This window comes from Bactrocera oleae, chromosome 5 (genome assembly GCF_042242935.1).
Source record: "Bactrocera oleae isolate idBacOlea1 chromosome 5, idBacOlea1, whole genome shotgun sequence".
NCBI classification, from domain to species: Eukaryota; Metazoa; Arthropoda; class Insecta; order Diptera; family Tephritidae; genus Bactrocera; species Bactrocera oleae.
The window spans coordinates 58,451,949-58,559,468 of NC_091539.1; the positions used below are offsets into that span (position 1 = coordinate 58,451,949).

The 107,520-nt window shown below is 34.6% G+C and overlaps 7 protein-coding genes across 20 annotated transcripts; 3 read left to right on the forward strand and 4 right to left on the reverse strand.

Moving 5' to 3' along the window:
* Positions 1–728: 728 nt before the first annotated feature.
* MAGE lies at positions 729–2,441 on the reverse strand. Its single transcript, XM_036376111.2, has 5 exons — positions 2,150–2,441; positions 1,920–2,088; positions 1,696–1,852; positions 1,563–1,635; positions 729–1,490 (listed from the first exon to the last, which is right to left on the reverse strand). The coding sequence occupies exons 1-5, from the start codon at positions 2,318–2,320 to the stop codon at positions 1,401–1,403; spliced, it is 660 nt and encodes a 219-aa protein (XP_036232004.1). The 5' UTR covers positions 2,321–2,441; the 3' UTR covers positions 729–1,400.
* Positions 2,442–2,963: 522 nt separating this feature from the next.
* Positions 2,964–63,051, forward strand: C3G (C3G guanyl-nucleotide exchange factor). Of its 8 annotated transcripts, XM_070110247.1 has the most exons (21): positions 8,116–8,345; positions 8,684–9,888; positions 48,168–48,480; positions 48,545–48,998; positions 49,513–49,700; positions 50,627–50,737; positions 50,811–50,933; positions 51,006–51,175; positions 51,309–51,602; positions 52,022–52,577; positions 52,988–53,214; positions 54,246–54,269; positions 56,738–56,843; positions 56,912–57,356; positions 57,430–57,598; positions 57,800–57,968; positions 58,035–58,149; positions 58,210–58,607; positions 58,688–58,813; positions 59,717–59,848; positions 59,913–63,051. In XM_070110247.1, the coding sequence occupies exons 2-21, from the start codon at positions 9,729–9,731 to the stop codon at positions 60,043–60,045; spliced, it is 4,413 nt and encodes a 1,470-aa protein (XP_069966348.1). In that variant the 5' UTR covers positions 8,116–8,345; positions 8,684–9,728; the 3' UTR covers positions 60,046–63,051. The 8 variants fall into 8 exon arrangements, with proteins under 8 accessions (XP_036231982.2, XP_069966348.1, XP_036231980.2 ...); XM_036376089.2 differs by lacking the exons at positions 8,116–8,345; positions 8,684–9,888 and adding an exon at positions 2,964–3,366; XM_036376087.2 differs by having other exon boundaries at positions 8,116–9,888.
* Positions 63,052–63,939: 888 nt separating this feature from the next.
* Positions 63,940–81,139, forward strand: pod1 (coronin pod1). Of its 6 annotated transcripts, none has more exons than XM_036376100.2 (14): positions 63,940–64,582; positions 72,325–72,876; positions 72,952–73,508; positions 73,579–73,731; positions 73,947–74,582; positions 75,653–75,881; positions 75,945–76,012; positions 76,228–76,260; positions 76,345–76,520; positions 78,046–78,972; positions 79,073–79,418; positions 79,487–79,622; positions 79,697–79,806; positions 79,870–81,139. In XM_036376100.2, the coding sequence occupies exons 2-14, from the start codon at positions 72,381–72,383 to the stop codon at positions 79,963–79,965; spliced, it is 3,963 nt and encodes a 1,320-aa protein (XP_036231993.2). In that variant the 5' UTR covers positions 63,940–64,582; positions 72,325–72,380; the 3' UTR covers positions 79,966–81,139. The 6 variants fall into 6 exon arrangements, with proteins under 6 accessions (XP_036231993.2, XP_069966352.1, XP_069966353.1 ...); XM_070110251.1 differs by having other exon boundaries at positions 63,940–64,553; XM_070110252.1 differs by having other exon boundaries at positions 63,940–64,300.
* Positions 81,140–83,545: 2,406 nt separating this feature from the next.
* On the reverse strand, positions 83,546–85,950 carry Nf-YC (nuclear factor Y-box C). The gene is made up of 3 exons (XM_014246389.3): positions 84,806–85,950; positions 84,538–84,732; positions 83,546–84,475 (listed from the first exon to the last, which is right to left on the reverse strand). Exons 1-3 carry the CDS (start codon positions 85,787–85,789, stop codon positions 84,116–84,118), a joined length of 1,539 nt encoding a protein of 512 aa, XP_014101864.2. The 5' UTR covers positions 85,790–85,950; the 3' UTR covers positions 83,546–84,115.
* A 279-nt stretch (positions 85,951–86,229) lies between these two features.
* Positions 86,230–88,201, forward strand: xit (ALG6/ALG8 family glucosyltransferase xit). 2 transcript variants are annotated; one of them, XM_014246380.3, is made up of 5 exons: positions 86,230–86,402; positions 86,469–87,123; positions 87,180–87,445; positions 87,517–87,627; positions 87,683–88,201. In XM_014246380.3, exons 1-5 carry the CDS (start codon positions 86,335–86,337, stop codon positions 88,179–88,181), a joined length of 1,599 nt encoding a protein of 532 aa, XP_014101855.2. In that variant the 5' UTR covers positions 86,230–86,334; the 3' UTR covers positions 88,182–88,201. The 2 variants fall into 2 exon arrangements, with proteins under 2 accessions (XP_014101855.2, XP_036231978.2); XM_036376085.2 differs by having other exon boundaries at positions 86,237–86,402; positions 86,480–87,123.
* On the reverse strand, positions 87,972–93,115 carry LOC106626557 (stromelysin-3). The gene is made up of 10 exons (XM_014246373.3): positions 92,843–93,115; positions 92,611–92,763; positions 92,259–92,455; positions 90,734–90,895; positions 90,370–90,659; positions 90,146–90,315; positions 88,927–89,156; positions 88,761–88,864; positions 88,557–88,679; positions 87,972–88,487 (listed from the first exon to the last, which is right to left on the reverse strand). The coding sequence occupies exons 1-10, from the start codon at positions 93,020–93,022 to the stop codon at positions 88,156–88,158; spliced, it is 1,941 nt and encodes a 646-aa protein (XP_014101848.2). The 5' UTR covers positions 93,023–93,115; the 3' UTR covers positions 87,972–88,155.
* Positions 93,116–94,967: 1,852 nt separating this feature from the next.
* Ilp7 (Insulin-like peptide 7) lies at positions 94,968–98,064 on the reverse strand. The gene is made up of 3 exons (XM_014245755.3): positions 97,789–98,064; positions 95,615–95,778; positions 94,968–95,512 (listed from the first exon to the last, which is right to left on the reverse strand). Exons 1-3 carry the CDS (start codon positions 97,905–97,907, stop codon positions 95,349–95,351), a joined length of 447 nt encoding a protein of 148 aa, XP_014101230.2. The 5' UTR covers positions 97,908–98,064; the 3' UTR covers positions 94,968–95,348.
* Between the last annotated feature and the right edge of the window lie 9,456 nt (positions 98,065–107,520).

The window sequence follows — 107,520 nt, forward strand, 5'->3', positions numbered from 1 at the left end:
CGATTTGCCTTCAATGTATGTATGAGAATCGAATTACTGATCGATAATGTTCTTTCATTAATCAAGCGTCATACATGGATGTTGAATTAGCAAGTAAGGTGAAACTTGCTGTGTTTATTCAAGAAATATAAAAAGCAAACAAAACAGTGAAGTAAAGCCTCGGAGGCTTTCCATAGATTGATCTTTTTTTTTACAAGGTAGAATTTGATTTCCACAATGGATTATCTGAAGACATATAAATAAGCCCTATAATGGTACTGTGCAAGTTACGGTGGCACAAGTTACTAAACCAATGTGGAAAAGAAAGATCACAATGTGACTTCTCTCAACTCCCATGTTTATCACAATTCGGAGTGAGACAACTTACAGCTTGAAAGACTTTTAACTTCCATCATACGGTCATTAGACTTCTCCGGTATATATACTCGAATCTCGACCAAAAAATCATAAAAAGAGAACGCTCTAAAATTTTGCACGCGTCCTTTTCTCCTAAAGAAGCTGCTCATTGGTCGATATCGGATATCGGACGGGACAATATTCAAATAAATTTTTAGATTGCATCTCTATATCATATAGCTGTCATCAGGGCCGCCGAAAGAAAAACCGGGCCCAAGGGTAAAAAGGAGAGGGCCTCCTTCTACAGGAATGCTTCTAATAATTTATATATTTTATTATCAATCTTCCCACTTACTACTTTAATGTTTTTGAAAAATAAGTCAAATACGACGTAGTGTTTTATGCTCTCATCAGATCTGTATTAAATTTACTTTGTTGTTAATTTTGGGTGAAACAAATTTGTTTTGTACGATTTTGAAAATCAATAATGTATAAATCCCTTCATTCATAGGCTTTCAGTCAAACATATTTTTTTAGATTATTCGGGAATACATGAATATAGGGATAGCAAGACTTGACAGTTAATAAGACAGAAACAGCTCACTCAAACATTCATTTAGTGATCTAATTAATGAAAAACAGTTATTTTGAAATCTCTTGACTATAATGATTAAGTTTTTTAAGTTTAAAATCCTCCAACATTCCACGAATAACGTAACCATGTTTCATTCGAAACTCTTAGGTTTTCCGACGGGGGACTCAATAAAGTAGTTAAACGAGTTTACATATACAAAAACATACAAATATGCATATTTTTAAAACAGCCAGACTGGTACACTTGAATACTTGTGACGAATCATTAGTATTTATAATAATCTAGTTTTTTATATTATTACAACACTATACAATATATACAAGCATAAACTTATAAAATAATGTAGAATAAGTTAAATTGTAATTTTAGAAATATAAAAAAGCAAGAACTACGTTAGAAATGTTCACATACCTACACGATTAGTAAAAAAAAAGGTTAATGGGTACTGAAATTATTTTGAATAATAAATTTAGTCCACAGCCATTGGTTCTTCGTTATTATCATTTGAACAATATTTGTTATATATAGCGACGAAATCCCTGGCTTCCTTGCCAAGAATCTGAAATTAAGCATAAAAAGGAGAAATATTTATTACAAATATCTCACACCAAAAGCTAATAAAACAATGTACCTCTGCAGTTTGTCTTAAAACTTCTTTCGGTGGAAATTCCATAGTAGCGCGATAACCCCACGAGAACAAATACCTAAAAATATTAAAAATTAATTATAATAATTAGGCATTTCAAAATTATGTATGTACATACCTTGTTTCCATGTCGGTTTCAGAATCGGACTTTTCTCGCTTCAAATATAATTGTTTTACAAATGTTTCACAAATAAGCTTTTTCAGATTTCCCTGAAAGTATGTATCCTCCTCGTCGATATCTATCCGTAGACCTTTAAGGAAATTAAACAATTGCTCTGTAAATAGGAAGCGTAATTTAATTTTATTTGGGAGATTGTATATATGTAAGTATAAACGAAATACCTTCATCCACGCGGCAATCTTTCATTAACAAATAAGACAGTATGATAAATAACAATGTTAAATTACGAATCTGTTCCAAATCATATTCTGCTGTGGAGGATGCACTTAACTCTGAATAGCAAATATATTTCCTAGTGTCAGGTACCCGCTGCAAAATTATTCCATAAACCTGCCAATTAAATATAAAAGCTTTACATTTAGAAATTTACAAAGTTAAAACATTTAATTACCTTTTTCAAAGTTTGAATTACACTAGGTAAACATCCCTTGAACAGTGCTTTATCTTTGTCAAGTATTTCCCGCATTTCTTCTTCCTTTATAGGTAATTTATTTTCTATATTATTGATTACAAATACCAAGATGGCATTTCGACATTGAGCAAGCTTCTCCTCGTCATCCATTTTTTAATAAGATTAATATTTGGAAGATTAAAAAGCGCCAATTGAATTTACTATTACAAATTCTTGCCGATGACACTTGTATGTGTATCGATATACAAATGTCTAAGAAGCACATAAAATTAATCGAATATACTACACACTGAAAGTTTATTGAAATAAACGAAAGTTACTTAAGTAATTTATTTTAAGCAATAAAGATATCCTTATAAATTAGCTTTGGAGAAACGAAATATCAAAATTTTAAGAAATTACGAATTGATAGTGAATATCATCATATGTCATTCACATCACTAACTTACCAATTAGAGAAATCCATACATTTTTAGTGGCTAACTCTATACTATATTATTATAATCAATGTTTTTTTATCTTAAAACTTATCTAATTCTTTACATTAAATCATGTAACTTGATTTTAAGTATTTTTCAGTTAGCTCACAAAGTGTGTATTTTATCAACCCACTATTTTGTTTACGAATTGTGTAAAGAAAAATGTCAGACAACACCGACGGACATCTAGTGGCGAAAATGTATAATCAAAAATGAAATATAAAGAGAGTAACCGGTGCTCTCACAACAGAAGGGAGCAAAAAATTCAACACACATACATTCGTTTTGTACCATTCATCCTCGCGTACATAGTAGCAGCGACAGCGACAGAAGCAGAAGTGTAGACAGCGCGAAGTATATGTCGTTCTGAAAAGTGCTCTAAAATGAAGAAATGCTAAAAAGTCAAATTGAATTTATAGTGAAAAAATACGCTTAAGTGAATTGGAAAAAATAAAATATAAGCATGTGCGAATCGAAATGTGCTCTTGATACAAAAAAGTGAAAAGTAATAGAAAATATGTAAATGCAATTTTATACATACATATGTACGATATATCAAAGTGAATATGTAAATTGTAATCAGAAGGAATTTAGTGATACAAAAACACGAGTAAAATAGCCCAGCAGGCGTGTAGCAGTTTCCGCAAAAGTCAGCAAAGCTCCTGCAGCAAAGTGGATTGGAAAGGAAAATGAACATGAATGCCCTGCAAAAAGTCGGTAAGTAAACCTACATTTCCATACGAGAAATATTTAGTGGCTGATTTTGAGTAAGGATTCGTGGAGAGCTGTACCGAACCATAGTTTGTTTAATCATGTGCTTGAATCCAAGAATTTTTGGAAAAGTGTCTGCTGCAGTGAAGTTCTAACTATCAAGACAATTGACAGTTGCTCATATACAAAATAATATTCGACATGCATCATGGCTATTACCAGCTTTTCCAAAAATGCGTGCCACAGTTATGGGCAACCACAAACCCGCTACTATAAAACAGCGCCCTACAGAGAGCATGAATCATCATAAAATATTTTAACTAGCATTACAAATGTGGCTAACATACCTTAAAAAATCTGTAGCATCGAAATCTGCACGTTTTACGCATATGGAATTTGTTCCCATTGGATCTCCTTTCTCGTATGTATTTTTATCAACAAGTTTATTTTTAACATTCGGGAGGTGTAAAATGATTGTGTGTATACACTCTAACGAAATGCTGTGATTGTTGCTCCATTCGCGTGCAGTACAAGTTAGCTGCAGACAGTATAGCATTTTGCTTCGAGCATCCGCCCGCATACGCAAAGAGAAGCACACATTATTTATTCATACATACAGGCATACACGTTCGTCTTGGCTGCAACTTTGTACGCCATCATCGGCAAACAGGCGCCTCACTCTACCCCAATTCCTCTGTGGTATTGCATTCCTTGTCAACAACAACACAATCTACATATTGTTGTATGTATTCATTTTGGTGTGCAAAGTTGTCTTAACGATGCCATTGCAGTTTTGTTTAACCATAGATCACGGAGTAAGTAAGCAGAGGAGTCAGTAGACGCTGTTGCAGCGCACTTCCTCTGAACGCATCGTTGCTCATGCCCCGTGTGACCGTTATGCAGTGTGCTGGAGCATAGCACTAAGTGGAAGTAAAAGTTGCAGTGCTCCGGTTTTACGACGAGCACAGTGTTTCATTTCCACATGTAATTGTCTGAAATAAAGTTTGCTCGTGGTTTTTCGCGCTCTGAATAGTTGGATTTGCTCTTAATAGGTTTTAGAATAACCAAACCGATTATTTGTTAGTAGGTACTTAGGCATCGATATAAGAGTTAAAATCCTTCAAAACACTGGCTTTATATGCTGTATACCATCATTTTGTAGATGTCTAGTTACTAATTTTTGGAATTCACTCACGTGTGTATTTCGCACATTATTAAATCTTCTTAAATTCGTAACATGTTTTGTAATATTAAGTGCCTTGTTTATATATAATTGAAGGACAATAGAGTGTACATAGCCAAAAAACGACGGACTGTCATCTTAATAGTATTCCCTACAAATAACAAAAAAAAAAACATTTTTGAAACAAGTTAAGGTTTTGATCATCAGCTCTATTAAGTGTTCATGGAAAACATTTTTATTTGACGACATATCGTTACAAAATTTGGCATAATTAGGATACAAGGCAGCGCTACAATCTCAAAATCAAGTCCTTGAATGGAAAAAATTTTATTTCACAAGATATCTTCACAAATAAACATCTTTTTGTACACTTTTATGTTATAAAAAGGATGTTGAAGCTTCGCAAGAATCAGAATCTCCACTAAAATCATTACTAACCTAAGAAAAAGATTTGAACTTCGTTTAGCAGGAAACAGAACAAGACAAACGCTCAAATAAATAATAATGTAATATGCAAAATTTTTTAGTATAAAATACAAATGATAGTAATTAATGTTAAGTAAACAGAGTAAAATATTGTAAGATCATTTAACAAAATAAAATATTCAAAACCGCTTGTAAACAATTATAAAGCATTTACCTGCCGGCTATGTTTACCTACAATGACGAAAATGAGAAACGTTATTGAATGAGTGAATGTGAGCGTTGTTTTGTGGCTCTCGGCTGTGATTTAATGGTTAAAAGCTCAAATTTTCATGTTTACGTTCGCGCTCACTCTCACCACATACATATACACATATGTACAGTGGTGTTCCAAACAGTAGCAGCGCTCTCTTGAAATTGGATAAACTTTAAATAACTCTAATAGTACTGCTCATACCTATACAAATGTGTATACTTTTTAATACAAATGTGATCAAATATAACCCGGACTAATCGCCTTCGAAATCGGCTCCTTTTTAGTCGATACAATCATGTCAACGCTTAATCCAAACTTTCATACATCTATTATAAGTTTCGGCGGGAACGGCCTTCAGTGAATGACTCCAACGGACTCTTGGTCCGTTCCCCGTAGCGGATATTTCAGTTTCGAAAACAGAAAAAACTCATAGGGAACCAAATCTGGCGAATACGGTAGCTGAGCGATGACTATCGTTTCGTGTCTGATCAAAAACCTCAGTCAGAATCATGGTAGAATTTGACGGCGCACTATCATGGGGAAAAATTCATGAATTCTGCTCACAAAACCGATAGTTTACAATAAATTGCGTAGATGTCTCAAACCGGCAAAGCATGTAGTATCCCTTATTGACCGTTTGACGCTGTAAAACGAATGCATAGTGAATCACACCACATTAATCAAAGAAAACGACGAGAATCACTTTGATTTTTGACTCAGCTACGTTGTCAAGCATCTCTTTTACGATCTCTACTCGACGTCTTTTTTGCATAAGATTCCGGTCTTTTGCTACTAGCATAGCATTAACATTATACATACCCAAACCATTAACGAAAATGTGTTGAGTCTAACCATAAGAGATGTTAAGATGCTCTGCTATCTCTTTGATGCAAACACGGCTATTTTCAAGCACTGTTTCTTTAACTTTTTGGATATAATAGTTATTAACAAAGGTGGATGGACGACACGACTGAGACAAATTTTTGATGACTTCACGACATTCACTGAATGCTTTGTGCCACTCAAACACATGAGCTCGTGATAAATTTGAGTTCAACAACATTTTCAACGATTCAGTAGCCGTGACTCCATTGAAAATTAAAACTTTCAAGCAAACTCGTTGTTCTATGGTCATAATCGTCAGACAAACCTTTCGTGTCATGAACAAACAACAACAAACACTCACAAATTGATATATGGAGATCAAACTCCACAACAAAATATAAAAACATATATTTTATCGATTGGGTTTGCATTCGCAGTTTAAATATACCAGTCCGAGTCAAATTTGATCAGCTGGTAGATAAAAACAAAAAAGATAGTCACATTCTTCACAAAAAAATATCGCATGTAAAAATTAATTAAAAACAGAACCTAAGTTAACATTTAAGTCGTTTATGTTATTATTCATTCAACTTACTTTCGACACCATTTAGGTACCACGTCAGATAATTCATTTCATTTATTGTCTTATTTTTAACTCCAATTTGTATAACTTTCACACTGCTATTTTTTTGAAAATCACTGTACATGCATTTACGTATGTGTGTGTGCTGCAGTATTATTCGTTCCTAGATTGAGGTTTGGGTGGGTGGTTTGGCGGGAATTCGGTAAAATACGCACATGACTCTCAAATAGCATGATTTTGTTGGCATAGATACAAACATATAAATGTTCTAATGTGACCAGTTGTAAGAATTCTAACAATATATATATTACATATATGTATTTATTAAATTTTTAATATTAATTATATAGTCGTTTAAATAAATAAAAAGTAGTTTTAATTACTTTAAATTCGATTTACAATTTCCAGTTCAGAATTGCCTATTTTTTGTGGCTTACGATCTTATTTTTCCTTCAAAGTTATTTTGAATTCTGTGTAAATATCAAACCCATTTTGAAGTAATAATATATCATAAAAATCTTAAAAAAATTTTATTTCCAATCTACCTTTGCCCTTCGACAATAGTAGATGCACAGATTTATGGGAGTCCTCTGAAAATAGTTCCGCTAAAATGGCTAAAAAGTCTCTTAATGTCATTTGGGATCGAAGACATGAAAGATAGTATTAAAAACAATATTTTTCAATCAATTTTCTTAATTTTCAATTAAAGTACATTAATGATTCAGCTTTGCTTACGCATAGAGCTCGCGAGCGAAACCTGTAACTACAGTCCATTAGAATATTTTTTAAAACACTGTCAGACCAATCTCCTATTTATTTTTTATTTGCTTGAGTTGGTTCTGAAAACCTCGAAAGTTTTAATATGAAAATTATTGAAAATTTTAGTTTGGTTGTTATTCGTAAACGTATTATGTATTTTTTTTTAATTATTAGAAGACCTCAACCTAATAAAAGTTGGATTACTTGCTTATAGTCTCTTAATAAATTTAGTTTATCTAGCCCTGTGCCAGAATTGTGATTTCCTTTCTCTAACTGAACCCTCGAACTTTAGCTTTAACAACTAGCTAAAGTGAACGTTTTCATTCATTTCCAGTTCCTTCTTTCTACTTGAGTATTAAGTTACTTAATACCATCTGTTTGTTGACAAGATATATCCAACATTTGCTATGGCCACCTTATATCTTTTTATTCAATTGACATTATCTCCGCACGCCTTTCAAAGTCGTCGACAGTGCTATAGTCAAGTCACTGCAACAAATACGCCTATTGTCTTCTGCCTTAGCTAACAAATGTACATTTGTACCACCCCACCCCAATGTGTGCGCCTGATCAATATACAAATACACATATACATATCACATGTGAATAAAACTTCTAACTATGTATGTGTGCATTTAAATTTATTATTTCGCATTTGATAAGACACGATTTGCTAGCTTTTAGCACGACCAACATTGGCGATAGCAAAAGCAAAGAGCATTTAGTAGTCGATTGTGTTGTGAGCAGCTAACTGACTCTAGTACGAGCACAAGTAACTAAAAACGCTGCGGGAAAAACTTATTGTACACATAACCGCAAAACGCGATCACTGAAAGATTTCCACGTAAAAAACAAAAAAAAAAAAAACGAAAAATTTTCAATAAATAATACAATAACAAAGAAAAGTGAAATAATAAAATACAAATCGAAAATAGATCGATGAAATTGAAATTGCGGTGAGACAATGCGTTGAACCGTGCGGAAAGAAATACACGCTAAGAAAATGTCTATATACAAAATGTGGTAGTTGAGGTGGTGGTGTTGAGCTCATGTGGTGCTGTGACTTACAGCGAAAATAGCTATAAAATTGCAAACTAAATATTGAAGTTATAGAAAAGCAACGAGTTCGCTATACTTTTCTATATATTACTTAGTATTTATGTATTTACAAGTATGTACATATATATATACACATAACAAGTATATACCTAGCATTTACATACAAGTACATACATACAAGCAAAAGCTTTTACATAGTCTCTGCCTGTGTAATAATATGCTTTTTTCGTAATAGCGCAATACTTGCCATAGACCAGTGACAGCAACAACAACAAAAGCAAGCGCAATAAGTTCAATAAATGCTAGTAGAAACTAATAGAAAAGCAAAACACTATTGAATATTTGTAAATGAACTCAAATCAGCAACACACAACTCGCCAAAGCCTCAATTCGACGCGCCACAACTCACTTTCTGTTCATTCGACCAACAAATTTAGTGTTTTTTCTTGAATTTTCGTTTTGTTGCGTTCGAATGTAGTTTTTTATTCAATGATATGAATGGACAAATGGTGAAGTAAATGACTGCCGAACTGAGTTGAACAATTAACAATAATATACACACGATATTTTACAATAAATTGTATATGTACATGCTTTCATCGAGCTCAGTTACTAAAGCCACAGCAGCAAAAACAAAATAGCAGCAGCAGCAGCATTAGTGGCAGCGGCAGTAGTGGCTGTAACAGCGACAGCGTTAGCGGCGATTGACTGCTGATGCCAATTGTTACAGCAGTTGGCATTCAACTTTAATAGCAACGGTTGCTGTGAGCACAACTACTGTCTGTCCGTCAGTGCTCACTGTCAGTTTCGGTATTTTTGGCATATGAACATTCCAATAGCGCTGTCGTCATTTACAAGCAACCAACCAACCAACCCTTCAGGCAGCTGCGCATCAGTTGCCGCTTGTGCCGACCAGCCTTAACCAGAACGTAATTAAGATTTGGTTGGTGGTGGTTCTAGTGTTGAAAGTGTAGTGTGCTGGCAGTGTAGGCCGATTTTATGTCTAAATTTGACTGCACTTTCATTTTTGTTGCAAGCTGCATGTTGACATGTGCAAGTTGAAAAATAAAAAAATAAATTTTAAGTGTGAAATAATTGAAATAGAAATTGTGTGAGTATTTTGAAAAGAAAATTAATTTAAATGTGCTGTGTATATAACCGAAAAATTCATTAAGTGCGCTAACAAAGCAAATGTAGCTATTCTCATTGTGAGCTCCATTTAATTGTTTAACGTTTGTGTGTGTGTGTGGGTGCAAGTTTTACATTATATTTACGCAGCGATGCGTATTTTAAGCACCGAGTTACGCTTACGCGTCAAAAATCGCAAACCGCGTCCATTTTCACGTGCCGCAAGTGCTGACGCCGCTGTCGGAGATAACCATTGCTGTGCAAATCCTGCCTTTGATGATACCGATGGCGCGGGTGTGTCGTACAATAGAGGTGCGTATATACTAGAATGTGTCATATCATAGTAACTTGTCTTTTCTGATACTAATTGAAAAGTAGTCCAGAATTGGTTCTTTGTTAGCTCTTTAGGAATTGCATCAAGTTTCTGCCGTATTAGAATTGTTTTGGCGTTGCATCTTTAGATCTCTAGTGGGCTCAGGAAGCGCTAGTCAACAATCAGAACTTGTGCGACTGCGAGATCCTTCTGGCCCAGAGTGGACCGTAAGAGCTCTTCCGAACTACTGGTACTTAGCAAAGTCAATATCGCCGTTATGGTGTGGGTTCTGACTGGACACTGCCCAATAGGTTCCCACTCGGTGTGGCAAAAAATTTTGTCGGACGCTTTTTGCCAAAGCTGTATTGAGAGTAACGAATGGAAATCATCTTGTCATATTCTCCTCTATTGCCCGGCTTTTGCAAGACTGAGATTGAAATGTCTTGGTAGACACGCCTTCGGCAAACCTAACGAAGTGGCTGGAAGTGATATTAATCGCTTTATCAAATTTGTGGTTAGCGTAAAACGCTTTGCCCTTCTATGAGGATCTGGTGACTTATTTTTAGGAGTTAATGGGTAACACAAAGCACCAACGTACGCAGCTGTCCAAGTGAGATACATCGCTTAGGATCAACCCTACGACCTAACCGCAACTGGGTTTACGCGCAAACATATATTTGTATATATAAAATATATATGAGAATATTTAAATTTATTTGGAGTATATTTGCTTTTGCTATCGTCATTGCTGATAAGCGGCAACTCGACAAACTTGATGTTGTAAAGATATCTGAAATGATCCAACTTGTTGAGCAGTGTTATTAATAAAACAATTCATTGCCGCTTATAAATACGAGTATAATGGAATAAAAATGTCATTCCATTTATCTCGAACTCATATGTTCTTCGGAACGTACACTCGAGCGGTCAAGTTTTCACCAACATTTGCTAATGCGCAATACCTTGCACACTCTTCAAAAAAAAAAATAAAAAAAGACGTACCCATAAATTGAAAGTCATTAAGATTAAGATGATTTTAAAACTGCCTCTAAAACCATCTCTTAGAAAATTACATCGCGCACGTATTTAGCTTTTATCTCAACCTACATATCAATCTACCTACCACAATTTCTCCATATTATCTCAGACCGAAATCGTTTCGATTTCTTCTCGAACTATCTCGAAAAAGTTTCCAGCTCCAAAAAACTTCCTACCATTCCGCTTTAGTAGTATCTAATCAAGAGCAAAGTTGTACTTCGCTCCTAGTTTAACTAAAATAAATTATCTTTTGAAATATATTTTCAAAAAACTTTACTTTTTATACAAACTGGTAGGCTTACACATTTTCCTATAAAATATTCGCATTACGATTAAAAACCTTTCGCAAATAGGGCCAGATTTTTGCGAAAATATAGAACACCTCATTTTTAAAGAATTGTGATGTTAGAAATAAGCACATTGGTTTTGATATAATTTTTAGGTTTCAAAGAAGACAAATTTTGAATCAGCGACCTACTCACTTTTCGCTTTAATGAGTCTATACTTACTCAAATTTAGTTTAGAGCATAAGTAAAAATATATATTGTACATATATAAGATCTGTATTTTCAACAAGTCTAGATATTCTTCAAATACTACCTATAATAATATATATAATTTACCTCGATAGATTTTGGAGAGTGGCGAGTCGATCAAACAACTCACATAACCAAATCAAATATAAAAGAAAGAGGTTATATCTTTTTAATGAAGTATTCATATATTTTCATGCCTAAAAATAACTTTACCAGACCTTTCACATGCAAATTTTTTGCCAAGAGATCAAAATTCAAAAACTATTAGTGAATAGAAAGATGCGAATCGAAGTCCAAAAAATTTGACCTATATATTTAATATTCCATTGTGGCATTTCAATAAAGTTTTATAACAGATTAAGAAAATTTATGTTAGTTTAAATTCCTAAAATTGTTGCACCTAAACAACAATATCGACCTTAATTGATCAGCTTCGACTCACTAACTGTGTACATTCTAATTCTCTTACAAAACAAAACAAACTCTGTGTCTGAGGCATCAATTGGCTCTTCTAATTAATACGTGAAAAGAAAAGGTGAATGGCTATTTATATTTGGCACAAAGAAAGTAAAAAAAAAAACAAGTAAGGAATGGCTAAGTTCGGATGTAACCTCATATCTTATACTCTCGCAATTTGTGAGGTTCAAACGCGGGTAAATACTTTCAGGTGTGAGCAAAACATTGTAGTAAGTTCAAAGGAAAGTCGAAAAACGCTGTATTTGAACCAGGCGCAGGTTTAGACCGATTGCAATTACTCTATATATTAATCTGAAATATGCTCGAGCACATTTTTCAACGCGACTTTATCAACATAAAGACGTAAAATTCACTAGAATAATGAAAGCCATTATATGTAGTGTGACCCGATTTAATGCATTCGCACATGGTCACAGTATTATCAGGAAAATATGCTCTCGGTATTTCATTAATATATCTGCCAGATTGACCGTATCCATATCATAATGAGAAAAGAATGCACTTTTAATTAAATAAGTAATCTTACAATCTGACTGATCTTTTCACTGTTAAGTCATCCATAGGCATTTGCACCCTCATATTTGGTGTCTAAGGTCATGAAATGTGCAATCCATTTTGTCAATTTTAGATGTTTTGTTTATTATGAGGTCAATAAAATTTAGTGGGGTATACAAGTCTCCCCGCGGTCAATGATCTTTCAAGCCTACCTCAGCTCATTGATCTGAAGCGATGTCTACAACCGTTCATGAGATCAATTACTCTTTTGTTTATTTTAAGCAAGGTCCACAACCCTTTCCCAGGTCAATGACTCCCTAGTTTAGATCCGTGATGAGGTCAATGACCTTTTAGTTTACCATTAGCGCAGTCCACAGCCTTTAGAAAGGTCAATCAAAATTAGTTTAAATTAAATTTTAAAAATCTCTATATTTTTAAACCACGGATGAAATCATCCTGATTATTTGGATATACATAACTATATCTATCTCGATTAATTTTAGGTGTTACAAGTAACCGTTAGGTGAACAAAACTATTTTACTCTATGCACCATGTTGTGAGAGTATAATGAATAATCATAATAATTTGAAACGATTCGAAAAGTAGCAAAACAAAAAGTGATCTTGCCTCCCATTTGCAAAACAAAGGATTCAACTAATGGCGAATATACCAAAACGAATACTTCTGTCATTAGTCATCAATGTTTCTAGGCATGTCTTAATGATTATAGGGATATATCTGTATGTACGTACGTGTATTTCTATGTAGTATATAAATAACTTTGCGGTTCTAAGTGCGCAAACTACAAAATGTTAATTTTAGCTCGTTATTCGTTTTCACAGCAACCAGTTCATACATTTCGTTTTATATGATAACTCGTTCGCATTGAAATGAAATTCACGTTTGTTCAAAAGGGATCCACCCAGTGAGAATACGTAGGAGAGAATTAAATCTGTATATAATTCAAATTCAAAGCTCACTGCATGTGTAACATAGCTTTAAAAAGCGAAATGAATCGGATTTTTTAACTCGTAAACACTAAATTTTTCTCTCGAGAATGATCATAACTAAGTTGACAGCTTTTCTTGCAGGGCTCGCATAGATTTGGCGTACTCGCGCGAACACAATTTAGCAGCGAACATAATCTTGATTACGCGGGCGCCACAAAAAATCATCTTACGAACACAAGATTGTCAAAATATTAATGAAAGTATTGTAAAGAAGTAACAGTAGTGTCAGTTGTGTATTCAACACATTCTGTTGTTCCTGTTGTCAACTTATTGCGAACATGTAGTCAGTTGAGCATGACATAATTAGGCTCATTGTTGAGAGATGTCGACGTTGTTATACATACAAATGGATATGACACTATTATGGTGATCCTAAATTAAGAATTTTAATATATACGAGTATTTAGGTGATGTTCGTATTTTTGTTTAGAAACTTTTATTTCTCCAGTTTAAAAATAAGATAATGACGGAAATTAATATGGCTTCCTCTGCATTTTCTAAGAATGAACTGTTGTGCCAATCCGGATTTTTTTTTAAATATAAAATTATCTCAGCTTTTTTAGTTATCATCTGATCAAATTTTACGCGGACTGAATAAAAAATAAATATATTTTACTCAACTATCTTTCTGATACCAACACGATTTTCAAGCACTGTTTCTTCTCTTTTTTCATGCCATCTAACTGTCATTAACACAGGTGAATGGACTACTTCTACTAGACTTTAAAACCTTTGTGTCACTCAAATACTTGTGTTCATGATAAAGTAGACTCCTCAACAACACTTTTGCAATATTTTCAACGATTCTGTAGCCGTAATTCCATTGGAAACACAAAATTTCAAACAAAAAGTTGTACCAATCTAGGAAAAGAAATTTATCGATGCGGTTTGCGCGCGCAGTGTATATGGAGCAGTCCGGGTCACTTTCAAAACCGATTGCAACGATGAAGAATTGTTTACTATTCTTTATTTTCGTCGTCGCAAGGATCACCTTAATGAATTCTACAAAAATTTATGGCAGTGTTTATTAGCACTTATAAATAAATGTCATGGAACGTGTGCGCAATTAATTTCGCTAAAAAAACTTGTCTAAAGCGCAGAAAAATGCAATGAAATAACTTGCGTGTACTCGAGATATTTTCGCGAGATCGAGAGAGAAGACAGACAGTGTATGCTATTTATGGGTGGCTGTGAGGGCAGATGCAGTGAGCACTTAACCTTTGGACCGCGACAATTTCCGTCGCTCGAATTTTTCGAATTCTTGCAATATTCAATTGGGAGCGTCTCTTCAAAGCTGTGAAATAATACTATAAAGTGATATACTATATTTACTTTAGATAGAACTCATTGTTTTTTACCCTAGAAATATAATTATAGCTTTTTTCCAAGTTCTAAGTTGATCAATTTATTTCCAACGAGCAATTGAGCGAGTCTGAGAACAAAACAATGTTTTTCGTGTCAGATTTAGAAAATATCTAAAAAGGAAATTATTCTTGAAATATAGTCGTAGTCCGCGATTTCATCCTTCAAAAGTATTAAAAGTTCTAGTTGATGTTTTCTTGCTTTTCAAAATAGTCTACGAAAATCGTTTTTTGCGCATTTTAAAATATAGTCACCGTTAATCTTTTTGCATAACTAACAATTAGACTCGGAAATATTAACGACGCATATTCTGTCAATTGTCACGTTGGTTTTTACGAAGTGTATTTACGAGCGAATCAGTCCAAATTTTGTTCAGCATAAGCAATTTGTTGATTACGAACAGTTTTATGGATCTATGTTTTGAAGGTTTGGAATTCCATCTAATGTCTTTTCATATAAATTTCAGCCTGTTTACTACTATACACTTAACTTAAGAGACAACATTTATTAGATATGAACCTACGCTCATAAATATTATTGAAGAATAAAATTACACTACGTTCAGCTCTGCTGATTAGCGAAAATAATGAAATATATGTATATATATCCGACCGCTCAGTTTGTTCTCTCTAAAATTATAGTTACGCTTTTTGGTTTTCGAGTTCTAAAGAACAAAGAGGGCGAAACTCGAAACTTCTTACTCTGTATTAATGTGAAATAAGTGACAATATGAAATTCTATTCCAATACATACATATATATATATGTATGTAAATATATTCTTACAAAGCTACCACCCAGCCCAACAGCCAACTACACATACTCTAATATGTATGTATACGATTACAAGCTTCACTGCCCACAACGTCAACAGCTATAAACATACTTTAAAGTTAACTCATTTTAAGCCGAGCTTAATGCTCAAAAATTAAAAAAAGAACTTCAGAACGTGTGCGAAACATACAGTCGTCATATCGTACCCAAGTGTGAATTTACATATAGACTTACATATAAACGTATGATTTATATGGACACGTACATACATACACACATGTGGTTGATGACGACGTTGTCGCTGGCGATTTTGACTTTTGTAGGCGTTTTATTTGGTATATGCTTACTTTTGTATTGTTCTGGCTTTTTTAATGCTTTTCACTTCAGTTTCACATCGGTCTTGACTTGCGACGCGTTGCAAGTGTCGAACCCACTCGTACCGCATTCAAAGTGCATATAAAGTGCCTAGAAAAATCGTATCATAAAGTAAACAATTATTGGAAATATCAGTGACACAGTGTTGTACCTGTCGGTGAATCCGCGCCAGTGATTTTGGCACCAAAAGTATGCATCTGTGAATTATGAATTACATTCATAGTACATCTATATTACGCAATTATTGATTGGTGTGAATGTCAGTGAAAAGCCAATTGCTGAAATTCAGTATATTCTAAGTAATTAGACAAATCATATGCTAATTTTTTGCCGAGAAATTACTAAATGATTCAGCAAGGAGTGTATTTGTGGTAAACGGAAAGAGAAGTGTAATTACTATGATTCATACTAAAATTATTCATAAGTGAATTTATCCGAAGATATATATTTATATACAAATCTGATTCTATATATAATTTCTGAAAGAATTTTATGTAATCTAGATCTATCGTGGTTTCAATTAGATTAAACAGTGAAAATATTTTTCGATTCCACACTTTTCACGGTTAAATTTTTATACCAAATCAATATCAAAAATAACAAAAAACGTTAACTTTGGTTGCACCGAATTTATAATACCCTACACAAATACAAAAGATTTTTTTTACAAGACTTTGATTCCGATCGTTCAGTTTGAATGGCAGCTATATGATATAGTGATCTGGTCTGAATAATTTTTTCGGAGCTTACATTGTGGCCTTAGAAAATAACTCGTGTCAAATTTCGTGAAGATATTTCGTCAAATGGAAAAGTTTTCCTTGTAAGCGCTCGATTCCGATCGTTCAGTTTGTATAGCAACTATATGCTATAGTAGTCCGATATCGGCGGCTACGACAAATGTGCAGCTTCTTGCAAAGAAAAGAACGTATGCAAAATTTCAGATCGATACTCGTATCTTAAAACGGGAGGATTAGTTCGCGTATACACCGACAGATGGACATGGCCAAATCGACTCAGCTTGCCACGCTGATCATTTAGATATATATTTTGTAGGGTCTCGGAAGTTATAAGGTTTAATAATGGTTACAGCAAAAAAGACCTAACTATAAATACTTGTATTTTTGTATTGTAAGTAAAAGTTGGTAAATCGAGCATAATTCAGATTTTTGTGCAATGATTCCATTTATATATTAATTTTCAACATATGCGGTATTAATTGAATCTCCGTGTTGAAAGCTTCAAAAATCTTTATATATAGTGCCGAGTTTAAAGTGAGACATAGAGTAGTGATTTTGGTTAAGGTGTTTTTGAAGATTCATAATGAATGACACTTATTAAAATTGACATGTGATCGCCAGGGCGATTTAAACAATAGTTAGTGTTATCGATTGTATCATCGAATCTCTTCAATGTTCCATATGAGCTGCGACATATTCAGCTTTCCAAGTAGACTGCAGTTCAGCTCTTCAAGTCTTTCAACTGTTTTCAGTGATGAGTAAAATCGCCATTCTGGTTTTGTTAAACTATCGATAGTGTTGCTAAATTAACGCAATTTTTTATATAGAAGAAAAAAGTTTTAATGCTTAATAAGAATGATGCCTAATAAACCTAATGATACATTACACATTTTTCGCATTATGTTCAAAAACCTTGTTGACTTTCGTATTCGTGTTATTGCTTATACAGAAAAATTATAGTGTAAAAGATTGTAATACTCTACGTACGTCATATACGAAGCGAACTGTCAATCTTCCAAGATAAGATTGTAAGATTGTAAACTTGTTTGGTAGCAAAAACACTCAAAAAAGTAATTGAACAAAACTGTCGTTTTCTTAATTTTCATCATTCTGGCTTGACAGCGAATTATGACAGCTGTCACAATACAACCTTGCACTTTTGAAACTACGAAATGCATGACTTTTATCGTACGTATTGTATTTGAAAGCTCATGTAGGTAGCAATTTGGAAATTCTTTAAAACTTATAACTTCGAAAGTCATTAGTGTATTCAATGCACTTTTATCGGCATTTTTTATAAAGAATGGGGTGAAAAACAATAATTGACTCATTTTGTTTATTTGTTTTAGGCTTGCTTATATCGCACATACATATGTATGTATATATAACATATATGAGTAAGCATGTCAAAGACCTTTCAATATTTTCTACAAAACAAAAATACTGGTAGTATCTAATTTACAATAAGTGTCGGTTTCAGTTCTTAAACAACAATATTTATTTATAATTTAAAAAACGACAGATAACAGAAAGGCCTCACCGTACAAACTTTTATTTATTATAAAATATCAATATAACTATAAAAAACAATAACAAAAGTATAAATGTTTTAACTAATAGCCGCGTCTGTTTAAACAAATATTTGCCAATTATCCAAGTAATCAGACATACATATGTCTATATGTATATACAAATATTATGATTACAGCCCAATTGAAACTGTAAAAAAGGTGATTAATTAAAAAGGTCGTTAACAAGTGTTTTGGATAATAACAGAGTGTAGTACTTATATATGTATAAGTAGTGAAATAAACAATAAACAACAAGTTTGTTTCTGTTTTGTTCTTGTTCTGGAAATGCAGTGCTCATCGCTAATAAATGGAAAATTATAGCGAATTTCCAACTAGCTGTGTTTGTAACATGCAGAAAGAGACTGATCACAGCATTTGCACCATATTTTCTAAAAATTTGTCGTAAATAAATATTTTGTGTTGCGAATTTTTTATACAAATATACATACATACATATGAGAGTTGCATGTTCGTTTGTCACCGGATTAAATCGAATGTTTTTCGAGACGAATATTTTTAGATTTTGGAACAGGAAAAAGCAGAAAGCCTAAATTGACGATAGTGATGGCTGATCGATGGTTTTGTTGGTGACTTTCTTAAAAACATCTCAATGAAAACTCAAGTAGTAACTCTATTAAAAACACAAAATTTTATTGTTGAGGGCGTATACTGTTATAGACGAATGCATTTAAGGTGTTCTTTCGGGCTGTATAATTAAAAAAAAAACCAAAAATATTATAAAGTTTTTAACAAGATAATAACATAATTTATCTAGATAAACGCAACTCTTGAATTAACTGAATTTTTTTTTTGCTAAATTTTTCTTTTCGAAAAAATAATATATTACTATTTTTTTGCATTTCTGTTTTAAAAATAGTAAACATTTTTGATTTTTCATAAATTACAGCTAGTTCGATGGATAGGTTTATTGAGAACACTTAAAATTAAATTCTCACTCAAAATTAAATTTGTTTAGCTATCAAAAAAAAAATTTTTAAAAGCAGTCTCGAGAAAAATGGGTTTAAAATCTCGGTTTCCGGCCCAGGCGGATTGTATCTTCGGAAATGACTAAAATTTTAACAAATTTCCCTTAAGGAAATATTCTAGAAAGGTTAGATAAGCTATAAAAATTTATAAAAAAATTGGCTCAGTCGGAAAGAATTTGAAGTGACTGCCATTAGAAAACTATTTTATGTATCTGTAATTACATACTTCGGAATTAGAAATCTTTACGAAAACCCCAAATACCCAAATGAGCTGAGTTGAAGTAGCCATCATGCAAACTAGTCACTCAGTTTTGAAGCTATCGATCTGAACATTTGCACCTGTCCTTCTCTCACTAAGAAGTCACCAGCATATATCTACCATACAAACTGAACAATCGGAATCAAGTACTTGTATGGGAAACTTTTTTATTTGACTTAATATCTTCACGAAATTAGACACGAGTTATTGTTTAAGGCAACAATGTATTCTCCGCAGAAATTGTTCAGATCTATATATAGTTGCCATAAAATTGAACGATCGGAATCAAGTTTTTTTCTTGTTTTTTTTTTTTTAACTCCCTTTTGATAACTCGAAATGTGAATTTGTATGTATTTAAAATTATAAAAAAAAAAAATCGATTTCCGTTAAATTAATTATTCCAAATAAAAAAGCACTCAGCAGCATAAATTCACTCTCGTTTATTGGAATTCCGTCTTTTCATATCATCAGCTACATTTGTCGTCACCATGCGGTTATCGTTTATGTTACTGCGTTTTTTTGTATTTTTTTTTGTTTTTTTGTAAGCAGCAACTGATTTCGCTTTCATTGAAGTAAGTAAGTAATTACTACATTTTGACGTTTCTAATTGCGGCAAATTATGTGATCCACGCTCTGTATATATGTACATGCATGTATGCACATACACGCAGACCTACATACATATATGCTTCATGGCTTACAGCTACCACTTGTAGTTTCGGTTGTATGTAATTATGATTTATGGACGCTAAAAGTGAGTTTAAAAGCAAAATTAACGCGTTTTCCAGCAATCAACCAAAAAGCGTCTGCGGTTTTGTAAACACTCAAGGCACATGTCTATGTCTATATGTCTGCTTATACGAGTCTACATACGAAGGTACACACATACGTATTACCATATCTAACATTTGAATTTGCTTAACGCTCCAAAAAAGGAGCGAAAATGGTGTCACTGTACAATAGTTGGTGCAAAAATGCGGCGCATTCCCCAATTTGGCATTGCTTATTTCATTGCGAGCAATAATTTGCATGCTTACATTGCATTTTATGGTTCGCCTTGTGTTTGCTGATTTGAAATTATTTGTATTTCTTAGTTAGTTCTTCTATTCCGCAACTCGATTTTAACTGAATTATAGCTTTCGGTTTTTTGCTGTTAAAGCTTTTATTTTGTGTTTCTTATTATTATGATTATTTCATTTTTTATTTTTTTGGCTTCACTCTATCATCATTTGTTGTATTGCAATATAATTATATGCATGCTCTAACTGTTTGTTATTGTTCTCGCTCATTGGCCTTGGACAGCTAATTAACATTAAAAAAAATGCACATACTCATATATTCTATACATATCTACACATTTGTGATTGTATAAAAATGTTTTGAGCGCACATAACAAAACCGCTGCAAATTTGTAGAGAAGTAATGAAAAATTATCACTTCATTCAAAAGTACTCACAATCTACGAATTGTTTACTAATTGGGTCTTAGGTTGGGTGGTTCGGAGGTACGGAGGTACGGAGTAGTTGGAGTGCACTATATACACATGTTTATGCAGTGGTATGTTATTATGTCATTAATGCAAAGTCGAAATGTAGTTGGAATTGCTTATGTACAATAGGATTGAAAATTTTAATTGAATTGAATGATCAAATATGACCCGGACTGACAAAAAATTTTATTTCCACGTATTTTAATAAAATTGTATTAAACTCTGAGAAACCAATTTTTTAAACAATCCGGGTCAATTTAATCAGATGCATTGAACAACCTTTTTGCCTTCCAAATAAGCTTCTTAGTCAATAAAAGCATGTCTACGCTTAACCTTCAGCGAATTTTGTTTTTTTTTGTTCCGCCTTCGCCTCCTAATAAAATTTTATTATAATACCGGAAAATTTAGTTTTTTTAGTCAATCCGGGTCAAATTTGATCAGATGCATTGCCCTCAAGATAAGCTCCATAGGCAATACAAGCATGTCTACGCTTAATGCAATTTTCCATGCACTTGTTATAAGCCTCGGCTAGGATGGCATTCAGTGCCTTAAACGAATTTTAGTTTGGACTTTTTCACGTCCACCTCTTGTCACCAGTAATGATGCATTTGAATGCGCCTTTCGCGCCGTAAACAAACAGTTGCCAAACTCACGCTAATTACCATATGGGGACCAAACTTTACACGAACATGATAAGAGTTGCACGAAAAAATGCAAAATGTTTTTATCGATCCAGTTTACATGAACTAGTCTATGTCAAATTTGATCAAATTGTAGGTTATGTTAAAAGTAGAATTCATATACATATTTTGTTCCCTTGAAATTTTATCAAATTAGGATTTTCCTATAATCATCAAAAAAAAAAATTATACATAAAAAATTGTTCCACCATTTTCGTGGGAGATAGGCATGGGGTGCGCTATTCTTTATGCTGATAAGTAAACATTGAATGACCTTAACTTTTACTAATCATTTGAGTTCGTTCGACAAGAATACTCACAATGAAATTGACGTGTGCGACGAAGCTGTAATTGAGGCATATTTTTTTTAAAGAAATCAATAAAGAGAATCAAACTACTCAGCATCTACAACAAACATTATCTCTAAGTTGGTTTTCATAAAGAGGTGTGGCCCACCCAGATTTCCTTATTTGACTTCTCCTTTGATTTTTTTTGTGGGGTGATTTGAAAAGTCAAGGCATTATTGCTATACCGCTCAAGATATCTAAATAAGTAATGAAGAGCGATGCAACAAGAGTTTATTTAAATTTAGTTAATAAAGGCGGCCACGTTATTGATGTTTTTTTTTTTCAAAATAGTAATTATAGTTTAAATAAATTTTATTAATTAAATTGAATAATATAAAGGCGGCTCACCCGTAATAGTGGTTATAAATATCTCAGCAATAAAAAACGTTGCCTACTTTTAGGCACATTGGCTGATTCTTGAATTCAAATAATAACTTCAACAATTTAAGAGGAACACCTAGTGTAAAAATTTTATAAAAATAATTTTTTTTTTGTGTCTTTGCATATTTATTTTTTTGTATTTGCATATTTTGATAAAAAAAAATACCATACTAAATTATTATTATTTTAAATATTTTTTTAGTTACATCCTTCTTCTCTAAGTGTAGCCGCTCAGTTCAATCAGCTCTATCAGTTTGTTTTCTCAAAGTTATATTTCTCAAATTGGCTGCAGTTGCAACTCTAAAAACATCTTTCTATTTTTTTTGCTAAAACACTCAATAGTGCATCCAAATATTCTAATAGTGCGATCGAATTTTTAATGTTTTGCTCAAATAATATTACCGTTGAATTGTGGCTCCAAAATCATATTAAAGACTTAATAGTAAGCAGAAAACTTTAATTTTTGGTCTAACGTTAAATCAGAAGATTATTCGTTCGTTTATATCCACCCATGCAAATATTTTTGAAGAGTTCTAGTTCTTCATAAATCCTCATCACCCTATCATTGGTGTAAAAAGCGATGTTTCTCATACATTTTTTTTGTAGCCAACCGGGCATGTGTGTATGTTATATAAAAATAACTATTACGCATAATGTAAATAATTTTTATTGCTCGTCTTTATTTACAACCGCATATTTGTCGTCGACCGGGCGGATATTTGGAAATTTTATTCGAAAGAGTTTGCTGGCACAAGCGCTGTCAGAAGTGACGCACATGCGATGAACAGAAGGCAAAGTTCCTTTAGCTAGCAACAACAAACACATGAGTTTCTGATATAAAATAAATAATTTTATCAGCGCAGAGCACACGAAGCGGCATATCGAGGGAAAAGCCCACTACGTACGCCAACATGTACCATATACATGTACATAAACATAAGTACATATATTTATATTTGTATTTATGTATGTATGTAAATGCCTGAGAACTTGGATGGCTGTTGAACAGTCATTGCGTCAATGGTAACAGCGCGTGCTGGCTGGCTGCCCAGCTATGAGGTATTGCAGTAATATAGTTGTTGTTGTTACTATTGCCTATCTGTTGCATTAGTATGCGTCAATATTACTGATTATAGCCAAATACAAATTTAGTTGACTTTATAAGGCAAGCGAAAAAGTTTTTAATTGCTACTTACACACTCACACTCACATAGAAGTAATAATAGTTTATGCATAACAGAAAAAGTATTGCATGCGCTTTGAAATGCATATATAGACACTATGCATATCCATAAAAATAAAAAGTGATAGCACTAAAAAATGTGCGTCCACGCGTGCGCGCAGTGCGATTATGTCAACAGTGTTGCAGCGCGACCGCTGGGGCGGATGAGTGCTCAGACGAATTAGTGACGTGGGCGATGCGCAAATGCATACATATGTATATATGTAAGTGCAAGTGAATATGTCAGCCTGCGCGTATTTGCAACACAACTTGCCATAGTTGTTCGCACTCTATTTATTGAACGCACTTTTTTTGGCGTCACTGAATCGTGTTGGATGCCTATATTTTTATACCCTGAAAATTATATATTAAGCTTGGCACAAAGTTTATAACATCCAAAAGGAAACGTTCTGGACTCTATAAAGTATATACATATATATGTATATATATAAATATGTATATATATAAATGATCAGCATGAGCAGCTGAGTCGAAGACTGTCTGTTCTTCTGTATAAAGGCGAACTAGTCCCTCAGTTTTTGAGATATTCGATTTGATTTTTTGTACACATATATTTCTCTTCAGAAAGCTACTCATATACCAGAACCGTCGATAACGTATAACCACCATATACAAGTACTTGTAGTACGAGTTTTTAGCTGCTATACAAACTGATCGATCAAAATCAAGTCTTTGTATTGACAAATTGTTTAAATTGGCAAGAAATCGACACGAAATTTGGCATAGTTTATTTTCTAAGACAACACTAAAATCTCGGAACATATTGTTTAGATCGGACTACTATAACATATAGCTGTCATATAAACTGACCGATCAAAATCAAGCTAAAGTTCTTTTTATACCATTTTATGTTATAAAATATGCACCTGTGCAGGGTATGATAGCTTCGGTGCAGCGGTATCTAACGTTTTTCACTGTTGTTATATTTATAATAATATCGAGATCTTTACTCATTTATTTTAATTTATTACCAGTAATTTATCAGCAGCGCTTTTGTGATTAGTCTGCTTCCTTTCTATTTCCGGTTTAGACCTTAAAATTGCGGTTATTTATATTCTAAGTTATTGGAAAAAATATTATGAATAATTAATATTAAAATACTAAAAAAATTTAGTTAGAAAAACGAAAAAAAAAAAATTAATATTACACACTTTAAAATAAAATCAATGACGACGTACGCTTGGAAAGTTCAATGAGCAATGTTAAATGAAAATAGAAATAGCCTGTGAAAGTGTGATGAGGTGTCACGGCTGGCGGCCTACGTAAATACGCCCATAATCATCACAAACATACTTACAAACATATACACTGCTTTGCGCTCCACACGCTTTTAGTTTGATTCTATTTCAATTGCTCGTAAATTGTATTCATTTTCAATAAGATACACATACTTTCAATTTATTTTAAAAGTAAAAATAAAACGAAGTTTTCACACTTTTTCTCCAAGCATCTGCAAGAGGCCCAAGCATAACAACCCACTGCTCACGTTAACGTGTAGTTATGTCATGCCTTGTTGAACAAATGTATGTGTATGTGTGTGTGATGGATGCAGATGCAAGTGGGCTGCTGGCTGCTTGTCTCTATATAAATTTGTAAAGTTCAATAGGTCTTCACCAATTATGCGTGCGATAAATTTAACTCGATTAAAAATATAGTTCACGCATAGCTGTCTGTATGTGTGTATGTGGGTATGTCCGTGCAGTTGCGTGGTGTAGCACCCGTTATGGTGTGCTATGTTATGCAACTGCTATGTACCGCAGTATACATTTTATATATTGACCTAAATAAAGTAGACTCTTTCAACACCAAATATATAATAAAATGTACTGAGGGGAACTTACACTGCTTAGGAGGAAAATACCTGAGCTTTTCTTTTTCATTTATAGCAAAACTATTTAAAGAAAAAAAGAGATATCTTGTATACATTTATTTTAAATATTCCGAGGCATAAGAACAAGCTTTCAACAAAAAAGATGTGACGGAAATTACGATATTCTTTATATGGAGAGAATCGTAAGTATACCGTTACATATTAACATTTAGTACTGATTTACACTTAGTCTAGTACGACCGTTTCATTATCTGAGAGTTGAGCGTTTTTACGAACCGATTTTTAACCATTTTTATCAGCAGCATAAACATTTCTGGAAGGTAGTTGTAGAAATGCCGAACATTTCATAGTCTTGCAACTTGTTGACCTGCTTTTACCCATTTTAGACATAAGTTCTAATTTGATTTCGACAAAGTTTGGACGTAAGATGAAATACCTTGCTGATAACTTTATCGATGTTTGATTTGTACACTGTAAATTTGTTGTATGGGAAGTAGGCGTGATTTTGATCTGGTTTCGCCCATTTTCACGGTGTCTAATAGTAATATTTGGGTAACCTCACCAACCTTGGGTTGAAATCGGCCAAGCAGTTCCTGAGATATAGGACCTAAAAATGGGCGGTGCCACGTCCATTGTCTAATTTTCACAATTGCCCCTATAAAGTCCTATCTTACAATCATGGCTGCGAAATTTAATGTTTGTGGCACTTTTAGTTAAACGGAGGGTGGGCGTGATCATCTGATTTTACCCATTTTCACATAGTTTCAAACGATGTTAAAATGACTTCTTCTCCGCAAGTTTGGTTGATATAGCTTTAGCGGTTTGAAAGATATGTACCGGTGTACGGGTATAAAAAAAAATATACCGTGCTAATAGAAATGTTCGTCTTTTGAAGCAATCGAATCAGACACCCAATTTTCGACTTCTGTGTAAAAATCGAAGTGCTGCTCAGCCAATACGTATCCCATCGATATCAAGATTAGTGAATACGACGGGTTGAGTAGCAGCTCCCAGCCTAGAACTTTGATTGTCACCTGTATCAATTTTGCTTTTGGAACTTTCTCATAGCTTTCAAACGATCTGAAATTGTTTGTTTGTGCTATTAATGGTTTCCGCAAATCATCACTTTCCGGTACAAAATTTGACATTTTCAACACAATGATAAGATATGATGGTGTTTGTTCAATGACTATAAGGTTATTGAATATGTTTAACAGATGTCATGCCAACCAAAAAAAAAAAAAAAATTAAAGCTCGTCCACAACAAATGTTCCCTACCAACACATTTGTATCTTAACGCTCACTTCATACCGGTAAACTATTTAGAAGGCGGGGCCATCCCCACTTTAAAAAATTTTTAGCCCACAGTTGTCCTTGGCTACAGCGATCTCCTGAACTAAATTACCGTTTTGTATCTTAATTTGGCGCTTAGCTATGGCACTTTATAGGTTAGGTGAACAAAACTATTTTAGTCTGTTTTATTGATTAAAATATCATGCTAAAATTCTAAATCGACATCTTGAATAGTTTTTGAGTTACAAGCTTCTTATCTTTCGACGCGTTTTTCTCAAAACTGCTTTTTTCAAATTGGCTGCAGTGATTACTCGGAGACAAATGACCAGAACAATATCAAATTTTTACTGCATGTTCTGTATATAGTTCTCCACATAACGACCAAAAATTTTTTGAACTGATCAAAAATCGAATTTTGGCAAAAAAACGATTACAAAAGTTTGAACGGCTACGAGTTTTTTTATACACTACTCCATATTTATTAAACGAAACTTAATTACAATTAAATAAAATCGGGCTCCTTCCCGATGACCTTCATTATTCGAAAAATATTACTAAATTTGTGCATAATTAACCAACAGCAAAACGGCTGTTGTATAGTCAGTTCCGGTTGTTCCAACCGCTCCATTGCAAAAACTTTCTAGGTCACCCTCGTAACTGGTATTTGGGTATCTTCTTATTTACGAAATAATGTTGTCATACCATTTGTTAAGCTTAATTTCTAAAGAAGGTGGCTTCCTGACTTTGAGTTATCTTATCTTAGAAGGGCTTAATTGTTTTGTTCACGATTTTTCTATAAAAAATTTAATAGACATTAGAATTATATAGAAATACTGAAGTGTTTGTGTACAGCATATGACTTGATTGTAAGTTACTTAAATACAAGAAATTTTATTATGCGTACATACATACTATATGTTATTATATTACAAGTTATTGTCGCTTGATATAGAATGATAGACAATCATAATCTACTTTGAAAGCTCTTAATAAGCTTTGATTGTTCTTTATTCAAATCGCCTGCTTGCCATTGTATTAATTCAGTGTTGGCGACTATTTACAATATCGGACGTCAAACGAATGCGTAAAATAGGAATACAAAAATATATATATAGGAATATAAAAATAGCAATAGCAAGCTCAAATAAAATAACAAATCGCACCCACGATGGAATTATTATTATCAGACATATTTTTATAGTTATATACATCTATATAAGATTTTTTTCTTTTATTTATTTATTTTTGTTGCTTCCCTTAATGTGATTTTACTCTTGTAGTGGACTACGCCGAATTCCGATGGTGTGCTGCTGTGCTGTTGCACCTACATACGCATATATGTACATATGTATGTATTTACTTATGTATATGACAATAGTTTGGTGCGTTTTATTATTTCATATGACTTTTTATTATTATTGTTTTTTTCTTAAGTTGATTGGACATGGCGCTGGCGCCGTGGCTACAAACTCTATATCATATATAGGTAATACCATTCATGCGTAATTCTACAATACCTATATACATTTCCATGTACATATGTACATATTCGCATGAGTGTATTCCATTCAGTGAGATTTGTGCTTTAGGATGGCTCATATGTGTTTTCCTGTTCTAGCGTTTTTTCAAAAAATACATTTTTTCTCCTTCACTTCGAATTGCCTTAACATGTTTTATAAAGAGGGGATTCCAAAATTCACTCTGGTATGGGATCTAAATTTTTTTTATTTTTATTTGAAATTTCGCTTTTAAATGTATATCAATGTAATTTTCAACACGACTTTACGCTTACTAAATAACTTTATTTAAAAGGACAATTCCCTTATAAATACAATAATCATCTTTTAGCTTATAGTTGGCTCTAAAATTAGACGGCCCAAAAGCTGTTAAAAGATCTGTTCCCCATACTCTCAAGGATTATTTTTCCAGCATGAGATGTTTATACCCTGAATACCCTGTTCTACCACCCAGTAAGAAATATCGGACGTACCTGCCCGTCTCATGCTTATTTTTCGGAGTCTTCAATATCGGACAACTATAAGATTTAGCTGCTAATCAAAATGAAGTTTTTGTCTTTTTTTATTTGACAAATTATTTTTACGAAGTCTCCAAATAAATTGTTCAGATTGAACCACCGTAGAATATAACTGTCATACATTATTACGACTTGATTATTTTTTATATCAAATAACGTGGCTAGGAAGAACTAGCAAAACGGTTAACGTTGGATGCAATCCGTTGACCGGTTACGTTATACGATTTTGGTCTACATATACAATAGTTGATATAAAAAATGCACATGTGAAGTGTATTAAAGGTTCGGTGCAGAAGAAGTTCTTTTTTTAATTCATTTACTGAAGAGCTTTTTTCACATATACTCTTGAGGTCTCTTAGTTTTAACTAACCAGCCACTCTGAATTCTAGCATAACAATCGAGCTATGTATCTATACAAGTATATTATTATAGCGAGTGTTCGTTTGGCGTCATTTATAAGAACATAGGTCTCTTACCTGAAGTACTTCACTTCGCGTCTAGTGGACGTTTGTGAGTCGCTTCAAAAGTTCTGTTGCTCAATTAAGCTAGAAATTAAAAAATTGGAAAAATTTTGTACCACCCTAATGCACATCAACACATACTTATTCTGCACATATTTAAATTTTTTATAATTTTTTGTGAATTTTACTGCGGGAATTTGAACTCGAGCGTTTTTATTATGAACACATGGTATCTACAAAACGATAGCGGAATTCGGCATGCCGTCAGCTAATGGACAGCGACAGCGCCTTTGTGGAAATGTTTGCAATAATATAATTACTTCAATTATGAATTATCTTCGTTTTTCAATTAAATGCATATTTTTTACGTTATCTTTTGATACACTGTCAACTTGATATGGTCTACCGACCGAACTAATTAAGTACCGCTATTGTTATTGTCTTCTTTTAAACACGTTCATAGTAAATTTAATGCCTGGCATTTCACCTTTTAGTCACTTACTGTGTCAGCTAGTTATCCATGCAAATTGCTGCATCCCACTGTACGAGTTATACCTTCTTATATGGAAGCACATAAATATTCAGCTTATCCACATATCCGCTATCGCCTTCTCCGTCGCCGAACTTTTTTTATGTTTATGTCATCAGTAGGCTTCTCATGTCCTATTCACCTTCTCTTTACGCTCATTCATATGAGGTTTCACGCTTTGTTTTTGGGTTACAAAAGCCCATTGCTCTTTGCTCCGTTCTCTAGGAATGACTGGCGTTTAGATATTTGGTCGATTGCTATCTGCTTGCTTCAGTTGTTATGTTTTAATGCAACGAGGTTGACATTCCGTCGTTCACGACGTCGCGCTTTTGTCCCATAAATTCCTAGCTGTAGTTTAGACATGACGTACGTAACTCTTTCTTGTCCGCACGCTGACATTTATATACCGTATCTACATATCTACATACATACATGTGTAGGTATGTCTAGTAGGTAGGTTTTCGGATTTCTTTTCGCGCTTTGTCGCTTCTTTGCTCTATTTTTGCGTATTGCAAAAATCACGTTTTCCTCATTTCAAGATTCAGCGTTGACGTACTATAGTTTGTACGTGTATGTATGTATATTTCAAGTGCATGCACAATTAGTATGTGCTGAAATGTGTCTCCTCAATAAGGTTGCTTTCGAATGTTCAAGTCTGTGGAGAAAGTTGAGGTTTCGAAATCAGTAGAGGAATGCTGATAAACCTAAAGGATTGTTCATGCATACAAGTACATTTAAGTGGGTGTCAGTAGAAGCGTTAGCCGATCTCAAATTCCTATAATACTAATGAACATCAACTAAACGTGCGGTATGGATAATTATAGCGATCTTTTAAGTGTTCCATATCATTTTTGTAGTACCATTTATCTTTTGCTTAAGAATAAACTTCACTGTCGGTTATTACATCTCCATTGCCGCAAAATTTTTGTCTTCGTCAGAAGCTGTTCTTTTGTACGATAACTGGGTTCAACGTCTTCGGTCCTCATATGGTCTTTACGCAATTTAGCAAACCACTTACGAATGACTGCTTCGCCTGCCACAGATATTTACTAATACTCATAATGGTACACAGCAGTAGTGATTGTATTGTTATCTATGACACCCCAGCATACATAATGGTCCGATCTCTACGACTAAAACATTTAGGGAGCGAATTTTTGGCATATCTGGAGACTTCTACACTCTCCGTTCCTTCGATCTCGATGTTCAATTCGACTCTCACGCCTTCAGTTGTTAGACAATATTATACCATTTGCTCTTCCGGTGCTCCTAAACGCCTTTAAGCCGTGGAGAGGCGGCCTAAGGCTTGTGTTTGGAGAACAAAACCATATTTCTTATTGGTTTTGTTTTATTTTGACTATATTAAATATACGTATGAACATATTACTTCCTGTTCAATAAAAATATAGGAAAATAGCTAAATTTCACCACAAACTCCAAAACAGCCTGAACACTAAAGCCTTTTAATTTCAAACTGTCAAACTAACGTCGAACCAAAATAAAATGCAACTCTTTTTATTTTGACAGCAAGTCATTGTCCTTCCTGTTTACCACAGTCAGCATTTGTTTTTGGCGCGATTACTCAAGCAGTCCACCATGGCGTGTTCCTCTGGCTTTGGTCAGTGCCTCTATGCGGAACATATATACATGTTGTTGTATTTGGTTATTTTCAAGTATTCCAACGAATTGCTAAAAAGTGAAATTCACTTTTTTCTTACACCTATGATAGACGCGTATGCCATTTGTTGCTCTTGCCCATTATTTTACCTATTTTCCTATTAAGATTTTATGTCCATTTCGTGGTTCGACAGCAGCACGTTTGTTGGTTTGCGTGCGTTTTTGTTATTCACAATTCTCGTTGTTCCTGTATTTTATATTGAAATTTCATTCAAGTTTTGTGTTTGCTGCCGCCGCTGCTTAGCTTCGCCGACTGCTACGCTCCGTTGAGCTAGAGTAAAGAGGAGGTGTACTCATTGTCTAGTTACGAATATTGTTAATCACATATTGATGTAATGGCAAGTGCCAGTCCACAGCTGTAGTGGCGATTCGTGCTCAATGATAGCTGCACGAAGCGTAATTTTTATACCCAACGCTATATGATGCTCAAGGGTTTGTATATAATCGTTTGCCAAAAGTTATGTGTGGCAGCCTTATTGAGCTGGAACGGAGGCACCTACTATTAGTAAGCTAAGCAGACAAAGTAGAACTGTAATAGTGGCAGAGGAGGTTGGTAAAGCAACTTACTGTGGCATCTAGCATCTGATCTCTGTTATAACAGTATTCCAAAGGCGAGGTTATATTCTCTTTCTACTACAAAATGCATTTCTTTACCTCATGTTTGGGCTGAAAACAATATCAAAACCGAAAAGTACGAAACAACTGACTGAAAGCAGAAATTTTATATATACCAAAAACACATATAAGAGGTTATGTTTACTTTTATCTTTTTTTCAAATTCGGAACAAAAATGCGAAAACGGAACCAGCCTACCTTTTCGCTTCCCCAAATCCTTAGAAATTTTCTATATGTAAACTTACAGTTAGACCCCACCGCTCATATCTCTCATTCGCATAAATAATCTCCCGAAATCGATCAAGCATCTTCCAAACTAAAGTACTGAGATTCGAACTACAAGTATGACTTTAGAGTAGAGAGGAAACAAACAAACGACTTAGTTCTTGTTTGATATTTTCGACGAATATCTACTTCAGTTTACCGGCTCAATCATTAGTAAAAGTTAAAAAACCATGTTAAATATACCGCTTATCTACCTCCAGAGATTACCTACCACCAACAAATTAACTTAACACCTGTATTATGTAAGGCAACTGGTGAATAATTGTCCATCTAATGCCCCGGCTAATATATCAGTCTTTTTTATTGCTTATAGACACTGAACTCAGTATGCTTAAAAACGCGCTAGTAGCCATACATAATACCATAAATGTGTAAAAGTCACTTTCTACTTGAGCAATTGATTTCTTCAATATGTCCAAATTTTGAGAGTGGGGAATCGAACAAACAACTAGCATACTTGAAATAGCGATATAATATATCATAAAAAAAAAAATAAATCATAACAATAAATCAGAGAAAGTAAAATAATCAATAAACACTATTGCTGATATCAAAGTTATTTTATGAACTTAAATTAAATATTATTGTATAATCTTATCTTTTAATATCTGACATGCAAGACTTTAGACTTCGGTTTCGCTTTAATTAAGTATTCCCTATATTTCGCTACTATTTGTGTTGTTATTTCTGTAGTTGATGCTATTTTATTTATGTTTTGTTTATATGGGCGCGCACAATACTTTTGTTGATATTTATTTCTATTCGGCATAGAGAGCTGCTGCGCCGCTCTTGTCGATGACCACTGGCTGCTGAGCAGAACCAGCAGAAAGCTAGCGCAGCTGTTGACAAAAGCAAAGTGGCGCACCAGCGCTGATTGACCGCCTGACTGCTCACGTAAGGCATGTTGGCTGCCTAGCAGGTTCACTGTTGACTGACTGCCGAGCTGTTGGCCTTTTGTTGGCTCTCGTGTGTTTGTTGTGTTTGGCTCTCGCCACGTTATTTGTAGTCAACATATAGTATTTGGCATATCCGTCTTCGTCTCTTGATTGTGGGATGGTTCACAGCCGCCAGCCGTGGTTTTCATAGCTCAGTGCGCTTCCTAACTTGAAGGTAACACACCGTCAAGCACGCGCAACGCGGCACCGCACTACAATATCAACTCACGGTACGGAACGTACGACGCCGACGAGTGCTCGTATTTATTTGCAAAGTTACACGTATGCATATATTTGCAGTATCTGATTGCCTTGTTATCTCATTGTCTCGTTGTCGCGCATTGTCTATTTGGTGTCGTGAACAAAAGCAGTGCATTGCAGCGCTTAAACAAAAGACCAACCAAAAATGGCAAGAACCTAAGTGAGCTGTGCGAAGTGTCTAGCAGAAAAATATTCTTGAAATATAATATAATATATGCAAAGACGAGTTGCAAAAGTTTTGTGATTTTTGTGAAGCTGTGCAAAGTGTTTGTCGTTCGAAAAAAGTGTGACCCCATATCAAAGCAGCGCCTAACTAAGCGCTAGTAAACGCATCAAAGCAACACAGTTGCTGTCTGCTCGCCTTAGCCTCAATGATAACGTGTAGCTAATTACCTCAAATCTCATCAGCAGCGAACCACGACAACGACAGCAGCAGCGGTGTTGAAACAAAAGCAACGCCAGCAGGCAAAAAAAAAAACCAAAGCCCAGCCAAGCCAAGTCAGTCAGTCAGCCAACAAGTCCGTCACCCATCCAGCTGGCAGCATCAACCAGCGAGCGTGTTAACTTAATTATTTAACATTAGCTCAAAGCAATTTAGCGCAGCATCAGCGTTGCAGTGTTGGCCGCGACTACAACAGCGACAGCAGTCAGCCAGTCACAGGCATTTCACATCACCGTCGTGCCAATGCAACTTAACCATTTTCACAAATGGGCTACTCAACCTAAATTTTAACCAGACTTTCTTTACATACATACGCACATACTTACACACATACATACATACATACGTGTACATATCGCCTAATAAGTTTTGGGTTGTATTTGGTGCTGCTGGTACGACTTTGCCTAAGGCCTTCCAAAATTTTCGGTGCTTGTCAGCTTCCTGATATTTGTTATTTGTGTTTGTGCTTATAAACATATTTCATACACACACACACACATATCTAAACAAGCACTAATTACATCTTAGTGGCGGTAATCATTTATGGTTTATTACATCGTTGCTGCCGCCAACTATTTGTTATGCAATGCCGCACTTCGATGAGTCGTTCGTCAGCGATTGTTCATATGCCGAGAGCCAACATGTTATCTCATACTCATTGGATCGTGGCATGAAACTATACCAGCGGCGCAAATTGAAATCGCCGAAATTTTTTTATCCAAATATCCAAATATTCTAATAGTGCGATCGAATTTTTAATGTTTTGCTCAAATAATATTACCGTTGAATTGTGGCTCCAAAATCATATTAAAGACTTAATAGTAAGCAGAAAACTTTAATTTTTGGTCTAACGTTAAATCAGAAGATTATTCGTTCGTTTATATCCACCCATGCAAATATTTTTGAAGAGTTCTAGTTCTTCATAAATCCTCATCACCCTATCATTGGTGTAAAAAGCGATGTTTCTCATACATTTTTTTTGTAGCCAACCGGGCATGTGTGTATGTTATATAAAAATAACTATTACGCATAATGTAAATAATTTTTATTGCTCGTCTTTATTTACAACCGCATATTTGTCGTCGACCGGGCGGATATTTGGAAATTTTATTCGAAAGAGTTTGCTGGCACAAGCGCTGTCAGAAGTGACGCACATGCGATGAACAGAAGGCAAAGTTCCTTTAGCTAGCAACAACAAACACATGAGTTTCTGATATAAAATAAATAATTTTATCAGCGCAGAGCACACGAAGCGGCATATCGAGGGAAAAGCCCACTACGTACGCCAACATGTACCATATACATGTACATAAACATAAGTACATATATTTATATTTGTATTTATGTATGTATGTAAATGCCTGAGAACTTGGATGGCTGTTGAACAGTCATTGCGTCAATGGTAACAGCGCGTGCTGGCTGGCTGCCCAGCTATGAGGTATTGCAGTAATATAGTTGTTGTTGTTACTATTGCCTATCTGTTGCATTAGTATGCGTCAATATTACTGATTATAGCCAAATACAAATTTAGTTGACTTTATAAGGCAAGCGAAAAAGTTTTTAATTGCTACTTACACACTCACACTCACATAGAAGTAATAATAGTTTATGCATAACAGAAAAAGTATTGCATGCGCTTTGAAATGCATATATAGACACTATGCATATCCATAAAAATAAAAAGTGATAGCACTAAAAAATGTGCGTCCACGCGTGCGCGCAGTGCGATTATGTCAACAGTGTTGCAGCGCGACCGCTGGGGCGGATGAGTGCTCAGACGAATTAGTGACGTGGGCGATGCGCAAATGCATACATATGTATATATGTAAGTGCAAGTGAATATGTCAGCCTGCGCGTATTTGCAACACAACTTGCCATAGTTGTTCGCACTCTATTTATTGAACGCACTTTTTTTGGCGTCACTGAATCGTGTTGGATGCCTATATTTTTATACCCTGAAAATTATATATTAAGCTTGGCACAAAGTTTATAACATCCAAAAGGAAACGTTCTGGACTCTATAAAGTATATACATATATATGTATATATATAAATATGTATATATATAAATGATCAGCATGAGCAGCTGAGTCGAAGACTGTCTGTTCTTCTGTATAAAGGCGAACTAGTCCCTCAGTTTTTGAGATATTCGATTTGATTTTTTGTACACATATATTTCTCTTCAGAAAGCTACTCATATACCAGAACCGTCGATAACGTATAACCACCATATACAAGTACTTGTAGTACGAGTTTTTAGCTGCTATACAAACTGATCGATCAAAATCAAGTCTTTGTATTGACAAATTGTTTAAATTGGCAAGAAATCGACACGAAATTTGGCATAGTTTATTTTCTAAGACAACACTAAAATCTCGGAACATATTGTTTAGATCGGACTACTATAACATATAGCTGTCATATAAACTGACCGATCAAAATCAAGCTAAAGTTCTTTTTATACCATTTTATGTTATAAAATATGCACCTGTGCAGGGTATGATAGCTTCGGTGCAGCGGTATCTAACGTTTTTCACTGTTGTTATATTTATAATAATATCGAGATCTTTACTCATTTATTTTAATTTATTACCAGTAATTTATCAGCAGCGCTTTTGTGATTAGTCTGCTTCCTTTCTATTTCCGGTTTAGACCTTAAAATTGCGGTTATTTATATTCTAAGTTATTGGAAAAAATATTATGAATAATTAATATTAAAATACTAAAAAAATTTAGTTAGAAAAACGAAAAAAAAAAAATTAATATTACACACTTTAAAATAAAATCAATGACGACGTACGCTTGGAAAGTTCAATGAGCAATGTTAAATGAAAATAGAAATAGCCTGTGAAAGTGTGATGAGGTGTCACGGCTGGCGGCCTACGTAAATACGCCCATAATCATCACAAACATACTTACAAACATATACACTGCTTTGCGCTCCACACGCTTTTAGTTTGATTCTATTTCAATTGCTCGTAAATTGTATTCATTTTCAATAAGATACACATACTTTCAATTTATTTTAAAAGTAAAAATAAAACGAAGTTTTCACACTTTTTCTCCAAGCATCTGCAAGAGGCCCAAGCATAACAACCCACTGCTCACGTTAACGTGTAGTTATGTCATGCCTTGTTGAACAAATGTATGTGTATGTGTGTGTGATGGATGCAGATGCAAGTGGGCTGCTGGCTGCTTGTCTCTATATAAATTTGTAAAGTTCAATAGGTCTTCACCAATTATGCGTGCGATAAATTTAACTCGATTAAAAATATAGTTCACGCATAGCTGTCTGTATGTGTGTATGTGGGTATGTCCGTGCAGTTGCGTGGTGTAGCACCCGTTATGGTGTGCTATGTTATGCAACTGCTATGTACCGCAGTATACATTTTATATATTGACCTAAATAAAGTAGACTCTTTCAACACCAAATATATAATAAAATGTACTGAGGGGAACTTACACTGCTTAGGAGGAAAATACCTGAGCTTTTCTTTTTCATTTATAGCAAAACTATTTAAAGAAAAAAAGAGATATCTTGTATACATTTATTTTAAATATTCCGAGGCATAAGAACAAGCTTTCAACAAAAAAGATGTGACGGAAATTACGATATTCTTTATATGGAGAGAATCGTAAGTATACCGTTACATATTAACATTTAGTACTGATTTACACTTAGTCTAGTACGACCGTTTCATTATCTGAGAGTTGAGCGTTTTTACGAACCGATTTTTAACCATTTTTATCAGCAGCATAAACATTTCTGGAAGGTAGTTGTAGAAATGCCGAACATTTCATAGTCTTGCAACTTGTTGACCTGCTTTTACCCATTTTAGACATAAGTTCTAATTTGATTTCGACAAAGTTTGGACGTAAGATGAAATACCTTGCTGATAACTTTATCGATGTTTGATTTGTACACTGTAAATTTGTTGTATGGGAAGTAGGCGTGATTTTGATCTGGTTTCGCCCATTTTCACGGTGTCTAATAGTAATATTTGGGTAACCTCACCAACCTTGGGTTGAAATCGGCCAAGCAGTTCCTGAGATATAGGACCTAAAAATGGGCGGTGCCACGTCCATTGTCTAATTTTCACAATTGCCCCTATAAAGTCCTATCTTACAATCATGGCTGCGAAATTTAATGTTTGTGGCACTTTTAGTTAAACGGAGGGTGGGCGTGATCATCTGATTTTACCCATTTTCACATAGTTTCAAACGATGTTAAAATGACTTCTTCTCCGCAAGTTTGGTTGATATAGCTTTAGCGGTTTGAAAGATATGTACCGGTGTACGGGTATAAAAAAAAATATACCGTGCTAATAGAAATGTTCGTCTTTTGAAGCAATCGAATCAGACACCCAATTTTCGACTTCTGTGTAAAAATCGAAGTGCTGCTCAGCCAATACGTATCCCATCGATATCAAGATTAGTGAATACGACGGGTTGAGTAGCAGCTCCCAGCCTAGAACTTTGATTGTCACCTGTATCAATTTTGCTTTTGGAACTTTCTCATAGCTTTCAAACGATCTGAAATTGTTTGTTTGTGCTATTAATGGTTTCCGCAAATCATCACTTTCCGGTACAAAATTTGACATTTTCAACACAATGATAAGATATGATGGTGTTTGTTCAATGACTATAAGGTTATTGAATATGTTTAACAGATGTCATGCCAACCAAAAAAAAAAAAAAAATTAAAGCTCGTCCACAACAAATGTTCCCTACCAACACATTTGTATCTTAACGCTCACTTCATACCGGTAAACTATTTAGAAGGCGGGGCCATCCCCACTTTAAAAAATTTTTAGCCCACAGTTGTCCTTGGCTACAGCGATCTCCTGAACTAAATTACCGTTTTGTATCTTAATTTGGCGCTTAGCTATGGCACTTTATAGGTTAGGTGAACAAAACTATTTTAGTCTGTTTTATTGATTAAAATATCATGCTAAAATTCTAAATCGACATCTTGAATAGTTTTTGAGTTACAAGCTTCTTATCTTTCGACGCGTTTTTCTCAAAACTGCTTTTTTCAAATTGGCTGCAGTGATTACTCGGAGACAAATGACCAGAACAATATCAAATTTTTACTGCATGTTCTGTATATAGTTCTCCACATAACGACCAAAAATTTTTTGAACTGATCAAAAATCGAATTTTGGCAAAAAAACGATTACAAAAGTTTGAACGGCTACGAGTTTTTTTATACACTACTCCATATTTATTAAACGAAACTTAATTACAATTAAATAAAATCGGGCTCCTTCCCGATGACCTTCATTATTCGAAAAATATTACTAAATTTGTGCATAATTAACCAACAGCAAAACGGCTGTTGTATAGTCAGTTCCGGTTGTTCCAACCGCTCCATTGCAAAAACTTTCTAGGTCACCCTCGTAACTGGTATTTGGGTATCTTCTTATTTACGAAATAATGTTGTCATACCATTTGTTAAGCTTAATTTCTAAAGAAGGTGGCTTCCTGACTTTGAGTTATCTTATCTTAGAAGGGCTTAATTGTTTTGTTCACGATTTTTCTATAAAAAATTTAATAGACATTAGAATTATATAGAAATACTGAAGTGTTTGTGTACAGCATATGACTTGATTGTAAGTTACTTAAATACAAGAAATTTTATTATGCGTACATACATACTATATGTTATTATATTACAAGTTATTGTCGCTTGATATAGAATGATAGACAATCATAATCTACTTTGAAAGCTCTTAATAAGCTTTGATTGTTCTTTATTCAAATCGCCTGCTTGCCATTGTATTAATTCAGTGTTGGCGACTATTTACAATATCGGACGTCAAACGAATGCGTAAAATAGGAATACAAAAATATATATATAGGAATATAAAAATAGCAATAGCAAGCTCAAATAAAATAACAAATCGCACCCACGATGGAATTATTATTATCAGACATATTTTTATAGTTATATACATCTATATAAGATTTTTTTCTTTTATTTATTTATTTTTGTTGCTTCCCTTAATGTGATTTTACTCTTGTAGTGGACTACGCCGAATTCCGATGGTGTGCTGCTGTGCTGTTGCACCTACATACGCATATATGTACATATGTATGTATTTACTTATGTATATGACAATAGTTTGGTGCGTTTTATTATTTCATATGACTTTTTATTATTATTGTTTTTTTCTTAAGTTGATTGGACATGGCGCTGGCGCCGTGGCTACAAACTCTATATCATATATAGGTAATACCATTCATGCGTAATTCTACAATACCTATATACATTTCCATGTACATATGTACATATTCGCATGAGTGTATTCCATTCAGTGAGATTTGTGCTTTAGGATGGCTCATATGTGTTTTCCTGTTCTAGCGTTTTTTCAAAAAATACATTTTTTCTCCTTCACTTCGAATTGCCTTAACATGTTTTATAAAGAGGGGATTCCAAAATTCACTCTGGTATGGGATCTAAATTTTTTTTATTTTTATTTGAAATTTCGCTTTTAAATGTATATCAATGTAATTTTCAACACGACTTTACGCTTACTAAATAACTTTATTTAAAAGGACAATTCCCTTATAAATACAATAATCATCTTTTAGCTTATAGTTGGCTCTAAAATTAGACGGCCCAAAAGCTGTTAAAAGATCTGTTCCCCATACTCTCAAGGATTATTTTTCCAGCATGAGATGTTTATACCCTGAATACCCTGTTCTACCACCCAGTAAGAAATATCGGACGTACCTGCCCGTCTCATGCTTATTTTTCGGAGTCTTCAATATCGGACAACTATAAGATTTAGCTGCTAATCAAAATGAAGTTTTTGTCTTTTTTTATTTGACAAATTATTTTTACGAAGTCTCCAAATAAATTGTTCAGATTGAACCACCGTAGAATATAACTGTCATACATTATTACGACTTGATTATTTTTTATATCAAATAACGTGGCTAGGAAGAACTAGCAAAACGGTTAACGTTGGATGCAATCCGTTGACCGGTTACGTTATACGATTTTGGTCTACATATACAATAGTTGATATAAAAAATGCACATGTGAAGTGTATTAAAGGTTCGGTGCAGAAGAAGTTCTTTTTTTAATTCATTTACTGAAGAGCTTTTTTCACATATACTCTTGAGGTCTCTTAGTTTTAACTAACCAGCCACTCTGAATTCTAGCATAACAATCGAGCTATGTATCTATACAAGTATATTATTATAGCGAGTGTTCGTTTGGCGTCATTTATAAGAACATAGGTCTCTTACCTGAAGTACTTCACTTCGCGTCTAGTGGACGTTTGTGAGTCGCTTCAAAAGTTCTGTTGCTCAATTAAGCTAGAAATTAAAAAATTGGAAAAATTTTGTACCACCCTAATGCACATCAACACATACTTATTCTGCACATATTTAAATTTTTTATAATTTTTTGTGAATTTTACTGCGGGAATTTGAACTCGAGCGTTTTTATTATGAACACATGGTATCTACAAAACGATAGCGGAATTCGGCATGCCGTCAGCTAATGGACAGCGACAGCGCCTTTGTGGAAATGTTTGCAATAATATAATTACTTCAATTATGAATTATCTTCGTTTTTCAATTAAATGCATATTTTTTACGTTATCTTTTGATACACTGTCAACTTGATATGGTCTACCGACCGAACTAATTAAGTACCGCTATTGTTATTGTCTTCTTTTAAACACGTTCATAGTAAATTTAATGCCTGGCATTTCACCTTTTAGTCACTTACTGTGTCAGCTAGTTATCCATGCAAATTGCTGCATCCCACTGTACGAGTTATACCTTCTTATATGGAAGCACATAAATATTCAGCTTATCCACATATCCGCTATCGCCTTCTCCGTCGCCGAACTTTTTTTATGTTTATGTCATCAGTAGGCTTCTCATGTCCTATTCACCTTCTCTTTACGCTCATTCATATGAGGTTTCACGCTTTGTTTTTGGGTTACAAAAGCCCATTGCTCTTTGCTCCGTTCTCTAGGAATGACTGGCGTTTAGATATTTGGTCGATTGCTATCTGCTTGCTTCAGTTGTTATGTTTTAATGCAACGAGGTTGACATTCCGTCGTTCACGACGTCGCGCTTTTGTCCCATAAATTCCTAGCTGTAGTTTAGACATGACGTACGTAACTCTTTCTTGTCCGCACGCTGACATTTATATACCGTATCTACATATCTACATACATACATGTGTAGGTATGTCTAGTAGGTAGGTTTTCGGATTTCTTTTCGCGCTTTGTCGCTTCTTTGCTCTATTTTTGCGTATTGCAAAAATCACGTTTTCCTCATTTCAAGATTCAGCGTTGACGTACTATAGTTTGTACGTGTATGTATGTATATTTCAAGTGCATGCACAATTAGTATGTGCTGAAATGTGTCTCCTCAATAAGGTTGCTTTCGAATGTTCAAGTCTGTGGAGAAAGTTGAGGTTTCGAAATCAGTAGAGGAATGCTGATAAACCTAAAGGATTGTTCATGCATACAAGTACATTTAAGTGGGTGTCAGTAGAAGCGTTAGCCGATCTCAAATTCCTATAATACTAATGAACATCAACTAAACGTGCGGTATGGATAATTATAGCGATCTTTTAAGTGTTCCATATCATTTTTGTAGTACCATTTATCTTTTGCTTAAGAATAAACTTCACTGTCGGTTATTACATCTCCATTGCCGCAAAATTTTTGTCTTCGTCAGAAGCTGTTCTTTTGTACGATAACTGGGTTCAACGTCTTCGGTCCTCATATGGTCTTTACGCAATTTAGCAAACCACTTACGAATGACTGCTTCGCCTGCCACAGATATTTACTAATACTCATAATGGTACACAGCAGTAGTGATTGTATTGTTATCTATGACACCCCAGCATACATAATGGTCCGATCTCTACGACTAAAACATTTAGGGAGCGAATTTTTGGCATATCTGGAGACTTCTACACTCTCCGTTCCTTCGATCTCGATGTTCAATTCGACTCTCACGCCTTCAGTTGTTAGACAATATTATACCATTTGCTCTTCCGGTGCTCCTAAACGCCTTTAAGCCGTGGAGAGGCGGCCTAAGGCTTGTGTTTGGAGAACAAAACCATATTTCTTATTGGTTTTGTTTTATTTTGACTATATTAAATATACGTATGAACATATTACTTCCTGTTCAATAAAAATATAGGAAAATAGCTAAATTTCACCACAAACTCCAAAACAGCCTGAACACTAAAGCCTTTTAATTTCAAACTGTCAAACTAACGTCGAACCAAAATAAAATGCAACTCTTTTTATTTTGACAGCAAGTCATTGTCCTTCCTGTTTACCACAGTCAGCATTTGTTTTTGGCGCGATTACTCAAGCAGTCCACCATGGCGTGTTCCTCTGGCTTTGGTCAGTGCCTCTATGCGGAACATATATACATGTTGTTGTATTTGGTTATTTTCAAGTATTCCAACGAATTGCTAAAAAGTGAAATTCACTTTTTTCTTACACCTATGATAGACGCGTATGCCATTTGTTGCTCTTGCCCATTATTTTACCTATTTTCCTATTAAGATTTTATGTCCATTTCGTGGTTCGACAGCAGCACGTTTGTTGGTTTGCGTGCGTTTTTGTTATTCACAATTCTCGTTGTTCCTGTATTTTATATTGAAATTTCATTCAAGTTTTGTGTTTGCTGCCGCCGCTGCTTAGCTTCGCCGACTGCTACGCTCCGTTGAGCTAGAGTAAAGAGGAGGTGTACTCATTGTCTAGTTACGAATATTGTTAATCACATATTGATGTAATGGCAAGTGCCAGTCCACAGCTGTAGTGGCGATTCGTGCTCAATGATAGCTGCACGAAGCGTAATTTTTATACCCAACGCTATATGATGCTCAAGGGTTTGTATATAATCGTTTGCCAAAAGTTATGTGTGGCAGCCTTATTGAGCTGGAACGGAGGCACCTACTATTAGTAAGCTAAGCAGACAAAGTAGAACTGTAATAGTGGCAGAGGAGGTTGGTAAAGCAACTTACTGTGGCATCTAGCATCTGATCTCTGTTATAACAGTATTCCAAAGGCGAGGTTATATTCTCTTTCTACTACAAAATGCATTTCTTTACCTCATGTTTGGGCTGAAAACAATATCAAAACCGAAAAGTACGAAACAACTGACTGAAAGCAGAAATTTTATATATACCAAAAACACATATAAGAGGTTATGTTTACTTTTATCTTTTTTTCAAATTCGGAACAAAAATGCGAAAACGGAACCAGCCTACCTTTTCGCTTCCCCAAATCCTTAGAAATTTTCTATATGTAAACTTACAGTTAGACCCCACCGCTCATATCTCTCATTCGCATAAATAATCTCCCGAAATCGATCAAGCATCTTCCAAACTAAAGTACTGAGATTCGAACTACAAGTATGACTTTAGAGTAGAGAGGAAACAAACAAACGACTTAGTTCTTGTTTGATATTTTCGACGAATATCTACTTCAGTTTACCGGCTCAATCATTAGTAAAAGTTAAAAAACCATGTTAAATATACCGCTTATCTACCTCCAGAGATTACCTACCACCAACAAATTAACTTAACACCTGTATTATGTAAGGCAACTGGTGAATAATTGTCCATCTAATGCCCCGGCTAATATATCAGTCTTTTTTATTGCTTATAGACACTGAACTCAGTATGCTTAAAAACGCGCTAGTAGCCATACATAATACCATAAATGTGTAAAAGTCACTTTCTACTTGAGCAATTGATTTCTTCAATATGTCCAAATTTTGAGAGTGGGGAATCGAACAAACAACTAGCATACTTGAAATAGCGATATAATATATCATAAAAAAAAAATAAATCATAACAATAAATCAGAGAAAGTAAAATAATCAATAAACACTATTGCTGATATCAAAGTTATTTTATGAACTTAAATTAAATATTATTGTATAATCTTATCTTTTAATATCTGACATGCAAGACTTTAGACTTCGGTTTCGCTTTAATTAAGTATTCCCTATATTTCGCTACTATTTGTGTTGTTATTTCTGTAGTTGATGCTATTTTATTTATGTTTTGTTTATATGGGCGCGCACAATACTTTTGTTGATATTTATTTCTATTCGGCATAGAGAGCTGCTGCGCCGCTCTTGTCGATGACCACTGGCTGCTGAGCAGAACCAGCAGAAAGCTAGCGCAGCTGTTGACAAAAGCAAAGTGGCGCACCAGCGCTGATTGACCGCCTGACTGCTCACGTAAGGCATGTTGGCTGCCTAGCAGGTTCACTGTTGACTGACTGCCGAGCTGTTGGCCTTTTGTTGGCTCTCGTGTGTTTGTTGTGTTTGGCTCTCGCCACGTTATTTGTAGTCAACATATAGTATTTGGCATATCCGTCTTCGTCTCTTGATTGTGGGATGGTTCACAGCCGCCAGCCGTGGTTTTCATAGCTCAGTGCGCTTCCTAACTTGAAGGTAACACACCGTCAAGCACGCGCAACGCGGCACCGCACTACAATATCAACTCACGGTACGGAACGTACGACGCCGACGAGTGCTCGTATTTATTTGCAAAGTTACACGTATGCATATATTTGCAGTATCTGATTGCCTTGTTATCTCATTGTCTCGTTGTCGCGCATTGTCTATTTGGTGTCGTGAACAAAAGCAGTGCATTGCAGCGCTTAAACAAAAGACCAACCAAAAATGGCAAGAACCTAAGTGAGCTGTGCGAAGTGTCTAGCAGAAAAATATTCTTGAAATATAATATAATATATGCAAAGACGAGTTGCAAAAGTTTTGTGATTTTTGTGAAGCTGTGCAAAGTGTTTGTCGTTCGAAAAAAGTGTGACCCCATATCAAAGCAGCGCCTAACTAAGCGCTAGTAAACGCATCAAAGCAACACAGTTGCTGTCTGCTCGCCTTAGCCTCAATGATAACGTGTAGCTAATTACCTCAAATCTCATCAGCAGCGAACCACGACAACGACAGCAGCAGCGGTGTTGAAACAAAAGCAACGCCAGCAGGCAAAAAAAAAAACCAAAGCCCAGCCAAGCCAAGTCAGTCAGTCAGCCAACAAGTCCGTCACCCATCCAGCTGGCAGCATCAACCAGCGAGCGTGTTAACTTAATTATTTAACATTAGCTCAAAGCAATTTAGCGCAGCATCAGCGTTGCAGTGTTGGCCGCGACTACAACAGCGACAGCAGTCAGCCAGTCACAGGCATTTCACATCACCGTCGTGCCAATGCAACTTAACCATTTTCACAAATGGGCTACTCAACCTAAATTTTAACCAGACTTTCTTTACATACATACGCACATACTTACACACATACATACATACATACGTGTACATATCGCCTAATAAGTTTTGGGTTGTATTTGGTGCTGCTGGTACGACTTTGCCTAAGGCCTTCCAAAATTTTCGGTGCTTGTCAGCTTCCTGATATTTGTTATTTGTGTTTGTGCTTATAAACATATTTCATACACACACACACACATATCTAAACAAGCACTAATTACATCTTAGTGGCGGTAATCATTTATGGTTTATTACATCGTTGCTGCCGCCAACTATTTGTTATGCAATGCCGCACTTCGATGAGTCGTTCGTCAGCGATTGTTCATATGCCGAGAGCCAACATGTTATCTCATACTCATTGGATCGTGGCATGAAACTATACCAGCGGCGCAAATTGAAATCGCCGAAATTTTTTTATACACCCTATCGACCGCGTGTGGTCGTGAAAAATGTCATTCAATGTAAGTTCATGTGGAAGTGTTAACGATTCTCATTATGATTTGCTGCTCTTAACTAATGTCAATGCGTTTTAAATTGCAAAAAAGTGTATTAGAATGTATCAAGTATTTATTTTGACTTTTCGGGTATACTTAAGTAGAAGTAGTTGTGCTTGTTTAGCCGGTTTCACTTTTAAATTTGATGTCCAGAGACTTTTTTAAGTTTCACGACGAAGTGTATTTTTTGAAGATATAGATACATTGCACAGAGTACATATGTATATTAAGTTTGGCACGAAGTAAAGGAAACGTCGGTTACCCTATAAATGACCTGCGTGACATGCTGAGTCGATTTATCCATGTCCATCTGTCTGCCTGTATATACGCGAATTAGTCGTCAGTTTTTGAGATATAGAACTGAAATTTTGCACACGTCCGTTTTTTCTCCCCAAAAAAATTGCTGATTTGTCGAAACCGCTGATATCGGACTACTATTGGATTTAGCTGTCATACAAACTGATGGATCAAAATCAAGTCCATGTATGAAAAGCTCTTTTCTTTGACAGTATAGGAAATTTGGCATGGATTATTGTCTAAAGCAACGCTACAATTAAAACTGACTGATAAAAACCAAGATGAAGATCTTTTTATATCCTTTTATGCTATAAAAAATGCACCTGTTAAGGGTATTATAGCTAGTTTTTTCAATTATTAAAAAAACAAAAAAATTCACAGAGTTTAACACACTCAAATTATTCCTTAAACAACTTTTTCCCACAATGAGCGCGAGTCTCTAAAACTAAGGCTTTTAAGCTTTAATAACCTTGTCAAGCAATAAATACCATAATGTGGACACCTTATACCCTTTTATGAGACTTATTATAACTTATGAACTTTCATTATTTACACTACATAAGAGGGACTTTTAAAAATATTGGAATCGAAGACAAAAACTTGCTCTTTCAGCGGGTATCGTGAATTACCATATGTACAAGTTCTCTGAATCTATAACAACACACAGCGACATATCTAACTCACGCCACTGTTTTACTAATGTTTTTCGGTCTGAGATAAAGTTAGGTTAAGTGAACTTGTCAAATAAGACTGCAGGTAGTACATAAATGTATCCTTTATTTCCTATATGTTTACTAATAGAAGATTCTACGTTTTAAACGATTTCGAAGATTTTTTTCGTTTAATGAAGATTTTTTAGTCTAGTCTCTGAGTCTTTGTTGTTGCAGCCGCATAAAGCATGTTCCAAATAGTTTTGAGGAATGTTTCTGCAGTGACAGTTCTTGATTCGTTATTATTTAAATCTATTATTTTGGGTTACCTTCGCCACTTGGCTTACAAATCTTCTAATAAATATAATCCCCTCATTCGTTAATTCTCTATATAACTAAACTTTATCTTTATAATTTTCTCTTTATAGATAGTGCCATCAGTTCTCCATCCACACCCAACTCCTCGCTTTCCTCACAATCGAATCTTGTTTGTGCAGGTGGTGGTACGCCATCGCCGAACACACCATCCCCCGCCACACCAACTTCACAACAATCCGCCAACACACCGCTGAGCGGCAACAGTGCGATATATCAAGCCCCAGGCGCCGGTTACGGTATCTCAACATCCGGTCATAAGAACAGTCTAAAGGGTACGAAATTGGCGCGTAGAGCGCGCTCTTTCAAGGACGATCTAATAGAGAAAATCTCCATGATTCGCACACCAAACAATACGCTGGGAAGGTAAGTGTTACTGACACTCCGTTTTATATGAGTACCGTTAGCATTTGTATTTTTTATCTCACAGATCGCATTCCCCGCACAGTCCACGTAGTAAGTCCATGAAACCGCCAACGACCGCCGAAGAGTTAGCCGCGGCTGAGAGTCCACTGCAGACGCATGTCAAGGATATTTCGAATGCGCTAAAATATTTTCGCGATGTGATATTCCGTTCGAAGCTAGAAGTTCTGCCGGGCAATGCTACTGTTATACTCGAGACAATCGCCAACATGTACACCGTTATACAGTCATATGCGTTGGATAAGCACAGCAATGTGCTTTTGTCGGCGACACAACAAGTATATCAGTCGCTGGGTAAATTAGTGAAGCTTTGCGACGAGGTAATGCTTATCTATGCAGCGCGCCGGATCGACGACGAAGGTGTCGAAGATAATCTGCAAGACGAGCATCAGCAATTGAAAGCGCTGCTCAGCGAAGATAATGTAAAGGAGATTGTTGATTTACTTGCTGATGCGGTGCGGGTAAGTGTGCCTTAAGAACCTGCTATTAATTTGCATATACATTTGAGTATTTGTGTGTGGGCATGTGCAAAAGCTTGATCATCTCACTCAGCTGTGCGGTGCGCAAAAATGTCGTTGCAAACTAAAGAAAGCAAAAAAAAAAGAAAAAACAACAATATAAAGAATATAAACTCGTAATGAATCAGCGCCCTGTGGCTGACAATACTTTTCTGCCACCGACTGCAGTTTCTTACGCTGCTGTCTGATTCAGCGTTAAAAATAGCGCGCAAGAGAGCGAATTAGCGTGAAAGCAAGCAAGGCGTGATGTATTTAAAAAGTACAAACTTAAGAAAAAAATATATTATTTATAAAAATATTAATGTAAAGGTTCAGGGTCATAAAGAGATGAGTTCAAGTTAGCGTGTGAATGTGTTCGTTGCTTATCTGTTTAGCTCAATTGGCACTAATTAATTTGTAAAGTCGTTGTGTTTATACATTTTACATCATACGCTTTTTCCTTCCACTTGTTCTACAGAATTTGGCGACGCTTGCACATCAGAAACTGAAGGAACGCGAGGAGAATGCTTTGAAGTATGCACCAGACAATGCCGTCGCAACTACGTTGGCTAATAATGGCGCAACCGTATCGCACAATCATCTAATGCATCTGCCGGATGTTGCTGGCCAACGTACGTCGCTGCCGGACATAACGTTAACACCGAAGTAGGTCTAACAAATGTTTACCGCTTTTGTATAACCCATATTTATATTGTTTACCTTACTTACTGCCTTTTTAATGATTTGGTCTGCTTTTGGCGCTTAAGCTTGCGAGTTAAGAATTGTTGGTACATTCTAATGCGGAATTTGTAAAGCTGAATTTAGTGTTATTATAAAATGCTTATTATTTTTCGTTTATTTTCAAAGCACATCAAACCGACTTATATATTTTAAAATTTGAATGCAATAAACTTAAAATGGTGTAATATAAGTTTTGAAATTTTGAACACAATTAATGTTGCGTTAAAAATGTCTCCGAAGTTCTTTTTATATACTAAACTGGGAATATGAAGTACGCCACACAGTTGTAAACACAAAAGGAAATATCAGAGACCCTAAAAGTATACATATATATTATATCAATGATCAACGTGACGAGCTGAGTCAACTTAGCCATGTCCGGTATTTACGGGAACTAGTCCCTCAGTTTTCGCACTGAAAATTTCTACAGGCTGATTTCTCCCCAAGAAGTTGCTCATTGCCGGGAGCATAGAGTTGTCATACTAACTGACCGATCAAAATCAAGATAAATAATCTTTTTAGGCAAGGACTCAGTGACATTCTTGAGATTGACAAGGACATGATACTTTTATCAGCTGGAATAAGCTGGAATATCATACAATTTTCACTGAACTGTAGTGATAGATTATAGCAGATATAGGCTTTTTCGTTCCAATTACAATCGGATTTAAATCCGGCCAAGAACTGAACTCAAAATTGTTTGTATACATAGATAGCTAAACACTATTCATATATACTATTCAACCCTAACTTTTCACCTTTCCTTACACCTCAGTTCCCCTCTCTTTTATATATCATTGTATACAATTCAGCTTCTCAAAATCAATTATTAAAAAAACTTAAAATTACAGGGAACGTGATATTTTAGAGAAAACCAACTCGAATCCCATACGCGCCTCACACAGTACGGAGAGCATTTTGCGCGACACCAGTCCCCCACCTAAACCACCGCTACCGAACAGGTGAGAACATAAACCTAAAACATTCTTAAATGACTAAATTTTAAATAATTGTCATTTCCATACATTTCACTAGACCACCACCGCTGCCACCGAAACGCCGCAATCAACAGCAACAACAGAGTTTAAACAATAAGAGCATTAACTCGGATTTCGACTGGAGTTCGGACATTTCACTGGGCAACTACGGCGCTGATTAGTAAGTTGGCATTTTTTGTAAAAACCACTAAGAGCAGCTCGTTAATTATGCGATTTCCAAATTTCTCTTAAGTATCAGCAATCTTTCGGTGCACTCACACTCGCCGGATGAAAATTCTAGTCAATGTTCACTCGATTCAGAGCTGAATCATTCACGCGAGGAGGAGGAACTAAAGTCACTGGGTTTGGGTAATCGCTACAATGACAGCCTGCTCGATAATGATGTTGATAAATTAAATAGTAGTAAGTTTAATCAATATGTAGTTTTTGTGCAAAATACGAAACAAAAACAAAACAAAAAACCAATTACTAACCAAATAATTAAAATTAATTTAAAACCATAAATATATAAACGAAACACAAATCTTATATACAGAACCACTTGTAAGCGGTGGCAAGCGTGTTACGTTGAACAATACAGTGGCATGCAACAAAGCAATTGGCAGCGGTAATGAATCCACCAACACTGCCGTTGTCGCACAAATACAAAACGTGGCGGCGGAGAATACCAAACGGCGTGCTATTGTCACTAGTTCAGTGGCTAGCGATGGCGTGGATGAGTGTGATTTTATTTTGCAAAGTGGCAACGGTAATAATGGCGCTGGTGGCAGCGCTTTGGAGAAACTGGAAATGCGCAAAAATACTAACAATCGTCATTCCAATGAATCGGGTACTTAAAGAATATCAATTATAGATATGTATGCATTCATTGCATAACAGCGTATCATTCTAATAATTTGCGACTTTTTCTGTTGTCACTAAATTTGCGACGTTGTTTTGTTTTTCTAATGTACACACATATTCGTAAACAGCATGCCTTGTAACATTGAAACTCGTTTTGTGTTTGTTATTGTATTTTTTGTTGTTATAGTTCAAATTTGTTTTTGTTTTTTATTTTTTTAAATAATTTTAAGTATTACATTTTATAGTTTTTCATGATCATGTATATTTTATTTGTTATTTCAAATTAGTATTCTAACTATTTGTATGAATATTATATATGGTAAACACCACAAAAATTAAACAATATATAATATACAAGCTCTAACCCATCAATTAATTCTTTCGCTGCATTTTTCGACCTTGCAGGCTTCGTTTCTATGACATCAGTGCGCACTTCGGCACAAAGTGTATCGAAACGTTCATCCGATTGTGGTTTTCAATCGTCCACCAAGTCCAGCTCGAACTCAGAAATTGCATTCGATGCCATTGAATCGTCGAGTAGTGGTGAATTCCATACACAAGCGCAAGAGTTTCACCAGCACACAACAAATTCGACAATGACGAGCACAATGTCATCGACAATGATGGCCACATCGACTAGCATACTAAACAATATGTCTATATTGTCGCATGAGGCACGCTCGATTAGCAATAACAGCAGCATCAGTCCTGATCATTATGAGAGTAGCGGTCTCTTGACCGAACGCTCAATGCATACAAGCAGCACTAGTCACGTCACACAATCGTCATTTTCATCGCTAGTAAAGGCTAGTAGTCTGGATACAGCTTCATCATCGGATGGTGGCATGGGTTCCCACAATGATTTAGTGCCACCAGCATTGCCGCCAAAAACTAGTCGAAACAAAGATGCGCGTATATTTTCGCAATATGATAATTTCGATGAAATCGACGATCATAATGGGTGAGTGGGGTGTATGCAATGTAGAAAGTGAAATTTATGGTTAGGCACATAAAAATAATAGAAATTGAGTTTAAGACAATTTCGTCCTGTTACCTTACTGGAGTGCATTTGACAGAAAAATGCCACAGTTCGTGACGTCATAAACGAAATGAGGCCAAACTTTGCATGTCAAGCTGAGTAGATTTTGCCATATCCGTCTGTATCTACTCAAACTAGTTTTCAGATTTTGAGTTATTGATATGAAAATTTGCTCATGTTTTCTCCACAAGAAGCTGCTCATCGGAAGATATCTTTACGAAATTCCGCATTGCAACAGAATTTAACATTTTTCTTATTATATTTACTTCTTGATTGCGACATATTTTTCAATATTTTTGTGTATTTAAATTTTCCAAACATATTTATTTTAGCGAAATTCCTGAACTCCGCCCTCATCATCACACCCACTACAGCAGTTACAGCCAACATAATCACCAATTCCATCATAATCACTATCAGCATCACGTGTCGCCATGGCAGCAAACGAAACATCAAAGTCTACTCGACTCAAGGCATTTGGTTAGCGGCTTTGTAAGCAGTTGCACGAGTATTGGCGATCCGGAGCAACCGCCACCGCTACCGGTCAAGAAAAAGCACAGTAAGTTCAATCACACGGCACACACAGTTAATTTATATTTTCGTATTTTTTCTCTTCTGTTTTCTGTTTTCTTTTTTCTATTTTTTCACTGATTTATATTTACGTCACATATTGCGTTCGGTCTTACATACATACATATATATGTATTTATTATTGTTTTTGTGTAATTTGTTTGTGTATTATTTGTAAACAACACCCATACGCACCTATAAAATCGCAAACATTCTTACATTACACATATATGCATTTATTTATATACATACATATATGTTTATAATTATATTTTCTGCGTACGCCCACACACGCCAACAAAACCACACAAACCACATTGTTTGTTGTCATGTTAATCACCGTTTTCCTGGTTCCATTTGACGGCGGTGGTCCATTCACTTTCACCTTCGCACAATATGCATACATGCATACATACCTACATACATGCACCGTTAATTTTTGTTTCTATCACATTAAAAAAAAAACACATTTAATTGCGTTAAAAATACTTTAATTAAATTTATTTGATAAAATTTTTATTTTTTAAATTAAAATTTTCATTTCAATAAAACGTTTCTAAAATAGTATTTATCATAAGTCGTTTGCATTCAAAATCAGACGCCACAAACACCAAACAACAACAACTCAAGCGACAACTTGTACAAACCAAAATAGTACAACACTTACAGTATCAACAAAACCGCCAACTATTTCCGCATTTTCCACTACACTTCCGTTACATAGTAGTAGTAGCAATTCTCAAACACAAATGTGTCACAATAACAATAACTGTACTCCCATACACAGTAGTAATCCAAATGACTTGCTTGGTAGAAGCAAACAAATACATGCACAAACGAATACCGAAGCCGACCAAACAGTAACTGAAACAGAAAAGGCAACAGCTACAGCTACAGCAACAACACCAACAACAGTTACCAATAAACATTATTATGAGCATAATAATTATAATGTTAATAATAAATGTAATATTGTCTTGCGAAAAACACTAACCCAAATGAATTGTTCTAACGATTTAGTGTTTCAAAGTGTGGCCTTCTCGGGTAAGTTGGACTGCCTGCCTGCCTGCCTGTGTTCTTCTCCACTCCACTTTTATATAAGCGAACAATTTGTTGTTTTGCCTTTAGTGCAATTGGCAATTTATTTACATTGTATTTGATTGCAAAATTGACTTTTTATTGTTATTGCTTTATATGTTACATACATACATACATACATATGTGCATAATGTACATATGTACTTGCATATATGTTTTAAATGAATGTTGAAGAGTTGCAATTTCAAGCCAAAGCTATTTATTTGATTGAATATATATTCTCTCGTTGTTCATTCATTGATTGATTTCTACTATAGAACAGTTATGGTTTTTATGCGCTTTTGATTTGCTTCTCACACTTCATCTCTGCTTTACAACAAAAAATAAGCGCAAAAAGCTGGGTGTTTTATTAGGAGATATAGCACTATTTACAATCTATTTCATTTTAATATTCCAAATTTCAATATAAAATATTCTCTAAAATGTAAAATTCAATTTTTTAAATAAAATTTATCGTTTCACTTTCGCAAAGTGTTCTAAAGTATTTTTAGGTATATGTTTCTATTTATATAACCTTTTGAGCAAATTAATTGAATTTTTGAAGTTTTGATTTTGTTAATAATACTAATAAAACTATTTAGAAGACTGCTATAAGGGACTATATCCATTTGTCAGACAAAACATCGTTTTTTGTAATTTTTTTTTTGAAGAGGTACTTTATTTATTAAATAAATAAAAGTTGATTAACTCAAATCTCAAAATCAATAAAATTTGTTATAACTATAGACGAATACAGGTATTGATCATAGGATTACTTAGTCAAAATTTTGATTTTTGAGAAAATGGAGGCTCAAACATGTCGTTTTGACTTTCGAGTGGCTTAAAAATCGAAATTAATAATAAAAATCTTATTCGTTCAAACATTACCAATATATCTAAGAAGGTCGTTTCAGAGAATTTTCTCCACCGACTCTGAAAACAGCGTTTCACTAAGTTAAAAAGTTCTTACAAATACGCTGATATCTCCGAAACTTTTTGCCGTATCAACTCAAAAGCAAAACACAAAATCGATTTTTGAAATTCACAAGTGGATATAACACCTTAAATAAGACATATTACAATCTTAAACTGCGATTAGGAAAGCCTTTTAAAAAAATCAAACAAAAAACAGTCTTTGAGTTTCTTCAGAAACCTGGGGTCCTACTGCCTTTATCTATCTATCAGTCTATGCAGAGTTTCTTGTTTTTTTTTTTTTAATTCTAACGGTGGATTTTTATATATTTAATAGAATTACATAGAACTACAATAATTTTTATTAATATTGTAAAATATTGTAAAGTTATAACTTAAAACAAAAATTTCAGGTTAAGAAATCCAAAACATAAGATTTTTAAAGTTATTTTACTTAGTTCATTATTTCTAAAATATATATATTATATTATTGACCTAGCGACATATCAAGATAGGCTTCTGACTGTTTATTTCAAAATACTTCGCGGTTTTAAAAATATTGTAGGAAAATAATGCATAAGAAATAAAAATTAAGACCGAGTAATTATTTATTTATTATCTGCTTCCATATTATTGTATGTTAGATCTAATTTTGCGTAACACTTTTTGCAAAAAAAAAAACTTAAAAATATAAATTTTTCAAAATTTAAATTTTTGAATACATTTTGTTTTCGAAAATTTGCTGATCGTTGCTACCGGGTTCACAAAATTTGACGTTTTTTTAATTGACTAGCAGATACTCACCTCAGTCAAAACAATAATTATTATAAATCTTAAAAATTAAAATAAATAATTAAATTTAAAATTTTATTTCTTCAGCTACTTTTGAATACTTTTATAGGTTAAGCTTTTTTTTTATAAAATTGGGACGTTAACCTACAAAAAAAATACTAGAAAAATAATTTGATTCAATTACAAAAATAAATGTGCTTTTCATTCTCCTCACCTTATTTGCAAATAATGCGGTTTTACGTTTATATCCTCAAACTAGTTCCAACTTAAAAATGCCTTTTTTGAAATAAGATATTGTTACTTCACAGTTAGGTTGTTTGTTACATTGCGCGAAGTGCTTCTAATAAACATATGTATGCCGTTGACATGCAATTGAGTTTTTGCACAATTGTTAAATTTTTATTTGAAATCTACAGTAGTCAGCGCTGATGGCTTAGCGAAGCGTATTTTCTACTCATATGTAAGCTTTGAAGTTAATTTTATTCTATTCTTTTATATTGTCACGCCTTAAAGCTCATTTGTGGCTATGAAAATCATTTTGCCTTCTTCATTTGTAGCTGTGTACCATCTGCAAAATATATCCATAAAATTCATTTGTTACAAACAAAGCTTGAATTCTACAAAATGTGTTTACTGTTTAACTGCCATTCACTGCTTCCGATTCCTTATAAATTATTTACCTTTTTATATAAATTAGTTGCTAAAGTTACTCCATATTTAATTTTCCACAGTTTTCGCATATATGGAGCTGTGTCAGGGCCCCCATCGACCCTTCGATCGTCATACGATGCACGGGCAGAATTTAACGGGGAACATTACGCACAGCCAAACAATGAAGTAAGTACAACCAATACACATTTTCAATAATTTTTTGCATAAATAAAAAAAAATTGTATTTTTTGCAGCATTGTGCCACTACCAAAGGACTTATCGCCACCGTCGGAGCAAGAAACGCCACCAGCACTCCCACCAAAGAACTACAAACAGCAGCGCAAGTCCAGCGCAACACCACCCACCATAATTACAACGCCACCACCTAGTCCAAAGCCTACACATTTAAGTGCTAGTAGCGATGCGGAGAATGTGCGTCCAGCGCGCGTTTTATCCGCCACACAGGGCAGTGAAATGATGTCCACCGTATGTGAGGAGCTCGGCGATCTGACAGAAGAAGAACAAGCGTCGCTTCGTCACTCTCACCAGCTGCCCAATGAGAATTGTCACGACAATCATGTGACAAGTCGTCATTCACCACTGCGTCGCGCCGACACACATGAGGGCACGACCAGCAGCAGATCTGATAGCGCTGGTGAAGATCAATTATTGCAGAACAATAGCTTTAGTGATGATAAGGTAGGCCAGATTTGTACTCAAAGAAAAATAAAAATAAATATATATATATAATTATTGTATATCTATTGTATAGTGTGGTGAGTTGCAGACGGTGCCACAAGATGAATTGCCAAAAATGCTGGAAGAAATTGATGTCACCAAATATTTGGTGCTCAAGCGAAAGGATGAAGACGGACCGGACGTGAAGGGCGGCTACGTTGATGCATTAATCGTGCATGCGAGCCGCGTGCAGAATGATAATGGTGAGTTAGTGTCAAAAATTGACAAGTGGTGTCTAGTGGGTTTACAATTCAGTGGAACACTACAAGTTGCCATAAAAACAGTGTGTAAAATGCTGGAAAATTGATGCACTTGTTTCAAAGTCAAGAAAAAGCATGCTTACATGCATATTTTACACATTTTAATTGATGTTTACATAATCGAACCATTTTTTATATTTTCAGCATTCATTGATGCCTTCATCACGACGTTTCGCACCTTTATACAGCCGATCGATGTGATTGAAAAACTAACACATCGCTATACAATATTTTTCTGTTGCCAAAATGATCAAAAGCAACGTGTTGCACGTGAGACATTCTCACTACTAATGCGAGTAGTGGATGGCTTAACGTAAGTAAATTTATATATATTAAAAAAAAAAAAAACTATTTTTACTACTTCACATTCGCATTTTAGGTCAATGGACCTGACAGATCAGTTATTAGCGCTCCTAGTCGAATTTAATTATCAGCTGGTATGTGCCGGCCAATTGTATTTAGCGAAAACATTGCGCAGCATATTTGTAGAGAAGGTAAAATCAACTCACATCACAAATCATATATTGTACATTGATAATTCACTTAATTTGTAGGTGACGTTATACCGGGAACAACGTTTGCCACCACCCAAAGCCGATATGCATATCACCGTCACCAATCAGCCCAGCCTGCTCGATCTCAAATCGGTGGAAATTGCCGAACAAATGACACTACTCGATGCCGATCTATTTCAGAAGATCGAAATACCCGAAGTATTGCTCTTTGCCAAAGAACAGAGTGAAGAGCGTTCGCCCAATTTGAATAAGTTTACCGAACACTTTAATAATATGTCATTTTGGGCACGTTCAAAAATTCTCACTTTAGGCGATGCCAAAGAACGTGAAAAACATGTTATTAAATTCATAAAAATTATGAAATATTTGAGAAAAATGAATAACTACAATTCATATTTGGCTTTATTATCAGCGCTCGACTCGGCGCCCATTCGGCGGTGAGTTATCGTTACTAGCTGCTTAATTACTATTAAATTTTCGTCTATTTTAATCGCTGTTTCTTTTTCTTGTTATTTAGACTGGAGTGGCCCAAGACTATAACGCAAGACATCAAGGAATATTGCCTGTTAATTGACTCTAGCTCTAGTTTTCGTGCATATCGCACTACTTTGGCTGCTACAAGTCCACCTTGTATTCCGTATATGTAAGTATTAACTCAGTGATGTTGATATAAGCACTTTTTGCGACAAAGAAAAAAAATTATATGCAAAATGCACTGGCAAGTCAATAGTAGTGGTATAGAAAATACTGGTATAAAAGTTTTTAATAGAAGCAGGGTTGCAAATAAGGTATTAAATAAATAATTGAATAAACAGTTGAATACAATTTTTTTTTTTTGTAATTCCGAAAATCTTAATTAAAAATAGTTCTTAATCCTAAATACGAACTCGAAAAATAAAAACAATTTAATCCCAAATAACGGAATGAAAAAGTCTTTTTTTAATCTCAAAAATATAATTAAAAATTTGTATTTAATTGTTAATGCCAAACACCATATAAAAAAAAAAAAAAATTATAAACCCAAGCTTATAATTAAAAATTAACAAATGAAATTGTTTTAAAATTTTTATTTTTCCGCGTTTGTGTATTTCGTGTTTTACAATTTAAGTTTTCTTTTGAAAAGCAAAACTTATTAATAAAGTATCAACATAGTTTAGCTCAATTTTTTTTTTATATATCATTGTTTTTAATTATAATGTTTTATATAGGTATACGTAAATATTTCGTTTTTTATTCCATTCATTTGAAGAAAAATTTTTTTTGTTACACCAATTTTTAAATTAAAACATATTTTTGTTATTAACTTGAAAACAAAAAAAAAATTTTTGGAAAATTTAATTTTTGATCCTAAAATTGGAAAATTGAAGTCAAAAAATTAAAATCTAATTTTTAATCACAAAATCGGAATTAAAAGTTTAAAATATAAATTTTAATCCAAACATTTTAAATTCATATATAAATAAACCGGGATAGTAGTTTTAATATAATAATTTTTTTTTGTTTTTTGAACGAAAATTTTATGTAACTTTTTAATTTTACTAAACAGTGGTCTAGTCCTGCAAGACTTAACATTCGTACATGTTGGCAATCCAGATTATTTGAAGGAAGGCGTGGTCAACTTCTCCAAACGTTGGCAGCAATATCACCTAATAGAGAATATGAAGCGCTTCAAAAAATGGTTTGTGCACTTAACAGACTTTAATAGCTTAAACTTTCTATAATTTTATTTCTCATTAACACAGTGATTACAACTTCCGTCGCAATGAGCGCATTATACGTTTCTTCGATAACTTTGAGTATGAACTGGGCGAGGAAGAAATGTGGCAAATATCGGAGAGTATAAAACCGCGAGGCCGACGACCTGTACAAGCATAAAATGTTTGCGCAGCGAAAACCATACATTCACATATCCTGAAGGAATACTCAATTATCAGCAAAGAAATAAAATAACAAAAATGAAATGTGCACGCAATATAATAGAATTACTTATATGCAAACTACATTATTCAGTGCTGGCAGAGGGATAGCATTTAATGAGAGTAACAGCAGTCGAGCAGAAAAATAAACACAAAACACAGCTATTAAATAGTAATAAAAAAATATATATACCAATGCACAGTTATATAGGATGCACACTTGCTATCATCATATATATATATAAACGCATAGTGATAATCACCGCAACATGCACTCATTGAAAGCACATCTTATTTCGACATAAGCAAAAATTATAATAATATGCCAACCAAATAAAAAATTGCACATAAGTACGATTTGAAAAGTAGTAAATTGCTTTAAATTAACAAAAGCTTATGAAAAATGTAGAACAAAGAAAAAACAAATCAGCTCAAATGATGGTGAGCAACCAAATACCAAACCAAACTCAACTTGCACCGACACAAACACAACGAAATTATATTATTATATATTATATTGTATGTATTGCATGTTTTTGTACACCTTATCAGTTTTCATATATGAAAGAATTTAACTGTCTCTTTAACAGTAATGAGCAGTCGATAAGAACGCCGTGTTTCATATAACAAGCAATCAAGTAATTTGTTTTTATATTCATGTAAAGTAACAATAAATCAACGATAAATTCATAAACCGTCAATATGTATGTGAAAAGATGTCGAAACGAGCGCTTAGCGTAACAAAAACGAATGAACTTTAAAAGTAAACAAAAAGTGTTTTTAATTTTTATGCAACTTGTATTTCTTGAAAAAATAGTTTTTACCGTTAGACTGCAGTGTTAGTATGCTAGCGATGTCTTAGTTGCTGGCAGCCTGTTTTCACTCTATTCTGTCAAAAAAATGGTTTTGCTTATGCCCCTAAATGCTATTATGCTAAGTTGTTTACATTTCTAAAAAATGAAGAGAAAAAAAATGTGCAGAAATTGTGGTGAATTTGTTTTGAGAAAAATATAATGTGAAAGCAGTGTATTGCAAAGGCCATTAAAATTTTTATAAAAAATATTATCTATAAAAAAAAATTATAAATTTCATTAAAATGTCTTAAAAATTATTATTAATACAAAAAATTTATAAATGCCTTAAAGTATCTTTAAAAGTTATTATATAACAAATAAAAAGCTCATTTTACTGCTTGCTATTTTTTTTTTAATGATTTGTTATATAAAACTTTCAAAATTGTAATTTTCCACAATATTTAAAAATGTGCCACCAACCATTTTATGCACTGAATGTATGGAAAAATAATTTTTTGATTTTATTATAAACAAGATTTGGATACTTTATAAATAATGACCTAAATTGCATATATAATTTATGCATACTAGCATTATGTATTAATAAGATTGAGTTAGTGCAGGCAGTGTTGTTAATATAGATTGTTACTACTTTCTTGAACTACAGAATTGACAAATATATGCAAGTTTAAACATATTTCAATTCTTATTTAGAATTTTTGGCGCATGAACATACACACATTTATTTTTATAACCTAAAAGTTAAAAGCGAATATACTCCAAATAACTGTTAGACCTCAAATATACTATACTACATATGCATTTTTTAAATGACAGTATTTTGTATAATTCAGATTTTTTTTTCTGTTTTTAATTCAAAATTTTATATCACAAAACACTAATATAAAGTTTTACGATGTTTGCGCGCTAACAAATTTAAAATAGTCCAAAAATTATCTTCAGAAGCACTGCTAAATTTATACCACACACTAAACTAAATGAATATAAAGAAGACTGTCTTAGGATATAAATTAAATAATTGCACTGCATCGTACTGGCGAGGATCTGGATCCGTTATGCTTTGCTGTGGTCAAAAGGAAATATGATGCAGCAAATGATGTAATCACTGCTAGCAATACAATAATTACAAGGATGGTATTGGTAATCTACACTTGTTTATGAAATGAGTAGTAGAAAATGTGAATATGTGAGTTTGCTTTTCATATAAAGCAAAAAGTACATTTATGTACAAAACAACAAAAATGTATTCAAAAACATTGATAAAATGCATTTGTATAATTTTTAGGTTATATCTATACGATACAATAGAAGTGCTGCTATCGTTTGTAAAAATACAACATTTTAAATTATGTAAAATTGTAACAAAATTTAGTTGCATGATATATTTTGTATAATATTTTCACACAAAACTATATATAAATAAGGTATATCTAAATAAGGCTAAACATCTACTCTATAAATATGGGTATGAATGTATGTAACAAATGAATAATATGGTACTGCAAATCAGAACTGTTTCGTTTCAAACATGCTATGGTAGCCAAAATCCTTATCTATGCATTTATTTCTTTCTTCATTTTCATATAATTTTTTTTTATACTATCTATCTGAACTAATTCTTGTAAAATTGCTTATGTGCCTAATATAGTATATAAAAATCTTAAATATGTACTTTTAATTCTACACAACTAATTATAAATGTAGTGGATTAACTAAATTTTTCTTCTTTACTTTTATTGTTAATTTAAAACAAAAATAACTATTTACTTTGTATTTTCTATTTTATCTATATTTTCAAATCAGCTTATAAGTAAAGATATTGTGAAATATCTCTTTCATTCGGTATAATTAATTGTAGTGGAATTTCTTATAACATTTAAGCTAAAAAATCATATAATAAAATGTATATGTATATGTAAATGTCAAAGAATAGCATACATATGTATTAGCAACTACTTATGAAACATGCAAATAATGTATCATGTATAACATTGCAGTGATCCACATTAATGTTTATAAATATACATTAAGTATGAATTAATTTTATCTTAATAATATTAAAAAAAAAGTAAAACTGAAAATAACTATAAAAAACTATTTATGAAATTACTTTACAAAATAAATGTATGTACACATATTTTCCTTCGAAAGCGTTGTTTTTTCTACACTTTTTCTTACAAAAGAAAACAAAATGTTAACTTCGGCTGCATCGAAACTATAATACCATTTGCAGGAGCATTTATTATAGCATTAAAGGTTATAAAAAGTCTTTATCTGGATATTGATCGATCACTTTGTATAGCAGCTATGTGCGGTAGTGGTCCGATCTGAATATGTTTGGAAATTGTAGCGTTGCTTTGGACAATAATCCATGTTAAATTTTGTGAACATACCTCGGCAAGTAAAAAAGTTTTCCATACAAGGGCTTCATTTTGATCGTACAGTTTGTATGACAGCTATATGTAATAGTATTCCGATATCGGCGACAAATGAACAGCTACTTGGGGAGGAAAGAACGTATGCAAAATTTCAGATCGATATTTCAAAAATTGAAGGACTTGTTAGCGTATTAACGGACGAACGGACCTATGAATATGGCTAAATCGATTACGTTGGTCATTTATACACTACATACAAATATAGTTTAAAGGGTATTCGACGTTTCCTTCTGGGTATTACGTTTTTGTAGGCAAACTTTATATACCCTCAGGGTATAAAAATAGTATTTTCAAAACTTACGACTCGATTTAATACATATAGTTAAATACATACATTCACATTATTAATAAATTTATATTATTTGTTCTCTGCGGTAAATACATTTACAGTAGTTTCCACCGTATTTTTAAATGTTTAATTCTATGGTGCTATTTTACCACTTGTTTTTTATTTTTCACCATTGATCTGCCTTTTTCAACACTATTTTTATGCAACTCTGTTACTGGACGACAGCACTAAATATTTTTCTTACTATTCAATAATTTTATTTCAGCATATTATGGAATAACTTATGTTCTCAATAAAATCTTTTATAAAATTGAACGAGAGCCAGAAATTATTTAGAAATTTAAGAAAAACAAAGATGTACCCCTTTGCCATTTTTTGATTTATTGCAAACGATTTATTACGATACGACAACTCTACTCTTATTTCACGAAAAGTGCTTGAGCGAAAACGAAATCGACGAAACTGCTGAGAAACGATTCGATTAGTCGCTCGAAGAAAGTCGGAAGAAGAAAAAGTGTTTTTAAATAAAGCTGTAGTAAAATTTAAAAATTTTTAGGTGCATTTCCTCTCAGATTGCACTACTTCAATCGACCTAAACAAAGGATTTGCCGCAGAAACGCAAGCAGGCAAAAAAACGCTGAAAATATTTCAAGTGCATCGCGATAAGTGACGGTAATTTTCTTTGGAAATAATAGCCCATATACATATTACTTACCGGCGAAGTGAGTGTGTGCTGAATATTTGAAAAAGGAAAAAAATCTGTAGAGTGAATGAAAATATTATTTCCGACATTCCAGTCTGAATTTACGAAAGTCGAAAAACAATTGCATTAAAGTGTTTTTATTGTGTGCAACAGAGGCAAAAATATATATATATATATTAAACAATAATAAGCTGGAAGTGGAAGAAGTGAAGAACAAAAGCGGTGAATATCCTTAAAAATTTCTTTGTGTAGTAAGTGTATTTGTTTTTGTATGTAGTTAGGTAGGATATATACCTATTTATTTAAGAAATTAGATTATGGGCGGCAGCTTCCTCGCAGAATTTTATGCCGCCTAATACCGGCTTTGGATTTAGCGTTGCTTTGTTTGCGTCTGCACAGAAAAGGGTGTGTGCTCTTACCAATGGAAAGTTTGGCGAAGGCGACGTCAGCGGCAGTTATATATATGGTTATATTGACAAGAACTAAAGCAGACGACGTTTGCGCGAACTCCAAATCAGCAACAACAAAGGTTTATTTCGTTTGCGAAAAGCCAGAAAAAACATAAGAGCCAGAAGAGAGCATAAAATTATCGAAGTTGATCGGGTTACTGAGAGCATAATACTCTTGGTGCATTGCAGATTCGATTACTCCCCATAATTTGTTTTGCTGATTATTATGATTTTTAAATATAAATTATTGCAGATTGAATATCAAAATATTAAAAAAATAAATTAAATGCAACAAAAGCGGCCTCATAATGCCATATTTAACTTTTAGCATTCAATTGCGATAAGCGAGGAATGTTTATTTGTCACGTCGCCGCCGCAAAGTTGTAACAACAACAATACGCGGTATTCAATGTTTTTAAATGACGCTTTTGTGGGTGGTGTTGCTGGGGTGGTAGAGTGCAACTATTGGGAACATGAATAGCATATTAATTAAATGTTCTCCATATTTTTATTCCGGTATATCACATAAGACAAATTTCAACCTTTTCTATATCGTAAATATATTTAAAACCCCTTGTTTGTACGATTTACGACAACACTCAAAAAGCGCGTCTATTAGTCATTGTTGTGAATCATCAGCTGTGTTAGTTTTCAATAATTACTTGATAACATAATTATCGCTTTATTGTAGTGAAAATATCAGCAAACTAATATGCAAACACTGCAGGATTAAATATGATGAAAAAGATGATAAAATAATGTATGCACCTAAATATATAGTGTTGGGTTTGCATTTATTGCTACTAGTCAACCATTATTAAATTTAAATTTTGCAGTCCATGTAAGGCACATTCACTTAGATGAACAATAAAACTATACATATTCTCGGTTCGTACTCTTGGTATTATTTATTTATTTATTTCGCCTACTTTACTGGTATAGTGTAGTCGAGACATTCGATTGATTGACCAAGCTTATCCATTTGCCCTTGGGTAGCAGCTTTTTTCAGCGATGAGCCCATTCAACGTTCAATCAACCCTCTGTCAGTATATAGGCAGATATCTACAATGGTAAGCTTAATGACGTTGTTCCCTAGCTATTGCCATTCCTTTCGTCCAACAGAAAAAATTAAATAAAAAATCAAAGAAACACGGTCTAGGTCGGAATTACGACTCTGCCTTTTACTATATATGTTTGCAGTTCGCAACGTTGCCAGCTGCATACACTGCAGCGACTCATAGTTTTCTTTGCCGGACACAATGTCGAGCACTTTCTATTGTTACGAATTCGTATGCGTCTTTATCGTTAACACAGTGTCAACTGAAAGAAAACGCATATAAAATTCCAAACAAAAAAGTCTCAAAACCTTTAAATTAAAACTAAAATGAAACATAATATAATGGTTAAATGGGTATGTGTACATATGTACGTATGTATATGAGGATGTAATCAGTGGAAAAAAATGTATATAGATGTTATTGACAATTTAAACACTTTTCAAACATTCATACAAAAACATGCAGTACATGTGTGTATGTAAATATTTCTATATTCAACGTTAATGATTAGCGATATATGAACAGCTCAGCGTGTTGCGACAAGTGTGGAGGTGTATATCTGCGCTTTAGTCAACTGGTTGCTAGAAATCAAATGACCTCATTTATACATGGGATCTCCATCAGTCACGCACGCTTGCCCACTTTCCATTTTGCTAAATGAGAATAGGTTTTTATCTAGCTTTTTATGTTTTTATTTGCAGAAATTTATTTAATTTTGCTTTAGGGCTTGGTATTGAGCAAAAAGCGCAGATAGGGGGAGTATACAAAATCCAATTTTTACTCAATAAAATACCACTTCGTTATACAATTTTTTTTCTGTATGCAAGAACTAAATTTATTAACTGCGACCAGGGTTGCGATTTTTTTATTAAACGTTTTTATAGTCAAAATTAAATTTGTAATTCCGGTTTTCGGGATTCTGATTTTGGGAATATTGATTTAAAAATTGAAGATTTAATTTTTTAATTTAATAATAACTGACTTGAAAATTGAAACTCTTGGGTTAAAAATTTGAAAATATTTTTTTATTTGAAAATTTGAGTAATAAATATTATTTTTCATGTTAAAAGCAAATAAAAATAGTTTTCAATTAAACAATTGATGTAAAAAATAAAAAAAATATTTTTCAAGAAATTAAATGCTAAATATTATTTTTCATGTTAAAAGCAAATAAAAATAGTTTTCAATTAAACAATTGATGTAAAAAATAAAAAAAATATTTTTCAAAAAATTAAAGCTTAAAAGAGGAAAGATTTACATATTTATAACTGAAACATTATTATATTAAATTATAAGCGATTAATCATAAATAAAACAAAAAGAGCAATACTGTGTTGATATTTTCTTAAAAATAAGCTTTCTTTTTAAAAGCAGAATACGAAGTACGCAAATGCAAAAAAATGTAAATTCTATATCAATTTCTTTCTTCAATTTTTAATTATGAACTTGTAATTAAATTTATTTCTTTCCGGTGTTTGGGCAAAAAAGTTAAAAATATTGATTTTAACACGGTTATTTGGGAAAACATTTTTTTTTGTTTATTTTTCAATGCTATGTTGAAGTTTAATTTTTTTTATATTCTTCAATCCGGCATTTGGGATTAAAAATTTAAAAATTATTTTTAATTCAGATTTTCGGTAAAAATTTCGATACAAATGTCAATTAAATTATTTTTTAATGCATTACTTGCAACCCTAAATGCGGTAAACAAAATGAAATACTTTAAAATTAAAATACAATTTGAAATCAGAATTTAGCTATAATGCAGATAATGAAAAATTTGTGATTCGAATAATTTTTCTAGCGCCAACGAAAGTGTTGTAACAATTTTAATAATTTATTTTAGTTTTTCTCAAACCCTTCGCTGTATTTTTAACAAAACATAGCGCTTGCCATACAACAAATAGAAGTGTGTGAATAGAAAATGAGAAGTGCACTTATAACGCACAAGTGCACGTTGTCGAAATTAAATAGTCTATTTTGTGAAAATTAGAAAAATATTCCACATAGTTTACAAGTAGCATTTAAAATGGGGGAATAGAATATGGGCTGTCATTGCCCATTTCGCCGTTACACAGGTGCCAAACACAGGTGCTGTGCAAGTGAATGACATATCAATCGCTTTGTAGGAAATCATATACTTGTTGGTGAAAAAACAGCGCTCAAACTAAATGGAATATGCACACACACACACACACACACACAAACATACATGCAACCTGAGCATTAATCTGCAATCAGTGTCCTACTGTTTTCATTAGAACTCAAAGTGGGAGTATTGTATTGCCTGCAGCTTTCTTCCATACCAAGCATATGTCTCATGAAAATATCCGTTTATATTGCGCCTCTTTCTGCATGAATTCGTAACTTATTTTATTTTTATTTCAGCTTTTCCTCCGCTAAATTGTGTAAATTGTGTTCGTCGTGTTGGAAAAGGCCTGAATGCCTCATGTAGGTTGGCTGTTTGACTGGACCGTATGGTGGTACTGGTTGGTTTTTCTGTTTTCTGTTCAGCACAAGTGCGACATGAATAGCGAAATCAAGTCAGCCGACACAAGCGAGGCATCCAACAACTTGGACAGGAAAACGAACAAACACTACTTCAAGCCGCCAAGCAACTTTTATCTGTTTCCTTTTTACTGATTTTATTGTTATTACCGTACACTTGTCTGATATGTGTGCTTTGAGCGTATTGTTGTTGTTCCCTGTTGTGGTATGCATTATGGCCGATTGTGGTATTTGCTCGATTGTTTAGCGGTGCTCCAGGCTGTTTGGTTATCTTCAAGCAGGCTTATTTGCCTTGTTTTTGTTGCCTTGTGGCCTGCAGCGGCAAACAACACGACGATGACGACGACGACAACGACAACTTGTCCAGACTATACTGGTGTCTCCAGTGTCATTGCAGCATGAATGCCAAATACCATGCAACGGCCTTAATAGTGTAATCGCCAAGGAAATACTTGCAACGGGGCAAACCGTTTGCCTTACAACAACAACATATATGTATATAAATGAACCTGGCAAAATTTAGCTTACGTACTATGGCTCAAATTAGACATTTTTTTGACCAAAAAATTTAGCGCAACTTGTACTTGGTATTTTTTTTTCAACAAAAATTATCAGCTTTTTGTGCAAATGAACTGTGAAATTTTTCTCTCATAGTCTTCTACTTTCCTGTTATTATTGTTGTTGTAGCGTATACTTAGACCCCGTGGCGGGGAAACAGGAAACCCCACCATATCAATTTCGATTTTTCTGCTTATACAGATCGGACTTATATAGTATATCTAACCAATTACTGTCACTATTTAGAAAATGTTTTATGCAGATACAAAAACAAATACATGTTAACTTTTGACAGCGTAAACATCGCGAGCAGAAAAGTGGCGAATCGAAGTGGTCTATTGTAAAGCAGACCTGACATCAAGAAAGTCTCTTTTTTGGAAGATAGAAAAACTATTTTTTTTGTTTGAATATATATTTTATTTAATAAACAAATAAAAATACTGTACATTTACAGATTTTAAAGTACTTTTATAAACGGTGATACGTTTTGTAACTTTTTCGGTTGCCTTTATCCCGTAACCGATCTCCGGCAGGACTTCCAAAAAAAGGTTTCTGATTCGGTGAGGTAGATTTTTCTGCTTAAAAATATTTTTTTATCTATAGACCAAAAAAATATATACATATATATCATTACAACAGATTAATACAGGTAATAACCGAGAGACTGGTCAACAATTTTTTGACCTTGGCGGGTTTCCGAAAAAACCGTTTATCTTAATCTTTCGCTCCCAAACTGACAAATACATATATTAAATATAAGAAGGTCGTGTGAAAATTTCTAGTCATTCGATGCAGCCGTTTCGAAGAAATTTTCTTCACCGACTTTCAAAACGGCGTTTAAAGTTTTGGGGGCCGATTACATTCATGTTAAAATTTTCTTAAAAATACGCTCTTTATCTCCGAAACTATTTGCTGAATCCTTCACCTTTAAACAATATTTCTTGTAGTGGCGTTATATTCAAACTACGACCTTTTAATTCAATTTAATAACTTTTATACTGATTAAGTTAATGATTTTTACTTATTTTACAAATACATACACACACTTCTATATTCTGAATACTAGCGTAACACTTTGTTTAAAAGTGTTGCTCGTACTACCAGTATGAACTCTGCTTGCTGGCCTGACGGCTGCATAAATGTCATCAATGGAGCAGAAGACAGTTGACAAGTTTTTCTCAATATTTTTGTTTTTGTTTTGCTGTTGCTTTTCTGTTGATTGCATTGCTGCCATTGCCGCTGTTGCAGATGTCTTTATCCATATATACATGTAGGAAAGATTGCCTTTTTTATACATACATACATACATATATTTCGGTCTCTGTTAAATGTTTTTTCGCTCTTTTATTTTACATACATACAACGTATGTACTGACGTTTTTATGTATTTTCTTCATTTTTTAACTTCCGCTGCAGTATGCAGCAAAGCGTAACCGATATTGCACCGAACTTGCTAGCCTACAGTCAACAGTAGCCGCAAAACCAAAAAAAAAAAACAAAAAAAAATGTGCATATAGGGACCCCCTGGATTTTGACATTTTGTAGTTGATTGCCAGCCGTTGCGCTTGTGTGGTGAAATATTTTTATATGCATATATTTTATAAAAAATGATGTGACACATTCGTTCAAGTAAACCGCAGAGGGTACCGACAAAGCCCATCATCAATAAGTACACCGAAATAATTGGTGAGCAGTGATTTCTTAGAGTTAGTTGGACTCAGACGGGTAAAAGAAACTTGTGTACTGTGCGAAAATCACGTAATTACGGTACTGTGTTCGACTCCGATGTGTCGTGGGACTAGTTGTATATCCTTTGCAGTTTAACAATATAAAGCTTCATTGCTTTGAGTTAAAAAAGGAATTAAAATTCAATATCCTCAAAACTAATTTTTTTTTGTCATAAACCTGAAAGCAAACATAGTTGACCAAACACCGTCAGTTTCCACGACTCTGTCGACTAAACAACATTCCTGAAAACTATTTGAGCCGGAGCGAACCCGAAATTTTTCTCGGGGAGTGTTTTTTGCCTATATTATAACAACAACCAAACACTACTGGTATGGTACTAGAGTATAGACCATAAGTTTTCTCGTATGTTTTAGACCTCCAAACTCGTTTAGGCTTCACACAACCAGTCAGCGATTCTTGTACCGAATAAAAAGTTGTAAGAATAGAGAAAAATCCTAAATAATAAATGCAGCTTTAGTCGTGATGGTGGTAACTTGGGTGCTCGCCAATTTTACCAGCTATACGACATAAGTTTTGGCTATTTAATTGGTGGTGGCAGCAAAGAGTTTCTGATCGCTTTTTGTTGCAACACAGCAGCTCAACAAATATCTACTTTGTGTATCTAATTTTATCAGCAACTCCGCATTTGCTACTTGGCTCGCTTGGGCGGAAACGTGGTGTTTTCAACAGCTTCTGTTGTTGATCGTGGTGGTGGTGGTGGTGGTGGTAGTCCGTCCACATAGTGCTGATAGTGTATTGGGGTTCACAATGTCGACTCTCCTCATTTGTATTGCTCAGCGTTAGCGGTGGTGGCATAATTCACACTTGTCCGCCACTTACCAACAAATACCAAAATAAATGAGAAAGGCAGAGCAAGTTGCTAGCAACCCTCTGCTGAAACCGGTGGGCTCTAGTGGTGGCATTGTATCCATATTTGGTTATTACAACTACCATATACAGCTGTATACGTCGAAGCGTTTTGCCCTGCATTGCTGTTTGGCCGTGTTTATTTGTTTTTGTGTGTCTTCTTTTGCTTTCTCATTTTCTTTACACCGGCTACTAGAGCTGCTGCATTTGCTTTGCCTTTAGAAGAGAGCGCCGGCAAGTAAAAGAAAAATACGCTCAATATTTGTTGCAAGTGTCGTGCACTCGTGCTGCGTGTGGCGCCTTACTTCCACCTACACAGTAAGCGAAATTTTTATTTTAGTTTCAGTAGCTCGGCTCAGTTGACTTTTTATTCCACTTGCTGGCGACATTAATTGAGTTTTAACGCATACATTATTTTTATAATTTAATACATTGCGTTTGTTGTTGTTTGGCGAGTGCAATGCATTTTGGTGTGAGGAATGTGCGTTAGTTGACTTGAACTATGCGAGTAGCGTTAATATTTTAATTGGTAAATTATTTTAGTTGTGTCATCTAAGTGCTTGCTATGTCTTGTGGAATTGATCAAAAACATCAAAAACATGTGCATAATTAAAATGGCAGAGAAAGAAGTGCCAACTTGAACTTGCCGGTTTGCGTCCAACACATGTTATTTTTGTGAAAATTTTCGTACATGGATGTTAATATGCAAAAAAACAGATGACAAATCTGGAATAAATTTTTTTAACACAACGACAATGAAAACTAATTTCTAATATTTGATTCATATTTTTTTTATAAAAACCTCTATATTCTTACAATTCACAGTTATAATACAATCAAGTCGCCAAAGTCATTTATTGACTGTTTAAGCTACCATCAAGATGGCGTGGCGCTTTAAAGCATCAAAATACAAGAATGCCGCACCGATCGTTCCCAAGCCGGAGGCCTGCATACGTGACATCTGTGTCGGATCGTATCAGACCTTCGGCAATAATATAGCAGCTTCAGCCGCTTTTATGGCCTTCAATTGGGAACACACGGGTTCGAGCGTTGCTGTCTTACCGTTAGACGATTGTGGGCGCAAAAGTAAAACAATGCCATTGTTACATGGTCATACAGATACTGTGACTGATTTGGAATTCTCACCCTTTCACGATGGACTTTTGGCAACGGCCTCACAAGATTGTCTCGTTAAAATCTGGCATATACCAGAAAAGGGCTTGGAAGCATCACTTTCTGATCCGGAATGTGTGTTTTCACACAAGCAACGTCGTGTTGAGACTGTTGGTTTTCATCCGACTGCTGATGGTTTGCTACACTCCACCGCTGTCGGTTGTGTGACACTCTTCGATATAACAACACAAAAGGAACTTTTCTGTAAGTGTTGAATGCCGCAGTTATTTTTGTGTTTAGTATTTTATTTATATCTTTTTGTATTTTTTTTTTTTGTAGCTAATAATGAACATCCCGAGGTCATACAGTCGGTAAGCTGGAAACAGGATGGCACAACACTTGCTACTAGCTGCAAGGATAAGAATGTGCGCATATTGGATCCACGCATCGCTGACGCGCCCATACAAATGGTCGCAGAGTCGCATCAGAGTATTAAGGATTCACGTGTCGTTTGGTTGGGCAACCAGACACGTATATTGACCACCGGTTTTGATTCGGCACGTCTGCGTCAGGTTATCATACGAGATTTGCGTAACTTTTCAGTGCCAGAGAAGACATTGGAGCTCGATTGTTCCACCGGTATACTTATGCCACTGTTCGATGCCGATACAAATATGTTATTCCTTGCTGGAAAGGGTGACACAACTATTAATTATTTGGAAGTTAGCGACAAAGATCCCTACCTGACAGAAGGTCTACGTCACACCGGCGAACAGACTAAAGGTGCTTGTTTGGTGCCAAAGCGCGCGCTTAAAGTAATGGAGGGCGAAGTGAATCGTGTGCTGCAGTTAACTTCCAACATGGTTATACCGATTATGTACCAGGTGCCACGCAAGGTAGCTTTTATGCTTAGCATGCCGTAAAGTGTTAAACATTTCTTAATAAATGTTTCTTATATCGCCGCAGACTTATCGCGATTTCCACAGCGATCTCTACCCGGAAACCACGGGCTATAAGACAGAACTTATGGCCAGCGAATGGTTCGGTGGCGCCAATATGCCTGTGCCAAAGATGAGTTTGGATCCCGCAAAGCGTGAATTGGGCGACTTACCAATAATTGTAAGTAAATATAGTGCTCTAACGGTTATATATGTAATTTTACAACAATTACATACATACACAATTCGATTTTCCACTATGCATTTAACTCTTCTCTGTGTCCACCATTCGTACTCATTTTTTATGTCTTGTTTCCAATCTCTATTTCTATCTACAAACATTTAAATTAATTGAATATAATCAAACGCCATATCGGACACTACCTCTACCATTAGGTACATCGTGGTAATTTGAGTGATTTAATTAAAAATATAGAAAATAAAAAAGTATGCAACAAAACACCAACCCTAAAATCGCCTAACAATGCGATGGTCTCAAGTAATGTGTTGCAACAACAACGCAACGGTAATGGCAACAAACATTTCACAATGAAAACAAGCATAGAAAATGAAAAGGATGACAGCGAAAAAGCGCGTTTGCACGACAACAATGCCAGCGAAACGGAATTAGCCGAGGAGCAAGTTGGTACCGTCGGATTTACTAAATCCGAATTGTTACGTAAATTCGATAACAAATATAAAACTGATTCAGAGAAGGATGGCAAAGACATGGAATTGATGCGGCGCTTTAGTCGCGAATCACCCGCTGATGAGTCAACAGGCAGCAGTGAGGATGCCTCAATTGCAAATGCGCCAGACTTGTCATCGCCACAGCAGCAACAGCGTGAACGCGAGGGCAGTAGCGGCAGCGTTGGTAGCGGTGTAACTTCTCCACCCCGTCCGATGCCGCGTACTTCGCGTAATAATTCTCTAGGCGATGCAGCCACAACTGCTGCACTCGCAAGTGGTGGTAGTGGTGATGAGGTTATGCCACGACCACGTCCACGCACCACGGCTGCAGCCGCTTACAAGGTGTGCAGGTTTTTTTTTTTGCTGTAAAGAATATAACTGATAATTTATTATCACACGGATCAGACCGAAGTGCAGAGTGGTAATAAGAGAGAAAGCAAGAGCGAAAGAAATTTTGCGGAGAGAAAGAGAGAAAATGCAAGTGAGGTAGGGAGCATAAAAGACGGGGAAAAGTAAGGTTAAATACAAATAAAAATTGTTAGTTTTTGTTGTAGCAGCACTAAATTCCCAAAACCTGTGAGGGTTACAAATACCTATATGTGTTGTGTTTAAATTTTGTAAGAAAAGTTAATCTTTATAAGACTGTGAGAGTAAAGTAAGACTTGCAGTGAGTCTAAAAGTGTTTGTTTCATAAAAATAGAAATACAAGAGGCACGAGCAGTTTTTTGTGTTGTTAACTTGATTAAATTATAATTGCTTGTTGTTGGCGTCCACGACTCTCAATCCGTCTCGAAATTTGTATGTGTTATATTTCAACTATTTAATTTTTCATGTTATGTATATGACTTTGTAGAATGTTTTCAGCTCAACAACAAAAAATACTACCAAATAGTTTTTAGAGACTAGTCAATTGTCGAATGTAAACTTAGATCGTACCGGCTACATATAGTGGCTCACTTGACTCTCTACTCTATTGTAACTGCACTTCCGTCTGAAGAAGTTTGTAGTCTTGAACCTGATTATTGCTATAATTTCTATTATTTTGACATGTTCAGTTCTGCAATTACGTTTTGTGTCGCTGTTGCACATTTTTTTTTATGATTTTGTTGTTGTTATATTCGCACATGCACCAGTACCAGTGTTTCCACTTGTTGTTTGATTATCCACTCATTTGTTGTTGTTTCTTTTTCAATATATGGTGGTCTTTTTGTTTGCTGTGAATTTTCATCTGTCCTAATTTCCACGTTCGTTTCTTCTTTACTTTTTGTTTCTTTCATTTTTTCATTGTCACCTTTGTCACGTTTTTTTTTTTTTTGTTTTTGATTCCAACAAAACTTGCCACAACCACTGGGAAGCAATATTAAATTATACATAAATTTCATATAATTTTTGTTATGTTTTCGTTCACCCAGCCACGCCTTGGACCCAAGCCATTTTCCAGTAATTCCGGCGATGTTTCGTTCGATAAAGTCTTCGCTGTGCCAGTCGCACCTGGCTCTCAGGAAAATATACATCATGCTTCTACAGTCGGTTCGGCTGATAATGGTGGCGATAGCTTTGTTGCGCCAGCACCAGCTGCCCCAGTAGTAGCGGCCACAACACAAAACAAGCCCGATCTGATTGTGGAGATCGAAATTAAAAGTGAGTGGAAGAATTTTTATTTCCTATTTTTTACTAATTTTTTTTATTATTATTTTTCAACAGAACCCAATGCTGATAACGCCGGCGACAGCAGCGTGCAGAAATCTCTGTCGACCTCCGAGCGTCGCAAGGTATGCCAAAAGTTATTAAAGTCTAATAAAATTATTGCAAAATCCTCAATTTATTGCTTACGACTTATTAACCAAATTGAAATTAATGTATAAACTTTAAAAACTAACTCTGTACTAACTAATTTTAAATGCGCTAACCTAATTAATTCTTTCCTTCAATTGCTAACCATATTTCGGCAACAAACATATACACACACTCACTCACTACAACACAGTCCTCGGCTGATGCTGATGAATCGCCCGATAAGGTTACTGCTTTTTACCTATCTTTGTCGATTTGATTTATTTTTTTATATAGAAAGGAAACTAAATTTTAACCGTTTTTTATTTAGATTTTCGAGCAAACACATTCGGAGTCTTCGGAGAACTCTACGGAAGGTGATGATAAACCTGATGCGGAATTGCGTCGTTTCTCGGCTGCACGCAACAGTATTGCCGAAAGGCGGCGCTTGTATGAGAGCCGTTCGAAGAGCACGGTCGAGGAGAAATCGCAATCGCCAGTGCCATTGTAAGTACGAGTTCAACACGAAGAATTTAATTGGATAGATGACCTTAGATTTGTCATAACAATAAATTCGCTAATTTCTATTGATTTTTAAACCCTGAAAAAGGTATATTAAGTTTTGGAGACCTTTTAATTTAATTTTGCGCATGTCCTTTTCTCCCCAATAAGTTGCTCATTTGTAGGGGCCGCCGATATCAGACCACTATAGCATATAGCTGCCATACAAACTGATCGACCAAAGACAAGTTCTTTACTTTTTTATTTGTGAATAGTATTTTACCTTCAGTGCAACCGAAGTTAACGTTCTTTATTGGTTTTTTATACTCTCGCAACCTGTTGCTACAGAGTATAATAGTTTTGTTCACCTAACGGTTGTTTGTATCACCTAAAACTAATCGAGTTAGATATATGGTTATGTATATATAAATGATCAGGATGAAGAGACGAGTTGAAATCCGGGTGACTGTCTGTCCGTCCGTCCGTCCGTGCAAGCTCTAACTTGAGTAAAAATTGAGATATCTTTATGAAACTTGGTAGACATGTTTCTTGGTACCGTGAGACGGTTGGTATTGCAGATGGGCGTAATCGGACCACTGCCACGCCCACAAAACGCCATTAATCAAAAACAAATAACTTGCCATAACTAAGCTCCGCAATAAGATACAAGACTGTTATTTGGTACACAAGATCACATTAGGGAGGGGCATCTGCAGTTAAATTTTTTTTTTAAAAAGTGGGCGTGGTCCCGCCTCTAATAGGTTTAATGTGCATATCTCCTAAACCGCTAATGCTATAATAACAAAATTCACTGGAAGCAAATGTTTCTAGCACTTCTATTGACGGTATGAAAATAGTTGAAATCGGGTGGCAACTCCGCCCACTCCCCATATAACGGTACTGTTAAAAACTACTAAAAGCGCGATAAATCAAGCACTAAACACGCCAGAGACATTAAATTTTATCTCTGGGATGGTATGAGATGACTCTATAGGAACCGCGTTCAAAATTAGACATTGGGCGTGGCACAGCCCACTTTTAGGTGAAAACCCATATTTTGGGATCTGCTTAACCGATTTCAACCAAATTCGGTGCATAATGTTCTTTTCATGTTTCTATGTCATAGTGCGAAAATGGGCGAAATCGGACTACAACCACGCCTACTTCCCATGTAACACCATTTTCAATTCCATCTGATTCTTTCACTTTCCACTATGCAAATCAGGTAACAATGATTATATCGGGGTAAAACTTTGCGTGAATAATGCAATTAAAGTATGCCACCTTGCGCCCAAAAATTGTCTAAATCGAACCAAAACTGTTCAAACCCCTAAGTACTAAATATGTGGACCCCAGTGCCTATAGTTGACCTTCTACCGAAAATATCAGTCAATCCACAAAGAAATCTCAAACGAGTATACCATTTGACTTTGCGAGAGTATAAAATGTTCGGTTACATCCGAACTTAGCCCTTCCTTACTTGTTATTTATTTATTTTTTCAACAAACGGGTTTTTTGACTCGGTTTTTAGGCGTCGTGAACTCTCCAAGGGCGAACCGTTTAAACCACAACAACAGGCCAATTTGGTCACACCAACAGCCGATGTAAAACGTATTTCTGCACCGGAGGGTAAGCACTTAGAAGAGCGTCGTCGCAATGTCACAACCAGTGTGGATGGTGGTGCTGCCATTAAGAAGTCAGCAACTGAAGCGGCAATAACCACCACACACAAACGCACCTCGACTGTTTTCGGCAAAGTTTCGAAATTCCGTCATCTAAAAGGTACGACCGGTCACAAATCCACACACATTGAGAATCTGCGCAATCTTAGTCGTCAGATACCGGGTGAATGTAACGGCTTTCATGCTAATCACGAACGTGTCGCTGTACCCTTATCGGGTCCTGGCGGTAAAATAGCCATATTCGAGTTAAGTCGTCCGGGTCGTCTACCCGACGGTGTTATACCATCATTGGTTAATGGTAGCAACATAATGGATTTCCAATGGGATCCTTTCGATTCGTCACGTTTGGCTGTGGCCTGCGATGACGGCATTGTTAAATTGTGGCGCATACCAGAAGGTGGACTCAATGAGCCAACAAACACGCCGGAACGTGAACTTATTGCACATTTGGATAAGATTTACTTTATACGCTTTCATCCGTTAGCTGAAGATGTGCTCTTAACAGCCAGTTATGATATGACAATTAAATTATGGGATTTACGTACTTTGGAAGAGAAAATACAATTAACTGGTCACACCGATCAAATATTCGATTTGGCCTGGAGCCCTTGCGGTAAAATGGCCGCCACCGTGTGCAAAGATGGCAAATTGCGTGTCTACAATCCACGCAAGTCGGAGACACCCATACGCGAAGGCAACGGTCCGGTGGGAACGCGTGGAGCGCGTATCACTTGGGCGCTGGAGGGTCAATATATCGTCTGCACTGGCTTTGATAAGTGAGTAAAAGCATTTATAAGTGCATGCATTCATTTACATACATATATTGTATTTTTATAAACTATAATCTCTAATATATTATTTTGCTTTTATTTGTAGAGTTTCTGAGCGCCAGATAAGCGTTTACAATGCACAAAAGCTGAATGCACCACTGAATATGGCCAGTCTGGATGTCTCACCATCCATACTGATACCTTACTATGATGAGGACAGTTCGACATTGTTTGTGACGGGCAAAGGTGACTCGACCATTTACTGCTATGAGATTACGGATGAGGAGCCATACATTTGTCCTCTATCGCATCATCGTTGCACATCACTGCATCAAGGTTTGAGTTTTCTCACCAAAAATCATTGTGACGTCGCGAGTGTGGAATTTTCGAAAGCGTACAGACTAACTAACACGACTATTGAACCGCTGAGTTTCACTGTGCCACGCATTAAGGTATGTGTTAAAGACCTTGCTTAGCAGCACACTAGTAGTATGTGTACTTACACGCCTCTTTCTTTTAGAGCGAACTATTTCAAGACGATCTCTTTCCGCCAACACGCGTCACATGGAAGCCCACAATGTCTGCGGATGAATGGTTTGCATGCAACGATAGGAAAGCGACTAAGTTGAGTTTGCAGCCTGAAGGCATGGAAGCTTGTAAGTGTTCTTCGAAATTATATAATATTTACTTAGAGAGTTCACTCATTCACTTATTGATTCTTTCTTTCAAGTATCATCCATTCAGCAAGTCGCCCCCGCTAAGAAGATAGAGCATGCGGGCAATGGCAGTAGTGGCGGCGCAATGACTCGAGCGGAATTCGAAAAGAATAAACAACAAGAGGTAATTGCTATATAAACTACTTTAACAACAATATTGACATTTCTCTCTCTCTCTCTCTTCCAGATTCAAAAGTCAGTGAGCGCCCGCTTGGAGTACAACACCAAACTGGAGCAGGACGACATGGAAGGTGTGGATGAAAATGAGTGGCAAGAGGATTAAACGATTTTGTCACAAGTAAAATAAGCAAAAGCAGCCAGTGTGTAACTAAGCGCTGGCATTTAGCAGTATATTATATTAAGTTAATGTTTATGAGCGTAAATGAGTATGAAGCGGGCATACCATTAGATAACTTTTATATGTATGCAAAGCCATACAGACAAAAATATATATTTTTTAAATATATTTAGAAACTATATTCGTTTTCACAGTAGATTCTCATTCAGTACATTCGAAGCATTTATAATTACAAGCAATAGTATAACAGTTATATAATTATGCTGAGAAAAAATTTTATAATATCACTTCCAATAGGAATTGCTAACATATTCGAAAAAGTCAATCAGTAAATATTTGAGATATTTGATAATTAAAAACTAAACACTTCCAGGGACCAAATTTACATTACAATACAAAAAGAACAAAGGTATATAACGCAAAAGACTGCATATAAACGTATTTTAGTTAGTTGGAAAATATTTATGTGTACCGTAAACTTCCTTTTTTATTATAAACTAAATTTATAATTAAAGAAATTTATACATATTTTAATTAATACTCAAGATTTGCCAAAAAGAAATATGAACATGAACTCGATATTAGCATACCACAAGAAAAATTAACTATTAAATATTTTTTTTAATGATATATAAAGCGTTGTTTACTAAAAAAAAAAGCGTAATATGTTAAGCTGAAATTTGAGGTTATAAATGTGAATTTTTTTTTATTTACGACTTAACGCAAAATTGTATAAGACATTCGCCAAACGCATTTAGTTTTATTTGAAGGAAAGTGTCTAATTAAAATTGTTGCCATATGACATGCAAATTCCTCTTGATTATTTGCAAATATTTAATGACCTTATAATTAAATTGATATTTATATACATGTATGTGTAGTTGATATACTGTGAAATATGCATACGTACATACCGTAATTAAGGCATACAAATTTATGTAATCTATTTTATAACTGATAACTAATGGATAAACTAATGAAATCATTATTATTATGATGATGATGATTATTATTATAATGACAAAGCTGATGTGACAACTTTTTTCTCTTTAACATACACATATGTATTTATGTTTATTATCTTTTATAATTAACTGTAAATTAATAATTTATAATAACATAAACTACAAAAACATAACAACTTATGTTACAAAGAAAACTTTTGCTCTCTAGTCTTCGGGTAAAGAATACATATATACATATATTTTTGTTTTGTTTTTGGAAATTTAAAAACTTTCTGCTGCACTACTCGTAAATACTACCTTCAAACAATCAAGCGATAAATGAACCGTTCAATATGCAACTTTCAGCTGCAACATTACTTGTTTGCAATATTATAAGGGCATTGCACTACATAAAGGAAGGGGAGAGAAAATAGACATATAATAGTTGAAATACAGAGTACTTTTTAATTATTATTATTTTTTTTAATTTTTTTAAATTTTTTTCTTAATTATTATTATTATATTAATATATTTATATTTATTTTTTTTAAATTTATTTTTTATTTATTATTTTTATTTATTTTTTATTTATTATTTTTGTTTTATTTATGATTTTTTTTTATTTATTTATTATTTTTATGTTTTTTTAATTTTTTTTTTATTTATTTATTATTTTTATGTTTTTTTAATTTTTTTTTTATTTTTTTAAATTTTTTTTTTATTTTTTTTAATTTATTTTTTTTTAATTTTATTTTATTTTATTTTATTTTTTTTTTTACGGGATATTTGCAAAGATAAACTATTACCAATAACAGTATATCCACATATTCATACAACAGAAAATTCTTCCTGCTCAACATAATCTCTAAATGTACTGCGCAATGCCCTATACAATATTGCTCAATATAATAAGTTAATGTTGTCGCTGTGAAAGCAATACTAAAATACATATTAAAAAAAAAAACCAATCGCTGCATAACGAAAAGACTTCAATAAAATATTGCCATAATGTTTACATAAATTTTTATACCAGAAAAAATATTACAAATTAAAAAGTATTTTGAAAATCTAAGAAGTATTTACACTTATTGAGAATTCAGAAAATAACGTTTACCGTAACAAGTGAATAATAATATTACAATAAAAGTGTCACACATATAGATACATATTAAAGCAACAACTCAGGCCCACAATATTGGTGCTGGTCGTCGTTCTTACGCAACTTATCGAATAAATAAGTAAAATAAATACGTTTACTAAACTTTTAACGACAACAACCGCATACATGCACATTTATAAACAAGCAATGTTCGATATCAGCTACAATTTAAGACACACAACCCTACATACATACACCAGTAATGATATATTGATCGCCCATAAGCTAACGACAATTAAAAAAAAACAACACCAGTAGTTTTAGTATAACAACAATAAATACACAATATTTACAACCGCGCCCCCTCCGCCCCGATCGACTCAATAATACTAATACTAATAAATAGTAATCGTAAAATTAAGTAAACAAAACCTAAATTTGACATTTGCAGTCGTTGCAGACGATTAATTTTGCTCACACAATGTTTTGCAATTATTTTTGATATTATGTAAAAAAATGTAGGATAATAATTTTAATATTCATATTCTAATATAATGGGTATTTAAATATTTTTTTTAGTATTTTTTTTTTAAATATTATTTTTGTATATTTGATTTTTTTTATAGTTAAAAAAATTTTTTTTTAAATTATTTTTTTTAAATATTTTTATTTTTTTTTTAAATTTTTTAAATATTTTTATTTTTAATTTTTTTTTTAAATATTTTTATTTTTAATTTTTTTTTAAATATATTTTTTTTAATATTCGTCTTTTCGTTACAATTACATATTAAATAAACGAGATTTAAAAAAACTGCAATAAATTCATTTCAAAAAATTCGTTTTGAAACAAAAGAGCAGATTCATCACATAAAAGATAAAAAGTAAACACAATATTTACTAAGCATATTAATAATAATATTTTATAATATCAATATTAATTTTTGAGTATTAAGTAATAATAAAATAAATATATTTATATATCCAAAAGCAAACATGTTTTAATTGCGAAAACCAATAATTAATAATGAATAATTTGGTTGAGATGAAAATAAAAATAGAACAAAAAAGCAGAGAGTTTGAGACTATGTGGACCTCATTAATGTTTTGGTTGCGAGAAATAAATAAATAAGCCAATAATTTGCGACTGAGTGCGCCGAATCCTTCGTGCAATGTCTGCAGGGTATTATGGATACACAACTGATTATAGAAAATCTGGCATGCTGGTCACCCTGTATATTCTTATGTTCTCCAAGTAACGGTTGGTGCAAAAATTGGCTAATGTTTATTTTTTTTTTTGAAAAGTCGTATAGGAAAAGTTTTATTTGGATTATTTAATCAATTTAAAACAATGGTGCACATGCGAAATATATTCCGCGCCTGCTAATATGCAGACAAGCTGCTACATGCTAAACAACCGTAGAGGAAGCTGGCCAGCCGTACTATACCAAGACGCTCAAGTAAACTACATATTTAAAATTACTACATTATATATATATTTGTATTAAACTTTTGCACATTTACATACATCATTAACATCTAAATGATTTATTTTTTGTGCTCGTCCATTTCAAACACATTTCCAATAATATATATTCTAAAAAAGATTCATTTTATATAATTTTATAACTCTTACTTTAATGCTAAAATAGATTTCGTTTGCACAAATATGCGGCGTAATAAGTTTCAAGCATAAACTGCGGTTATTAATCACAGACTCGAATGCATTTCTTTTAAACCTGTATTACTGCCGTTCATATTCCCTTTGTTGACTTTATAAACTTAGCACTAAAATCTATTTGGCCTTTTTTTATAATCACTATTTACACTTACATAATCTAAATTATTAATCAATTAATATATAATAAATGTATACATATTTATACTATATATGCATAACTATAATTTATGATGAATTTTATACATTATGATTGTATAATTACTAAAATTATTAAAGACTAACGTAAATTAAAAGACTGATGTGCAAGTCTCAAATGTGATCTCTACCATTGTATTGTGCCGCTATGTGTGCTTTCGTGGCGAAAGAAATGTTAAAAGTGGGTGCTGCTTGTGGATGGTAGATTAGCTCCGGTGGCTAGCAATTCGGACGATAGTTGCCGCCTAAAGTACGATCTGTAGCGACAATTGTGGCGCCGGCAACATTAACTTGCTGTTGTTGTTGTTGCTGCTGCTGCTGCTGTTGTTGTTGAGCCGCAGCGATATGCGGTGTGGCGTTTATAAATATATTTGCAGCACCAGCATTTGCATTATGAAGTTGTTGTTGCTGCTGCTGCTGTTGAACGTGATGCTGTTGAGCTTGCACTTGGGCCGCGGTTACATTGTGAGAGGTAGTGACTGGGGAATTGGTGGCGGTGTTTAGCTGCAGTAGCTGCTGTGTTGCGGGTTGTTGCATTTGTAAACGCAATAAATTCAATTGATTAGCGTTGATAGCGATCTAAGAATAAACAGAAATAGTTATGGTGCTGAAATGAAATATGCGATATGCATTCAACTTACGGGCACGTTGGTCAATTCGCCTGTTGGTGTTACCACCTGCTGCAGCAGTTGTATTTGTGGTTGTTGTTGGTGCTGTTGATGTTGCGCCAAATTTTGTAAAATTGTCGCTTGCTGGTGCTGCGCAGGATTGGCTGGCGCCGGTGTGGCAGTGAATTGTCCATTCGGTCCTGCTGTCAATATAAGCTGTTGTGGTTGCTAATGATCGAAAGACATATTTATAAGTGAAATTTGCTATTATCTTTACTTGAAACTAAATGTATTCACTTACATGAGTTGTTATAAAATACTGCGGTTGCGCCGGCTGCTGTATGATTTGCAGTTGTTGCTGCGGCGCCGCATTTTGTCCATGTGCTGCATTTAAAGCCTCCGGCGTGGCAATAAAGTACTGCATTTGCTGTGGTTGTGTCGCGGATGGTTGCTGTATTATTTGTAATTGTTGTGGTGCATGCATAGTGGTATGCGCTTGCTGTGTCTGTTGTGGTTGGGCAGTCGCTGCGGCCAATGTATCGGCATTAAGCGCGCCAAAAGTCAACACTTCACCTTCCGCTGTTTCCATCTTAACGGGCAAAGTTACGGTGCCTGCAGTCATGACAGCATTTGCTCCAGCTGTAGTTGATGAATTATTTACCGTGTTCACATTAGTACTCTGTTGCTGCGTGTCCTTTTTCTGGCCACTACTCGTGCTGGGTTTTATATCTTCTCGCGGCACAATATCAATCAGAAAATCAAATTGATCATAATTAGCTATGGCTTGTGCAATATCTGACCGTTGCAGTGTGCGTCGTTTGCTTTCTTCAGTATGTATCCAGGCACGCATTGTAAGCTCTTGTATGAAATACTCACATGCTTTGGCAAAGAGGAGTGGCGCTTCGGCCGCTATCATCTTTGCATTTTCATCTAATTTCATAATTTTTTTAATCCGTGCTAGCGGTAGTGCTTGATGTTTGGCATCTACTTGATTTATCGCTCGCACATCCGCCATAATGTTCTGCCAGAAGTTGTCAATGGTGGGTGGGGGTTTGCGTACAGCAGCCGTGCGCTGTGTTTTCGGTGATTGCTTTTCTTTGGGATTATTGGCGACACTACTGCTTGATACTACCACATCACCCGATATGCTATATGTTGCAGATGATATGATATGGGTGGTATTTATTTGATTATTGCTACTACCATGCCGACCACCACTGGTAGTGGCAGCTACGGACACAGAGCCGCCACTACTACTCGGCGTGTTGGAGTAGGAGTGCGACATTATTTTAACTGATATTTATACACTGCACTGTGTTTAATGTAATGGTGTAATATTTTACACGTTCTTAATGACAAATGTGCAAAAAAATGTGAATAAAATAATTTTTGGCGTCAAACTTGTCACTGTTGTGTTCCACTTTTTTATTGGTTTCACTATGCTTCCTCTTCCTAATTTAGTCAATCACATCTAAATCTTCACCGTGACCAGCGTAATCGATAAACAGAAATCGATAAACTTAAAAATTAAAATTTTGGAAGTATACTTTTTTTTGTTGTAACATCGAAAAGCAAATATTTAAGCAGAATTAATGTACTGTTTGCACAATATTGATTCAAAAAAGAAGCGTAACATACTCTGAAAAGCCGAAATTGCTTTTTATATTCTACAAGACATTTACATGTATTTGTTTCAATTTGCATCATTGTGAATACTTCATATCTGTTATCAATGGAAATGACAACTCGCCAACAGCCGGCTTTATTTTCTTGTTTGTTGGCAAAGTAGAAACAAACCGCCTGAATTTTGTGTTATTAGCAGCTGCAAGGATGGAGGTACATTTTTGGAAGATTTTCGCTCTATCCAGCGCAGTTAAAATATTGCTAATTCCTTCACCGTAAGTCAAATTCAAAGGGCAACCAATATAAAACATCAATGTACTATAACAACAACTCGATCTTAGTCACTCCACAGATTTCGAAGTGCACCGCAATTGGTTGGCCATAACGCATTCATTACCCATTAGTAAATGGTATTATGAAAATACTAGCAATTGGACACTAGACTATCCACCATTTTTTGCATATTTTGAATGGCTGCTAGCTTATCCCGCGTCCGTTGTGGATACGCAAATGGTAGTTCTAACAAACCTCAACTATGCTTCTACGGCTGCAATTTACTTTCAACGTTGCTCTGTGATTGTAATGGATCTATTGTTCGCTGTTGGAGTACGACGATGTCTATGGGCGTTAAAAATATCGCAATCATCGCAACAATCCTTTGCAGCGAAGATCTTACTTTTGTTTAATGTAGGATTGTTGTTTGTGGATCATATGCATTTCCAGTATAATGGTTTCTTATTTGGTATACTATTGCTGAGTATAAGTTTGCTGCTAGAGGAACGATATCTGCTATCAGCATTCACATTTGCCGCATTGCTGATGTTTAAGCATATATTTCTTTATATGGCGCCAGCTTTTGCAGTTTATCTGCTCAAGTTTTATTGCCTGGATTCAAAGTGTGCTAGGAATGCAGTAATTTGTATTATTAAATTGGCAGTTGTCGGCTTAACACCTATTGTAGCGGCTTTCGGACCATTCTATAATCAGTTGGATCAGGTGCGAATTTATATCTTTCAAAAAGTACAACAAAATTATAGTCATGCACTTTTCAGGTATTTAGTCGCCTATTTCCCTTTAAACGTGGCTTGACACATGCTTATTGGGCGCCAAATTTCTGGGCGCTCTATAATACTGCCGACAAAGTTGCTGCCAAATTGCTACGCATTCCAAATTCAACTGGGCCTTCAACCACTTCTGGTCTTGTGCAAGAGTTTGAACCACAGTTCTTGCCTAGCATAACGCCGCGCACCACATTTGTGCTGACGTTGCTCTTTATGTTGCCAATATTGATAAAACTCTTTTTCTACACGTCAAAAAGGTAGTGCACTCTTTGCTTGTTTAATTGCCCTTGTAATATGCCGCCTCAACATAATCCAATTCTTTTAATAGTGAATCAAAAGCTACATTTTTACGTGCCGTTGTTATCTGCTCTTGTTCTTCCTTCATGTTCGGCTGGCACGTCCATGAGAAGGCTATATTAATGTGCCTTATTCCACTGTGGTAAGCAGCTTTTTTGCATTTACATTGTTATTTCTACAGTTTTTCAACTTTTCAGCTTGCTTTTCGTACTCCACTCAACGGATGCCAAACACGCATACTGGTTAAGCATTTTTGGTTATTTCTCGCTATTTCCATTACTTCACCAATCGTGCGTGTTGCTGCTGCGTTATGCTCTCTATCTGGCCTATGTGGCTTTCATGTACGGACAATTGGCCAAACTGTATCCAAACGAGCGCCAAATCAAAATGCATATGCTAGAATATCTTTACATACTTGGTTGTGTATTGCTTCCCATATATGAACACAACATAAGTTCATTTTTACGTTTAGATAAAACACTGCCATTTTTACCGCTACTACTGACATCTCTTTACTGTGGTTTAGCTGTTACATACTTTTTCATTCGTTATTATTTACATGCACTCACTATAAGTGCCTCTGCATCTTTTACATTTACAAATAATTTTAAGCCCAATACAAAAAGTACAAAAACCGTTAAAGCTAAGAATAAGCCAAAATCAAAGTTGTTCAAGTCAAAGTTGAAGCCGCAATAAAAGTAACTGTTGTATTGTAATTGCGTAGTGGCTTCCTTGTTGTTGTAACACAATGCAACCAAGCGCTTGAGGCGCGTCTGGGATAACCACGCATCGGTCGAATGTTGGCATTGTCGTAAAGCCAATAAAGATTATTTTTGAAGAAGTAAGTTTTGCCATTGTTTAATGTCGCTGCTGCATCAATGTGGCTTGGAATGCCGGGCCAACGGCACATAGGCTTCGGGTAGCCAATATCTAGCATTTTCAAGCGATCATTATAACGCCAAAATCTTTCGCCAGCAAAAATATACGTTCGATTATTTTTTGCTGCAAAAAACAGGAAATATGCATTAATTTCGCTCGTAACAGTGCCGTTAAATAAACACAGAAACTTACGCCACAACATAACGGCGTCGATTTTTGGCATATAATCTATCAAATTTTCTATCGGAAGCGGGCTATTTTCGATGAGCGTTGGAAGCTTACCCTGTGCGTAGCTGAATACCCAATATTTGTCGCCTGGTACAGAGAAGGTAATATGCATTAATTACGCGGTAAATAACAATAAAGTACAGTTATAAATAAATAATTAATAAATACCTGTAAAAAACACGCCGGCGCCATCGTAGCGCTCATAAGCAGCATCGATACGTTTGACATCAGCCGGTAGAAATGGAAACGTTTCGTAAATGCTCAGCGGATAGCTACGGAAAGAAAACGTTTAAAAGTATATTTTTAAATGTTTCATTTTCATTGCTTGAAATACCCGTTCATAACGGTATAACGTGGCGTTAACTTGTAGACATATTCATTCTTGAAAACGTGTACCGTTCCATTTAGCACGCTCAAGGCATCGAAATGGCCGAGACAAATATTTGGTATCTTTGAAAGTTCGGGTTTTGGCCATAAAGTGGGTAGCGTTGGAATAGGGTGTGGTATATCTGTATTGCTTGTTGAAAGTTCTGTTAGTTTTGTGGTACTCGAAGCGAAGCGGCTCTGTAAAAAACAAAAAATACAAAAACTTAGTTTATTATTTACTGCATTAATTGCTATGGTTTCATAGCCGAATCGGTTGAGCATTAACACTTGTAGCGCAAAATTCCGAATAAAATAAAATGTCAGATTCAACTTCAGCAGTATAAATCTGAAATCAAGAATTTGAACATTGCAACTGTTTTAATTTTAAGAACCACAGCGTAAAGGGGCTGCTACTTGATTAGTCGTAAAATTACGACTAATTTTGTCGACGACGTAAAATAATACACCGAATAGACTACGAACGCAACTAATTTCAGATACGCACTGAACGCCATTCACACAGCAGTCAATAACAACCTCCCCGACTCCGTTACAGTGAATGTTGTATCTGGAGTCAATCCATCGCCCATTACCTACCAAAAGTTCGAGTTGTCTCCCGACTTTGAAGTGATCCTTGCGCAACTTCGTTCTGGTAATTGTAACAGGTTAAACTCCTACCTATCCAGTATCGACCTCAACATAAAATATGTACCAAATATCAGTCCCCACGTGATTTTAACCACCCTAACCACCTTTTTGCATGCCCAATGAATCCCACTCATCTAACATCCCACTCTCTACGGTCCGATCTCGTCGAAACAGCACTTTTTGTTTAGGGCTCCTTAGTTGAACCCTAATTTGGGTTTAGATACCCGCTACAATAACAACGGAGGTCTGCGAGTCCGTACATATTGCAGTTGGCACTTCCTATAACTAGTTAATGTATCTGTTCACGCTCTTTACTAGTTTTGAACTAAGCTTATGATTTACCTTCCCTAAATCGTTTAACTCCTACTTATCTCAGCTTCACAATATCTCCAACAGAAAATAACATTTTTTTCGCCAGAGTTTATCGCTCGGCTTCGACCTCCACAAAATTTTGATTTAGAATATACTTAAATTGATTGTATCATGATAATTATTGAGACAATTTTTCAGCTAAACCAGTTTGCCTGCCACTTACGTACTTTATGTTGTTTTACGGTCTCGTAATCGTCATGAAAAGACGGCAATGTGATCTTAGTTGTCTGCTTGGACCGCTCTTCTTTCTTCACATGGAAAGTGGCAGCGGTTACCGCTAACTGCGGTTCTTCCGATGTATTTACAATATTCTCATCATCTTCCAAAACTTTAGTCACTGCAATGTCAAGCTCATTGAAAAATACTACTCAATACTAAAAACAAATCTTACGGTATATGGTATACATAGCTAATGTGTCATCATAATCTAGTGTTGTACCCGCTCCAGGACCTTTATAGTATGGAAACATAATTGAATTGTAATGTGGCGAATGAGCCAAACCCAAACTGTGACCGATTTCGTGTGCTGCAACTGCGTAAAAGTCCACACCCGTCGCTAGAGTAGTGGAGTTCTCCTGCCAATTTTCGTCCTCATCAAAGTGTACATCACCGCCCCAAGAACCCATTTCATAGGGGTAGAAAGCATGTGCCAATATATTGCCAGGTCCATCGAAAGCAAAACTATACAAAAAGTAGAACAAGCATTAAATTTTATTAACTGAAACTTAGATATTATAGAATATTCTCTATAGCACTTGTCTCCGTGATATCGTGTGCCAAAGTATATTATTATATCGGCATCGGTGTCATTAACGCGCTCGAAACGAAGACCACTATACCGTGCCCATAGCTCAAGAGCCCGTGCGATGTCACGCTCCACTTGAGGTTTTGGAATTTTGCGGGACCAATTGCTGATGCTATGAATGATATTGAAAATTTAGAATTTAAAATAACATAGCTGTGCGTTGTAATGGTATTTGGTATTGTGTAGCAAAAACAGACATACTTGGTATCTAATTAGACTTCGAAGTTATTCTGTCTGCTCAGAAAGATCTGTGAGTTCTTGGTAATTGATCGACACGAAGTAACATATCAAGTTTAGTATACCGTCCCCAAAATTATTTGTAGATGGCTCTAAACCGTTTTATACTCCTATGTATGTACTTTCCATGGATATGTGGGGGCAGCTTTCTAGACACGAGCTCAGTTAAAATGAAGAAAGACTGTAAGTTTTTGGGTTATACAAGGTGGGTGATAAAATTTGTTCAAACATTCAGTTTATTTTGTTTTATTTTGGGGAATGTAGTACTAACTGAACTGAGTTGTCAACGTGTGCGACTCTAAAAAGGAGCCATACCATAAAGGGGCGTGTTTATCGTCCGAAAAAAAAAACAGACCGAAATGAACGGCGACGGTAAGTAGTGAACGTAAAGAACTTGAGGCATTCTCAGACAGGTAGAGCATCAGATAATTGTATCAGAATGTACGGCGAAGTATCAACATTAGATTGAGATTGAGATAATATTAGTGGATTATATAGAAAATACGAAGAACACAATCTCAAATAATAAAACTGACAAAAAACAGCAGACCTGTTTTTTCGAATTTGAAGCGGTTTCTGAGAGATGAAAAATTGTTATACCTAAACAGGGTATATTAAGTTTGGTACGAAGTTTGTAACAGCCAGTAGGAAACCCTAATAAATAATATATTTATATAAATAATCAGCTTGACGAGCTGAGTACATTTAACCATGTCTGTCTGTCTCTCCGTCCGTCTGTAAATATGCGAATTAGTACCTCAGTTTTCGAGATAATGATCTGAAAATTTTCCTTTCCTTCTCAAGAATGCTTCCTCATTTGTAGAAACCTCGGACCACCATAAAGCTGCAAAACAAACTGACCGATCAAAAACAAGTTCTTGTATGGACTCTTTTGTATTTGTGAAGGGTATTATAGCTGCGCTGCAACCGAAGTTAATGTTTTTCTTGAGTTTATTTATTCGAGTCAACCATCTGATGATAGAAGCGAAAAATGGAAACAGTCTCTGCGATGTAACGACCAAATGGAGTAAAGTATTTGTGGTTTTATATTGTCTGTCGAGTGGCGACCTAGCCGATAAGCCATTTCTTGAAGCATTAGATTTGGCCTTAGCAGTGGTTTTAATGCATCGAAGTTTAGTCACTCGCACTTTTAAACTTTGTACTTTCAGTCTTGACTTTGCTTTGCTTTTTACGGTTACACAAACACCACTACCACAGTTATTAGACATACTACTTACAGGTAACGTATACGCCGTTTCTTCCAGGTAGGCGCACCGACCACAAAACGTTTGCGGCGTACTCTAAAATCGCTTCCGGCTCGTGACTCACTCCTTCTGTCTCTGATGCTTTGCTCGTAAGCGCGCTGTGTGCTGCTTGTGAGATAATAGGGAGTGCCTTCAATGTCAGGGACGCCGCAGCGTGGTTTACTGAAGAGCTTAAAAGTGAATAAAAACTAAAATTAACACATTGCTGATGCGGGCGCAAGAGTTTTAAGTGCCGTTAAGTTCAACACACGCTTATCATTATCAGCACTAATTGCATGTTTTATGTTTATGTAAATGATTCTTAGTCTTTTGTTTAGACTCCAACCTCCAACGTTTGATTGTCCAGCTCGCCCGTCTGATTGAGCGCTCCATATTTTTGTACATTCTTTATCGCTTCGATAATCGCCGACTCATGATAAAGTGATTCCGAATCGCTTGGATTGGTCTCCAAGTAGCCAAAGCGACGCATAAAACGCAACTAAAATTAGAATAACAATAGTTGACAATACAATTTGTTTTGGTTTTTTTTTTATTGTTCTTATTCTTGTTTCGCATACAATTTCCGGTGGCGGCACTTCAATGTTCCGTTTTTCGCGCGCATCCGTTTTTTGCACAATTTCTTCAATCTTTGCTGTTGTTGCACTTATTGAATCTTGTATATTTGTATTTGCTGGTGCTTGCCGCGTCTCCGACGTTAGCGCCAAGCAAATAATCAGACAAAGCCAAAGTGACGTCATAATTTCGAAAATTATTAACACATTTCCTTTTACCGCTGCACGCACGCACAGTTCCGCTCGGGGAGAGCAGATTTTCGCAACTGATTTAAGAGTGCGTCCACGCAGTCGGTCGGAGGGGCTATGCATTCACTTAGCGCTGTGCGCTTATCACCAAAGCGTGCGTAAAATATACATAAATATATGTTTTTTTATTGTTTATAAATGTGATGGCGTTGAACCAAGCTTGATATATGAGGCGTGACTTAACGGCGCAAGATAAGTGCTAGTGATGAGCGCTGTGTATTTGTTTTTAATCGTTATACAAGTAAATCGGGTGTTGCTAATCGAAGCTTATAGAGTATCCAGTTCATAATATGGTGTACTATACATTTGATTTTCTCTGTCGTCAATTATTTTTTTAATGCGACCTTTTTTTTTTAAATAAGCGAATTTTTCTGTAACTAGCAGTGCATTCTTGCATTCCTTAAGTGCTGTTCGTATCATTTTAAAGAATTTTAAAGAACAACTCCTTCCAAAAACTGATTTTTATTATTCATAATAGTAGCTATCGAAGGTGATAAATCGATTTTGTGATGTTCCAACTATTCGTTACCATGTTTCTGGTACCAATCTTCGACTGTTTTAATACTGTATAAGGTCGGTCATTAACACTTTACTGCCTATAAATTTCATTCCAACTTTTCCATCTTTCCAAATTTTTTTTCTTTCCAACTTTCCTGAGAATTGGGAAAGTTTTCTCTGGCCCAGTTCCAGAGAATACGGTAAAATATCGCCATCTTCCATCCTTAATTTTTCATCATTTTGAAGACAATTCACAATAAAAGACTTCGTCGCTGTATGCAAAAAACTGGAATAGACGATTTTCACAAGCTTCTTTTGAGGCAAAATTCCACAAAAAAAATTGCATTCGTAATACACAGGAACAAGTAGAAACCATAAATGTAGCGAGTAGCTATGGATATAAATATTATATTTGGCCTGGCGTTGTCCGGATGAAACATAATCTCTCTTCTATTGACCTAAGCTAGCCACATTTGGGCTATTGCTTCCTTCAGATGGTCCAATTGTTGACAGTACGGGTCTGAATTAAGCTTTTGGTCGTAAAGTAGATGATTTCTTGCCAAACCCACCAAATACATAGTAAAATCTACCTAAACATCAATGCTGGCTTGGTTATCGTTTGCGATGGCTCATCACAATTCGACAATGATAGATACCGCATGAAGTTGTTGTGAATGATTCACGATTAATCACTAGTAACCATCCATTTCAGAAATGGATCGATTTCGTTGCGATTCAGCAGCGATTCGAGTATGGGAATTTAGTCTATGAGTTTTTTTTGCGTAAAACGAAATCCAAATTGCGCGTGATTGTCTGAAACATAAAGAAAAAACTGTAAAATATAGCTCTTTGCTGGTGTCCACCTTTGACGTCTTCTAAAACAATACTGTGTCAAAAAACCTCAAAACTGTCTGAGAAGTTTTTTTAGTACGAATCTTATCCTGTCTAACGATATACGACGTGAGATATAGATTACTAAAGCGATCTATTAGAAAAATAATGAATCTCTTTTTACTAGACCTATAATATATATTAAGTATATCGCTAATCAGTGACCGAGAAAGAGAGGGGATCAGAGATCGGGGACAATTCGTTCCAGTCCCTGAGCTCTCAGAGCGACCCTGTGTTCTACAAAATTTTTTTGCGTATATTTTCTCTCCAATAATTGATGGATTAGGTAGCCCGCATTCTTTATCCTCCCAGAGTACCGGTTTTCTCTCTACGTCCCTGCCTTTAATACACTATGACAAATAAGAATGTACATGGTTGTTTGTGCGTGCTTCGGGTCATCTCCGAAATCGCAAATTTATTTTGAAAAGTTTCCGTCTTTTCTGCTTCTCCACCCATACCCTCCTTTTTACCACCACATTTCTTCGCCATTGGGTAGAAAACAAAATATATATACTTTTTATTTGATGCAAACACAACAATTCATTATACATACATACATTTATACAATGCGTTTGTGTACATACATACATGTAACTATGATTATTTAGCTATAATATTTTACAAGCATTTCGTTAATTTTTTATTTTATTTTAACATTACATTTTTTTTTCAACTTAATCGCTCATAAAATTTTTTACATATACATATCTTATATAACAGCTGCTGTTTATTTGTAAATAACATGTGTTTAACAAATATTTGCTCATTTTCATTACTCGGCTCGAACATTTTTTTCCTGATGTTGCATACCTTTACTCCCATTATTCTTTATCCATTAACCCACTTTTCCAACCGCTTTGGTTTCCTCCTCATCTCAGTAATGATTGCGACGTTTGTTCGAGGGGCAATACTCGGCGTACTCCTCCCAAGTACAGCCAACCTTAGTGCAACACTCATTCGTAATCGAGGGCGCATCGGCGCGTCGTGTACGCAACAGCGTGTTGACATAATTCAATTTAAGCCAGGTGCGTGCGATGGCTAGAAAGACTTACAGTGTTAAAATTACAGTGACTTACAGTTTTATACTACATAATAATATATTATATATAATAAGACAAAAAAATTGGACTCGTCACTCACGTTTGCTTCTTTTTTGCATTGCTTCATCGTCCATACGTTTGCGATTGCGTCGTGTTAGACGATAAATATCCTTCTCACAAGCCCAGAACAGTTGACGTATCAATTTGTCGCGACAGCGCGAGTGCGTCTCTTGATGCCAGACATTTTCCCAATCCGATTGTGATCTATAATAGTTCGAAAAAAAATTAATTTGTGTAATTAGCTATTTTTGCGACGAATTTTTAAATCGTCAACGAACGGCCGATGGATTTTATAAGTATTTTTTTCAGAGACTTATACAAAAGCTTGACGAAGGTATTTAACAAGAGCCTTTCTTTGCCAGAAATTTTGATCAAATCGAGCAAAATTAAATTATTTTTATACACTCTAGATCAAACTTGACTCGGACGGGTCCATTTAAGCTGAGCGCGCAAACCGAATGGATAAAGATTTAATTTTTTCCCTAAATTGGTACAATCTTTTTTTATTTTCATGTGAAATTTGATTTTCATATATCAATTACTGTACATATGTTTGGCAGCTTTTTATTTACCACGCAAACCGTTTGTCTGACCATTTTTACCATGGAAAACAAGTTAATAACGCGTTCGCTTGAAATTTTGAGTTTCCAATGAAATCACCGCTACGGAATCGTTAAAAATGTTACAGAATTGTTTTTGGTAAGTCTACTTTATCGCGAACACAAGTATTTGAGTGGCACAAATCATTCAGTGAAGGTCGTTAAGTCATCGAAAACTTGCCTCATGAGTGGCATCCATTCGCTTCTATTAATGATGATACCATCGAAAAAGTTAAAGAAACAGTGCTTGACAATCATTGTGTTGGCATCAGAGAGATGTCTTAAGAATTCAACATCTTTTATCGATCGACTCGACACATTTTGGCTAATTTTTTGGGTATGAGGCGTGTTAATGCTAGACTCGTACCAAAAGATATGTATCTTTTGCAAAAACGAATGTTGAGTAGAGGTCGCAAAAGAGATGCTTGACAAGGTAGAGTGATGCATTACTGGTGACGAGACGTGGGTTTACGAAGATTATGTCGAAGTTATTGAATAATCTAGCCAATGGCGAACTAAATATGCGCCGAAGCCGAAAAAAACCACGACAGAGTCTGTCAAAAATCAAGGTGATGTTAATTTTTTTTTATTAACGTAGCGTGGTTCACCATCAATTCGTTCTACAGGGTCAAACAGTCAATAGGAAATACTACTTGGCCGTTTTAAGGTGCAAACCTAGCGCGTAATTTTAAAAAATTAATTTTTAAAAAATTTAAATTTAAAGATATTTACAGTCATTTAAAGGGTAGCCGCAAAGTTCAATCAGCTCCATCAGTTTAGCTTTAAATTCGTTTTTCTCGAAACAGCATTTCTCTAATTTGCTGAAGTGTTAACTCGAAGACAAATGATCCGATCCTCATGGCATTTTTTATTGCTATTCTGTATATAAACCTACATACAGTGACCTATCAGTTTTTTGCTCTGAACCAAACTTCTCTAGTTTAACCAACATTTTTTATTATTAGTTTTCATCCATGAAAAAGTCTGGAATCACTGAAGCAGTGGAGGAACTTTTTTTTAGCGCCGTCGAAGATTTCGTATAACTCAAAAACTAATTATACAAAAATTTCTCTGTGAATTCTTGAAGTATGTATAATTATACCCTGAAATTTTCAAACCAATCGATACAGTAGTTTTTTTCCAAATTCCCAAAAAACAATCAACGCTTTTTTCGGCTATCACACTAGTTATGTCCCTTAAGGCACTACGAGAAGCAATTCGTTTTTAACGCTCGCATTTATGGGAAAATGACTCAACTTTTGAAAAAACACAAAACGAAAGTCAACGCTCAGCCACCGTATTCACCAGTTTGGCTCCCTGTAACTTTTTTCTGTTTTCGAAACTGACACAACCGGTTTGGAAATCGTATCATGTGTCCATTAAAGCCTTTAAAAGTCATACGCTGAAGGGCTTGAAGACCAGCCCAGCCGAAGCTTAAAACGAAAGTATTTAAAATTAGATTAATCGTCGGCATGCTTGTATTGACTCTAAACGTGCCTATTTTGCAGGTGATCATAAATATTTGTATTAAAATTCGCGAAAATGTTTTTATTTTGTCAATGCGGATCAAGCGTTTGATTAGATGGTAATATAATGATTTTCTCAAAAATCTTACCTTTCTCGAAATAAGAGCTCCAAACCCTCTTCGGTGTGTATGGAGTCCACTTGTAAGAAATACAGTAACAAAAAGCATAGAAACAAACTGCTATTCAAAATACTGGGTGTTGGATTCATTGTTAAGCTACAACCGTGCGTTTGCCTGATTTAAATTAAACTACAATTTTAACGGGAAATCCAAAGTTCACAGATCAAGAAGCACAGTTGAGCACAATACAATTCACTACGCGGACACAAGCTAGTCCAAATGAAGTGGAACTGCACAACTGGACGAGTCGACGGCAAGGCGTAAACTGATTTCCTAACAGGCAGTGCGACAGCGTTTTCAATTCTAACTCGCAACCCATAATCCGAGCGGTTAAGCCAAATGCGCAGGTTGTCTGAGATTTAAAACACCTGCAATTCGGTGCACGGGAGTTGCGGTGTGTGGGTGGCGGCGTTTCTATGCTGCGTGGACCATATGATATTTGAAATTACGACTTCAGAAGACACCTAGTTATCATAGTTGTTGTTGTTGTTGTTGCTGTTGTTAATGTTGTTGTTGAGTGCATGTTAATTTTGGCTTCGTTTATTTAATTTTATAGCTCTTTGTATTTCATTATACTTATGCGCAACCCAACCCTCACAAACACATGCACACACATACATATACATCGATACATGTGTATGTATGTACTTATAAACATATGGCTTTTTGGCTTTCCACCGATCTAATGAAGACATATCTAACGCTGACACATGTACAATCCGGTGTATCTCTTTAATTCACTTGTTCTTGTTGCTGTTGTTGTAGTGCGGTGTAAATTAGGCACTGATAGGGTTGTGTTCGGATGCTGACACTATTACATGTTCATATCCACCTATGTATGTATGTATGTGTGGGTGTGCACACCGTCGTCCATATGGCAAAGTGCAAGTAATGAATTCATTTCTTTTCCTCACGCGCAAATATATGCGAACGCGTACAAATATGCTCATACACCTACACACACACACACATCTAAATATACTCAACTCATTTGTGGACCAACCTGTTGCGTATATTTGCGCCGTTTCATTGTTTTCTAATAAACACCGTAAAAATCTGACAGCACGAGCGTGTAAGCGTTGTTCATTAACTCCAAGCGTCGGCGGTGTAAATTATTGTAACGCAACCCTACAGGGATATTTTGCGATTGGGCAGCAAAAACTATGAAGTTCTCGACCGCAGATATTACCAACAAATCTCGAACGGAATACAACCATTTTTGAAAGTAATGGTGGTTTGTTTCGCCAATACCGTTATCTATCGCTTCTTCATGCCTTAATGATTACTTTATTGTTTGAGTTATCTTCGATAAATCCTTGGGAATCCTTGAAAATGATCAGGAATCCGATTATCTCCGCAGGAGTGTACCAATCTGATGCTGAACTAGTTGCTGATTCTAGAAAATCTCTTCGGGTTTCAGTCTGGTGGTTTGTTATTCAGTTTTTGTGGATGCTGAACAATTTGAAGCTCTGAAATTGTTGCTGTTTGAGTTGAAGTGTAAGAGTTTGCATTGTCGTGGTTTTCCTTTAGTATTCCGATTTCTTCTCTTCTGTGCCAATGCTGGTGTACTGTTTAAAATTGGCTGAAATTTGCACGAATTTGCCTTGCCTTAAAATCAATACAATAGATTTTTGTTCACTTTTGGTTTTATATGCAAATATCTGTGATCTATCGCCTGTGACGAAGTGCGACACATATGACTTCGGCAAACCGCAGGAACGAATTAATCGGCAGAACTATCGAAAATCATCACACGAAAGCACTCACGACTTAATTCTATTTTTTCTATCAAGGTGAGTACTTCAAGCAGTTCTGAATCTAATAACACTTGACTTAACTTGATTTGTATCAGAGATTTAGTGGTACTCCTCTTAAGGCGCCACTCAAAGCTGATTTTCGATTATTTTATAGTTTTCTTCGATAAAGGCCTGATACTGTAACAGTTAATCACGCACAATTTTGATTTTTTTTGGATTTCGTTTCGGTATTTTGATGTCAAACATGCACTACGCTCTGGAAGTCCAATTGTCGAAAAAGTCGATAAATAAATGGAAATCGTCGAGTCCAATCAATATCTAAACACTGTTTTGTAATCCAGGAGATACACATTGCACAAAAATCCGTTTGGAACCATTTTAAAAAAACTGGGTATAAAAAAACCTCGACGTATGGGTCCCACACGAGTTAATAGAAAAAAATCGAATGGATCAAGTTCCGATCTGCTGCTGTATCGCAAAAAAATCGACTAATTTCTGAAGCCGATGAAAATGACAAGCGAAAACGGCTAAGACCGGATTGACTGTGAGAAAGGGTTTGCTATGTGTTTGGTGAGATTGGCAGGGAATTACCCATAAGACGCTCATCTACTACGGAAACCAGTCTCAATTTGGACCTGTACTGTTAATAATTGGGCCGCCTGAAGTAAGCAATCGCCCAGAAGTCGATAGCTTTGGCCATAAGGAGAGAAATTATTTTCCATCAGGGCAACGCTAGTTCGCTCATCCACAGTGACAGAGTAGTCAGAAGCTTCGGTTGGGAGGTTCTAACGTATATACCTTATAGTCTGGTCCTGGCACCAATTGATTAGTACCTGCTCTTGTCTATGGCAAAACTAGATTTTTTTGACTACACCTTATATACTTTTCTAGCAATATAATAAAATCGTGTGCTTCGAAACACAAGATTTTCCTGGTTATATTACAAATTTATGTAAAAAATTGTTAAATTCCGGATGCGTTCTGGTTAGTTAGAACGCTATGTTTTATAAGCGTGTTTTAGGCAAGGACTTTGTAAAACATATTCACGTTTCATAATTGAAGTATTGACTACAAGGAATCTACAGTCACTAACACACACTCAAATTATGTGGACTATCCGCTCACAACGACGTCAGCAACAAGCTGCAAGCTTATTAGCCAGCCAGCTTATATCCACGTACTCGTACATACTTGCTGTGGAATCTCTGTTTGCTTTTGAATTAACCTGTTTATAAATTCGCATAAATTGTACAATATTTGCACAGTTTCATTGTATTCTTTACGCACTCCCACACCTACAGCGCAGCTTGTTTATTATTTAGTTTAACAAAATGTATAGGAAATGCTAAAAAAAAAAATCCAGAAAATAAAATATGAAACAACATTCATACTCATGCGCTTGCACTCGAAACACTCTAACGCGACCTGAAATGTACACACACACACACACACACGCACGGGTTCAATTGGCCAATTTGTGCCACACAATGACGCACTTGATACTCCGGCCGTTTATTCGCTCCAGCACCTGCGCATCGGCGGCAGCCTCACAGCAGCTGAGCGCCATTTCAACTGCACAGCAAAAGCACTTTAGTGAGGTTATGTTTTCGTTTTTGCTGTTTACGCTTTTTTCAAATGTTTGTCTATGCCGTTAAATGTCAAACTTGTTGAACGTGACACCCTCGTGCAAATTGTTGCTCAAGCCGCTGGAGCACCTAAAGTGCCTTTTGTAACTCATATTGACATTTAACCTATTTGCATTTTGAATGATGGCTTTTGGAAATGCTTGTAAAAAATTTAAAATGCACTTCAGACTAATTGAAGAGTTATTGCAAATTTAAAATACTGTGAAAACAAAACTTTCACATTTTGGTGAAAATTTATTAACTATTCAAAAATTTAGTGAATATTTTTGTAAAGAATTTTCAGCAATTTTGAAAAGCGTGCATCAATGCTTTTGTATATGGTATACATAAATATGTACAGGTTGGTTGAAAAGTTGATTGGTCTTACTAAGAAATAACACTAGTAGCTCCACATTTTTTTTTTCTCAAGTTGGTACATCTGTCGTGAGAACACATGCAAAGTTACAAGTAATTCTGTTAATTAATTCTTTGTTTCCAAGCCATTTAAAGTTGACGCGTCAGAGTATTTTTTTAATTTAAACGTGGTCGTACTAGGCTTGAAGACGATACATGTGAAGAACGACCAAAAACCGCAACCACACCAGAAATCATTGAGCACGTTCATAATATTGTTTGTGAAGAACCAAGTTTGACAAAGCGTGAAATTGCTAATGCCATAGGCATCTTAGACGAACGAGTACTTTATATTTTACATGGAGTATTACATACATATGAAAAAGCTGTTTGGAAAGTTAGTGCCGCACATATTAACAATTCAACAAAAACTGGATCGAAAACAAATTTCGCAGCATAATTTGGAACATTTTTAGCAGAATGCAACCGATTTCTTGCGTCGTTTTATAACTATGGACGAGACTTGGATCGAACAATGTATGATCCTTAATTAAAACAAGAACGTTTACAGTGGATTGAAGCTGGTTGTTCAGCTCCAAAGCAGCTGAAGCCATAACGACCAGCAAAGAGGGTTATGACATCAGTTTTTTGGGATGGAAAAGGAATTTTGTTGATTGATTATTTGATTTAAAGGTAAAACAATCAACTCTGAATATTATTGCAGCCTTTTGGATCAGCTGGAAAAAAAAATTCGTTAGAAAAAAACTGGTTTCCAGCACAAAAAAAAAACATTTTTCATCAACATAATAAACTTGCTCACAATGGAGTTTTAATAATGACAAAATTCAACGACTTAAAGTACGAATCGCTTGAGCATCCACCGTATTCAACAGATTTGGCTTCCAGTGACTACTACCTTTTCAGAAACCTGAAACAATTCCTACGTGTAAAGCGTTTTTCGTCGAATGAGAAGCTATTACAGAGGTAGACGGGTATTTTAAGCCAGAGCTACCAGAAAGTTATTATAGGGATGGCATAAAATTATTGGAGGATCATTGGAATAAGTGTATTGAAGTTAAGGGAGATTATATTGAATAAAAAAAAAAATTTCGTAACAATAACAGTATTTTTTCATTTCGAGCGCAAACATTTTTTAACCAACCTGTATATATGTATAAGTATGAATGTAGTTGAATATGAGTATGTGAAAATGTGCAAATAAAAACGTGTTGCACCAGTTGTAAAAAAAGTTCACGAATTTCGCGTGAAATAGTTATCAGTAAAAACGTTTTTCCGTCATGTTATTAACCGTAATTTTCGCAACTGTTAAACATTTTGTATCAAACCAGTGCAAAAGCTGTTTGTGGAAATCTATTAGAAACGATCAAGCTATGTTTGAAAAGATAAATAATATGTTGCTAGGAAATGTCAAGTCAAAATTTGAAAACTTTTTCCGGAAAAATGGAACTTAACATCTTTTTTTTTTGTAAATTGATCAGTGTGTTACGTAAGGTTTTCTTCTACGTTTTCAAGAGCAAAGTGTTGGAAAAGCTGCGTATTTGTTAAGGGCCACACCTAGTGCTTAGTTTCCGCTAGGTGTTTTTTTTTTGCATATTTCGATAGTCTGTATAAATATAACACATTAAAATTTTTATTGAATATTAAAAATATATTTTGAGCTGCAGCTTTCTAAAATGTGTAAAGTCAGTGTAGGCAATCAGCTTATCTTTAAAGTTGTAAAACGAAAACAAATCATTCGATCACTTTAATTTTTGCTGCTTATTTTGTATACCAATGCTGCTCTGTACTCTGACGGCGCCCAAAAATCTTCTAATTTTTGAAAAAATTTCGATATTTTTTTTGTAATTAGAAATTTTGTTAATTCAATTTACTTTAACAATTGTGGGTCTTATATAGGCAATGCCTTATATATAATATTAATACTCACTTTAATTTTTATTGTTTTGAGCTATGCTGCAGTAGCTTAAGACTTTTTGTTAGCCTGGAAAAAAGCGAGTACAATTCTTTTTTTGAAATTTTTTTCGTGTACAAGCATTAGTTATGTATAAATACGCGGTAAGTTCAAAAATTAACGGGAATTTCGAAATTAAAATTTTGCGTGTTTGGAGAGCATAATTGTCAATTTTTTCTTATTAAGTTGAGATACAACTGTGCTTGAAATAATAGCAGTGGTATAACCAGGAAATCAATCAATATTTGATTTTTATTTAAGCTCATTATTCATTTATTTAACTTGAAATAACATGAAGTGCTTTTTTAAAAAAATAAAAAAAAATTGTGTAAACAAATATTTCAGCTGTGTTTAATAATAGTGGTATTGAGTATTTTACATCACAAACGAATTAACTAAATATGTCAATATAAAATAAAGCTTGAAGAATTAGTACCTCGTCGAATGACCGTAGTTGGATAATAAAGCGACGCATCGGTTAGGCATGGAGTCCACTAAACGCCTATATTTGTCGAAAGGAATGGCCTTCCACGCCTCGTTTGACATTAATTAAAATTTTCGCATTTTAGTCAAAGTCTTTTAAATAATGTAACTATTTCCTTTGCACTGCTATTTTAAACCACATCAAAAAACAGTAAGGTAGCACAAAGAATAACGGGACTCCATGAATCTGATAACTATTACAAAAATCAATTTAAACACAGAGTGCCCATATTTGGGTCCTTGTTCTGGCATAGAAATAATTAAATGACAAGAATCAAGTAGTAAAAATAACATTATTTTGATTTCCAAAAGTCACTGCTATTATTTCGAACACAGTTGTACATGCCCATGAAGTACGTTGGTGTATTCATTGCTTACTTTGTCTGTAGCAGCGACTGAGGTTAGATATGTTGTTATGAGCTGGCGATTTTCGGTTGTTAAAAGCTTTTGCACTTTTTGCTTGTTCGTGAATTCTTGGCCAAAGCAATACTATAACGATGAGCCAGTTATAGACATGGCGCCGTTTGATTTTTTATTAAATATTTCTAAAAATAAATAGAACCTTAAAAGAGCCGCTGTTTTACAAGCATAGATGACTTTAAAAGCACATCGCTGAAAGCGCTAAAGGCTATCACAAAAATCGAGTTTGAGAAGTGTTTCGACGATTGTGAAAGCGCTGACATAAGTGCGTAATATTAAATAGAATAGAATTTTCAAAACGACAACTTTTTTTTTTCAAAGAACATAGCATCCCGTTATTTTTTGAACACAGATCTCATGCATTTTCCTTTAAAAAATTCCTAAAAATCACATTTTTTTGGCGGTCTCACTAAGTCTGCTTTTTTATGCTATTCAGCAGATGGAAGACGTTATGAGGTATAATCCGTATTTACTTAGGAAAACATTTTCTTTAATTTTTATTTTGCCATTTGGATTTCAAATCACTCACATGGTCTCGGTGATGGGTCATGACGGGTTAGCCCTCGATATTGGAGTTTCAACGTGTACTCGTATGATTTATACATTTAGATTAAGACGTTATTATATTTGTCTATACTAAGAACTTTGCTTATGATACTAAACAATTACTGTTTTTCATGCCATTTTGTCACTTATATCCCTATAGAATGACAGTACAAAACTTTTCAAAAAACTCTTGGCCTTACTTCATTCACAGAATGTATGACAATTTGTCTATTATTAACTCCCTTAAAGGGGTATTCTAATCTAGAGGCGCGAATTCAACGAATATAACGTTTATTATTAGTTATTTATTAATATTATAAGAATACACGAAAAAATAAAAAAGTTTAACATTTCAAAAACTAGAAGCTGATGAAATGGGGGTCTCAAAAAATTGGCACTTGACCATACCCACGATTTTAACCCTCCTAGAAATCTAAAAAAAAATTTTTAATCTAGAATTAGGTGACCATATTTATCCCGGCAAAATACGGGAGGTTTTTTTTAGTTATCGTTTTTTTCCATATTTTAATTCATTGAAAATCGCGACATATAATAGGTGAGAGAGCAGCACAATTTTATTCAATTCATTCTTTTTTTTTAATTTCTAAGCCCGGGACGGGCAGGAAGCTTAACTCGGAATCCGGACGAATGGTCACCTAAACCTACAGTTTTGACAAAAACGCGCTTAAAGTTTTACGTTAAAACTAAACCGGCCAAGTCACTAAAACGGCTATAACTATAAAAATAATTTGAATTTCGAAAAGTCCTTTTATTTAGATATTTTTGAATATCTAAATTGTCAAAATATGTATGAAAAAAGGCTAGATATTTTGAAATTTCTAGACCAGAATACCCTCTTAATACAGTAAGGGAAACACTATCCATGTATGCTAAGCAAAACAGGCAATGGTCACGACAAAGGTTATTTCTTTTAGTAAAGAGCTTAAAGCTAAAAAGAGACTTCTTCTTTTATCTAATACCGAATTCGTATTTTACCGACGTTTGTTTACATTTTAGGAAGGTGCCCAGCTCTGTCTGACCGAATGCTTCGGTAGTTTAAGTTGCTGCATTCGATTTCTTAACTACTTGAAAATCTGTTTTATTTGAAAACTATGTAGATTGCGCATTTGGCCCTCATAACTGGAATAAAAGCTAGAGGGCCAATAGTTGAAATAATGCTATGTTTAATAAACTTTCTGCCATATTATAAAAAATATTAGAAAAACTTTCCAGCTTTAAAAGTTATCAACAATCGTAAGGTATTAACGATGATAACTATAAAATTTACATTTTGACGCACCTCATTGTTTTATTGTATATACAAATATTAACATTACAAAAGTTATAGGAATAGCTTACCTGGTCTTTAAAGCTGCTCCGGCTTTAGAGCTTTTTTTCCATGATTTCTAAGATAATTTGGGTATATCTATAAGTGTTTATCTGAAGAGATGTCAGACAATTACTTTGATTTAGCAAATGTAAGTGCGAAGAACTCATGTAACGATGATTAAAAGCTTAATAGCTGGATATAATATAAGCTTTCTTTTAATTATCCATTTAGGTTTCCTAATCAACAAATTCCTTAATCAAATTTTATCATAGTGTTCTTAATACTGTTTTTAGTTTATATCTCATCATGGCTTATAGCACTGGTCTGACTGGTATAGTTAAGAATCTTAAAATTTTACTTTTTATCGAGTCGGAAATTCGATTTCAAAGAGTAACAAACGTTACTTTTTAAGAATTGTGATATATGTTATGCAACGAAAAAATTAACGCCTAAAGGTATGCTTCTGAGAAGCGCATACATTTAAGTACAACAGCAAGGTAGCATTAAAAATTAAAAACCCCTTTAAATAAATAAAACAATTATTTTTCTTTGTTTTGCAAAATATTTTTATTAATTAATTATTTTGAAAGAAAATTTCAACATTTTTAATATATATTTAATAATACCATTGCAACCTAAGCTTAAGTAACTTGATTCTGTTTACATTTCACACGTCTTCTACACAAATACACATATATGTACATATGTATATATATCTATATATGTAAATACACTTGTGTATGTATGTAAAATTTAAAAGTGATTGAAATTATTTTTATAACAATTGCAACACTATTATTTTAAATATACATTACTCAATTTCGTCTGTTTACAAAATACTTAAACTACAGAATAATTAACTTCACATATGTGTGCGTGTATATATGCATGTATGTATATGTGAAAGAAAAATAATACAAATTTGTAAAATGTCTTAATACTGCTAAATAGTTGCAAACTTTTATTTGAGAGAAATTTTTAATAAACAGTTTTAAATAGAAATATGTACATTTTATATACTGAGTATATAGCTTTTTATATATACATACAATTTTTAGTATTTGTTTCTAAACAGTATTGTGCTTATTATTTATATATATATATATATTTTTTTTTTTTTATTTATTGAAAATAAAACTTAATTGTCTTTGTATTTTTTGTTTATATTGTAGTTGTATATATTTATATAACATGTATAAAATATATATACATGTG

What these genes read in the sequence shown, in the direction of transcription:
- C3G (XM_036376086.2), top strand. Translation starts at nt 46,585, where the DNA reads ATGCCGCACTTCGATGAGTCGTTCGTCAGCGATTGTTCATATGCCGAG. An exon ending in CGTGAAAAATGTCATTCAAT is followed by an intron (nt 46,760 to 48,167) that starts GTAAGTTCATGT and finishes TTCTCTTTATAG; the next exon opens with ATAGTGCCATCAGTTCTCCA. An exon ending in TCAAAGTGTGGCCTTCTCGG is followed by an intron (nt 54,270 to 56,737) that starts GTAAGTTGGACT and finishes AATTTTCCACAG; the next exon opens with TTTTCGCATATATGGAGCTG.
- xit (XM_014246380.3), top strand. Translation starts at nt 86,335, where the DNA reads ATGGAGGTACATTTTTGGAAGATTTTCGCTCTATCCAGCGCAGTTAAA. An exon ending in TTTTTCTACACGTCAAAAAG is followed by an intron (nt 87,446 to 87,516) that starts GTAGTGCACTCT and finishes TTCTTTTAATAG; the next exon opens with TGAATCAAAAGCTACATTTT. An exon ending in ATGTGCCTTATTCCACTGTG is followed by an intron (nt 87,628 to 87,682) that starts GTAAGCAGCTTT and finishes TCAACTTTTCAG; the next exon opens with CTTGCTTTTCGTACTCCACT.
- MAGE (XM_036376111.2), bottom strand. Translation starts at nt 2,320, where the DNA reads ATGGATGACGAGGAGAAGCTTGCTCAATGTCGAAATGCCATCTTGGTA. An exon ending in GAAACCGACATGGAAACAAG is followed by an intron (nt 1,636 to 1,695) that starts GTATGTACATAC and finishes TAATATTTTTAG; the next exon opens with GTATTTGTTCTCGTGGGGTT. An exon ending in TTTTAAGACAAACTGCAGAG is followed by an intron (nt 1,491 to 1,562) that starts GTACATTGTTTT and finishes GCTTAATTTCAG; the next exon opens with ATTCTTGGCAAGGAAGCCAG.
- Nf-YC (XM_014246389.3), bottom strand. Translation starts at nt 85,789, where the DNA reads ATGTCGCACTCCTACTCCAACACGCCGAGTAGTAGTGGCGGCTCTGTG. An exon ending in AGTATTTTATAACAACTCAT is followed by an intron (nt 84,733 to 84,805) that starts GTAAGTGAATAC and finishes TTCGATCATTAG; the next exon opens with CAACCACAACAGCTTATATT. An exon ending in GCGAATTGACCAACGTGCCC is followed by an intron (nt 84,476 to 84,537) that starts GTAAGTTGAATG and finishes GTTTATTCTTAG; the next exon opens with ATCGCTATCAACGCTAATCA.
- pod1 (XM_036376100.2), top strand. Translation starts at nt 72,381, where the DNA reads ATGGCGTGGCGCTTTAAAGCATCAAAATACAAGAATGCCGCACCGATC. An exon ending in TGTGGAGATCGAAATTAAAA is followed by an intron (nt 75,882 to 75,944) that starts GTGAGTGGAAGA and finishes ATTTTTCAACAG; the next exon opens with AACCCAATGCTGATAACGCC. An exon ending in GCCTGAAGGCATGGAAGCTT is followed by an intron (nt 79,623 to 79,696) that starts GTAAGTGTTCTT and finishes CTTTCTTTCAAG; the next exon opens with TATCATCCATTCAGCAAGTC.
- Ilp7 (XM_014245755.3), bottom strand. Translation starts at nt 97,907, where the DNA reads ATGAATCCAACACCCAGTATTTTGAATAGCAGTTTGTTTCTATGCTTT. An exon ending in GAGCTCTTATTTCGAGAAAG is followed by an intron (nt 95,779 to 97,788) that starts GTAAGATTTTTG and finishes GAACTATTATAG; the next exon opens with ATCACAATCGGATTGGGAAA. An exon ending in AATGCAAAAAAGAAGCAAAC is followed by an intron (nt 95,513 to 95,614) that starts GTGAGTGACGAG and finishes AAGTCTTTCTAG; the next exon opens with CCATCGCACGCACCTGGCTT.
- LOC106626557 (XM_014246373.3), bottom strand. Translation starts at nt 93,022, where the DNA reads ATGACGTCACTTTGGCTTTGTCTGATTATTTGCTTGGCGCTAACGTCG. An exon ending in ACACGATATCACGGAGACAA is followed by an intron (nt 90,660 to 90,733) that starts GTGCTATAGAGA and finishes CTTTTTGTATAG; the next exon opens with TTTTGCTTTCGATGGACCTG. An exon ending in CGTTATACCGTTATGAACGG is followed by an intron (nt 88,865 to 88,926) that starts GTATTTCAAGCA and finishes TTCTTTCCGTAG; the next exon opens with CTATCCGCTGAGCATTTACG.